Here is a 144,179-nt window from a genome sequence, read left to right on the forward strand (position 1 = left end):
CCCAGTGAGTGAAGTAGATGTTGCACGACTGGGACGGGGTATGCGCTTTGTTGCAGGGCGCAGTTGAGGGTGGCCTTATAGTCCCCACAAATCCTTATTGACCCGTCTGGCTTAACTGGGGTGACTATTGGGGTCTCCCACCGGGCGTGATCAATTGGCTGCAGAACCCCTGTTTGACAAGCTTGTCTAGCTGCTCGTCTATCTTCCCCGAGCGCGAAAGGCACCCGCCTCGGCTTTAGGCGGATGGGGTTGACGTTTGGGTCTAAACTGAAAGAGATAGGGGGTCCCCGGTACTTGCCTAAGGTGCCGTCGAATACTTCCTGGAAGTCCTTAGCCAGCTGCTGTTCCCAGTCGGTTTCCTCAGTGCGGTTTATCCCGGTGACCCGATGCCCAATGGTGCGAACCATTGGAGTCCCAGGAGGCTTGGTCGGTTCGGTCCACTATTGTGATGGGAAGTTTTGCGGTGCGGTCCTTGAAGGCTACATTGAACTGTCCAGTCCCGATGACGGGGATGCGGTTCCCTTGGTAGTCTTTGACTATCAATCTTTGGTTCTCTAGTTCAGCCTTGTGGAGATTTGGTACTAGTCGCTTGATTTCTTCCCAGGCGATCATGGAAAGGTAGGACCCGGAGTCCACCTCCGTGCGGCAAAGCTCGCCTTCGATGCTTACTTCCACGTAGACCTTACGGGCATCGTTGGTCTCGGCGTGGCCAATTGTGAGTGTCTGGTGGGTTTCCTCCTCTGTTGGTCTCCCCGTTTCGCCGGCCCCGGCTGTCCCTATTCCAACGAGTGTCGGGTTGGTGCTCTCGGTTCCTGGGGGAGGTGTTGTCTCGCTGCCGGTTGCTCGGCTCTCGGCGTCGGGGGCTGTAATTTTTCCGAAGCCGGCAGACTCGGGCGATGTGGCCCCTCTTGTTGCAATTCCGACAGGTCGCGTCGAAAAACGGCAGTCTGCTCGGTAGTGGTTGCCCCGCACCCCGCACACTGGGTCCCGACTTACGACCTCGTTGGTCTCGTCGTGTCTGGAGCCGATGGACGTCTTCTTCTTCTTCTTCGTCTGGGGTGTCCGAGGCGGAGTCCAGGTCGCCGTGGTGTGTGGCGGTTTCTTGGCGGTTAGCCTCGGGGTTGTCGGTGCGGTCCCGTTCTCCGCTTTCCGTAGTCGAGCTGCCGATTTCTTGGTGGCTTCGGCGGCGGACGCTTCTGCCAGGGCGACATCGAGACTGATGTCCCCTTTGCCATTAGACGGCTTTTCAGTGCCTGGTCTCGGAGACCTAGGACCACGCGGTCTCGGAGGAGCGTCGCCTAGTTCATGGAATTCGCACAAACCCCGAGGTCCCTTAGAGCGGCTATGAAGTCGTTTATGCTCTCGTCCTGCCGCTGATTTCGCCGGTAGAATTCGTCTCGTCGGATGAGGATGGGCACGGTAGGAGCGTAGTGGTTTTTTAGTAATGGCGCAAGGTCGGCCCAGTCCATCGTCTTTACGTCGGCGGGTTTGGCGAGGGCTTTCGCCATTTTGAACACTGCGGGCCCGCAATGTGTCAGGAAAACAGCCCTTTTCTTGTTCCCGTTGGCGTCCTTCAAGTTGTTACTCTCGAGGTACATCTGGAACGGTCAGCGTACGATTCCCAGTCCTCGGTAGTCGGGTTGAATTGTGCGGGCGGAGTGAGGCCGGCCATCGTGTTGGTCTTTGTCTTCCTCCGGACACGTGCTTGGTGGTTCCTTCTTGGATCCCACCTTCGTCGCCAGTGTCGTGTCCGGCGCAGGAAGGAAACCGGAGTCAGTGACAAAGTTCAGCTCTTTATTGTGCTCCAGTACATGCTTGGGGAAAAGAAGGAAGAACCCCGGCTTTTATTTCCAAGCCGCGGCGGCTCGCAGCCAATGACATTGTTTGAATCTCCCGCTCTTGGCTCGACCAATAGCGGGAGATCCTTAACGGACCAATCAGGCGGCTTGCCCAACCAATCCGGTTGCCGCGCTTTGTAGCCAATCGCAGCGCGGGGTTTGCAAGTATGTTAATTCTAACCAATCCGGTTTCCGCGTGCTTTAGCCAATCGCAGCGCGGGGTTTGCAAGTATGTTAATTCTTTGTACAGAACACTCTGCATTGGTGGCAGGAAGTCATCTGGCCAGTAAACATTCAGATCCATTCAGCTGCCCTGACTCCATCCCGATGCAAGGGATTACAAGGTCATTTAAAGACCAAAATTAAAATTTAAAAAAAAATGCTACCCAATCTCACTCTGAAAAGTGACTCTGGGAGGCTTACAATTAAAATCATAAATGTAGAAAATATTACAAACATTAACTACAGAGGCAAGTAGAAAGGTAAGACTAGTTTAGATTTTAGATTTTATTAACGTCAGGTAAGCTCAAAATTGCCTTTGGAACTGCTATGGAGCTATGCAAAATGGTCCTTCCACTTGATGAACTTGGACTGGTAAATGCCTCTTTTCTCCACTGTATCAATTACAAGGGAAACATACACAATTCTATTCTGCTGAGGAAATGTGCAACTCATATTTTGCTCTGTGGACAAAATGATATATCAGTCTCATCTTCTCACATGACTTCACCAGGGATTGCTCTGTCTAGTTATCTGACAGAAAACCCCTCCATGAGATTTGTTTCCAAATACACACAGCTAGAATTGCCCTGTAAATACACAGTAAGTATCAATGTGAAATAAATAGAAAGTTAAGGTAGTCCCTTGGTATTTAAACATATTCCTTATTACTACATAGCTGTGTGATTATTTTGGATCTATTTCTCGATGATTTACTTCTAACTTACATTATTTAAAGCAGCCAACTGTTTGATAAACTAAGTATCTCCTTTTGTATTATTTATCGTTTAAGTAAAAGTATTTCAGCAAAAGAGACGCATGCCAAGATAGGCTTGGAATATCCCCTGGGACTGAGATTCACATATTTCTCAGAGTTCATAAAAGTTTTATATATGGATTCATTTAAATATGTAAGATATTTGTATTGTTAGCTTGTGCTTTCTGGTTTTCTTCTGTTCCTGTCTTTGCACTGTAGTGTAATAAATACATTGATTCATTGAACTATGTTAACTAACCTCAATTAGCCAAGTTAAATTTTGGGGCATCTTCTATTTTTCAGACCTTTGACTTTTTAATTACATTGCATTCATTGGAGTGACACATTTAATGTATATCCTGTTTCTCGAGAAATAAAAAAAAGTGGCTTATAAGAACAGGGGATACAGTGCTGTGCAAATTTTACATCTGAAAAAAAAAACACATACATGCTCTTCATTCCCAACCCCCATAGCATAATTATACTATGATCAACCACATTTAAAGCCATTGAGAAAATAAGGCTGTATCACTCCATCCTAGTTCTACCAAAGATAATCAACAGGTACAACCAATGATGTCTTGGTACTGTATTCTGGCTTGAAACTGGAATGAAATGGATCTAAATAATCACTTTCCTCTAGGAACCTCTGTTAGGAATGAAAGTCACCTAACAGCTATTTGGGTTAGAAATATATAAACCAAGATAGACATTTTAATATTGTATCTTTAAGAAAATGTGAAACTGTAATTGGGTGTGGTTTCTCAAACGGCCATAAGATGGAGCCAGAAACCTGGGTTGTCTTAGTGTTAGTCTCAGAAGAGAGTGTGTCTTAGTGAGTCTCTCTATTTCCTTCTGTTGGAGAGTATTGCAGTTCCTCCATTTTTCCTAATTGACTGATATTCATGGATTTGATACTGAACTGTTTTTGACACTGGACTTTGTTATTGGATTATCTCTGGACTGAAAACTGACTGATTTTACCTGTGAATGACTTTGGACTGTGTTTGAACTTTGCTTAAACCTTTATTGAAAGTCAAAAAACCTACATTTACTGTACAGTGTATCTGTGTGCTGTGTGTGTATTATTCAAACACTACTCTCAAATACGTCTCCCTGTATGCGCTCATTCTCCTAACGGGGAATTACCTCAACAACCTCTGGCATTGATGCCCAACTATCTTCTTAATCTTCCACAAAAAGAAAAGCTTGGAGACTGGACAGATATTATTGCTGAGGCCAATGATGACTTATTGAAAAGTCATTCTTCACAGCCAAAGAAATCACCCCCTTTCTCAAAGAAGTATTTTTGGACAGTTTTCCATGGCTATAAATCAAACATAAAGCAAAAAAATCTAGAAGAGATAAACACTTGGAGTGTGATACATACTTTAAAATAAGTCACGGTTCCTTGAATTTTGTACAGAGGGGAAGTAACTCCCATCAGGAGGAAAGTATTAGGGGAAAGGTAATGCTCTTATTTCTAAATCCATAAGAAGTATGCCAGAGGCAATGATATGGAGAATGAATTATCTATCAGGGCCACAAGTTAATTTGTGCAATGATGTTTTCAGATCTCTTCCCTGTAGATTTTGTTTTTTATTTTTGCACTTGTGTTAGAAGCACTGAGGCACTTGCAGGGTTGAAAGGATAACTGGTGACATCACTGTTGCCCTGGGGACACCTACTGGTAGTTGGGGGCTAGATGTCTCCAGGGAGGAGCTGGTTTGAAGGATGAGGGCTCAACCCCTCCCCACAGCAGCTCTGGGCTCACAAATGCGGGCTTGGAAACCTCCTGCCCATGGTTCCAATCACTCGAGCCATCCTGCTCCTGAGCCACCATGATCCATGTAGAATTGAGCAAAGTAAAATTGAGTGACCAAAGGAAGACAAAAGGATGGCTTGACCACTTCATTCTTTATGTATTTGCCCAGTGAAATAATGTGGTTCAGACGTGGTTCACTAATATACAATACCATTACAATTTTTTTTTTCCTGGGCTCTAAAAACATCAACCCAACAAAATAAATTTTAACTTATGGATTTTACAATGTTTCCTATTTATGATCTGAAGATTGTTGCTGATAAACTAACCGATCCCATGATGCCCTTTGACTGTAAACATACTCTAATCTCCCAGTCATTTCATTATCTTTTTGTTCCCAAATGCCAATTCTTTTTTCTTTATTACTTCTGCAGATGGCAAGGATCAAATAATGTCTGGAAAGAGATAAAATGCTGACTTGTTACATTTTAAGCTTGTGAAATTGGTTTTCAGCAGGAGCTTCTGGGCTCGCTTCTCCTAGCAAATGTCATCTGCCCTTTTCTAATTAGCTGTAATTAGTTTCAAGCCTCTTAAAGTATTTATCACATTTGGGAGACTAATAGAACACGCCTGGGGGAATGTGCCTTGTACAAATGACATTGTTTTTTGGGGTCTTTTTTTTCTATTTCTGTAACCCAGATTTCTCTTTCTCTTCCCCTAAGGCAGGGGTGGGCAATTAATTTCTGTCGGGGCCACATGGAAAATCAGATCTGCGTTCGAGGGCCCAACCAATTTTATAAAAGGCCATTGTTTTGTTTTTAAACGGGAGAGACGCCTGCCGTACTCCGGGTAGGAAAATTAACTATTTTTTTCTCCGAGACACCCTCCAAAACTCAAGTTTGGCGTCATAGTTAAATTCGCACAACATGGATAGATAGATACATAGATAGATAGATAGATAGATAGATTGATAGATAGATAGATAGATAGATAGATAGACAGATTCTTCCGCTACGAATAAACGAGTGTGTGTGTGTGTGTGTGTGTGTATGTATGTATGTATGTATGAATGTACCCACTCAGTTTACACAAGTTGGCAACTTATAAGATAAAAATAAATAAACGCCCACCCCCAAAACATAACTCCTCCGGTGCCCACGGATAAACTGTGAACCACCAATTAGTAGCAGGGCTGACCCTCCCTCTTGAACCAACATCTAATTGGGGGAGCAGGCCGGCCTTCAGTCTCTTGCGAGAAACTGCTGGCTAACCCTGCAAACCGCTTGCCGAGGTGTGTGTGTGTGGGGTTTTCGCCTGCCTTTCCCTCACCCGCCCAGCGCCCATCCCGCCCGAAGCTTTTGCCGTTAAACCGCGAGTCCTCCGGGCACCTGGGAAGCCCGCTCGCAGAAAACATCTGCGCGCTCTCCCAGGACCTGCCCGCCCGCCCAGCCAGGACGTCCACCACCGAGGCGCGTCTCGGTCCGGCTGCGAGTCCCGGCACCGGCGCGCTGAGGGCGCTGCTGTTCTCTCCCATCTTACCGCAGGGAAGGCCGTGGAGGGAGGTGTGAAGCACCTGCTGGTGCTCGGGTCTACGGAATACGCATCACAACAGCGGGCATTAGGGAGGAAGGAGGCGGCGGCGGACCTGCTGCTGTTGGTGCTGCTGCTGCTGGCTGAGAGGCAGGGAAAGGTGCGCCCAGGGTGCAGCGAGCCAGATGCCCAAGAGCGCATGGCGGGCCGCTCCAAGCCAGGCGCGGGAGAAACCGCTCCAGGCCCCCCCGCGCAGGTCGGGCCCTCGCTGCCACTGCCAGTCCTGGCCGCTCCGAGCCGCCAGTCGCTCCTTGGGGCGCAGCTCTTCCCGTGGGCCCGCTTCTTGTGCTCCTCGCCGCCGGCAGTGCTCAGGCACCTCGGTGGAGGGGGATTCCCGGGACCAAGAGATCTGAGCTGGCTGCTGCAGCCACGCACCTCTTCCCGCCCGCCGGCTTCGCCGTCCGTGGCGCTGGGTTCCGGAGCGCAGCCCCAAGGTCTGCCGGCCACGGTGGGAGCCCGGCTGCTCAGCGGGCGGTTGGCCGAACCCCAGAGCGCTCCTTTGGTGCCGCCCCGTGCTTCCTTCCAAATCAAATGCAGCTCAGGTGAAATCAAGCGGGGCTCCATCGGTGGCGGCCGCAAGGGCAGCGCTCGGGGATCCTTCTCCGCAATCACGACGGAGGGGCGGGGAGGCGAGCCGGCAGCATCCCGCGCTCCTCCCGGCTCAGCGGCTTCTCTCCCCTTGAAGGGACTGCGGCGAGACCTCAACAGGTTTCAGCTCTCTTCGCTCCCGGGCTCCTGCCCCCGCTTTCCTGCTCCGCCTGACAAGCCTGCCAGATGCCCTGCTTGCTCTCCGCCGCCCGCCTCCACCTCAACCGCCTCCTCTCAACGCGTCTGAAAGCAGCCAAAAGTGGCCGTGGTTACATACGGACCAATCTTCGGGCGGGCCGGATAAAAAGACCACGGGCCGGATGTGGCCATGCGGGCGTAGTTTGCCCACCCCTGCCCTAAGGGAATCAACTTTTTTATCAAGAAAAAAACTTTTTCCTTGTGGCACCCAAGGAAAACAAGGACCTTTGTGTAGGATGTTAAATGTTTTTTTTAACATAGTGTTTTTCCAAATGCATAAAATAAAAGTATCTTAAAATGAATTTGAATCTGGAAAGAGGATAAGAGCGGTGAAAAAAACCAAGATGTTGGGATCATGGAAAGTGTGCAGAGAACAACAAAGATGATAAAGCATCTGGTCACTAAATCATATGAGGCAGGGTTCCCAACCTTTCGACGCCGCTGCCCGGTTCCGGCGTCAGCTGGGCGCCACCATCTTTTTGACGAAAAATCACTTCCGGTGACGTCACCGAAGTGATTTTTCGTCAAATCGGGCGCCAGCGCTCTGGTGAGCTTTTTCGGGTAGAAATGGCTTTCCCGGAAAAGCTCACCAGCAGCTGTCGCCGCCATCTTTTTTGACGAAAAATTGCTTTTTTACCAAAAAAGATGGCGGCGCCCAGCAACCAGCGGCCCGGTAAGGCTTGTTCCGCTGCCCGGTACCGGTCCGCGGACCGGCGGTTGGGGACCCCTGATATGAGGGACAGTTGAGGGAACTAGGGATTTCTAGCCTATTGAAGAGAAGGATTGGGGAGAAATATGATAATTGTGTTCCAGTACTTGAGGGCCTTCAGAGAGAAAGGGTTGCTTTATTCTCCAAAGCATCAGAAAGGGCAGAACAAGAATGGGTGTGAGAGAGATTGAACTTAGAAGTAAGAAGTAATTTTCTGACAGTGAGAACAATTAATGGAATACTGTAGCTTGTTGCCTAGAGTTGTGGGTGTTTGATCACTGGAGGTTTTAAAAAATAGACAGGACAACCATTGGATTGGAATAGTATAAGGCTCCTCTTTTGAGTAGGGCCTTGGACTAGAAGATCTCTGAGGTATCTTCCATCCCTATGATTCTATGTTCTAAATAAAGCTCGAACTTGAGTTTGCTTCCTGAATTATGAAGTAGGAGGTTTCTGAAAGTGGGTGAAATGAATTGTTGGAAGAAAAATCCGGTCTGGTTCCAAGCTGGAAGAAAGCAACTGGAAATAAAATGAAGGCAGGCTGAAGGAAAGGAAGTCTCTGTTTATTTGGTAGCCAGAAACTATAGACAGCAGCATGTTTCTGAGGTGGCTGACAAAATGGAGTTAAGAGTAGGTGGGTTTTTATACATTCTTTTGGGATTTTGTGATTGAAATGCCTGTTTCTGTATAAGAATATATTCTTTAATATTTTAATGGTTATTGCCAGATTCCTATGGGGTCATGTAGGGGTCATGTCTGGTTCTACAGGCAAGAGAGGAAAGAGAGGAAATACAAATCCTAGATATTTTGTTTGAGGTAATCTTGCCAACTTTGACTCCTTGCCTATCTGGAGTCTCTTTGCTTATGAATAGAATGGCCCACTCTTTCTGGATGGATAGAAAATCTCCATTCCTAAAGACAAGCCTCTTCAGGCTTCTGCTTGAGGCTGTTTTCCTACAGCAGAAAGACTGGGGATGCTTTCTGCTTTTACTAAGATGCCTCTCCTCTTCTCCCTCGGGAAAAATATTCTGTTCTGCCTCTTTTTAATATAAAGAATAAATGATATTTTATTCTTCCTACAAAATGAAAACTAGTTAGAAAATATACACCTAAATCTTCATAGAGTGAATGTGTTCCAAATTGGTATATATTAGTGTATATTAAACAAACATGTATATTTTATAGTACATTTTATTAAAAATGTATGTTGATAACTACAATAAAGTGCAGAGATAATAAACTTCTTCCCCTTACTAAAGAAAATTCTGTGGGCAAAATGCCTGTACAGAATGCCTTTTCTTTGCGACAAAAGAGTTGTTTCTCCACTATAAAAAGAATTGGGGAACAATCTAGGAGTAGATAGGAGGCCTCCTATTTTCCTAACCTATTTCTTTTTTTAAGAAAAGGTTTACAAATAGGAATTATTATATTAAGAAATAAAAGGAAATGTATTTTGCTAGAATCTTCAAATGCAACCTTTCCCAGTTTGGTATCTTCCAGTTCTATTGGCTAACATTTCCATCATACTGTGTGGATGTCCCTTTAGCAATTTAGTAAAAAGTTTAATACTGTAATACATTGTTTAAATAATCAACAAATAAAGCAGATTATTTTAAGATTTAAAATCCACAGACACGTAACCTTTTCCTTGGAAACCTTGATTTCCTAACTAAACACCACCAGCCCTACTTTGGTTTTTGTTTTTTTTAATGTTTGGAAGGAAGACCACCCGGAAAATCCCAGGCTCTGAACAACAGTTAGAAGTTTGGGGAAAAAATCCAAGAAAGCATCAATGATGACCCATTGCTAGGAATCAAGGTCAACTCAAAGGAGACTGTATATATATCAATTTATGAAAGAAACATTCCACATTTTCCCCATTTTCATTACCCCTTTATTTATATCACAATAATTAAAATAATTGATTTCAGCTATCAAAGAAATGCTGGTGTAGAGTTTAAGAGCCAGTGAATTTACAAGAATGTAAATATACTGACCTCTGGTGGACATTGTAAGGAACCTTGTTAGTCTTCTCAGAACTGGTTTGATAAGATACCTGTAATACAATCTATGTCTGCATAATAATACTGTCTTCCCCTCCCTTCCCTCCCCAATTCAGATTAAAATATGCATAAATCAAGGCACTTTGTATGACTGATAACAGTGAGCTGCAGTTCACAAAAATCTATGCCTTTAAATACATTTATTCATTGGAAAAATTATATCAGATTGCTTGAGATTTTTTGACTTCTAGTGGCAATCTGTGTGTTTGTTGCATTAAGTTATCCATAAAACTATAAGTAGTTGTTAAGTATTAACAATACTTCCTGATTCATAAAACAGCTATACAACTCCTCAATAATTCATAAAACAAAATATACATCCTCACTTATTCCAGTCTGTTTTCATTGTTCCAAACTCATATCAAACCAGAAAATTTCATACTGTGTTAACTACGTAAAGGCGGGTAGATTGTTTTAATTGGCAGTGACAAATGATTGTGGTAAATAATTAAGCCTAGTGACTAAAATATGAAACAGGAGCAATGTACCATGTTGTCAAAATTGAATACAGTTCTGTAATTCCTTGGATTATTTCACCTTCTCATAACCATTTAAAGATTTTCTGAATTATTTTTATATGATCTTTGATACAACCTACGTTTGGCCTTTTCAATACCAGGAAGCTAATTTAGGAGAATAAACTAGTTATTATTTTAAAATTTCCAACTGTAAATATACAGTCTCTTTTTCTTTTTCCTGAGTTTATGTTATTGTCCCCCCCAAAAAAAATATATATATATATTAACAGTTTGTAAACTGTCCATTAGGAGTCAGGCAACATAATCAATTTAATAAATAAAAAAATAAGTTAATTAAATTAAATTAGAATCATGGTTTGGGGAGACATCTCGGATTACATTAATTCTTGGAATTGCATCAGATCACAAGAGGCTGCGTGGCTGTTTGTACGATGCTCTGAAATACAGTTGCACAAACGGTATTTATAATTCATTTGCCTGCGCGAAACTAGGTAAATGGGAGGAGCTAGCTACGTTCAAACAAACCACGTGTCCTCAGTCCTGCCCTGCGCAGAAGGCGCTGCCGACGCCATTTCCCAGCCAGCCCCAAAGCCTGGTATCTTGTGTTCCTCGCTTTTCCTTCCGTCTTGGCCTCGGCGGACTTATTCAGTTGTGGCTCTCTCTCTTTACCGGAAGCGTGTGGAAGACATTGCGGAAGTGGGGGCGGGGTTAGTTCTTTCTCGTTCTGGCGGCTGAAAGAAGATGGTGAGTCGGTGCTGTGCTGATGGAAGATCGGTTTCCATCCCGCGCTTTTGGAGACTTTTGGTCCCGGGATACGGGAGGGGAAAATTGCCTAGGGTTTATCACACGTGGAAAAAGGAGTATTTTCCCAACAGGCTCCCGTGGTTTCATACCATGGTTGACAATGGAAGATTCCTGACCCTAGTCCAGGCCTAACTATTATTTTTCAGCCAGGAGAACGGCGCCTTTTTAGAGGCTTGTTGGGCATCGCTGGGATGGAGGGCCAGGTTGTCCTCACTTTTAAGAGGAGGGAACAATATATGAGGTTTTCTACGCGGTTGGTTCAAGTTTTTCCTCTCTATTTAGTTATATAGGAGCTTCCTTTAGATGCCCCAGAATGAAGCGTGGTTCTGCAATCCATTAAAGCAGGGCAGAGTTTAAAAGGCAGGGTAGGGTGCGTGGGTTGAGGTTTTAATCCAGGGGACTTGAAACTTGACAGCTTTAAGACTTGTGGACTTCATCTTCCAGAATTCCTCCTCGAGTCATGTTAGCTTAGGAATTCTGGGAGTTGAAGTCCACAAGTCTTAACACTTGCCAAGTTTTGAAGACCCTTGCTTTAATATCTTATTCAGAGGCGTTTGCTTGAGCTCTGGGGTCTAGAATAAATTGCAGTTAGATAATTCAGGAATCCTTTAGTTCTAGAACAAGGGTCTTCATTCAAACTTGGCAAGTTTAAGACTTGTGGACTTCAACTCCCTGAATTCCTTAGCTAACATGTCTGGAGGAGGAATTCTGGGAGTTGAAGTCCACAAGTCTTAAAGCTGTCAAGTTTGAAGACCCCTGTTCTAAAAGAAAGGAGTAAAATAAGGGAAGGGCAGGTAAAGATTTGCAGCTTTTCCTGATGTGTTATTTGTTTCTACCGCTGCTTTGCTGTTCGGATGTGCAAGTTTCTTCCATGCATAGTTTGTGCCTGATTTATTTAGATGCTAGTTCTCGCAGTGCGATCTGAATGTTTTGGGATACATTACCCATCAACTCTGATCAGCATGGGATATTGCAAAGAGCTCTGAACAGCCTGCTACTGGGTCCTATGTATATAATAATTGACTAGGACTTAGGCAGTGAGTTAAATAATAGTTAAGTGCATAAATATAGTATCTTAGTGAACTGATAGCAGTTGGGCCAAGTCAGTTAAAGAATGGATCCCACTTGATAAGAAAGTGTCCACAAAAGAGACCTATAACAAGATGGATTGACTATATCAGCAAGTAGGGCCCAATTGGCAAAAGGAAGCCAAGGACCATATTGGTTGGAAATATGCTGAAGTGGCCTTCATCTTGCAGTGGGTAGACAATGGCTAAAAGGATGGTGATGAATGAATGTTTGAGTTTAAAAGTGCTTTATAGTTGATTCCAGAATAACTTTAATGCCAATGTTTTGCTTCACTTTTGTGATTAAGTCTAATTTAATTTGTTTATAATTTTATAATGTGGCTGAAACAATGCATTGCTGTTAATAAACCATGTTTTTATATGTCAGGTAAGGTTGCAATAAGGCCATACTGTGACTTTAGAAATCAGCATACATAGGATTATCTCTCTCCTGTTAAATTCAGTTAATTGAACAATGAGTTACTTTTGATCAACACAGCCATAACAGTTAAAATATGACTTAACAAAAGTACAAAACCTGTTAGGGTTGAAGAGGATCATTTTACTTTTACGGTTGTATTTTAGGAAATAATGGTTATTGCTTTAACCAAGAAGAGAGATTCCAAAACATTCTACTCATATAGAAGGCAGTAAATAACCATAATTAGTGGTGGCAATTGATAACCAATTCTCCATTAATTTGTTTACAGACTTTTGAAGACCACATATTTTATAAAATTTATAACTGCCCATTTTAAAATGCATAGTTGTGTGGCTAGCAGCCAGTTTACGAGAAAAACATTCTTTTTAAAAAATGTTAAAAATAATCCAGTACAAAAGAATGGTAATGTATCATTTGTGTAAAGTAATTTCCATGTCTGTTTCAGACAAAAGGAACATCATCTTTTGGCAAGCGCCGCAACAAGACACATACTTTGTGTCGGCGATGTGGATCCAAGGCCTACCATCTCCAGAAGTCCACCTGTGGAAAATGTGGATACCCTGCTAAACGCAAGAGAAAGTGTAAGATTGTCATTTTTCAAAGTACAGGAGTAACTTTAGTATTTAGAGCATTTGCATTTGTATTGACAAGGATGGACAGGTGGGCTGCTGTTGATTTTTTCCAGAAAGCTGGTTTATGTTCCTATAATTTCCTGATGCCTGCCCATCATAGTACTAGTCAGATTCATGATTTGTGGATCATGATCAGTTACATATTTGTGTACCAGCCAGGGTTGGTTACATATTTTCATCTGCTCTAAAGCCCCTTCCTCCCTAAACAATATTGCAATAGCAACTAGCTTCTTAGCAAGATGTTAAGTATTTCTGTAGGATGTTTTTGTGTCAGGCTTTTATTTATTGAAGTTAATCCAAATACAGTGTATTGACAAAATGCTTCCTACCTTAAGTTTCTCCTGTTTCATTGCCTTCAAGTCACACTTACTAAATGGACAGGTGTGTGTAGTTTTCTAGGCAGCATTTGCAGAAGTGGTTTGTATTTTCTTGTTCCTAGAATTGAGCAGAAATGGCTGATGCAAGGTCACTCTGCTGACGTTTATGCTTAAAGAATGAGTGGAACTTGAGACTTCCCTGCTCCTAATCTAAAACTTAACCACTAGACCAAATTGGTTTTTATCATATTTTACTGTGTTTAATTTTTCTCTATTTTGGGATTGTTTTCAAGAACAGTTATTACTGGTCTAAAATTATATCAATACAAATACTGTTATTATTTTTTTCCTTAGACTTCCCAAAAAGTGTTAACATGAATGTGGGAAATAGAAGCTTGTACAAGGATGGAAACACCTAGGCTTGGATTTCTGAGGGAATAAAATGGGGCAGTGTAACTGGAACTGTCTGGAGTAAAATGTTGTGTACCACAATTTTTTTATAGATAACTGGAGTGCTAAGGCCAAAAGGCGCAATACTACTGGGACTGGCCGCATGAGGCATCTAAAAAAAGTCTACCGAAGATTCAGGTAAGATCCCTCTAAAGTTATCTTAGCTAAAATTCAGAAGTACTAAGCCAGAACAGTACAGCCATAAAATAATTGTTTCATGTATATTCCTATAACTCTTACATGCCACCCAGGTTCATTTGTCTGTGAATTGGGTGTCCATATGAATAAATAAATGATGCAGAGACCTTTTTAATAGCAAACAGGCAATTACCAAGTACCGCTTAGATCAGGGTTGCCAAACTCTTGGCCCGTGGGCCAGATGCATCACAGGCTGACCACGCCTGGTTTAGCGAAGGGAAAAGAAGTCACGATACGTCACGTGACAATGCCTTGACAATATGAGTTTGTCACCCCTGACCTAGATTTTGTCATTATTCCTTGCAAAAGCTTAATAAAATCAAGTCTCTGTTGAGAGGAACTTAATTTCTGATGATTTCACAAATATATCTGTAATTTTGAGGGTAGCAGTACTGAGGTAATTTTGTATTGCCTTCTTTTGGGCTGCTGTTTTATCTTTCCTGATAATCTCCTATTAGGAAAGTACTAATAAGGCTCCGTTTTCATTGGATTGCCATTCCACACAAAGTTAAAGCAAATTCCTTCGGAGTAAATTTAAAATGTTTTCCTAAGTCATGGTTAACAAATTGATTTCTTTAAAACATTTTAAAGCATGCTAACCTTGTGCTTAAATGTAATATAATTTATTTAAATGATTTGGGAGTCACAACTTCAGCTTAGTTTGATATGAGAATGAGGTTGCCATATGGATTTTAGCAGCTTATCTGTGATGTTCTTAAAACCAAAGTCTGAACATCTGATTTCCTAAGTGATTTCATTTTGTAACTGAGATAAGCTGTTTTAAAAAGGAAAAAAACCAGATAAATAGAAATGCTTAAATGCAAAAAGTCCTGTTTCTTCTTTGCTTTATACAGGAATGGATTCCGTGAAGGAACAACGCCAAAGCCCAAGAGAGCTGCTGTTGTGGCTTCCAGCTCATCTTAAGGACTCAGATGTTGATTTGAAATAAATGGCTACTCTACAAAAACAAAATATCATCTTTATGCAGTGTTCAGTTTATTCAAATTTGGTGATTCATTTTGTTCCTTATTAATCTGAAATTTGACTGTAAAATATGGAGGTGTTTTTTCCCCTCACATACACAAAGCACATTTCTTAAATGTAATAGAAAATTCAGATTTGTTTTAGCATTCAGTGGAATGTTCATAATTAGGCCTCTGTATTGATATATGTACATAGTAAGGCCATTTGAGCTACAACTGGAATCTTGAATTGGTCAAACCTGCTCCCAATGGGAGACTCAGGTCTGTTGGCCATTGTGCAGTAATGTCTGTGTTTCAGTATCTGCAATCAGACTACAATTTCTATAGTATAATCTTAAGATAGAGCAGTGATTTTCAATCGTGGCAACTTGAAGATGTCTGGACTTCAGCTCCCAGAATTCTCCAGCCAGCATGTCCACACACCTTCAAGTTGCCAAGGTTAAGAAACACTTAATTTTTCAAATCCTGTGGTACGCAAAGCCGGAAGCTAGCCTATGGAAATGCAGAACAAGATTGTCCAACATTATGTATGTGGGACTAAAGGACAACATCTTGAGAGGGGAAGGGGAGACGAATAGGAAATGGTTTTCTTGTAAATCCAGGTAGTCCTTGACTTACAACATTAATTTAGTGATCAAGTTACAGTGGTTTGTGGCTGTTTTTCACATTTAACGACTGTTGCAGTATCCTCACGGTCACATGATCACAATTTGGACACTTGGCAACTGGCATGTGTTTATGATGGTTGCAGTGTCCCAGAGTCACGTGATCGCCTTTTGTGACCTGATAAGCAAGGTCATGGGGAAGTCAGATTCACTTAACTATGTTATTAAGTGCAGTGATTAACTGGCAAGAAAGGTCACACAATTGGGCAAAACTTACTGTCTCGCTTAGCAATGGAAACTTTGGGTTCAATTACGGTCATAAGTTGAGGTCTTGTGCTTTTAGCCAGTTAAGTTGTTCACAACGTTTTGTGAGTTGGAAAGGTCTTCATCTAATATTTAAAGAGGGCACTTGTACCATGTTCTCAAAATTGCTGAACAACCCCAAAAGTTAAGACAGTTGATAACACTTGTTGGTATAAGTATGTCATAAAATTGAGTTCAAGCCACTCAACAGTTTTCCAATAGTTTTTATTCTTATGTTATTCAGACAAAAAGTAAGGCAAGCATGCAATTAAGCTTAATTAGTTCCTTTATATATTACTTGGCTTATTTCAAAGTTAGCTTAGTACAATTGGCTATGCCAACTAGGCTATCAAGAAACTCTGCCCAACAAGGCTATTCAGGTTGCTGTTAAGTATTGTTGCCCAACTAGGCTACACATTGTCACAATACTCAGACTCTCAACACAGGTGATCAGGCTGTATTAGAGTGGGCTAGAAAGCAAACTCAGAGCCTCTCCTGCTCAAATAAGAGTCATCTTGCACTTCGAGGTCTGGGATCATTCCAGTTTTCTCTTTATACCCAGCTTGTTTATTATGAATTCATATATATGGTACCGGTACCTCTTGCTCCAATCACATCAAGAATTTCATATTCCCTGTTCCATGAAAAAAATGCAATTCATTGCATTCCCTTGCACCCGCTAATGTTCCACCTGGTATTAGCAATAATTCACTCACGCATCCAAGATCTTGCCCTATCAGTAATATGCACATTCCAGCAACATGAGTTTCCCAAGTGTGTTCATGAAAGGCTAGATGTGGTTGTACTATGGACCCACTAGTGGCTTATATGTCCTACATTGTGTGTCATATTTGTAATATATTTGTAGCATATAACATAAGTAACTTGTATCGAAAAAATTGCTTTGGAGAACTGAAAGATTCTAATGAGCTGATAACTTGATGTATATACTTGACTATGGTTGGATACAGACTTCAATTGGGCTTTTAAGTCCTTAAACATAACTAATAATTTTATTTAGCTAATCACAACACTTACAAAACAAAACGTAATGCAACGCCCTATTGGTAGTAAAACATTACAGTATAATAAACAACATAGACATGTCTTAATCCCAGCACAAGTATAATATACATTTATAATGATTATTAACTAAATTCTTCCCATGGTCTCTCCTTGCCAAAACTAATCTAGTCTCTGAGCAGGACAGCTGGCCGTAGAACTAAGTCCTTTTTGCCATTCTCATCACCACAACATAATTTTTAATAAAGGTTCATATATTTACCTATTCAGATTCTAACTGGGACATAACATGTTCAGCAGTATCAGAGCTTAATAGTATACTCATAGGGAATGCATATGGTTCAGTAGTTCTGGATGGTCTTTTGACATTAAAGCAAAAAATTGTGCATGGGTTTTCAAATATGAACTGAAGTGAGAAAAATCCCTATATATAATACAGGAACTCTGCAGAAGTCATCTTTATCTGAATAGTGTTCAACACCAGTAACTCGCTTCTAGATAAAGCTGCATTTTAGATGCTGTGAGAATGATAGAGACATATCAGTGGGATGATGGAGACTATATTATTGCCTCCTATAGTTTAATAGTTGGACAGTTCTGTGCAGCACACTGCCTGCTCTACCAGCCAAACATACAATAAAATATCACTGCAGTAAAGTAGAAAAGTCCCAGATTGATTTCTTTTCAATACTATTAAAATGGCAATTGGGTGATGGGAAAGACTTTTGTCACTAAGTGGAGAGCTTCCAAAAAAAAATAATAATGTGGACAATAGATCTGTCCAAGCTAGCTCTGATTCAATTCATATGGGAAGTTTGAGATTCAAAGTGGGCTTGATTTGAATACGGTATACGATATAAAAGATTTGCCCATTGGCAATAATTGGGAGACTTCCAGACACCTGAAGCTGCTTTGTTTTTTGGAGAACAAGGTGAAAAGAGCTGAGATGGTACTGTAGACACTTGAGAGCAGGGCTATCAAACTCCTGGGCTGCAAGCCAGATGTGTCACATGCTGGCTTCACCCATGCCTGGTTTAGCGAAGTGACGTTAGTTTGACACCCCTGCTTTAAAGAGTAGTTAAACCCTCTGAAGTTCAGCTAGATGGCCTCAAGGGTTTTATTGCAATTCAAAATGTATTTCTCCATAATGTCTTCAGGGCAGACAGGGTAGGACTGGAGAAAGTCTAGCTTGGCATCTAATGTGTAATACGGTTTATAAATATTCAAATCTCTTAATAGTAAGCATCTACTTCTCTTGCTTTTTTGGAGTGCTGTGAGCTAGTGCAACCCCATCACTGATCTTTAGGTTTTGGAAAGAAGGAAGAAGCCTAGCACAGGTGTCTGGAAAGCTCTTCTCTTCTCAGTAAGAACCTCTTCCACATTGCCATGGTCTGATGATATCAGAGCTGCAGTCTGCAGGCGATATAAAGCAGAGACCATGGAAACAGGCTGACAGAGTGAGGTACAGTGCTACAGAGAGAGGCTGGCACTGAGTAAAAGAATTCATTGCCTTGCTTTCATCTAGTTCTTAAAAGCAGGAGATGCTTCAGACCAGCATCTTCACAGATGAACTCATTATTATATGGAAAGTAGCCTTAATCATGCAGCATCTAAAAATAATCATGTTGGACACACCAGAGTGTGCATGGTCAGCCTTGAGTTGATATTCACAGCTCTCAGAGATGCACTAAACTTTCATTTATGCTGATAAATGAAGTTTATGCTGATCAAGAAAGATGTGTAAATAGGATAGGGGAGGGGAGAGAGAGAGAGAGAAGCAGCATTTAAGATTTCTTTCTGGCTGGCTGGTCAGCTACAGAAAAGCTGAGAGCCCAGAAAGTTGAATGATGGCCAAAAGAACATTAGTCTCACTAGCAGCAATACACGTTTGGAAAGAGAACAGAGAGTCTGAGCACTTAAATGGTCAATTAGCAAATATCCCGTATAAGCAGCAACCAATTGCTATTATCAATTCTCACATGAGATCTCAATTCAACAATTTCGCATCTCTAATCCCAATATATTTTTTAGGAAAAAAGAATTGATTTATTAGGTTTGTATGTTTTTCTCATTTATTTTGAGATTTACAGTTTCCTTAGAGCAATTCTGGATGTACTGGGTTCTCTTAAGATCGGTGACATTTGGATATTTGGTGCCATTAATGAATATTGCAATAAAGTAAGATTAATGAACTACATAGATAGGCAAACATTCAGCCAGCTTTTGCACGGCACTTTAGGAAGATGCAACTTCTAAAATATGTAACTTTCCTTTCCCTTTTCCCAATTTCCCCAACTTTCCCTCACTTCTCCACCCTTCCTTTCCTCTCCCTTCCCTTCCCCTCCCCTCCTTTTCTCTTTCTTTTCCTTTCCCCTTCCCTTTCCCACATGCATACATTTGTATTCATACTACTACTCATATGACACTAAATTGTTTATAATTTATAAAGCTAATACACACCCATACAATAAAACCATTCACAAGACCACTATTCTACCTCCTGCCATGCAATTACTTTCTTGCCTGCCACACTGGCCATGCTTTCTTTCAACTTGGCAACTACTGTTCTTATCAGAAGGACCTTGAAAAAAGGTTAATACTACAAGGTTTTGGCTTAGTGATATTATTCTAAATTCTTAATAATTTAAAGGATTGCTCTTATGGAAGATTTTACAGTAGATTCTGAGTAATGTAATCACCGAATTCTTAGGAGGAGTAGAGCAAACTTTTCATTTTATTCTTTCAGTCCAGGGCAGTATATCAGGGGTCTTCAAACTTAACAACTTTAAGACTTGTGGACCCAGAATTCCTCCTCCAGTCATGTTAGCTCAGGAATTCTGGGAGTTGAAGTCCAAGTTGCCAAGTTTGAAGACCCTTGCAGTATATTTACACATTTTGAAAGCAAAACTCATCTGCTCTAACATTAGCAGACCTGAAGACAAAAGCCAGCATGCTTGTCACTGCTTAAAAGGAAACAAACCATTTGGGATCAATTTGCAGCAGGGGTTTCAGTGTTGAAAATGCCCAACTTATCCCAGGCAAACCAAAGGAGGATCTTTTTTCTTCTTCTATTTTTAACTTTTCCAAAGTCTATTGAGCCTCTGTTCACAATCTCCACCAAGGAAAATGTTAAATGGCTAGACTGCAAGTTAATCTCCCTCAGGTGGCTTCATTTCTAGAATAAATCAGCTATCTTTCTCAAATAATATATTTAAGTTGCAATATTGTGTGAGAGAGACCAAGTTAAACCATGTGGCCTAAAATTAATAACTCTGGTTGTTAGTATCTCAAAGTACTAAAAAAAAAAAAAGAATCTCCCTATAGAGTCTTAGAAACTTAGAGCTAGATTTCAGCCCTCTGGTTCGCTGTGTTCAGTTCAGATCCTCATTTTAATTTGATGTTATTTAAGCAAATCTTCATTTAATCTTACATGGGCAAGCTGCCTACCCATGTACAAAATAAAGGTTTTGGAGAATGCCTGTTCTGTGCAGATCTGTGCATTTGAGATTTTAAGCCTTCCTATTTAAATTTTACATCTTCCCACTTTTCTTTTCATTCCCTTGTAAAACTGGCAGGAAAATCATGCCCTACAGTTTCTAGTTTACTCCTGAAGTAGTACAGAATAATTTTCAGGGCTTCTGAAAGCTGAATCTTGGGTTGGGGCTACAGATAATCTATCCCTGAACTATATGAGAGTTGTTTGCTAGGTTGAGCTATATAAGGTAATGGTTTAACATGAGATGTAGCAGCTTCCTGTTTTAGTGTTCTCATGCTTCCAGTCTGATAATGTCCCTTTCCCACTTTAATAAGGGAAGCAAATATTTCAGTTATGATGGAAATGAGTACCAACACATACAGGGATCATGGATATGTCGGCTCTGTGGTGGGGCTGGCATCAAATGGCTACTCTGCAATTAAGAGACACAACTGCCTTTACTCAGTTCCCTGCAGAGTACTACATTCCTGACTGTATTTTGGTGCTGGAGGATGCATTTTATTTTATTCCAAGATTTATTCCTAAATGACATACTGTGCACACAGAGAACTGCCATTCTGTGTTGAAACAGCCGCATTTGGTTGGCGTCTGACTAAGTTCAGAAGGAAGCGAAAGTGGAGATGAATTTGATGAACGCTTGAAGAGAGAAAACTGTCAGGAAATGCCAGGGCTATAAGATAAAGTGGAAAATAAAAAAAATGGACTTGTTGGCCAAGGATCTGGGGAAAAGGTTAGGGAGCAAATAAAAGACTTGATATTTTTTTCCAAGGGAAGAACCGTCAAAGAGCCTTTTATTTGCTCCCTAAACCTGTTGCAATCTTTTCCCCAGATCCTTGGCCAAGAAGTCCATTTTTGATTTTCCACTTTATCCTATAGTCCTGAGATTTCCTGACAAGCTTCCCCAATTCAAGCGTTCCCCAAATTCATCTCCGCTTTCGCTTCTTTCTGAACCTAGGCGACGCCAACCAAATGCGGCCGGCTCAGCAAGAACCTCTGGTCGCCCTCCTTGCCCCAAAACGATCCCATAATTAGGACTAGGCGTGGGCTTCTGCGATTCCGAGGCGGGCGCTCAAGGGACCGTGTTTCTCCACGTCTCCTCGGGCTCTCTCTCCCGCCCCTTTCACGGTACACGAGCGGGAGGGAGGGAGGGAGGGAAGGGGAGGGGGGTTGACACAGACCAGACCCTGCTCTGGTGCGCAGGCTCGGTTTTCGGCGCAAGATGGCGGCGGCGGCGGCGGATAAACAGAAACATGAGCACGGGCGGGTGAAGATCGGGCACTACATCCTGGGGGACACGCTGGGCGTGGGCACCTTCGGCAAAGTCAAAGGTGAGCGCTGGAAAGGGAGAGCCGAGAAGCGGGGAGAGCGGCGGCGGCAGCGGGAGCGGCGCGGGGACCGGACTGCCGGCCGGCTTCCCCCCCCCCGCCCCCTGTTCAAAGGGCGACGGTGGTGAAGGTGAAAGAACCGGGCTGCTGGGTCCTTTCTCACCCGCGGGGGTCCCGAGGAGGGAAGCGCCCCCACCCCCTCATTTTTTTTTCTCCTGGGGGGAAGGGTCGTTTAGCATTAAGGAAGGTTATCCATGGGATTGCATCCCCTTCCCCCCGTTTTGCAAAAACCCTTCTATTTTAGGGCGGAAAGAAAAGGGGTGATCTGATGGCTCAAGCGCACTGGAGCATTCTTCAATCCAGATTAGTTCATCTATCTAATCTATCTGTTTAATCTGTCTGTCTGTCTATCATCTTGGTGGGGTTTCACATCCACCAACCCAGGAACCCCCCGCACACACACTCTTTTGGCTGGACTACTTTTAACTCTGCTCCGTTATGGAGCCCCGATGGGTCCTCACTGGCTTCACCACCACCCCCCGGTTTTTTTTTTTATTGCTTCCCCCGCCCCAAGCCCAGCCCCGAGGCCGGTTCGGGTTCCTGCAATCTGACCGGAAACCGCGACCTTTCAAAGGGCTTCTTCGCTGCCTTGGGGCTGCAAACGGGTTTTCTATGTTCTATGAACCCCCTCTTTGCTTTTTTTTAAAATTCTACTTTATTATTATTATTATTTTTGAAAGGGAGCCGCACAGAGTTTGCTCCCTTATGTGCTGAGTTGTCGTGCAGGCATTTGCAGCCTTGGGGGGATGGCCGTCTTGGGACGGGACTAGAGGAGAGAAGAAGGGAGCAAACGTAGCGTCGGGATCCAAGTCCGCTTTTAGATTCTCCCAGTTGCTGTAATACCCCCCTCCTAATTTTGTTCTTCCTGCTGGGCTGAGTTCCGTATTATTGCCCCATCTAGTTTCAGCCAGTTCAGTGCTGCATCCTCTTGCTGTTCTCTCTTCTACCCCATAACTCGCTTTACTGAGATCTCTGTTGTAAACAGTGAGTTAAAAATGAGGAGGTAGATACGACAATAAAGGTGTTTGAGATAGAAATCAGTTGCGTTTCCTTGGAATAGTTTCAAGGAGTTGTTCAAATTCTCTTAAAAATGGTTTGCCTGGAAATACTGCATTTAAGATGCGTGTTTGTGTGTTTGTGCATGCCATTTCTACTTCATTTTCGGCAAGGTTTTTATTTTTAAATGGCATTGATTAAATGCTGAAGGAAGAGATGGTGTTTCTTCCAAAATAATAAATATGAAATCACTGTTGAAAGCATGCTAAAAGGACAGATTGCTTGATACAGAAACTTAAATCGACTTTGCTCAAGTGTTAGTCCTAGGTCTTCACTGAAAGATGCAAAGATTTGAAATCTTGTAATCAAATCCAAAGGCATTTCTGTGGATCAGCAAGGAATGTTGGTTTTGTATGCTTGATGAGGCATGTTTTATTTACAAAAGATACCTTGATAATACAGTAAATAATCCACCTTCACAATATAGTTAGGACCCTTTGAAAGAATAGCAGGGTGTTTAATGTTATCCTTGAAATGTGATGAACTAAATAAGAATTTACTTGTCTTCTAAATTCTGAAATTGATAGTCATGTCTTCTTTGGGAACATATTCCTCACTTGTTGCATCAAGATAGTCCAAGAAGTCATCAATGACTTAGATCTTACTGAGTTAGCATATGCATACAAAGGTGCCTATTGCTAATATATATGGAATTGCAATGTTTCCACCTGTGAATCAAAGAAGAGGAACATTTTGAAGGAGAATACTGTAATAATTTCATTCTCTTTTCATTCTATAAGTATTTGTATTCTTCCTTTCATATTTTGGAAACTTGGCTTTTGATTTTCAAATGGTTGTATTCTTCTGTGGCTTGTGTATTGTAAGTGTGGTGTGTGGTATAGTGCTTGTCCAAAACATGGAGAATATGTTGCTTTAAAAGTATCAATTACTTCTTACTGAGTTAGCATATGCATACAGAGGTGCCTGTGCTAATATCTGGAATTGCTCAGCTGCAGTATAGGTGAGCCATAACAAACATGCACGTTTTGTGCCTGACCCCAGGGAGTCCGGCTGTATTGTAAAGCTAAGTACCCTACCATTTAGATCCTCAAGGCTGTTTACATTATAGAAGCAATCTTGGAATTACTGGAACATCAATAATTCTGGAAAATTCCTCCCCTCAGGGATGGTATGAGAAAGCTTTATTAAATGCAACTGGTTAAATTGTGTACTCTTTTAAGTTTTGTCTGCAAAATTGCCATAATTATTTGGTAGCTAATATTTAAAAATATTTGCGCTTTCACAGCAGATTATCTAGGCACTATCAGAGGTTAGACTAATGAGAAAAAACCCTTTTCAAAAGAGTCTGATTTTGCAGAAATGGTATAACAGCCTATTAAAATGTCATTCTTTAAAAAAAAAGATAAAGTGCTAGATCTTTTGAAATGACGGGCTTTCAGTTCAGCATCAATTTTCACACAATCCTACAGAAATTCCTTGCTATTGCTAAATTGCATTGAATTTCTCAAAAAGTTATATATTTACTCTTTAACCAGCGTAATTTATGCATATGGCCATATTCTTTAATTGGGTTTTGACTAAGGATTGGTTGGTTTTCTAATCCATCAGATACTCACCTGCTCATTAGACACACCAGACAAAAGAATTGGCCAGTTCTTGTATTTGCTTAATTTGGGCTCAAATGCTGAGACTAAAGAAAGGGTTGTCTAATAAATTGTAATGTTAATAGACTAGAGCATTTATGATAGCCAGAAGTAAAAAGTAAGGAATGTATTCACTTGCACTTTCTAAAATGATTTTTAAGCTTACCAAACTAAAGATGGGCACAACATCTACACTAATCTACATTTTCTCCTTTCTTATTCAATACTTCGAAGTGATTTATATGCATGTCAGGTTGCTAGTTGCTATAGTACACTTTAGTTAGCTTAGCCAACAAGGTCAAACCTTACTGTTTGATTCTTCTGTGCGCCTTTACTAGAAAGAGCTAAAACAGAGGTATCCATTTGTGTTCCCAGTATGTGCATATGAGATTTGCTTGATCGGATTGCTTTGTGGTACTATTAATAAGACAGTTAATTGGCAGACCTGCTCAAAAGCAAGATAAGAACAGCATCTGCAATATAGCTATCTAATATATATTTTTTAAAAGTACAATATGCTACCGGATTAACCAAAATCTCAGTTGAGAAATTGACTTTGTTCCAGCAGTTGCTGTCTGGGCAGTGTTCAGAAATATTGTAGGCATATGTTGTTATTCTTAACTGCTGTTGTAGACAGGATTTTTGAATTGGATGAATCACTAGATGCAAGATCAAAGTGCCAGCTTCTAATGTTTTTCCAGTATCTATGACTAATGCTAACAAAGGCGAATTGGCATAAAGGGGAAAAATGATAACTAAGTCAGGACAAGTTCTCCATAGCTTCATATGTAGGAGTCACTGTGTGCAACGTCTTTAAATCGGTATAAAACATTTATACTTTGTCTCTTTCAACAGCACGCTGGAACACTTTGATTTTAGGATTTAGCAGCTTTGAAGTTCGAATGATAGTATAGGAATTTGGACAAAAGACATTTGATTATATCCCCTCTCCCTCCCTCCCTCCCCCCCCTCTACACACACACACACACACACACACACACACACACATACACATACTTTTCAGGGTATTACAACTAAATTGCCATTGAATGAAGTATATTTTGTAATATAAGCTCCTTCCCACAGTGCTTGTCATGAAAATAGTTTGAGTTGCCTTTATATTTCACGTTGAATCCTGATTTCGTTAAAGATAGTTTCGTAAATATTTAAATGCTTTGGAAATAGTCCTAAATCTTAAGAAACATAGGGCAAGCATGTACCTGACAGATTTTGGTGTATAACACCATGCCTCAATATTGTGTTGAATTGACTTATTTCTGTTTATAAGCAAGTGGAATCTTGCCCTCATTTCAGCTTGTGGTTCAGCATTTCTGAAAACATAAATGACACCCTCCCTCCTTATTTCCAGGTGAACTACCTCAATCAGAAATTGTTAACTTGAAGCCTCTGGATAATCCAGGACTTGAAGGGAATTCACTTGTCCCATCTTAATCCTGGTATAATCCAGCTATGGTGAACATCCCATTCCCTCCCCCAATTTCACCTGTAATAAAAAAAGAATCAATATACAAGGGAATTCACAGCTATTATGTCTATTGAAATAAATCTTTTCTTCCATGAACTTATTGACAAGTTCATATGGGAGTGTATGTGCTATAATCTTGAAAAAATTCCAAGATTCTTCATACCTGTAAATTGGATTGCTTGACTCCTCGATGGAAAGCTATTTATTTCTGTCTTCTATCTGGTGTGGCAATAATTTGCTGGGGAGTGGATTATGTGACCAGTGTATTCTGAGATGTTCACATGTAGCATAGTACAGTACAGTGTTTTTCAAGCTTGGCAAATTTAGGATGTGTGGACTTTAATTCCTAGAATTTCCCAACCACGCTGAGGAAGTTAAAGTCTACACATCATAAAGCCAAATTTGAAATACACTGATTGTATAATGTATATTTCCATGCGAGTAAGTCCCATTATAGTTATGCATGGAAACAGGAGCCTACTATTCTTAGAGATGTGTTTTGTTTTTTTCTGTCCTAAAAGATTTGAAATTATGAAATAAGCTTAGAAATTACTGGAATGGAAAATTTAATTATTTGTATTGCCTTTATTTGTCGCTAAAAATTTTATTTTGTGTTCCAACTGGCAAGGAAATTTACATAAGGAAAAAGCAAGGCATGTTTGTTTCATGCAGTTACTTTGGAAAATGTTGTGTTGCACTATCTATAGTAAGTTTGAGAGAAATGATAATTACTTTTTATACTGTCCAGTCTATGGCAATTATGCTGTGTCTTTGCTGCTGCTAGATTTATAGTGTCACAGGACCTTTTTTACATTGATCGAGACTCAATAGAGAAACAAAAACACTGGACCTCGGACAGATTTTTTTTTTATATCTCCCTATAAGGGTTGGGGAGATGCTTTATTTTGTAAAAAGAAACATAAAAATTATATGTGAATGTTTCCTATATTGTTTTCAATTGCTATATCTATATTGTATTATTACTATGCTTATTATAGTAATCTAGGGGTTTTCCTGGACTCACGACTCCTGCTCAAAGAGCAGGTGGTGATCGTGGCCAGGAGGGCCTTTGCGCAACTGCAGATTGTGTGCCAGTTGTGCCCTTTCCTGGACCAACAATCCCTACTCACAGTCACTCATGCCCTAGTAGTCACTTCCTGTCTTGACTATTGCAACAGGCTCAACATGGGGCTGCTCTTGAAGAGCATCGGGAAGCTCCAGTTGGTGCAAAATGCAGCGGCCCACATGGTTTTGTGTAGGCCCCGGTGTGCACATGTATCATTTCTCCTGCGGGAGCTGCATTGGTTGCCGATTTGCTTCCGGATGCAATTCTCAAGGTGCTGGTTGTCACCTTTAAAGCTCTTCATGGCTTGGGACTAGGTTATCTGAGGGACTGTCTCTTGCTGGTCACATCTACCCGACCCATCAGAGCTGGGAGGCAGGGAATGCTGTGGGTCCCATCCCCTAGGGATATACACCTGGTGGGACCCAGAAGAAGGGCCTCCTCCGTGGTGGCCCCCACTCTAACACTCTTTTGGAAGTCTCTAAAGACCTGGTTCTGCCAGCGCGCATGGGGAACCCAGAGCAGGATGAAGCCCATTAAATAGCTCGTGTGATCTGCTGTCACTGGGGCAGGGTGTGTGTGTGTGATTTTATTATATTAATTTATTTGACTCTTTTTAATTTGTTTTATTGTTTTAAATGAGGTTTTATGTTTTGAGTTGCCATGTGTGAATAGGCGGCAATATAACTTCAATAAATAAATAAATAAATAAACAAACAAATAAATAAACACTATTACTATTCAATTACTATTATTTTATTACTCTATTATAATTACCTATATGTTATCCTCTATACTATTACTAGCGTGCATCGTTTCTTAAGCCTGCTGTGCCTTAAATCCCCTGTCTCAGATTTTTTTTCTTTTTCTGTTGATGAAAGCATAGAGCTCTTTAACCTTTTGTTTTCATTATTTTTCCTCTCTTTTGGACCAATTATTCCTGAAGGAAAAACACCACTTTTCACTTGGCTGATGTACTCTGTTTGCTACTGCAGAGCTCCAAAATGCATGTCTCCTCCCATCTTCCCATACACCTATGTCAAGGTTGCAGCTTTATTGGCACCTCTGCCATGCTGGCCCTGGAGAGAAGGCTCAAATGGGAAGTCAAAAAGGCAGCACAGGGGCCTATAATTTTGCCAAGCAGCCTCTCTTCCACATACAAGGAGCTCTTACGGCGCATTCTGCGGATTTCTGCTTAAGGAATTACATTAAGTGGACTAAACATCTTTTGAAAGACAATAATAATCTTAATTGAAGGAATGTGGCTTGATGCTCTCTACGTTTTGCTGGGCAACAGTTTCTGGGGAATTCTAACCAACATGGCCAAAGATACAAGATGTGGAAAGTTCAGCAAAATGTGGAAAGTCCACATATTCTTCATAAAACTTCTAATTAACTAATCTGATAGATTGATTACCAGAGCTCCTTTGGTGTCTTTTTTATAGGTGGGACTCTATATTTTCTGTTCATAAGAGTGCAAGATCTATTTTTAGCAAGACCCTTGACTGGAATTTGTGTCTTGTGTATCTTAACTTGGATTCCACCTAGACTTCATTGTAAAAAACAATATTTGTGCTCTAACATTGCTGTTTTCTCTTTTGTCTCTTCTGCAGAGCTTTTAAACGTTCGTTGAAACGTTCCTTTGTAACGCAGGACATATGCCAGGCTAAACATATTCTCAGCTTTGTTGTTGTGTTTTATGGGGCGTGACAAGTTAAGAATAATGGGAACCCAGTGGAATAATATTGTATAACATTCCTTCCTTATTTAAAATTAATTACTATGTGCCAGAGACAGGCAGTGGTCATTCTGTCTGCAAAATCTAAAATCTGTTTGGGCTCAGCACATCTTAATGGAGATTGATCTTGTTCGGAACCACTTCATTTGTACTTTTAATGTTTGGCCATTTGTAAACATGGCTTATAAAATTCATGCTTATAAACAAATGGTCAGCTGTGATAAGAGATATACCTTGCAGAGAGGAAACTTGAGGAACGTAAAGGTAGCTCCTTTTTAAAATTTATCATTTTATTCCTAATGATCATTGGATGAACTTGAGATCAAGGCAAGCTACCTAAACTAAAAAAAAGGATTTGGATTATTTATTATTATTTAAAGTGTACACATGCTACTCAGGTGGCTCTAGAGGGAGAATTATTACTAAATATTGATGAACATTATTAGTGAAATAGAATGATCTATTAACTATGGAGAAGTAGCATTTTCTGATCTCATTCATTGGGTCAAGATGATCCTTCAAAAGCAGCATAGGGAGTCCTTGATGTTCAACCACTCCTGGGATTAGAATTTCCAATGTTCAGCATTGCAGTCATTAAGTGCATGATTTTATGACTTTTTTCGCCATGGTGGTTAAGCAAATCACTGCTGTTTGAATAGAGTAGAGTAGAGTAGAATAGAGTAGAGTAGAGTAGAGTAGAATAGAATAGAATAGAATAGAATAGAATAGAATAGAATAGAATAGAATAGAATAGAATAGAATAGAATAGAATAGCAGAGTTGGAAGGGACCTTGGAGGTCTTCTAATCCAACCTCCTGTTCAGGCAGGAAACCCTATACCAGTGGTGGCTAACTTTTTTGGACTCCAAAAATCCCCCCGGCTGCCCCCTTACCTGCACTGCACCTCACAGCTGATTTTTGGCCAGTTTGTGGCCTTTTCGGCCTTCCAAAGGCTTGAGGAAGGTTTCTGCAGGCTTTGCTAGCCCTATTTCGTCACTTCTGATATTTTCGGAAAAACAGGAAGTGATGAAACGGGGCTAGTTTTTGGCCTGCAAAGCCTGCAGAAGCCTTCCTCAAGCTTCTGGAAGGCCGAAAAAGGCCTCAAACCCGCCCAAAATCAGCTGTGAGGCGCGTGCATGCACACTGAGGTAAATTTGCCTGCAGCTCGTGTGTTGGCACAAATAGCTCTGCGCGCCACCTGTGGCATGCGTGCCATAGGTTCGCCATCATGGCCCTATACCATTTCAGACAGATGGTTGTCCAATCTCTTCTTAAAAACTTAAAGTGTTGGAGCATTTACAACTTCTGGAGGCAAGTCGTTCCACTGATTAATGGTTCTGTCAGGAAATTTCTCCTTAGTTCTAAGTTGGTTCTCTCCTTCATTAGTTTCCACCCATTGGTTCTTGTCCTGTCCTCAGGTGCTTTGGAGAATAGCTTGACTCTCTCTTCTTTGTGGCAACCACTGTGATATTTGAACACTGCTATCATATGTCTCCCCTAGTCCTTCTTTTCATTAAGCTAGACGTACCCAATTCCAGCAACCATTCTTTATATGTTTTAGCCTCCAGTTCCCTAATCATCTTTGTTGCTCTTCTCTGCATGCATCATGCACTCATTAAGCAAATCCAGCTTCTCCCATTGACTTTTCATGTTGGGAGTTGACTGGGAAAGTTGCAAATGGTGATCAAATGATGCGGGACGCCACAACCATTATATACATACTGGTATGTGCATTAACTTAAATGGGACTCCAGAAGATGGGAGAGGACAGGAAGGCCTGGAAAAACGTTGTCCAGGGGTCGTGATAGGTCGGACACGACTTTGCAACTAACAACAATGTGCATTATATAACATGCTGGTGTCCAGGCACCTGAAGTTTGATTATCACTCATGTGAATACCAGTCATAAGTCATTTTTTTTCCATACAAATGGAACTTAATTCACTGAATGAATGGTTGCAAATCTGTGGGGGAGGCTGGGGAAGGGCAAAGTCCAGCTGGGCAGAGATAGAACAAGGGAGAGGGAGTTCAGAGGAAAACCAGGCCCACCCCCTCTTCATCCTAGGGCATACAGGGAGAGGAGATGCAGATGGAGAGGAGAGCAATGTGCGTTGTGTGGCTTACGGGGGAGGAAAGGGCCCTGATTCCCTTCATTAGCCACAGCTGGGAAGACAGTTGATAAGAAAGGCAGGTTGCATGTGGCAGGCTGCTGGGAGCAAATATGACTTTATCCTATATTGTCGTGGCTTATCTGTGTTCCCGGCATCTTCCCAACCATGTGAGTTTTGCTGTGCCTTCAAGTCTGAAATTCTTGCTCTTGGCCTCCCAAACTAATTACTACAGTTTGGCTTTCAGTTACAGTTTGTGTTGCTCATATTTTGGACTTAATTTTCTGCAGTCAATGGCTGTTCCTGGGAGAGTTTTTCTGCAGCCAGAAGGTAACCTGGACATTGGGGGCAAAGTTGGAGATAATAAAGGAACTCTTATTGATTATCTGACTGTTGCCTTTGTGCTCTGCCCCAGGTCATTACAAGACATCTTGTTCTCCCCCCGCCCCCCAATTGGCAAAAATAGACAATTCAGGCTCTGCCCAATTCATTGTCAGATACATTTCTATCATCCCTTTGTCCATTGTGGGTTTACACTTTCCAAAATGTTAACGTGTACAAAGGTTAGAGTGAATAAGAGTTTGTTTCTTGCCTTGTTTTGTTCTGAAAGTCTTGATGAGTCAAGGACTTTTGCCTCTATTCTGACTTTCCCACACAACTGTTGTAGGATACTTGAACTGTGTTTTTAGAGCTTCTTGATTCAGATGCTGAGATGGAGAAATTGAACAAAATGTCAGTGTGTTTTGAGTCACCCCTTTTGGAAGTGCCCGATTACCAGCCAGTTTTTTTAAAATTATTGTTATTAAAGTCTGCTGATAGACTTGAATGGTTCTTCTTGTTGTTGTTTTTGCAATCTTTGAAAAATGGTGCAATAAAGCTTAATGACTTTGTCTTTGAAAAACTGAGACAATTGCCAATGGCAAAAAGAGGAGGATTTCATTGCAAGTGACCCAAAGCAACCTGAATAGAGAAAGGTATTTTATTTTCTTTCTTTATTAGGAAAGAAAAATACTTACTTGAAATTCATTACTGTATGTCCATTGTAAAGTTCCTTATACTTTAAGTTGCAGCTTTAATCATAGGTCACCAAGACCTATCTATTCATTATTGCTGTGTATCATGCCCCATTCTACTATTTGCTTCTTTGGTATTATTTTAAAATGGAAATAATTTGCACTGCTGGTTATAGAACACGCAGTTCTCAACTCTGTCTTTGCAGGCCCTAGAATCCTACCTGATCATGCTGCTTGAAAAATGTGGAAATTTGGCAATCTGTTATTTTTCTCAAAATAAAATAAAAAAAATGCACCACCCACAAAGAAAATAGGCATAAGAGGGAAAGAAAAACAGATGGAAATTTCAGCTCTATCTTGTCTGGTGATATGGTCTTGTCCCTGATCATATGCCCTACAAGCCTTGGAGGCTGAAAATAATATTATACTTGTTTTAATTAAGGCAGAAGAACTTATTGTATTTTCTGGAATTTTAGGGAGTCTGTTCCCTTTTCACAGGGAATTATTTGGGAAAGGAGCTTTCCTTTGAAGGAGAACTTAAAATGGTCTTTAGGTATAACCTCTATCTAATGTCATTCACATCTCTGATATCAGATATAAAAACAACTTGGTCTGGTCAATAATAAGAATAAGGTAAGACTGTAAAAATTGAGCTTTTGTTTGTTTTTTTGGAGGAATATAGCAAGGAGGCTTCATTTCTCCTTGAGGTATCTTTGTCTTAACACAGGGGTCTTCAATCAACTCCCAGAATTCCCCATGTTGACTGGGGAATTCTGGGAGTTGAAGTCCACAAGTCTTAAAGTTGCCAAGTTTGGAGATCCCTATCCTAACAGGTATATCTGTCTCCAAGTTGAAATATATAGCCTTAGACTAAATTTGCCGGCTTGCAATTTTCTTTGTTTTGGCAAGTTTTCCATTGTTTTGGCAGATCTCCCATTTTCATAGACAACTCCATTTTTATTTTTAGGAGTTCCTGAGACATACTGCTCAAGGGAAGTGACATCTATTTGTGCATTACTGTACTTGTAGGAGACTGGATTCTTTTTTTTTGTTTTTAAAAGTCAATGAGCTGCAGTTTCAAGTTCTGGAGAACTGAGCAGTTCAAAGATATATTCGGTGAATATATTTTATTCCTCTTTCCGTGCCATGTCACACCTGTTTATAAAAATAGTAATTCCGAATATCTGTATGCAGTCTGAGGAATATCGTAAGTCATGTGGGCACGTGAGATTCTTTACTTCCATATTGCTTATTTTAGTGGTAGATATAGTACATTGTTAACAAAGCGTATACCAGAGGTGGCATTCAGCAGGTTCTGACCAATTCTGGAGAACTGGTAGCGGAAATTTTGAGTAGTTTGGAGAACCGGCAAATACCACCTCTGACTGGCACCACCCCCATCTATTCTCTTCCTCCCGAGTTTCAGCTGATCGGCTGGGTCTTCTTTTGTTGCCCTGCACAGGAGAACGGAGCTGGGATGCAGGTTAGTAGGATGGGGAGAGAATGGGGATTTTGCAGTATCCTTCCCCTGCTATGCTCACCAAGCTACACCCACCAAGCCGCACCATGTCCACCAAGCCACATCTACCGAACCAGTAGTAAAAAAAATTGTACCCCACCACTGGCGTACACAAATCAAATATGGAAGTTTTATTACATGCATAGATACTATGAATATATACAAGTAGTCTTTGACTTATGATCACAATTGAGACCAAAATTTCTGTTGTTAAGCGAGACAATTGTTAAGGTGGGTTTTGCCCCATTGTACGAACATTTCTTGGCACACTTGTTAACTCAATCACTGCAGTTGTTAAGTCAGTAACACGGTTGTAAAGTGAATCTGGCTTCCCCATTGACTTTGCTTGCCAGAAGATGATCAGATGACCCCAGGATACCCCAACCATCATAAAGATATGCCAGTTGCCACATATCCAAGCTTTGATCATGTGACCATGGGGATGCTGCAATGGCCATCAGTGTGAAAAATGCTCATAAGTCACTTTTTTCTTGATACGTCAATGTAACGCGATCAAGTTTGACACCCGTGGAATAGACCGGTGGTCACCAACCGGTGGGCGCCACTGGTTGTCCGTGAGAAAATTTTGGTGGGCCGCAGAGAATTGTCCGCCCCAAAGCAATTAATCCAGGCTGTGCGGGAACATAAGGCTGCCCGCCCACATGGCCCGCCCACCTGCTGGCTCCCTTCGGCCGAGCGTAAACCTGCAAAAAACAGCACAGCCCTCGCCAGCCTGGATGAGGTGATGGGGCTGTTGCAGCGAGAGGGGGCTGGCGGCACATTTACGATTTTGTTATAATTAAATAAGCATGCATGTATGTATGTATGCATGTATGCATGTATATGTAATATATTTAATTTATATTTAATATAAAAATATTTTTTTATATTAAATATATTATCTTTTTTTTTAAAATTGTATTAGTGGTTCTTGGGATTTAAAAGTATGAGTTTGGTGGTCCCTGAGGTCCAAAAGGTTGGCGACCCCTAGAATAGACTATCAAGAGTAAAGGGCAGAGAGAAATAGAAAAAATTAACTCATCTTTTCCATAAAAGAAAATAGAGTCCTTAAGCTAATCAGATAGGTGAGGGGCTTCCCCATCCCCCCCAAAAAACAAAACAAAACTCAGACCTCCTAAGATGGTTGGTTGGACACAGTGAGGTGAATAATGATTAAAGGAAGGTCTATCTGTTACATTTTCCCCACTATTCTGCCTCCTAACACAATTGATGGAGCAAATGATGATAATCTGATACTTTGGATTTTGAGGACAGAACTCTCAATTAATGAATCCAGTGCTGCTGTCTCTCCTCTTCTAGTAAAGTATTTCAGCGGACTAACATTGCCAGAAGGTAGTTTTTTTTCTTCTTAAAATAATTACTTGCAAAACAGTCTCAGAACACAAAACAGGCCAACAGAATTGGGATCATCAGAATCTTGGGAATGCCAGCTGGGGAGTGTTCCATAGGGAACATGCAGCAACAGAGAAGACATATTTTGCTGATAATACAAAGGTTGGCAGTTCGGTGGTTCGAATCCCTAGCACCACGAAACACAGTGAGCTCCCGCTACTTCTGCTAACCTAGCAGTTTGAAAGCAATGGAAAAATGAAAGTAGAAAAATAGGGATCACTTTGGTGGGAAATTTCCTAGAGCCGGAAACGACTAGCACGTATGTGCAAGGGGAACCTTTACCTTTACCTTACTGCTAATACTGTTTCACAGAAGGGACTTGGAACATACCCACATGTAACCCCACAAGTAACCAAGATGTGTGCCACCAGCTTCACAGGTAACAAAGCTTTAAAGTTGGTGGCACACACGTTGGTTAAATTCTGGGTTCTGAATTGAACCCAGAAACCTGCTGGGAGCCAATGAAACTATGTATGAGTGGCATTACGTGGAAGTACCAAGGTGTACAATCTGTGAATTCTTGAGCATCTACATCTTCCAGTGGTTTTTAAGGGCTGTCCTGTGCAGAGCAGGACACAGGAATCCAATGGAGAAGTGTCCAAGGCATGACTTATCACAAGTAGAGCCTGGTAATCCAGGATTAAGCACATAAGATGGATTTGTGTAAAAGCCTTTTTGTCTGTGGCTCCTGTCTATTTCTCAAGGAGCTGTGAGTCTAGAAAGATTTCCAAATTACATACCAACTCTGTCTGGGTGAGTGTTAACTTCATCCGTGTTTAGTGAAAAGAGTTATAGATCTGGGGAACCTTAAATCACAGTCCATCAGTCCTGTTAGGGCTGAGTCAAAGCCTGCTATTCCCATTCAGACACTCACAACCACAATACACAATCTTTGGCCCATCACTTGGATAGTTCAGAACAGAGACACATATTTGATTGTTATCAAGATACTTAGCCCTTTGCAATAAATTACCTCACCCAGCAGTTTCATATAGATGTTAAATTGTTATTTGAAGACTTGTGGGAACCCTGAGGCTCCTGCAAAATAAAGGCCCTGGGAAAGTCCCCACCCCACCCCAGAATCAGCCTTACAGAGGAAAGAGAACCATTGTAAAAATGTGGCCCTTATTCCAACCCTCCAGATGGATACCATGAACCCTGAAAATCTACTTTTCCGTTCAGATGGATGCTGTGACCAAGGAGGGGCTAGTACACTAACGCCATTCCAAATCCACTGTAGGTTATCTACAGGCACAAGAAAAGTGGTGGGTTTTAAAGTGGTGTACCACTGATTCGGTGGGCATGGCTTGGTGGATGCACTTTGCATGCGTGCACACACTTTGCACACATGCGCCAAACACTTGTTTGGCGCATGCGCAGAGGCTTTCCCATTCAGCGCCTGCAGTCCCGCACTCTCCCTGTGTCTTCCACAGCTGACACGCGGCAATCTGCTGTGCTGCGCAAAGCCATTGCACTTCAAAAGCAGGAAATAAAGGTCAGTTTTTGGAGCCCAGGACAGTCCCAACAGCAGATCAAAAGGCAACGAATGAATAAAACATATCATACTTGAAAGTTCCTGTTACTGTTAATCGACGTTAATAAAAGTCATTTGAGACCTTCGGTGGTATTGATTGGAAATCATTCTTGCAAGTCTGACTCTGCTCCGTTCTTTTCCTTGTGCCCCTCCACTCCCCCAAATGAAATGTGAATTAGGGAGATGCCTGCCCTATTCACTTGCACATACTTTCTTCTTGTTCTGCACTTAAGCCACACAGTATTTCTTTCCCTTGTCGCTTTGGTAACGGACATGGTATATCTCTATCAAGGTCATCTTTTAAAACTCATTTACACATTCAGCCTAGCAAGAACTAATGTCTCTCTCCTAGCAGCCGTTTTTAAAGACTGCTTACAAGTTCAGATGTGCAACATACACAGTTCTGGGGACAGAAGTTTTCATTTTTTTCCCCCTCCAGACTATGGTCATTAAAAGAATGGTCCTGCAGATTTCCAGAACGGGATTTGGTTTGTGGATGTGAAATATTCTACCCCTAAAATGATATATTTTGCACACCCTTGCTCACAATATTCTCTCAGAATCCTACATCTGGTCACTTACTCTGCCAAATAACAATCTCTGGATAAAGATGAATTCTCTCTTGATGACTATACAAGTGTGCCCATGTTGTTTTCTTGACAAAATAGTATCTGGGAAAAACTTTGAGCCGTGTGTCATAAAATGTTACAAAATCATAACGTAGATTCTTTGAGCTTATTGTCCCAATCCAACCATGGAGATTTATAAATTATAGTTTCTGCCCTTGTGTGTTGTGTGAATTCAGCCAATTTTTTTTTTCTTATTCACTGACCCCTGGCTCAGCAAACAATGACTTTATGCAGTGTGCATTTGTTAATATTTGTTTATCTTTCTTGCAGTTGGCAAGCATGAACTGACAGGGCACAAAGTTGCAGTGAAGATCTTGAATAGACAGAAAATTCGGAGTCTTGACGTTGTGGGGAAAATCCGTAGAGAGATTCAGAATCTGAAACTTTTTCGGCATCCACACATAATTAAACTGTAAGTTTCTTTCAGAATAAGCTTTTTTATTTGAGGTGTTTCTTGAGAAACTGAGTGTTCTTGTTCAATAGATAAAACAAATATAGCCTGTTTTTCAGGTACAGTCCTGTTTGCTTACTGTGGGCACACTAATGGTAGACCACCATTTATAATTTGGATAGAGTTGGAAAACTTATGACTTCAGTGTCAAATTATTGGTAGCCAGCCCAGTAATGAAAATGAACAGTGATTCCTCAGTGCCTGAGAAGCGATGTATTTGGTGGCAACAAGGAAGGCATGAAATATTTTTACCTAATAAGAGGTAGGGTTCCTTTTGCTAAAAAGTGGGATGACAAACTGCCCCTCCTTTCAGTAGAGACTTAATGGTATGTAATAATTGCCTCAGGAGCCTCAAGCCAGTGTTGCTGTCTGTGTTGCCTGATGAGAAAATGCAGTGATTATTATCTGAGTAAAGGAAAGGTTATCCTTCATGGTTACAGATCAAAGGTCTTTAGCAATGCAGCGGTTGAGTTATTGCAGAAGCTTCTCCTAATCATTTTGTTTTTCTCACCCATTATGGCTTGCTGGGATGTGCTCCTTAGAATAGCAGTTGAACAATTGAAGGGTAGCTAGTAGTGGACAGCAGACATGTATCTACTATCAGTGGAGAAGGTAAGGAAGAAGAGAATCAGATTTTGGGATGGATCACCTAATAGCTATCTGTATTTTTTAATTTCTTTGTATCCCAATTTTATTATTTTTACGAATAACTCAAGGCGATGAACCACACCAATCTCCTCCAATTTGCTCTACAACAACAACCCTGTGAGGTGGGTTGCACTGAAAGAGAGTGACTAGTCCAAAGTTACCCAGCTGGCTTTCATGGCTAAGGCGGGGCTTGAATTCATGGTCTTCCACATGTTATAGTGTGCTGGTTATCCTAATAGTATAGCTGTAGAATGACCTTAAGTAGGCTTGATTCTCCTTTTCTTGTGAAATTGGGTTTTTAAATATGGCCAACTGATCAAATTCCATGTCAAGCATGAATCTTCTTGTTATCAGCTTTATGTTAAAATTTAATAATAGGGAGAGGAATGTTTGAGTCAAATGGGAATCCTTTTCTAAGATGTTTTTACTGAATTGCTTTAATTCCTGTTAAAGGTTAGGCTGCTGTGGCAATTGCTGTGAAATATTACCATGTGTGATATGTCCATTAATTAATAGGAGCCACGAAGGAATTAAAAAAACCCCACTTTTTCTTTTGCACGATGCTTTTGGTAGTGCTGATACAAAGGGAATAATCCTGTTTTAACTCAAGTCTTGCTTCCAGCTGAGCATGTGTGTGATTGGGCTACTCATCTATGTGTACTTTTTCATGACCTGTTTAATTTTATATCCTGAATATATATTAGCAAATTAATTAAATACTTCTCTCAGATACCAGGTTATCAGCACACCGTCTGACATTTTTATGGTGATGGAATACGTTTCAGGAGGAGAACTGTTTGATTATATCTGCAAAAATGGAAAGGTGAGAAAGTCCAATTTCTCCAAAAGTGTCAGCTTTTCATTTTGAAGCCTTGCATTGTTCTCTTACACAGAGTTAGTTCAATTAAGCCCCAGGGTCTTTGTAAAAAATTGTGCTCAGGATACATCTACCTGTTCATGTGGGTGTTGGTTTTTTCTGTCTATAATACGAATAAAATCCCAATTGGACAGTTTGTAAGAGCGAACAAATAAATGCTTCCTTGCTTGCAGAACACTTAGGCAATAAACTGCCACACTCTTCTGAATTTGCCATAAATTAGCAAGTACTGTTTCTTATTATTTTGAATCTGGACACACACAAAAGCTGAGCTGAAACTTTAGAATGTCTCTAGATGGTCATTTCTTAAAATTATCCCTCTGAAACCAGCTCCGACTTGGCATGCATGGCACAGCCACACCAGCTTCGCGTACTTGGTTTTACTTTCTCCAAATTTGTATCAAAAGTTGCCACTGCTAATTTAAAGGAAAGCACACATGCACACATACATCTATATATAGGTAATCCCTGAGATACAGTCGGTCATTTAGTGACTCTTCAGAGTTCACAGTGGCACTGAACAAGGGGGGGACGGACTTACAACTGGTCCTTGATGCCATTACCGCATCCCTACAGTCATTTGATTATGATTTGGGTACTTGGCAATTGGCTTGCAATCAATATGATTGCAGTATCCTGTAATCATGCAAGTTTCTGACCTTTCCTCCCAGCTTTGGGAAGCCAGCAGGAGGTAACAGGTTGTTCTGGCTTCTATTACTTTTTCTTCAGAGAAGCCATTGGGTTAACATTGGGATCCTGTACTCCATAGTGTAGGGGTGTCACGCCCTGACCATGTACACCCCCAGTTTAGCAAAGGGGGAAAAAGTTGTGATATGTCACGTGACAACAAGTTTGACACCCCTGCCATGATGCCTGCCCACTTGCATTCTATAGCACCTGTCTGCACTCCATAGTGCTTGTCCATAGCACCTACTCACCCATGCTACGTAGCACCTCACCACACCCTGTAGTGCCCTGCCAACAGCATCTGCCTGCCAATGCATACTCCCTAGCACCTACCCATAGCTCTTCTTTGCTAGCCTGCTTGTCTGAGATGCAGTTTCCGCGTCTCTTCCCACATAGCTGTTAGGTGACGGCTTTGCTTAATGATCTGCCTGGTCCTCGCTTAACGACAGTAACAGGGACTGCTAGGATTGCTATTGCTAAGTGATGTGGTCCCTAGCAGCAAGTTGGGTGGCAAACAAATTTTAATAAATAAAATGAATAATAATAAATAAAATGAAGTTAAATAAAATGGGATGATGTATATCAGGGGTGTCAATCACAAGGACCACAGGTTGGATCCGGCCTGCAATGTGGTCGGATCTGGCCACTGGGGCTATCCTGGAAAATGTAAGGGGATGTCCTGTGTCGTTTCGGCCTGATCTCCCCAATGCAAAGATGAAACATCGGTCCAGCCTGGCTTCAGCCCAGTCTACCCAGTGCGAAGAGGAAACATGCCAGCAGTTTGGGGAGTGGCATCAAGCTGGCACACCCACCCAGTTGGCCATGCCCGGTGAGTGGAGTCAAGATGGCCACACCCACCCAATCGGCCATGCCCGCCCCGCCTTCTGAAGTCAACTATAGCACTGATGTAGCCCTCAATGAAATTGTGTTTGACACTCTTGATATATGTGATTAGACTACACATGCAGATGGACACACACACACACACACACACATCAATGGATCTTCCAGGTCTAGATCTTAATGTCTGGAACTTGTTCCGATCAGTAGTTCTGATCATTAACCATTTACATCTCAGCAGTAACCAGGGGTGGGATGCAAATATTATTACTACCGGTTCTGTGGGCGTGGCCATGTGACTGGGTGGGCATGGCTTTTTTTCTAGCAAACACCCCCCCCACTCCTTTATTTGGCCTCCTGGGCCTCAGGAAAGCCTCCTGGGGGGGCGTTTTTGCTCCCAGGAGGCTTCCCTGAGGCCCAAGAGGCTAAAAACTGAGCATGGGCCTCAGGGAAGCCTCCTGGGCGAAGCAGTAAGACAGTGAGGGGGATCCCGGAACAGCTGATCATCGGAACAGCTGATCGTCGAGAGGAAAAAAAAGAAAGAGCTTAAGGAGTGAGCTTAAGGGGGAGAATACAGTCAGCGATGTCAGGAATGCGTGCAATATCATACATGCGCAATAAGGACTGACTGGATGGGGAGGGGTGGGCGGAGAGGGGAAGGGCCAGCCAGAGGCACGATTTGCAGGGCCTCCGAACTGCACAGAATTGTAACAACCGGTTCTATAGAACCGTTCCAAACCGGTAGAATACCACCCCTGGCAGTAACCCATGTAACATTCGTTGTTCAATTTCCTTAAATTCTCTTAGAAGCGGGTATAAAAGTAGATGTTTTATTCCTAGTGCTGATTAGTCATTTAGTTAGGCTGCATCTTTTTGCTTTTCTTCAAATTAAGAATAATGTAGAAATGGGTGGATAGTGATATCCTAGTAAGAAACTGAATTGTGAAACATTAAGTTTAGATTGCAGTCCAGCTTGTACTCTCAAGATTTTAGAAAGATCTCCCAGCTTTCCAGTAAAATACAGGTAGTCCTTGATTTGCAATCGCAATTGAATCCCGAATGTATGTTGCTAAGGAAGACATTTAAGTGAATTGTGCCCTGTTTTACAACATTTCTTTCCGCAGTTGTTAAGTGAACCACTGCAGTCGTTAAATTAGTAGCACAGTTGTTAAGGGATGATTAGTTATGTTTAGAAAAATTAGGAAAAAAACTTTATGGGATTTGGGGGTGGAGGTGGGGCAAATTCTGACATGGTGACATTCCAGAATGGAAAAAGAATGGCTGAATGTCTTCACTATTATTAAGAGAATGATTAATGTTGAACACTCTGGTTTCTCTTCAGATCGTATAAATCTTTCGCCTTTTTAATGTTGATTTTTAAACCAGTTTACATACCCCTTTTTCAATGAAGTGAGTGTCACCATGTTTTCTTGATTGTGATTTATTAATCCCACCACCCTCCAGTTCTGCATACTTTGTTGATGGAGTATCCGTTTTTAATTCAGATGATCATAGATAGAGTAAAAGTAAAACAAAAGAAAAATATCAAAACTCTGGCCACAACTATATATCCAATTTTTACACAGGTGATATGAGCAGGGCTTAAGAGGGGCGGCGGCAATGCTTTCATAATGGCTGTGGGTGTCATCTTGACTGTTTTTATTCACTGGAGGAAAACCTGCTTTCCTTCTTCTTTTCCCTAATTTTACTTATTCTTTTTTTCTTACCCCTTTCTTCCACGTGCACTTTCTTTTAAAAGTCCCATTGGGCATTCTGGTTATGCCATGAAACATTCTCCTTCGCCACTAATGCTGAGATGGTTTGTGGTGAATGTGGTTTTTTTTTTTTTTTAATGTACTCTTTCTTTTTTGTCTCATGTTCTCCCCCCCTCCCCCCACCAAAAAAAAAAAATTAGCTTGATGAAAAGGAGAGTCGACGTCTGTTCCAGCAAATTCTTTCTGGTGTGGATTATTGTCATAGGCACATGGTGGTCCATAGAGATTTGAAGCCTGAAAATGTACTACTTGATGCGCACATGAATGCCAAGATTGCTGATTTTGGTACGTTCTGTTTAAAGCCTATCTTTATAATTTGCTTGTTTGTCGGCTGTTAAGATTCAAATACCTGTGTTGAAGTCCATAACATCACAGAAAGGTCTTTTATTTCTAGTATTGAATGTTTTTGCTGTTACTCATGCTTTTAAGTTCAGGGTATTTTTTACCTTGTATATATGCTCACTCGACAAATTGCTCTTGTACAGGGTGGGATTCAACCAGTTCACACCTATTTGCTAGAACCGGTTAACATTCTAAGCAGTTCGGAGAACCGGTTGTTAGAAGAAATCACTGGCCTAATCCTGTAAGGAAGGCAGGAAGGAAACATTCTGGTGTTGCTTACAGAAACTGCCTCTCTGTTAACCCTTATTACGTTCTTGGCAGGACTTTTTTAATGATGATGATGAACATAGCACTATTTCTTATCCCCTCATTTTTTTTAACTACTAAGCTACTGATTCAGGGGGCCAAAAAGAGACTTAGTGACAGAATAGTACCTGGGGCATGTGTTCAGATCAGAAAGGAGCACGCACATCCTCATGCCACAAACAAGCAGAGAAAGCAGATGGATTTAGAATTATTTTATGAGCTGGTGAATTGTCTCTTCTTAACTCTTATCAACTCACACATACGGAGATTTTCCCCCCTCTGTTGATAGAGGTGATATTCACTGTTACTTAATGGAGGAGCATTCTTTTCCTATGCCATCAGCACCCAAATCTTAATTAGATTTTGGAAGGCCAGGAGAACAGTGTTAAGAATTACTCAGTCGCATCTGCTTCTGATCAAAACCAAACAAAAACAAAAACCTAACACCTTTTTTTTACAGCATTTAGGTCATAGTATAATAAAAAAAACAACCTATAATTATTAATAAAACTAAAAAGATATAAAACAGAATCAAACTACGTACCATGTATTAAAAGTAATATTGATAAAAGCAACATTTGTTCAGTTGTAGATAGGACAGGTGGCATAATGATGGAACAAAATTGAGCAACCTGGAAAGCTATGTTAGAGTTCAACCTAGCCAAAATGAAGAAGCAATGAAATTTCAGAATTTGAATTTGAGAGTGATAAGAAGATGGCCAGGGCACATTTTTGGAAAATCTGTGAATCATGGGGCTAGATAGTAGGTTTAGACTGGTTTGAAAATCAATATTCCAGCTATGTTGCTTAAGATGTTTCCTGACATTTTCAAATTTTAATGGACAGAGGTTTTCCAAGCAGAGACCTAAAGACCATACTTTGTTAGGATCTGATTAGCCAGATTTATTTAAAGTGACCTCAAAAACAGTGGAGCTACAACAGGGGAAAAAATAATGTTTAATCAGAAATAAAGAAAATAGAACCAGAAATCAAACCAAAATATCTGGATAAGAAACTATCTTTAAAATAGAGAAACTTGCTATCATCGTTTAGCAGGGAAAGATCTTAGAGAACTTTTTATATCCTTCTGTGTTGTATGATTTTAATTGAGCACATTTAATCAGTTTTATTCTTCCTCAGCTTCTCTGTCTCTCACTCATACTGTTCAGATTAAAAAGCAAGGATTTGCAGAAACATTACTTGTTTTTTTCCCTTCTGTCACACTTGATAAGCTTACTTGCAAAGTTTATTGTTCACAGTGGTTCACATAGTGTTTCTTTCATTTAACAAAACCCAAATCAATACATTTTCACAAAGTATTCATTATTTTCTTTTTACTTCCTACAATAAATATGAGTCATTCCTCAAGCACTTAGTCTGGATCAAACCACAGCTGCCTCCTCAAAACAGCCACCAGGATTGTAACTTGTTGGCCTGGAGCCGAGGATATTGCTAAGTTTTTGAATCCTTGATTGGTCACTATAGCTGCTAATATTCTATTGCCCTGGCTCCATTGCTTTGTTATGTCTTCCCGAGCAGAGATAGTTTTTATCTCACTTCCATGCGCTTTATGGGAAAAGTTTTCTCCATGCCTCATGTGGAAAATAAACAAAAAAATCTTGGGTGCCCATGAACCTTTGTAGAAAGAAACCTACAAGCTGAATTCCACAAGGGGAAGAATGAAGGACTAAGGGATGCTGATAGATGATAAAGTGGATTGATTGTGGATGAAGAGAGCCAGCTGTAGGAAGCTAATGCTTTTCTTACTGTAATGCAGGGGTGTCAAATTTGCATCGTCATGGCGTCATTACGTGACCTATCACGACTTTTCCTCTCTTTGCTAAACTGGGCATGGATGTGGCCAGAGCATGACGCATCCAGTCCATGGGCCACGAGTTTCACAGCCCTGCGGTAATGGGCCAGCTTTATGGGATCCGGGTTTATTTAAAATTAAATGCAAAGTGATTTTTTTGGATTAAAAAAACACACATTCAACAATGCAACTCTATAAATGTTCTAATTAAAAATAAATATTAGGGTAGATGTGAAAAGCTGAACTCTTACTAAATTCTATATTCTTTGGATTCTTGATTTTTAATTGGATTAAAATGTATGTCACAACTTTTTCTGTTTCTGAGTTGATATTACTGTGTATTCAATAGAAAATCCACTGGAAACCATTCAGTAAACCCTAACCCTAATTCTTTTTTTTGTATTGGGATTATAAGATTTGAAGCTCAACGCATTTGAAAAGCATCTGATTGAGCAAGGATTCCTCCTCCTCCTCCCTCTCTCTCTCTCTCTCACACACACACACCTGCATGACTAGGTGGCTATACTTAACTCTTGAACTATGAAAGTTCTATAAGCATAATTTCCCATTGTAAGGTTTAAACCCTTCATTAGTTTATCTTATTTAAGTGCTGTTAGATAGCGACATCTAGCAAATCTTTATTGATCTTCAGAATCTTAAGAAGAGGTTTATGCTTAGATGATACACTTCTAGGAAATTACAGGTCTGTAAGCTGAACAAACATTCTAGAAGGATATAATTGAACCATTTCCTTCTTGTTGCAAAAAAAAAAATTACATCAGTGTAATCACAAATTCCCCAGGAGTCATACTTGATTTGAAAGAAATGTTTGAGCTGTCAGTAAAGTTGATAAAACAAATATGATTAAAAAAAATAATGCAATTTTCTTTCTGCATTTTTTCCTCACCTGGTATCTGCATACTAGCTACTTAGAATAAAACTTGATCCTTTGAGGGCATTTTGTCTCCTTCATAACTCTTTTTCTTGTCACATTTTTATAGAGGTTTTGCAGTATTCATTTCTATTTAGAGAACCATTTTAAAAAAAAGCAAGTATGACACACATGATTCTGATTTTATTCCTGCCTGTGATGCTCTCATTGAATAGGATATGATGTATTCTCCCTGAGAGAAGGTTAAACATTTGTTTATCTCTTTTTTTGTGGGTCTTCATTTGAACTCTTGTGCATTTTCAGGTCTCTCAAATATGATGTCAGATGGAGAATTTTTAAGAACAAGCTGTGGTTCTCCTAACTACGCTGCTCCAGAAGTAATTTCAGGAAGGTAGTTTCTCTTCTTGGATAAATGTATATATGTATTCTCAAAATCAAAGCCCTGCTCTTCAGTGTTAAAGCTGCAAGGTAGATTGAGAAACTTCCAGGTTTGGAAATTTGAAATTCCTGGCTTTGATGGCTTCTTTTGATTTTATCTTAATTGTTTCTGTGCACAAGACAATGATGGTGATCGCACATGTCACATCAAACCATGACTTAACAAAACATGCAACAAATTCACATGTACCTCATTTTTATTGTCCTCCTCCTGCATACCAGAAGGACTTCTGGAGTGTTTCAAACAAGCCAGATTATAGCATTTGAATTTGGGTTCTGTAGACAGTAACTATAATTCTTAAGTATGATTTTTATTGTGGACAATATGGCAATCTATATTACAAAATGCAAATTAAAAGCTTCCAAACTCATCGTTCAAGCAGTGAGGAGGAGATGAGGGGAAGGAGCCTAGAAGTCAAATGTTGCTGTGACATGTGCGCATTATGTTGAGTCACTGATACCCAGGATTTGAAGGGCTGGGGGCAACTTTTGAATGGTGGGCCAGAATCTTCTTTAGACTCTCTTTTCATTTAATTATACTACAATTTTAATAATAAAGTTGGAATACAGTTAATAAGTTTTAATATGATTAATATATTTAACTTAATTGTACATATTGTCTTTCTGTCATGGAAAATCACAATGCGCCACTATCTTTGAAAGGGCCTTAGGAGGCAGAAGAGAGCACTTCTGTGTTGGACCATGATATGCAAACAAATTTCTAAGTTGTCTAAGTTCAAAGATATGTTTTTGCCAATATTAATTTTAAATGTTTTACATGCCTATACCTGACCCTAGAAGAAGACAAAAAACTTCTGCCTTTTGATTGAAGTTGCAAAAATACCTGTGGTCTGACAGGGTCCCAAGATTGGTTTTCCTTTTTGGCTCAGAATAATTATAGCATGATGTATATTGTCAGAAACACGCTTTCCAGATTAGAAGGTTTTCTTTCTGGCGTTTTAATTTTTAGGTGCAATTTGATAAAAGACTATTGATACTTTGAAAATGCTTTCAGGGCTCCCAGATTACGCTATACACAATGCAGTTCTGTGATGGTGTGTTATATTGCTGAATATAAATTGCATTTGAACTACACTCTTCATTCAAAGGAGCTCACGAGCATATTTTGTTTTTAACCTCACAACAGTTCTTTAATGTATGTAGTCTATGCTTTAACTGCAGCTAATATAGTCAGGAGTGGACAAGGAGTTTTGTATGGCATCATCTCCATGTGAGGGAGATGATTCCATGGTATCTTTACCTTAAATTTCCTATGCCTCTTACCTTAAATTAGTCACTACATAATGCTAATGAGGGCTAAAGTAATCAAAGCTTGCATTTAACTACTTTTGGAAACTTGAGGGCTTGGTTCTGTTGCTTTAGACAAGCTGACTAATCCTACATTAAGCATAATTAGATAGAAAGGAGGCTGCTCAGAGAAGGGGAGAGGCTGTATCCTGCCACAAATGTGTAAACAAGAGACAGTATTGGACTACAGCCCATTAAATTTGCCCAAACCAGATCAAGGCCTTGGTCTTTCTGACTATAGAAATTAGCTCACTTTACCAGTTTTGTTCTATTTTATATTACAGACATTGCTTAAAAGACTAATAATCCAGTGTAACACAAGTTGTATTTTTTACTTGGAAAAAATATTATGATCTCCATTTTACAGGTTATACGCAGGGCCAGAAGTAGATATCTGGAGCAGTGGTGTTATTCTCTATGCTTTATTATGTGGAACTCTTCCCTTTGATGATGATCATGTGCCAACACTTTTTAAGAAGATATGTGATGGTATCTTTTATACGCCTCAGTACTTAAATTCAGCAGTTATTAGTCTCTTGAAACACATGCTACAGGTGGATCCTATGAAGAGAGCAACGGTGAAAGATATAAGGTATCTTACAGCATCTGGTTCCATCATGGAGGCAATTATCATTCTAAAACTATGCAAGTTTTATTCAATTGTTGGCTTCACACTGTCTTGGTTATTGTATCATATTAAGCCATTTTGTGATTAGGTTGAGTTGAATCAAAAGGGAGTTGGATCAAAACTTGAGCCCAATACACTCTGACACCATGTTTATTTTAGGTTACCTGAAGATTAGCCCTGCATGTGAATAGAGAACATCTATTTCTTTATTTGAATTAAGAGCATGATGTCTTTGCATATGAATTGAACCAAATTGGTCTTCATTTAAATTATGTTATATAAAATTAAGTTGAGATCTGAACTAGCTGCCCAAAGTGTTATAGGGAATATGGGTAACATAAAAATTAATTAAATAATAAATAAATTGTGTGTTATGGAATTCCCCATATTCAGGAGTAGTCATTGCTCAAACCACATGGTATCACACTTGTAACCCCCTAGAACAAGGGTCTTCAAACTTGGCAAGTTTAAGACTTGTGGACTTCAACACCCAGAATTCCTGAGCTAACATGACTGGAGGAGGAATTCTGGGAGTTGAAGTCCACAAGTCTAAAAGCTGTCAAGTTTGAAGACCTCTTGCTCTAGAAGATGGGCCACATGGCCAAAATATTATGGTAAAAATATTTGAAACATATAGAAGAGAGTGTTCGTAGCTCAGGGTTGAACTGTAATGTCTTTGGTGCACTGATGCCATTACTTACTTTGGTAATGAAACTTCTTTGTTTCATTTGTTTCAAGGCCCCCACAAATATTTGAAAATTTGGCAACCTAATTTTCACTCTGTTTGGGGGTTTCTGGAGGAGCAGTTTAAGTGAGAATAGGCACTTGAGATTTCTGTAAGACAAAGTTGTCCTGTTCCAGATTTGAACTCCCCTCCCATTTCAAAAAATTGAGGGAAGATTTTTCATCCTATTTTTCTACAGTGATGACACCACACTACTAGAAGGCCTTTTTCCAGCCAACTAGCAAGTCAGGGAACTCAGTTCCAGACCCCAACCTGAAATAATTTATTCGCCCCTGAACAAACTGTTTTTCTCTCCCCTGATCAGTTCCTCTACAATTCTCATTATTCTTAATCAGTACATAGATCTTTTTGGTTTATAATCTCTGTTTTGGAGACAGCCCAACTCAGTGTAAACAAACACATTCCAAAAGGTACTTTATGTACCAATATAAAAAGCATATTGTAATGTAAACTACTCAAAGAGAGCTATAAAGCACTGTGAAGCGGTATATAAGTCTTAAGTACTTTTGCTATTTTATATTGCATTCCCAATTTCATTTAATTTGTTGATTATACTTTAATTATACTTTAAAAGTAGTATTTGCAGGAAATTTCTTTAAAAAGGTTCTACAGTATTAATATTTTAAACTCCTTTGCTGATTTTTAAAACTTTTATATTGTGTTTAATTATGATTTGAATATTTTTACAAATAACACTCATATGGAATAGCCACACTGTAAAAGTTAAAAAAAAACTTAAAATTTATTTGTAAGTGCAGTACTGTAACTTATTCCAACTTCCTATTTTAATTATAAAGGTGACTTATTTTTTTATCAAGAAAAAACTGAAGTTAAGATCTTCAGATTTTAAAAAAGGGAAGAGAAGAATATTGCTTAAAAGATTATGTTTGAATCTGATGATTATTACTACAGTGACAGCATCTAACCGGACTTTAATTTCAAATTCAGCAAAATCCATATGTGGGTTGAAAGTGGAAACGTTTTCCCCCGCTATTATAGCACATATTTTTCCGTGTACTTTGCATGTTCTGTCAGTAAAACATGGCGAAATGGTGGAACCGGCTAGCTTTTAAAATGGTTCTTGCTTTGCATCTAGGGAACATGAATGGTTTAAACAAGACCTCCCCAAGTACCTCTTTCCTGAAGATCCTTCTTACAGCTCAACTATGATTGATGATGAAGCCTTAAAAGAAGTCTGCGATAAGTTTGAATGTACAGAGGAGGAAGTGTTAAGCTGCTTATATAGTCGCAATCACCAGGATCCGTTAGCCGTTGCCTATCACCTCATTATAGATAATAGAAGAATAATGAACGAAGCAAAAGACTTCTACTTAGCTACAAGCCCACCAGATTCCTTTCTTGAGGAACATTTTTCCCGACCCCACCCTGAAAGAGTGCCGTTTTTAGTTGCTGAAGTACCAAGGTCACGCCATACACTCGATGAGCTAAATCCCCAAAAGTCCAAACATCAGGGGGTCAGGAGAGCTAAATGGCATTTAGGAATTCGGAGTCAGAGTCGGCCAAATGATATAATGGCGGAAGTTTGCCGGGCAATCAAGCAGTTGGATTATGAATGGAAGGTGAGATTGCTTAAATTGCCTCCCTGCAAGTGATGATTTTCAAATAGAGATAATGACAACCAATGCAATAATTCTTTTGATGTTCTCTGTTAAGTTTCTACTTTGTTTTCCTAGGTTGTCAATCCATACTACTTGCGTGTTCGGAGAAAGAATCCAATAACAGGCACATATTCCAAAATGAGTCTGCAGTTATACCAGGTGGATAGCAGGACTTATCTACTGGACTTCCGTAGCATTGATGGTATGTAAAACTGGTTATTTGCAGGCAGCCTCTTAGGTAGAGTATATCAGCATTTATAAATGGGGAAAGAAAGATCAACCGTCTGCTTTCTGTGGTGCTTATGGTGGTGCTAGTCTGGATCATGCCACTGCAGATTTAAAATTAATTGCAAAAGTTAAAATCCATAAAAATAGAAAGTAGCTGGGATCTCATGCTGCTTCTCCCACTCATCCAGTATCTGCAACCCAATAGCAATATGTGCTTTAGAAGTCAGCGCAGATAAGATCACCAGAAATTGCTGTAAGGCACCACATGGGAAAATATTTCATCAATCCACTATATATTGTGAAACATATAAATAATAAGCTTTTTTGTTGAGTCTCAAAGGCTTTTGATCATAGCTCAACAAAGCTTCAGTTTTAATTACCATATATACGCTGCTCAAAAAAAATAAAGGGAACACAAAAATAAAACATCCTAGATCTGAATGAATGAAATATTCTTATTAAATACTTTGTTCATTACATAGTTGAATGTGCTGACAACAAAATCACACAAAAATTATCAATGGAAATCAAATTTAGCAACCCATGGAGGTCTGGATTTGGAGTTACACTCAAAATTAAAATGGAAAAAAACACTACAGGCTGATCCAACTTTGATGTAATGTCCTTAAAACAAATCAAAATGAGGCTCAATAATGTGTGTGGCCTCCACGTGCCTGTATGATCCCTGCAACGCCTGGGCATGCTCCTGATGAGGTGGCGGATGGTCTCCTGAGGGATCTCCTCCCACACCTGGACTAAAGCATCCCCCAACTCCTGGACAGTCTGTTGTGCAACGTGGCGTTGGATGGAGCGAGACATGATGTCCCAGATGTGCTCAATTGGATTCAGGTCTGGGGAACGGGCGGGCCAGTCCATAGCATCAATGCCTTCGTCTTGCAGGAACTGCTGACACACTCCAGCCACATGAGGTCCAGCATTGTCTTGCATTAGGAGGAACCCAGGGCCAACCGCACCAGCATATGGTCTCACAAGGGGTCTGAAGATCTCATCTCGGTACCTAATGGTAGTCAGGCTACCTCTGGCGAGCACATAGAGGGCTGTGCGGCCCCCTAAAGAAATGCCACCCCACATCATTACTGACCCACTGCCAAACTGGTCGTGCTGGAGGATGTTGCAGGCAGTAGAACGTTCTCCACGGCATCTCCAGACTCTGTCATGTCTGTCACATGTGCTCAGTGTGAACCTGCTTTCATCTGTGAAGAGCACAGGGCACCAGTGGCAAATTTGCCAGTCTGCAAATGCCAAACATCCTGCACGGTGTTGGGCTGTAAGCACAACCCCCACCTGTGGACGTCGGGCCCTCATACCACCCTCATGGAGTCTGTTTCTGACCGTTTGAGCAGCCACATGCACATTTGTGGCCCACTGGAGGTCATTTTGCAGGGCTCTGGCAGTGCTGCTCCTGTCCCTTCTTGCACAAAGGCGGAGGTAGCGGTCCTGATGCTGGGTTGTTGCCCTCCTACGGCCTCCTCCACGTCTCATGATGTACTGGCCTGTCTCCTGGTAGCACCTCCATGCTCTGGACACTACGCTAACAGATACAGCAAACCTTCTTGCCACAGCTCGCATTGATGTGCCATCCTGGATGAGCTGCACTACCTGAGCCACTTGTGTGGGTTGTAGACTCCGTCTCATGCTACCACTAGAGTGAAAGCACCATCAGCATTCAAAAGTGACCCAACCATCAGCCAGAAAGCATAGGAACTGAGAAGTGGTCTGTGGTCACCACCTGCAGAACCACTCCTTTATTGGGGATGTCTTGCTAACTGCCTATGCTTTCCACCTGTTGTCTATTCTATTTGCACAACAGCATGTGAAATTGATTGTCAATCAGTGTTGCTACCTAAGTGGACAGTTTGATTTCACAGAAGTGTGATTGACTTGGAGTTACATTGTGTTGTTTAAGTGTTCCCTTTATTTTTTTGAGCAGTGTATTTCTTGGTGATAGATATTCAGAATCAATGGAATGGCAAACACCTGGTTCCTAATTGATTGGCCACGTGGAAAAAGTCAAGTTTTTATTGAGTTGAGCAAAACCTTTCTAATACATTTTAATAATGATTAATAATAACAGGCACAATCCCCAAAGAACTGGAGCACCACTTCAGCAGCATTGGCATTGACAAAATCCCTGTAAGTCAATTGCAAAAGGCACCTTTACTTGGAATTGCACCCATCCTTGGATGAATACATTTGACACCATCAGACAACAACATCTGCCTATCCCAGAACCTGGACAGGGGTGTCTCTAGACAGGGGTGTCAAACTCAAGGCCCCCGTGGGGTGTTTAGATATGGCCCATGGGGCCAGCCTGGAAATAGCAAAGGATCAGCCTGCAGTGCCTCTGTTACTGAAAATGGGGTGCAGGGGGCTGCATATGCCCCTACTGGCACCCCATTCTAGGCCTAGACAGTATGCAGCATGCTGGCAGCCAAAACAAGGCACATGTGCTCCCCCCAGTGCCCCATTTTGGCTGCCAGATTGTTGTAGGCCATCCTTGATTCAGAAGGTAAAAGGGAGGAAAGGAAAAATATTTTACCTATCAGGCTTGCAGGATTCTGCTACTATAGCCTATGTCAATAATTTATTATTCTAGTCTTCCCATGGAGTCAGTTTCTTGATCTGGTCTCTCTGTCTCTCTCTCTCTCTCATAGTAGATCAGGGGTGTCAAACTCACGCCATCATGGTGGCGTCACGTGACATATCGGGACTTTTTCCCCTTTGTTAAACCAGGCATGGGCACGGTCAGCACCTAACGCATCCAGCCCGCAGGCAGGGAATTTGACAGCCCTGTATGTATTAAAAGAACAAAATCACAGGAATGTATGCCTCTCTATTATAAGTGTATAAAACTATGTGTACGGAGGTGCGGTCCTGTGTCATGCCCAACATGGCTGTCCGAGGTCAAACACAACCCTCGTGCGGCCCTCAATGAAATCAAGTTTGACACCCCTGCTCCAGTTGAATAAAAATGCCAAATCCAGTTTAAACACCTGGGTTACTATGCAATCATCAACAATGATAATGATAAAATGTTCATTCTGGATACATAGAACCTGGCGACTTTTAACATTTTGCCTTACTAATTTCTCAAATTGCCCTACTCTTTAAATTCTTCTCTTTCCTTGCCCTAGATGAAATGATGGAAGGAAAATCGGGGACTACCACTCCCCAGAGGTCAGGCTCTGTGACTAATTATAGATCTGGTCAGAAGGACTCGGACCCTGATGTTCAAGCAAAACCATCTGATGCATCTCTTACCTCTTCAGTGACCTCTTCACTTGACTCTTCTACAACCGAAATAACCCCAAGATCAGGGAGCCACACGATAGAATTTTTTGAAATGTGTGCAAATCTTATTAAAATACTTGCACAATGATTTATAAGCTTGGCTTTTTTTTTACAGCAATAAGCATGCCGAAAAAGGAAAAAAAATCATAGTCAAATGCTTCCAATTATAATCAAGTTACAGTTAACTTTGGCACTGAGAAGACTAGCCACATTGCAATTTGCACAGGAATCGAACTTGCATTTAGAAGCAGTCTACACCTCATACTGCATCCTTCCCAAACCAGATGTACTCCAGATGTGTTTGCCATTCTGTCTGCAGATTAGGAAGGGCACATCTGGAGGTTTCCAGGTCGGGGAAGGCTATCTTTAATGTACCGAAGCAAATTATGATTAAATAGTCTACTGGTAAATGATGTGCAGGTACAAGAACAGTATGTTTTACATTGTGTATCATTAGGGCTTCATGGAGTTTGACCTTTGTATGCTGATAATTTATTCCTTTTACAGTACATGTGCTCATTTCTGAGATCAAAAGGCAACTTTTGGAAACTGTCTTTCCTTGTATTCTGTTGTGTCAACAAAAGTGTTCCCCTGTCAAACAGCACTTCAGGCGTCTGGCACTTACTCTAAGTTTTCAACAGCTAGTGGTGCACTTGAGTGGAAAAGACAAAAAAAAAAATATAGTAATGGTACTCTGCTTTGACCAATTCGGACTTTGTCTTGAAAATGATAATACCAAATATAACAATGTTCGGTTTAATTCAGTGAAGAGAAAGGCAGGGTCTGAAAATTCATTGCATGGGACAAGTTTCGGAAGCACTTTGTAAAATGGTGAGGTGAGTGGTGTTCTGTTGTTCCTTGGAAGGCAATCAGAATTTACGTATGCACAACTTCCGACCATGGTTGGCCTTAGGAAGGATTCATGAGATAGGGGTATTTCCACCACCACCACCACAGCACAACTGATCTGTGAGAATGATACTATGCTTGACCCAGATTGCAAACTCTGCAGGTTTTCTGACCCATGTTGGGTGCGTGGAAGCAGGTTTCTGCAGCCACAACAGGATATGGATTCTGTGCCTGAATCTAAACCCAATGGTTCCATGGCTGATAGGATAGCCTAGACTGGTGTATCCAGTTCTTGGAATCACGTCCTGGTCTGCCCTGGGATTTCAGTGGCTCCTGTTTTCATACAGCTTTCATACAAGATCTCTAGCAGACCGCTCTTCTAGTAAGAGTGATCTGGATTTTGCCTGTGTTGCATAATCACTTTTTTATACTGCTTTTATATATACCGAATTAAGATTTCTAAACGTTTTGAAAGATGAAGTAACTTTGGTTTGGTTTTGATATGTATAGAACTTAATTGGTCGAGTCAGAAATAAGTCAGCTGCCACACATTAAATTTTCTTATTGAAAAACTGCTAGTGAGAATCTCCCTTTCTCTACTGTAAAAAAAATCTTGGGTATTTTTATTGGATAAAAATTACGCTAAAGAGTTAAAGAAGGCTTAATTTGAACTGATTAAAATTACAGAATGGTGTTTAAATAGAAATACTGTATCATGTTTCAGCAATCCTTGTTTGGTGAAGACATAACACTTAACCATGATTTGCACAATTTGATTATTCTTGGCATTTAAGTTAAGATTCCAAATGTATAAAATCCCGTTCAAATGAGATGATAAACCAGATTCTTGTGTTTATGAATTTGTTTTGCTTTCTGTTCCTCTTGGCTTCCACAACTGCTATAACAAGATATTATACTTTTTTCCCTTATTGTTATTGTTTACAAGTATTCTGTTTATTTACCCACTGTAAAGGATCTTTTAGTAATAGCCCTTGAGATCATCAGTTTATGTGACTTACTGTACTATATAAATTGGTCCTGGTTTTGTTATCGGTTGTGCTAACGGTGTGGAAGAAATAGGGATCCTGGGATATTATTCCTTGCCAATAAGCCCACACTTAAGATAAGGCAGCAAACAGAGTTTTCATCTTAAAAACAGAAAAGAGGCTGAAATTGATCTGTGCTTGGTACAGATGCAACACTTTAGTCATGAGTAATGCAAATGCACTAAGTGAAAATTTCGGAACACAGGCAAATCCTTAACTGTGATTTGATATGCATATGATCAAGAAAAACAAATCCATTAATACGTCTTTATTAATGAGACATAGGTTCATATATCATGCTATGGCATAACAGCTTCTGCCTGGCTTAGCATGTTGTGTGATCCCAGCTGTTACACTGTAAAGCTATGTTAATTGTAGCTTATTTAACAGACTGTGATTCTGCAGACATGGATTATGATAGGTATGGCCAGCTAATTGTGGCTTATTCAACAAACCATGGTTAAGCAAACAATGACAAAGCAGTGTGTGAGCCATCTTATAAGAGGCGCAGATGCCAGAGAACAGATTTCTCTTGCTTAATGTAGTGCCTTTGGAATGTTTTGCAGTATGATTTCAATTATCATCAGCCTCCAATTTCCATGCAAAGCAGGATAATAAAAACTGTACACCAGCCATTATCAAGGAGACACTAGCTTGACTTCATCCTGTAAAGTCTTTTACTTTGATGGGAATGTATAGCAGAGGTACCCAACTGAATTGTGCCAGCAAAGAATTTAAGAACAGCCGATAAAAGAGATGCTTGGGTTTGAATACAATAATGTGTATCTAGTGAGTTTGTATCAGCAACTCAAGATGCACTGAAGAAGCCTAGTTCGGTCTATAAATGCATTAATTCAGGAGCTGTGTTGTTTTAATAGTTTAATTAAATAGACATTGGACTTCAAAATTTGTGCTATGGTCAGGAGGCCCTCAAATCTATAGCCATGGGCTTTTGCCATGGGCTGGCCTTTGTAGAGGCGAACACTATATGAATGTGGTTTCATATTTCATTACTTCCCAGAATTTAAACAGTGATTTTATTACAGAACTTGACTTGTACCCCAAAAGAGATAAAGTGTGTGGGAAGAAAAGGGCTGCGGGGTGTGTATATGTGTGTGTGTAAAAGGAGTCAGTAGCTAAATAGTGTTGCTGTGATATATAAAAAGAGATGGTTGTCTTGGGGACCAAGTAGTAGTCCTTAATTTACAACAAGCAAATAAAACTACTTGTTACATCTTGCTTTGCTGCATCTTCACAATTACTGTGATTTTTTGTTATTACTATTACTATTTATGCTGTGTTAATTTGGAATTGTTAATATTGAACTTGGCAAATGGCGTAAATGACCTTTTTTCCCCTTCATAGTTCAAAATGTTTTTGGCAAGCTACAATCTTAAATTTTTTTTGGGGGGGGATTCCTAAAAATAAGTGTGTGTAAACCATAAGTGTCATGTTTCTCTGTTTCAGTGAATCCAAAAGTAAGTCCAACCTGAAGTAAAATTGTGTTGACTTTGGGGTTCCATATTTTTAAATCTGTCTGCATATTTAACTGTAGCTTTGGTATGTTTCCTGCTCAAATCCAACTGAAATGAATGGAAGATATCTGCTAGCCTCATCAGCTTGATTTTATATTCAGTGTCTATGTTAAGAAATGTTATCATGTAAAACTTTTAATTTTTTAAATGTATATAAGTTTTATTGAGTGTTGGGGTGGTGTCACACTATCAGGCCTTAACATCTTTGGAATATGAGGGGCAAAGTTCATAGCAAAAGAGTACAGCTGTCTATTCTTAAATACAGAATTTTGTAATTTTTCTTTAAAAGCTATTTCAATGCTCCCTTTTTAATTTCTTGTTAACTTGGGCAGAAGAATATCTTGGATGTATTCAAGCAAAAATATATGAATCAATGTTTTGTAACAATTTTTAGAGTTAGAGTAAAATATTGATGTTGAAATTACTCCCCCCCCCCCTTTTAATTCAGGCCTTGTGTGGTCCTATAGTGAAGGGTTATTTGCTGGCACTTCTTAGCATTACAGGAAGGTCGGGGCTGTTGATCATAAAATATGAGCTGCTTTGCAGAACTGACCATGATGGGAACTATGAAGAAAAAGAATCTGTTTTCAAAAATGAAAAAACAACAGAAGTGTATAGCTTGACTAAGCAGCCTATTCAAATATTGTTCCTTTGGGCTCCTTCCAGTGGAAAAGCCCTTCAGATGATCTTTTTATTGCAAACACTTCATCATTGATTGCTGAAGGGGGGAGGGGCAGTGTAGTAAAGATAGGAAGTGGAAACCTTGTGCAATGTAAATTCTTAACATTGGTAAAAAGTAAAAATCCCATCCGTCTTCATAGTGCAATCTTTCCAAAGGCTGACTTTCACATGTTTTGTCATTTTTAACTTTTCAATCAGTATAAACTTTGAGATAATTTTGCCAATTGATTTTTACCATTGTATTGCTTATGAAATGGATGATCACCATTTCTCAAAAACAATATGTGCCTACTTTTATTGCATACTCTCTCTCTCTCTCTTTCTCTCTTTTTTGGGGGGGAGGATCAATATTGAATGAAATTGCTTGTGATAGCTGTATATGACCTGTTACTTTTAACAAACATTAAACTGTATGCAAGTAAATCTTGAAATTTCATGGTACAGTTTCTTAGCTTCCTTAATTCATCTGTCAGTTCTTCTTAATTGTTGGGGACTTTCTCAGCATTGATGGAGGTTTACTACAGTGGGAGAAATACATTTCGACATTGGATTAATAGCAACTTCCGATCCAGTTATTGGTGGGAGTAGTAGTTCAGCAACAGTTGAAGAAAAGAACCTAATCTCTGACCCCCCTAGAGAGCCGAGGATAACAATGCTTTCAAGATGTCTTTCTGAAGAATCCCAGGCTTCCTAGAAATTCAGGAATTCATTAATTATATTATTACCACTGCCAATCATTCACTAAGGCTTAGGGGCTTTGGTGAGTAAGTTATAAATAAGTGCACATGAAATACCCTTGTAGTGTAGAATAATGATGAACCAGGGGTGTATGTATCATTGTCAGTCCTTGTGGTCCAGGCTCTAGCCTGATATTCTGTTACTCCCATCAGCCCTAATAGTTTATGCAGGGTCTTCAAACTTGACAGCTTTAAGACTTGTGGACTTCAACTCCCAGAATTCCTCTTCCAGTCATGTTAGCTTGGGAATTCTGGGAGCTGAAGTCCACAAGTCTTAAACTTGCCAAATTTGAAGACCCTTGGTTTATGGGTATAGTAATGTGAGATAAGTGGAAGGGACAGACCAGATTGCCTATTCCTGATCAAGCCCAGTATAATTTCCTCTGATTGGCAGATTGAATACAGCCTGATATTGTTAGGTCAGCAAAATTAATAAACCATAAGTACAATCTTAGTTCCTTTTTATGTGGAATATGCAATCTACTGTATCCTCCCCCAAAATGGGTGTCAGACTACAAAACTATGTTGCCACTACAGTCCTGATCTGGTGAGAAATGAGGGAAAACAACTCAATAGTTTCATCATTCAGGTTTTTTTTAAAAAAAAAAATCTGTATTGGCTGATCCAGGGTAGGATTGAATTAATAATTAATAATTGTATGGGAGATCATCCCCATATCCTACAGCTATGGTTTTAACTATTGGTATAAAAAAAAAGCATAATAGAGGAAGACAAAGACAAACCACCTCCTTATTGCTGTCAAGAAAATTACCCAAATTTGTCTGTGAAATTACCTGGAATCAAGCTTGCTTTAAAACGGGTGTCTAACCTTGGTAACTTCAGGAGCTGTAGACTTTAACTCCCATAATTCCCTAGCCAGCCATACTGAAGCCCACAAGTCTTAAAAGTTGCCATGGTTGGTCGTTGCTTTAAAAAGAGAGTTCAAAATACTATTCTTAGATCACAGGGCCTCCCAAACTTGGCAACTTTAAGACTTGTGGACTTTGGGAGTTGAAGTCCACAAGTCTTAAAGTTGCCAAGTTTGGAGACCTCTGCTTTAGGAGTTCAGGTGTTCATAGTTTATCAAGGTATAAACAAGGTATCCATCTTACTGAATTTCAAGGTTCATGTTTGAGGAATTGCTACAACACTTTGACAGATACACTTCCCCCATCAGCAAATGACATGAAAAGGGAGATCAGCAAAGCCAAAAAAATCACCATTTGTTTACCTTGCATATAATGAGGGCCGTGCCACTGTCTGAGATAATGAAAAATAGAGGAAGAATGGATTGGCAAAGGGGTCTTCAAACTTGGCAAGTTTAAGACTTGTGGACTTCAACTCTCAGAATTCCTGAGCTAACATGATTAAAGGAGGAATTCTGGGAGTTGAAATCCACAAGTCTTAAAACTGTCAAGTTTGACGACCCCTGGGTGATACATTTCATATTGTCTCTTCCAGCCTGAGGATTGGGTGGAGAGGATCTTCTTAACCCAGTCAAGCAAGGTTGGGGAACGATGGCCCTCTTATCATTTGTGGACTTCGATTCCCAGAATTCCTAAGCAAGCATTGCTCAGGGAATTGAATTCTGGGAGTTGAAGTCCATAAAGGGACCATTATTCGCAAGTGGGACGGTTAAAATTCTAATGCTAGCCAATAGTAGCAATCCATGTCGGTCACGTGATCACACAACATACTACAACACCCAGTAGGCTCTGCGGTGCAATCCCAGGACTTGGCTCGCCGTGGAGCTCTGGAATTCCTTCACCATTAATTTTATGAACATAATAAAGAATGGTCTCATGGTCGGTACATAGAACGTATTTTTCCTTTCATGGTGCTCCTCAACCCCCCACTCCTTTTCTCCATGGACGTTAGAGCAGACCTTCGCGACCCTCCCCCCCCAAAGCGGAAATTGAACATAGAGTTTGTGACATTGCGCAGAGCGCCGCTATTTTCGGGTTTGCCATTTCCGGTTGGTTGTTATCCTACGAACGACAGCACTAGAAAGACACCGTTGGAGAGGGGAGCCTCCAGGTAATCATGCTACCCTTCTTTCCACCGGATTCTGACCTTTTCTCTCCTAAGTTTTTCCAAATAAAAGACATTTATTTCACCTTTGTTTGCATTTTCATTCTGTAAAGGGTGGACTGGGATATTTGAAAAACAACCTTGATGGCTCCTTTGTACCAAGACTTTTTAAGTCCCACCGGGAGACATTCTGGGAGTTGTAGTTCAAAGGGGGCAAAATGCCTATCATGGTTCCAGCCATGGCAAAGCTTCTGCCTATGGTCAGACCAGTCCTGGAAGACATTATTTCAGATTGATAGCTCTTCAGGTACTTGGAAATGTAGGAAACCTGAAGGGTGGGAATGCTGAAATTAGCCCTTGTATCTTGATTGTCTGAATCCTCTTGGGTATAAATAAGCAGCTGATATATGCCTCAGCTTTGCTTGAAAGGTACTTTAAAAATAATATTATAAACGTCCATGAACTTAAAGGATAGCATTTTATGATTTAGGCCAACTTCTGGAACTTTAAGATCTATGAACTTCCAGAATTCCCCAGCCAGCATCTGTGATTTTGCTTTTAATTCATTTGAACACCTGTAGGTAGCAAAATGATAAATTGTAAGCTGATTTTGTCAGCAGAAATTAAGGCTTTTTTTAAGCAAATGGATTTGTTGCTTAGGCTAGATTGCTTACATAACATGGATTACCTATGTAAATTGATGTGATAAATTGAAATAGATGTGTTCACATATAGATGAAAATTATACCAATAATTAAATGTGCATTCTTCTCAGTTTTCTGGAATGGCTTCCTTTGGATGGAAGAGAAAGATTGGTGAGAAGGTATCTAAGGTAACATCCCAGCAATTTGAAGCTCAAGCTGCTGATGAACAGGGCCTGGTTGATAATGGTGAAGTTGATTGGCTTCAGGAGGCCAAAAGGAAAAAGGGGCTTCTTCTGGAAGATTGTGTAGCCCAAAGTAAACACCTGAAGGATGAAGGTGCAATTTTAGCCGAAAATGGAAGGTATGGACTTTTCCCCTCTAGATGTATATGTCCTCTTCCATATTAGACAGTTACCCTTTGTCTTGTTTAAAGCAGTGTTGATATTGTCATATTGATGTTGTAAAGATCTAAGTATTGATTAAATAAACCACAGTGGCTGAATTCATACATAATACTTTCAGTATAAAACATGGTTTATGTATCACTGTAATAGAGTTCAGGATTCATACAACTTACTCAAAATGAGAGCAATTCTGTTACTGTTTAGTGCAAGTGTGAAATTAGTCAATGTCTTCCATTGAGTATTTCATATGGGATTTAAAGTGTCAAATTGCTAATCCTAAGTGTAGTTTTACTGTTCTAATCACCTAGTCATAGGAAACATTCATCTCTTTTCTTCTTTCTCCATTACTAACACTATGCAGTTTCAAAGTAGTAACTTTGGTGAGTATTATGTCTTCACCAATGTGAATATTAGAATTTTGTTCCAGATTAAGCTACTAAATATAATTGGTGATCAAGTCAGAATAAAAGTAGATTGATTCATAGTTAGCTCTGAAAGTAAAAGAGAATTAAGTTGACTGTAGTCCTGGCCTTTCCAGGCCTAGATTGTCAGCAGTAATTTGACTGTGGCTCTAGTTTGTCAAGCCTAGTTTTGGGGCAAGTCTAGTGCTTTCTGTGAGATTTCCAGATAGTGAATTACCTGTGACACATATCTGGCAGCCATTTGGTTTCAGCAATTCTGTTCTTCAACAATGCTTTGTAGGAAGAAATCTTTCCTTCTGTCTGTTCTAAATTTTCCACTTCTTAAATTCCTTGGATGAATCTAGTGTTCTAGCAGAGAGAAAAGAAATTCATATCCTCCTCCTTTGCATTGTACATTATTTTACAGTTTGTCCCTCCCTCTAGCTTTGGTGTTTTACAAAAATAACAGCGTAGCAATACAATCAATCAATAGTTCATTGTAAGTGTATGACAAAGGAAAATATTCTGGACCCCAATCACTTCTGCACCTTTCTAAGGATATAATACCCTTTTTAAGACATGGTGATGAGAGCTATTTTTGTAAAACAAAATTATGGTATTGGTAGATTCTGAGTGGTAGGTTCCAGTTCTGAGAACATTTGGAAGTTATCCTCAACTTTCTAGTAAATTCTTGATTACTAATCAATAGTAACTACTATTAAGCTAAAATACCCCACCCTGATTTTTCTGCCAAATAATTGTGGCACATTGGATTCTTCTGTTTTATGGTCTCATGAAGCTTGCAAAAGATTGTGCTATTTACATGCTGCACATAACATTAGAAATCAGTATTGCCTATACAGGTAGTCCTCGAGTTACGATGACAATGGAGCCCAAAATTTAGGTTGCTAAGTGGCACATTTTTAAGTGTGTTTGCCCCCATTTTACAACTTTTCTTGCCACCATTGTTAAGTGAATCATTGACTTTGTTAAGTTAGTAACATGGTTGTTAAGTGAATCTGGATTCTCCACTGAGTTTGCTTGTCAGAAGGTCGCAAAAAGCTGATCGCATGACCCCAGGATACTGCAAATGTCATAAATACGAACCAGTTTTGCCAAGCATCTTAACTTTGATCATGTGACCATGGGGATGTTGCAAGTCACTTTTTTCAATGCTGCTGTAACTTTGAATGGTCACTAAATGAACTGTTGTAAGACGCGGACTACCTGTATTGATGTATCCTTTTAATGATGGCCTGTTATAGAAATGGAAAACCTCAGACGTTCCAGATATTGCTTCTTTACTACTGCTCTTGCCACACACCATTGGCCTTGTTCAAGTGCTGGAACATGTTTCACTACCTATTAAGAACTCTAGATCAAGTGTGTCCAACCTGCATATGGCTAATTCGCTGCATATGGCTGGACAGCTAGTAATGAGGCCCCACATTTGTAAAATGTTAACGTGATTTGTATAGATTGATTATATATTTCATATGCAGCTCAAGATAATTTATGTACACTCAATGCTGCCCAGGCAAGCAAAAAGTTTGAACACCCCTACTATATAGATGTAGACCCCTACTATATACTTTCTTCTAGAATAATCAGAGGCTTTGCAAACTTAAGTTCTGATTTGCTATGCCAGTTATATTTAAACAAACGGATGAAAATATAATTAGCTGAACTGGTTCAGTTACCATTTCAAAAATAAAAGTCAACGTTTTATATATTACATGAGACACATTTGACTTTCCTTCTACCTAAAAGGAGCCACAGCGAGTCATAACTTCTCTAATAATTGTCTCTTCGTGATCCACTTAATTCTCCATATTTTAATATTAAATATATACATTGGAAGCATCTCCTAGGATTTAAATTGTGGCCTTCTGTCAGAAATGGACTGTTCAAATCTGATTTCTGTGTAAGTGTATTTGGTAGGCTTAATATAAAATAAAAAGATAAATATTCTCTTATATTTACTAGATCTGATAACTATATGTCTGTGTAATTTCTTTGTCAGCAAAATAGAAATGGTTTGCCATTGGCTTTTTCTGTTTTTTTTATTTTTTATTTTCCAATCTATCCTTCAGCCCTTGGTTGTCCTGGTGGTCTCCTACCCAAGCTGAATTATAATGTGCAAATACAGAATATTATCCCTGAATTTGGAACCCTCCAAAGATTGTAATGTAACTAACCACAAGATGGCAGTAGCACCTAGTTTCATGCAGCATTTTAAAGAAATAGGTTCCTTTTATTTTGTGAAGTTATCAAGCTCTTGAACTGTAGACACATACATTCCTTAATAGTAAGGAATGAAATAGATGTAATTATTTTCAATTATACACATACATAATATGTCAAACATATATACATATATATATAAACTGCTGTGAAAGTCTGACTCATATACGAACACAATACAGAAGCCTGATGATGGCAGATGAGATTCTGCCAAAACGTTGCTACAACTTTAAAAGCACAACTACAATGACGTGGGAAAATACCCGAACAAAGCTGAATACCATACATATATACATACATACATATGTATATGTGTGTGTGTGTATGTATGTATGTATGTATGTATGTTTATATGCTTGATTTGGAGCAAGCATCTTAAGTGTGAAACTTTGTATTCATCATATTACTCCTACCTTCAGAAGATTGATACAAAGTTGTATTTTCTACCACAAAATTCTATTTATTCTGTGCTTTGTGACTAAGCACTTCTTGATTCAAACATCACATCATAGTCTGGCTTCATTTTTTTTTAGCAAAAAAAGGTAAACCATTATTATGCTGTGTCAAGGGCGATTGGCTTCTCCTCAGGTCTTAAGAACTGAATTAACCACTCTAATTGGTGGCTTTTCAAAGGGTGTTCTGGATCAGGAGAGCCAATGGGAAGGAGCTTCTTAAAAGGACATCCTCTAACTAAGAGGAGGGGCAGTCTGATCGATTCCAAATGCTTCAATAACCCTTATCCCCAGCATCATGACCAAGGGCACAGATTCTGGGAGTGGTAATTTGAACCAGCTAAGGGCACCATGGTTTCTCACTCCAGTTCTAAACTCTGCTGCATCCAAGCATTGTCCCCATATAGGTAGTCCTTGAGTTACGACCACAAGTGAGCCCAAGATTTCTGTTGTTAAGTGAGACATTTGTTAAGTGAATTTTGCCCCCATTTTGCAATCTTTCTTGCCTCAGTTGTTAAGTGAATCACTGCAGTTGATAAGTTAGTAACGCAGTTGTTAAGTGAATCTGGCTTCCCCACTGACTTTGTTTGACAGAAGGACGTAAAAGGATCTGGGACACAGCAACGGTCATAAATATGAACCAGTTACCAAGCATCTGAATTTTGATCACATGATCATGAGGATGTGGAAAGGTGGTAACTGGGAAAAACAGTCATAAGTCACATTTTTTCAGTGCCTTTGTAACTTTGATGGTCGCTAAATGAACTGTTGTAAGTCAAGGACTACCTGTATTTAGATTAGTCATCACTGAGGTTGTGAAATGCTAAAAAGAAAAAAAATTGAGTAGACTTTAAAGCTCATTTCATATTTTGCTTGTCCCATGAAACGTTTTCTACCTGTATAACTTTGGAAGCATAATTTTCTGATGACATAATCCTCATTTAGGAAGGCCTCTAAGCCTAATTTGGAGGTTCTTTTTGTTGGATTTTTGTAGTTTTCTATTTGGTTAAATGCTTTTCATATCAGTGTATAAATATGTTCTTATTCTAATAAAGTTAGAGCTTTTCGAAGCCCATCTTATCAAACTTTGGAAATGTTCCCTGCAGGAGTTTGATTGTGCAACCTCTGTCAGACAGAGCAACTTCCATTTCAGTTTTGTGGTGTTGTGGATGAAAGCTGGACATTCAAGAATAAGACTGTCTTTCCCTGTAGCAAAATGAGGTGAGAATTGCGGGAGAGAATTTTGGAAGGGTTGAATTCATTGCATCACCTAACATTGTAGCTGGAAGAATGCCATTTTTGAATGTTTCTCCATATTTAGTAGGAAATAGTACTTCGCATATTAAAAAAAAATATACAACTGATGAGGCAGGTCATACATAGATGAACACATTGCTTTTTGTATTAGTTCTCTGGTTGCAGGGAGTTGTCAGCGTGGGAAATATTCAGAAACAGTTCCATCTATTCCAGGGGTGTCAAATTCAACGCCCGGGGGCCACATTCAGCCCAAGGGGTGCTTTGATCTGGCCCACGGGGCCACCCTGGAAACAATGAGGGACTGGCCTGCGGTGCCTCTGCCAGCAAAAATGGAGCTTGGAAGGACCACACGTGGCCCTCCCAAGCTCCGTTTTCACAAGCAGAGGGATGCCGGAGGCCATCACAGCCGAAAACGGAGCTCTGGAGCCAGTTTTTGCTGGCAGAATGCTCAGGTTACCACAAACCCCTGACACAAGTGATGTTGAGCTGGCCATGCCCCCTACCATGCCCACACACCCCCCCCAGGTCAAACACAATCCTGATGCAGCCTTCAATGAAATTGAGTTTGACCCCTGATCTATTATCTCATTGTTTTAGTCAGTTGCTTGTATACACCAGACCTTGCCCAGTATCCCACTTAAAGTTTAATTATAGCTATGTTTTGAAATAATAACCCAACTTTGTAGAGCTTCTGGCTTATTGGTGAGAAAACATACTTATGAAATGTATCATTATGCTTGAATTTGAGTTTGAAGCTTTGCTAGTCTTTCACTGCAGTGAATTGAATTGAACTGAGTTTGAAGCTGGTTTGGTCCTCCCTGATTTGTTACAAGAACAATAGGCTAGGATCTGGATTCAGACATAGCAGGAGTTTTTTTTTTTCTTCGTTCCATCCATTAGTTTCTACCTAGTTCTGTTACTTTTATTGGAAGAAAGAAAAGTGCAGATTCACTGTTGCTGAGCAATGGGCCAACATTCTCAAAAATTGGACTTGTTCAAGTTGAATGAAATATTTGAACTATTTTTAGACCGAGCCCATGAAACGGAACTTATGAATTACCTGCTAATGTTGAGTTGGGAGTGGAGCAACTGAAGTTCACATTCTACCATGAAACTCAATAGATGAGCTTGTTCAGCCATTACCTTTCAGTCAGTACCAATAATGGAGAGTATTTGTAGCCCTAGGTTGAAATGAGGGGGGTCCTTGGTGCTCTCTGAGCCTGCTTCTTTTTCTTGTAGGCTTGTTTCATTGCAACTCAGTCAGTGCTGTACGGTAGGGTAAAAATGAGGTGATCTTACATACTGCCTTGAGTTCCTGGAGGAAACATGCAATGTACATGCAATAAAGCAAATATAAATGATGTATGAAAGTATAAGTAAAGGTAAACTCTGCAGGGTTTTTTGTTAATACAGGTAGTCCTTGATTTATGACCACAGTTGAGCCCAGCATGGATGCTGCTAAGTGAGAAATTTGTTAAGTGACTTCTGTCCCATTTTACATTTTTTTTCCGTTAAGTGAATCACTGCAGTTGTTAAGCTAGTAACACGGTTATTAAGTGAATCTGGCTTCCCCACTGACTTTGCTTGTCAGAAGGTTGCAAAAGATGGACATATGACTAGGGACATTGCAACCGTCATAAATATGAACCAGTTGTCAAGCATCTGAAGGTAAATCATGTGACCTTGGGGAGGCTGCAATGGTCGTAAGTCTGAAAAATGGTCGTAAGTCACTTTTTCAGTGCTGCTGTAACTTCGAACGGTCATTAAATGAACTGTTGTAAGTCAAGGATGACCTGGATATACTTTAGATAAATAGCTTTATAAGCTGACTGGACATTTTCCTTTTGCAATAAAAGAGGAAAACTTTTTCCAGGCTTATTGGATATTTTTCTTTCTTTTTTTCTCATTCTCTTAATCTCTCCCCTCATTTTGTCACTTGTTGGCACTTAAGCAGAGTCTGAGTTGTAGAATATTGATAGCTTTAAAAGCCATTGATTACTTTGCTTCCTGCTTTTCAGATTTAAGAGGAAGTTATGATGAGGCAGAAAGCTCCCAGGATTGCTTAAATGAGCTGATGTCTAGACAATATGAAGAAGATAATCACACTTCTTGCTGTTAGGGCCATAAACTTATGCAAATTCTGGAGTACACTTTCTTCTCTAAAGCTTTATATCACTAAACAAAATATAATGCATTTTTAATCTTGGCATGAACTTGATAGCGTTGAATAACAACGGTACTGTTTCCAGAATTCTTCTCTTTGAAATGTGGTAAATGTTGACAGAGGAGAAAGTTGCTAAAGGTTGCTTAATCAGTCAAGGAAGTTGGCACTTGTATCAATACAATGTGAGGAAGTAGTCTTTTTAATGAGCGTAATCTCAGGGGACAGAAAATAGCTGTTTTATAGCATGTAATATTGCTGTGCATCAACATCAGAAATGATGAAGATAGGACATGCATCCTTAAGGATAAATATTTGCTCATGACGGCATTGCAAGACTTAAGATTTCTCTGCATGGAACCAAACTCAGACCAGCTTCTTCATTTGGTGTAGCCACATTTTACTTTACAAGAAACACAGACTGCTGTTAAAAAAAAAAAGTGTTAGGCAATGTCTAGCTCTTAGTTAATGGTCTCCTTTCTCTTTTGGAATGACTGAAGAAGATAGATAGTGTTTCACAGGATAGATGCTAGAGCAGAAAAGGTACGCTAATGAAACCCAGAGCACGACCTTCCTGCCAAACCAGATAACCAGGAAAAATCAGTTCTTTGGATAGCTGATGAAGGACTTTAAAGGTGACAGAAGTATAACGCAGCTCATAGAGCAGTATTGTTACATGTGCTGAATAAGTGGTACCTATCTGTGCAGCTGCATTTTGCACCTGTTGAAATGCAGGTAGTGCTCGATTTACGGCCACAATTGAGCCCAAAATTTCTGTCGTTACGTCAGGTACTTGTTAAGTAAGTTTTGCCCCATGTCACCATCTTGCCACAGTTGTTAAGTAAAATAGTGCAGTTGATTAGTTAGCAACTCTGGCTTTCCCATTGATTTTGCTGATCCAGAAGGTTGACCCCAGGACACTGTGACTGTCATAAATATGAACCGGTTGTCAAGTGTCTGAATTGTGATCACATGATCATGTGGATGCTGCAAAGGTTGTAACTCTGAAAAATGGTCATAAGTCCCTTTTTTTCCAGTGCCGTGGTAACTTTGAATGGTCACTAAATGAACTGTTGTAAGTCAAGGACTACCTGCACTCTTCAGGGGCAGCCCTATGTAGCGTGCATTGCAGCAGTTCAAACAATCTCCCCATTTACACCAGGTTAGACAGAGCTAAAAGAGTACCCAAGCATAAGCATCGGCCCCACTCCGTCTTGCATCTTGCAACTGGGGTGTGGGGAAAGAAGAACTGTAAATCCCACTGTCAAAACCATTCTAAAATCAACTCCAGCTCAGACTGAACAAGAAGATTGCAATCCATGGCAAATAGCCTGAAGAGCCAGGAAGCCAGATTAAAAACCCCAGTGACAGGGCAAGATGGCAAGCCAAGTGCCTGTTGTGGCTGTTTTGGGATCCACAAGTTCCATGGTGACTTAAGGGAGGTAAGATGGATACCACTTTGCCCTGCCAGTGTTATGGTTTGCTGGCAGCAGGTACAGATGGTTGAGGTCTCAGAGAGCAAGGTCTCAGATGAGGGGCCTGCGTTGATGTAGGGATGGGGCCAGGACATCAGGAAGTGGAGTGCTGCCTTCGGAGATTGTGGAGGCTGGCAGCAGTGATGCAGAGGACCCCAAGGGGCCTGTGCCCAGTGCGCACAAGGCTGCTCGTAGGAAAGAGCAGCAGCAGCAGCACGGGTGACTCGGGAGTAAGGCTGCAAGGTAATGGCCCCTCCCTTAAGAGATAAAAGCCAGCCTGAGAGACCGGGATTCTTTGCAGGAAGCAAAGAAGTTCTTGCACTTCAAGCCTTGTGCAAGTTTGGACTATCTTGGTTTGTGCTTGAAGACTTTTTGTTTGGAATATTTCTTGGCAACTTAATCTAGTGCTTTTGGCAGCCTTGCACAACCTTGGCAAGGCTTGTTCTTATCAGAGACAATTAGTTTTAATAGCCTTTTAACCGTGAATTAACGGAATTCGCAGAGAAGCATGAAAAGGTTTTGCTTTTATCTCGGTTTAGTGTTTGTTTACTTGGAACAAGGTTTGGGTCAGAACAGCCAGACATCAGGACCAAAGAAAGACAAGATGGTTATGCTCCCCTGGGTGTCTTGTCTAGGCTGCAAGTTGATGGTTAGTTCTCCCACAGGACCACCACCAGCCAGCTTAGACTCCCACTGGGGCAAAACTCAAATACACCAGCCCTCTAGACATTAAAGACTGCCGAGAAATAAACCAAACTCCTGAAACTCTGAAGGAGAAGCTTACAACAAGCTGTTATTGCCATATTGTCACCCCCAGAAAGGAGACCATCTGTGGCTTCGCTAACTTAACAGTTGAGTGGTGGCAATTACAAAGATGTGATCATGTAATTTTAGATAGAAAATTAATTTTACAAAGTAATGTAAAACTCAAAAGGCTGAAAATGGCCGTTTTCCTAAGCCATATAATGTTACATAGACATTTTAGATACGGTAGAAATGGACAATTTCTGTGTAGGATTACATGGCTCAGAAAATGGCCATTTGCAGTCTTTGAAATGGTGAGAGCAACTGGAGTTTTTATATGGGTGTAGATGTGTGCATGGAAAGGCTCAAATCAAGAACAAAGCACAGGGCACATATCCAGCATGAATCTTAACAAACAGTAGATACAGGTTGCAAGAAGGCAGATGAATACATTAACACAGTGGTCCCCAACCTTTTTTGTACCACGGCCCGGTACCGGCATCACAAAATGATCCACGGACCGGGACCGGCATCAGCACGCACGACCAAGGCAAGGCGAGCCGAGCGACCGGCCAGCCAGCCGTCCCCCGCTTCTCCCCGCCACCTTCAACTCCTCCTTTGTACCTTCTCGCGGTTGATGGGCTTTTCGGGCTCTTTCTTAATCTCCTCCTGAGTAACGCGAGACTCCACCGCCATTGGGACGGCTCTTCGTTCGAAGCCGCCCCCCCCCCTTCGATGAAACTAAGGCGCGAGGATTCCTTCAGCACCCAAACGCTGCTTTCCAACCGACAAGATCAAGCTGGAAGCACTTTCTCAAGCGCCGTCGAAACAACATGGCGGCGCCCAAGCAAAGTAGGCGGACCGGTACAAAATGATCCACGGACCGGTACCGGTCCGGGGCCTGGTGGTTGGGGACCCCTGCATTAACATGAAAGACAACCAGACCAGAACAACAAGAACAAATGAATTAATTGTCAAAAGAGCAAATAATATGGACACAGCAGGCTCTTTCTTTTTGGTGGAAGTAGCATGACTCTCTTCCTAGCAGTTTTGACCTTTGTTCACACCCAGTACTTCTTTATCCATACAGATTTTTAATGAACAAGTTGTTCACATTTAAAGTTTTAAAATTAAACTAGCTATTACAGTCTTTTTTAGACATCTAATTTTCTAAACCAGTTTGCTAGTAAAGGTGGCAATTGTATCTTATTCAGAAGGAAATCTTATTTTCCTGTTCTTTTTAATGTAAGGAAAAAGGGCAGTTCATGTTCTTTCCATACTGTGCTCTCATGCTGCTTTTTTACAAAATAAATTCAAGGGTTTAAGCCTGGCTTCCCTTGATGTTACCAGCAAAGTGGCAATGTCAACCCAGTCCATATTAAGCAGTGTATTTCCATCATAGTAATGATTGCATAGCGTCATAGTGTCAACTCCGAACCACATAGATAGACTTTCTGTAGGGAGATTTGTTTCAATCTGTTCCTTCAGGTTCCATAAATGGTTGCTTTCGATTTAAAGGACCTGCTGTTCAGCTTGATGAGTAATAGAGATGAGGACTATTTGTTTTATGTTAATTGTGACTAACACTTGCCTCAAATGACATAAGAGAATCCAAGTGCTCCAAGTGCCTAGCATCTGTTTTTAAACTAAATGCCCTACCTTAAATGTACATCACAGATCCTTCTCCCATCTGGGTGCTTTGTTGGTGTGCATGCAAAATACCCAGGTGAAAAATGTATACAGAAGGGCTGAGAATAAACTATGATTTGCCAACATTTTATGAAGCAACACAGTAAGAATCAGAACTCCTTCTACATGTTCTGGCAGCCTGAACACTATATCTATGTGTCCACAGTTCAGGCTGTGCTGGCTCAGTGAAGAGAGCAAGAAAGGAAATTGAAGAGGTTGCAAAAAGTGGAAAGTATTTTATTTATTTTTCATTCATTCATTGATTTTGATTTGATTTTGATTTGATTTTGATTTGATTTGATTTGATTTGATTTTGATTTTGATTTTTATTTTTATTTTTATTTTGATTTGATTTATATTGCCGCCTATTCGCCCATGGCGACTCAAGGTGGCTTACACAATGTAAAATCATATTTAAAACAAAAAAATAAAAACAATAAGAAATAACAACAAGAATCAAAGAAATTAGTAAAGTACAATAGAACAAAATTTGGAAAAACAAAACAAAACAAAAACCAACTCCCACCCCTCTCACCCCAACGACAGTGGGTCACACTAGCCAACTGATGGGTTCCATCCTTCTCTGGGTTCCCCAGGCCTGCTGGCAAAACCAGGTCTTCAGTGCCTTTCGGAATAGTATTAATGAGAGGACCATTCTAATCTCTGGGGGAATGATGTTCCAGAGAGATGGAGCCACCTCAGAGAAAGCCCTTCTTCTGGGTCCCACCAGGTGTATCTCCTTCAGGGGTGGGACCTGCAGCATTCCCTCCCTCCCCGCTCTGGAGGGTTGGGTAGATGTCACTGGCAAGAGATGTTTCCTCAGATAACCCAGACCCAAGCCATGAAGGGCTTTAAAGGTGACAACCAGCACCTTGAATTGAACCCGGAAGCGAATTGGCAGCCAATGCAGCTCCTGCAGGAGAGGTGATACATGTGCACAACGGGGTCTGCATAAAACCATGTGGGCCGTTGCATTTTGCACCAACTGGAGCTTCCGGATGCTCTTCAAGAGCAGCCCCATGTATAGTGCGTTGCAATAATCAAGACGGGAAGTGACCATCTTTTTATGCTTACTATTTGCACTGATAGAGGTCTTTGCTTTGCTTCTGGATTTTGAGGATCTAGATCAGTTTACCTTTGTTTGCCACCTTCTATATTTATGGGAGATCAGCACCCATGCTGGATAAGAATTCTGTCAATTTCCAATTCCAATTCATTTTTGGATCACAACTGGGAAAGGCTGATGAGCTTCTAGTGCAGTGATGGCTAACCTTTTCGTCCTCGCGTGCATCCATAATGCACTGCGTGTGCAACACCCCTGCCCCCTGCGCATGCACGCACAACACCCCCACATGCACCTCTGCACATGCATGCACGGCCCCCACCGTGCACCTCTGCGCATGCACGTGCATCTCACATGCATGCCCCTCATGCATGTACAGCAGATACCTGACAATCGGCTGGCGGGAGGCACATGCGCAGTGTACCTGATCTGGGGCGGATGGCTCACGCGCCGGCAGAAATGGCTCTGCGTGCCACTTCTGGCTCACGTGCCATAGGTTCACCTTCACAGTGCCGTCCTCAGATAACGTGCAAAAGATATTCTTGCACAAATGTTTTTCCACTGATAATTTTTTTAAAAAATGGTTCATTGAACAGTTCATATTTTGCACATGGAGGAATGTTTTTCTCTCCAGAAAAGACGATCTTCCTGTTTTGCTGACAGTATAAAGTCCAGAAGGCTTAACTGTTACTTTAGTAATGGTTTGTGGGGTTTTTTTGGCCATTGAGATTAATACTTTTATTACTTCTTTTTTTGTCCCTCAGATACTTTGAATGAAACATTATCTATAATAGTTTATCTTTTTTTAAAAAAAACTTTATGACTGTACAGTATTTCCCCTAGGTCCTATGTATTTGTATTTTTAAAAAATCACTGAGATCACATTTAGACATTTAACACAGCTCATGTAAGATAAGCAAGGAGTTAAAACTAAAAAAGTTATATTGCTTATTAAAAATAAACTGTTTTTTTAAAGAAACAGAAAATCCATTTCAAAAAACACTATTATTGAAGTGCGTTATCACTCATGTTAGAGGTTTGTTTTAAAATAAATGATGTTCTTAGAATGTTAAAATAATACTATAAATAAATTTGATTTACTACTGCAGCAGAAAGTTGTGAGGAATGCTTTCAAAATTTAAAGATATTGCAGTATTACCGAAGCATATATTTGTTGCCAAGTTATGAAGAATGCTAAGTCATCAGTCTTCTGTTTAATCTTATGGCTTGAAGCTAGGGAATTTAGTTGAATTATTATTTTCCCGGACAACATATTTTCCCATGTACAGATCCTACCACTTCTTGTACCTTTTGGGTAGGGACTTCAGAGTTTACAGTAAAGCTATTCAACTCTCAGGACTCCTCTCTTTATGGCAGATATCACACAGGTCCACACTCACCGTTCTGAACATGAAGGCTTTAGATCCTCAGGGCTTGCTGCAAAAACATCTGATTATATTTCAGCACTAGAAGGAAGTGTTGGTTTAGATTTCTCTGACAAGAATGGGAGTGGAGAAAAAAAGCGCCTATTGAATTTATGCAACAAACTTGTATCTTTGAGCCTCAGCCTGTAATTTTAAGAGACTTCAATTCCCAGAATTTCCTAGCTGTTTAGGAGTTGAAGTCCAGGCATCTTAAAATTACTAAGGCTGAGGAACATTGCTTTAGGAGACATCGCTGCAAATGTATCACAGTTAAAAACACATTTGGCACAATGTTCAAGGTGCCAACCTTTAAAATATTCATACATTTATTAAGAATAAATTACTTCTTAACAACTTGCAGGTACCAGGAAGCTCTTCACAAATGGGACGAAGCACTTCAGTTAACCCCTGAAGATGCCACTCTGTATGAGATGAAATCACAGGTAATACTTGGATTGTTTCTTTGTAATACTCTGTTTCCCTGACAATACGACCTACCCTAAAAATAAGTCCTAGCTTGATATTTAAATGTGCACCCAATATAAGCCCTACCTCCCAAAATAAACCCTAATTAAGCCCCCAACCGGTCTGAACCGGTTGGCAGGCATTTGAATTTTGATCACGTGATCATGGGGGACACTACAAAGGTTGTAACTGTGAAAAAAACGGCCCTAAAGTCTCATTTTTCAGTGCCATTGTAACTTTGAACGATCACTAAGCGAACTCTTGCAATTCAAGGACTACCGTGTATTTATATATCCATTTATAGCCTTTTGAATGCTATACTAGAAAGAAGGCAATTTGTGTTTGTTCCACGTTGTTGCTTTGGAACATCAAAAGCCAGTTTGCATTTAAATTAGGATGCTTATGGCTGCGGTCCAAAGAAGTGCACAACACACATTCTACGTGACTGTTCTGTCTTTTTCACCACTCCATGCCTGACTCCTAGGTTATTTTTGTAAAAATTAAAAAAAAAAAGTCTCTGGGATTCTCCCTATTTTGATAAGTGCTCTATAAATGACTCATAGAAACGTTTAAGTTGGCCATAATGTTAGGGAGGTTTTTTTTTTTTAAATAAAGCATGTATATATTTGCATATCCCTAAGAGGAATTGTGCAATGGCTCTTTTCTTCATACAGGGCGGGCTCTATTGTTAACCCAGTAGTACTTTGAAAGTCAAATAGTGAACTCAGCGAGTTGTCTCTCATTAGTGGGCAAACTTAAATCCACCAGCTGTTGTGTGAAAGATTAAAATGAAACACTCTGTGTCAACAGTAGCGTCTGTGTCATGGAGGGAACAACCAGCAACGAAAGGTGAAGGACCTGAAGAGAGTTTATTATTACAGATGCTGTTCGTAATTTCCACCGTGGGTACAATGCATAGGTGGGCAATTCGAATTTATTGTTCTAATCCGGATGGTGTACAAACAAAGGACTGGAAGGAGCTTCCCACATTGCATTTTTACAACCAGCAGCATCCTGTAATTGTTTCCATTTGTTCCCATTTCCCAATGTCACATGAGAAGAATTAATACACATTAATGACTCAGGAGAGATGAGATTTGCCAAGCCACATGCTTTGCAAGCCTCAAGCATTCCAAGCATATGTCCAGATCTTTCTACTTGATTTTGGGATGAGATGAGAACAAACAGAATTTGCATCTGATTCTTTTTTGTTTGTTTGTTTGTTTGGTCCTTTTTAAAGAAAACAGAAATAAAACGTGCTGGTTGCTGATGGATCAATATACTTTTGTGCAAGTTGGAAATGGATCCATCCAGATGCTAACAGTCATAATTTGAAAGCTGATCAATTCAACAAACGATACACGTTTGAAATCGCTTAAAATCAAAACTAATCTCTTTGTTGGCTATTTCCATGAAATTAAAAAAAATGGTGTTTCTAGAGCCAGGCATGAAATGCCTAGAACAACCTTCTGGTACTAGAATTTTTGTATTGTCTGTAATACTGGAACAAGTGACTGCACAATACTGATACATTTCTTGATCAAAACATGTACAAATTCAGTGTTCAGATAGAAAGCAGTTAGTATAGTTTTGCTTCATAAATTTTAAGACAGCGTTAAGTAGACATCAGCCAGTATTATGGCCCCAATTGGCAAAAAAAAAAAAAAAGAGCTCAGGACCATAATGGTTAGAAACATGTGGAAGAGGCCTTCATCCTCCAGTGGATAGACAATGGCTAAAATGATGATGATGATGATGATATCACTCTTAATTCAGCTCACTTTTAAAAAGGTGAAGCATTCGGAGCTGTGGTGGTGTAGTGGTTAGAATGTAGTATTGCAGGCTGACTCTGCCTACAGCCTGCAGTTTGATCCTGACCAGTTCAAGGTTGACTCAGCCTTCCATCCTTCTGAGGTCAGTAAAATGAAGACCCAGATTGTTGGGGGCAATAGGCTGACATTGTAAACCGTTCAGAGAATGCTGTAAAGCACTATGGAGCACTATATACATCTAAGTGTTACTGCTATTACATATATTTTAAACTTCAGATTTAAATTGACAGTTTTTCATTTTATGAATCTTAAAACACTCTCAGGGTCTCCTGTTATTTTTCTCACTACCTTTTCACCTAGAATTTTAGATCATTCTGCTATTAATCTCCCCGGTTGCTATACAAGATATATTCTGGTTGGCCATTTTCTTCTTCATTTTTTTAAAAATTTGTAACTCATCCAAAATTGTTGGGAAGCTTTGAAACTTGAATAAATAAAAGAAGAAAAACGGTGTCTGAACCTGATTTAAGTCTTTCTCTTCCCCTGCCTCCTCTTTCTCTTTAGGTTCTGATGTCTCTACATGAAATGTTTCCTGCCGTGCAGGCAGCAGAGATGGCTGTCCAGAGAGATCCCCGTTCTTGGGAAGCATGGCAAACGTTGGGGCGGGCTCAGCTTGGATTAGGAGAAATCACGTTGGTAAGTATAAACACAGAATGTGGTGTAGTACCTTTGACAGCCGTTTACGCACCTGTGCAAAAACCATTGCTACAGGAAGTTAGGCAAATTGCTGTAAAGAGGACTGAGTCAGAGGTAATTAAATATTTCATAGGCACAATGACAACCATGGGCTTGTTCCAGATCATCATGGACTTGTCTTACGTAGGATGCACTAGATCTGGTTTTTATCTTAAAACCAGGTGGATTGTCAGCTGAAAGTGGAGTATATTGCCAGCAGTCTTGTGGTCAGAGCAGTCTTTCTGAGCCGCTGTTTTCTACAGAGATGAAATACTTGGTTTTCCCCAGGTCCCTGACGTGACCAGCTAGTTTTCATAGAGCATTTATGATTTTCTCAATGGAGTAGCAAGTAACTTGATTGAGTACCTGGAATGCAGGACCATAGAGAACACATAATAAGATTTTTCCTGAATAGCATCCTGCTCCATTGTGGTTTAATGTTTCTAATCCAGGTTATAGGGAATAAGTTTATAATCCTGGAAGAACGTTGGCTGGCCACTGTGATAAAATTGGAATGGAAAGGAATAGGAATAGAATAGAACTGGAAGGCACCTTGGAGGTCTTCTAGTCCAGCCCCCTGCTGAAGCAGGAGAACCTATACTGTACCATTTCAGACAAATTTGGAAATTTTAATGGCAGAATAAAACCACTGATATTCAGTCAGAGCTGGAAGCTAGTTGGACAGAGTTGATAGAGGTGCTGAGGGGAAATTATTTGGGAACTGCGTTAGTTGACCTTGAGGAAGTGGACAGGTTCAATACTGAATTCTAGAGCCTAATCAAAGATTTGTTGAGCAAGATCTACCTGTAGTTTCCAACTTCTGGAAAGTTGTTTTACATACATCGGCTTACAACAGTTGATTTAGTGAACTGCTAGTTTGAAGTTACAAAGACACTGAAAAAAGTGACTTATTTCTGTTTTTCACACTTGCGACTGTTTCAGCATCCCCATGGGTCACATCATCAAAATCCAAACACTTGGCAACCGACTCATCTTTATGACGTTTGCAGTGTTCCGGGGTCATGCGATCCGCTTTTGCGACCTTCTGACAAGCAAAGTCAATGGGGACACCAGATATACTTAACCACCGTGTTACTAATTTAACAACTGTAGTGATTTACTTAACAACTATAGCAAGAAAAGTCATAAAGTGGGGCAAAACTCACTCAACATCTGTCTCACGTAGCAGTAGAAATTTTGGGCTCAATTGTGGTCGTACGTTGAGGACTGCCTGTATAGTTTCATCAAACACAAAAACCTATGGAAACTACAGTTAGCTGTTCCTTCTTGCATCTATAATACATGTGCAAGGGACTAGATCAGGGATCCCCAACTTGGCAACTTTAAGACTTGTAGACTTAACTCCCAGAATTCTCTGGGAGTTGGCTGGAGAATTCTGGAAGTCCATAAGTCTTAAAGTTGCCAAGTTTGGGGACCTCCGGACTAGATAAAAGTAGCTAAAATCCCTTTTAGTTAGTTTAAGGTATCTCTCTTTAGTTTTCATGTCTTGTAAGATTTCCTGGAACTGTTTCTTAATCTAGCTGGATTGTGAAAGAGACTCTGCAAGCAGAATTCCAGCTGGACTGTGACCCAGTTTTATTAGGAATTTGGTTGTAATCCTAGAATTTATTAACCTTGATTTCATCCCAAGTGGTTGCTAATTTTCTCTTAATTTAATATTACGGTTTTTAAACTTCCTGCCTTCCAGAAATTGCTTCTACATCCACTTAATTTCTGGACCACCCAAAGCGTCCATTCTGGAAGACCTGAATGTTGCAAAGGATTCTGCTTCATAGTTCATGTACACATGGAAACACATAAGACATGATTTTTCACTGACAGTACAAGCATGCATTCTCTCACTCATGGTTAGTCTGGCAAATATTCCTGTGAGAAATGGAAAGGCAGATTTCTCAAGGTTGCTCATGTTCATTTGTTACATTTTCTTCATTTCTTTCATGAAATGAAATATATCTCCTGATAGGGAGAAACAATCAAGTATTTCACAAATGTATCACCAAGTTACCAATGATTTCTGCTTTCATTTAAATATTTAAATGTCAGTTTTGACCAGAACAGGGAGGAAGTTATAAAAAACACACTTTGATTAAGCTTTTTTCAGTACAAATTTTGAACAATCAAAAATTTAATTAATTATAAAAAGAGATTTCTTGCATCTATTCCTAATTACTTATATCCTGAATCACCTCTGAGTCATCCCGACAGTTTAATAACCATATATTGAATTACTTTGGTAGTATTCTTCACATGGTATTTATAATTTCTCTACCCTGTTTTCCTCCGAATATTTTATTCTGGTATCTTCATTTTTCTTGCTCTAGAAAAGTTTCCATTGCAACTTTTGTAAAAGTTTCCTTGTGACTTTGCATGGAAAACACCATGCCTTTTTCTGCTGCAGCCTTAAAATGGGGAATTTTCTTTGTATGAAATGAAGTAATGGAGTATTTCAGTCATTCCCATGCTTTCAAGTAGGAATACTGGGGTCTTCATATATAGTCAGACATGTAATCTCTGGGCATGAAAACCAGTGAGTTGAATCTGTTAATGTGTTTATAAGAAGTTATTTGAATTTTTGGTAATGTCAATAGTGTGTTTGCATTCCAATATGAAGAGAAAGATTGAGGGTTTTTTCATTTATTCATTCATTTTTCATTTATGAAAATTGCTGCCTTTTTGGCTGTAACTAATAGTGCTGCATTCCTAAATCTACAGTATATTTATATTTGGCAAGGATCTTTAGGTATTGATGTGACCTTTGAAGACAGGATTTTGATAATGGTGGTGAATTGAGAAAATGTGTTTTACAACTATAGTAGATTTTGCACTCTAGAGCAGGAGTGTCGTCATGTGACATATCGGGACTTTCCCCACTTCGCTAAACCAGGCATGGCCAGTGCGCGATGCACACTCCTGCTCTAGAGTTTAAAAGCTACACCTGGGCGAAAGGTTTCACAATCTACTCAGCCAGGTATCTCTGGCACAAAAGAAATGGGTATAAAATACCACAGCTTAGATTGCATTCATTTATCCATTCACTCATTCATTTAATTTGTATGGCCCCCCCATCTCAAACAAGCTTTTTAAGCTGGGCAGCAAACACACACACACACGTATGTATATGTATGTATGTATGTATGTATGTATGTATGTATGTATGTCAAGAAATATTATAATTCATAGATGTTAACCAGAAACCAGGGTTCATTCACTTGGGACCCCAGACCCTCACATAATCAGGTTTTTCAAGGCCTTCAGGCCTGCAGAGTTTGGCCATCCTAATCTTTAAAAGGAGAATGTTCCAGAGGGCAGGCACTATCGCAGAAAAGGCACAGCTCCTAGTCTCTATCAGCTGACATTCCCTTGGCTGATGGGACCTGGAACATGGATTGCAAAGGGTAGAAATGACAAGGAGAAGGTAACTGAACTCAAGCTAGGAAGGATTTTAAAGGTGACCACCAGTACCTTGAATTGCATCTGACCATGAATGCTACTCATGAAGCTGCGGCCCCCTAAAGAAATCCCACCCCACACCATTACTGACCCACTGCCAAACCGGTCATGCTGGAGGATGTTACAGGCAGCAGAACGTTCTCCATGGCATCTCCAGACCCTGTCACGACTGTCACATGTGCTTAGTGTGAACCTGCTTTCATCTGTGAAGAGCACAGGGTGCCAGTGGCGAATTTGCCAATCTTGGTGTTCTCTGGCAAATGCCAAACGTCCTGCACGGTGTTGGGCTGTAAGCACAACCCCCCCCACCTGTGGACATCGGGCCCTCGTACCACCCTCATGGAGTCTGTTTCTGACCGTTTGAGCAGCCACATGCACATTTGTGGCCCGCTGGAGGTCATTTTGCAGAGCTCTGGCAGTGCTCCTCCTGTCCCTCCTTCCACAAAGGTGAAGGTAGCGGTCCTGATGTTGCCCTCCTACGGCCTCCTCCACGTCTCCTGATGTACTGGCCTGTCTCCTGGTAGTGCCTCCATGCTCTGGACACTATGCTAACAGACAAAGCAAACCTTCTTGCCACAGCTTGCATTGATGTGTCATCCTGGATGAGCTGCACTACCTGAGCCACTTGTGTGGGTTGTAGACTCCGTCTCATGCTGCCACTAGAGTGAAAGCACCGCCAGCATTCAAAAGTGACCAAACCATCAGCCAGAAAGCTTAGGAACCGAGAAGTGGTCTGTGGTCACCACCTGCAGAACCACTCCTTTATTGGGGATGTCTTGCTAACTGCCTGTGCTTTCCACCTGTTGTCTATTCCATTTGCACAACAGAATGTGAAATTGATTGTCAATCAGTGTTGCTACCTAAGTGGACAGTTTGATTTCACAGAAGTATGATTGACTTGGAGTTACATTGTGTTGTTTAAGTGTTCCCTTTATTTTTTTGAGCAGTGTACTTGTGCTTTTAAAGCTGTAGCGAGGTTTTGGCAGGATTTCATCTGCCATCATCAGGCTTCTGTATTGTGTTCGTCTGTGAGCCTCACAGATGAACACAATACACAAACCTGGTGATGGCAGATGAGATTCTGCCAAAACCTCACTACAGCTTTAAAAGCACAACTGTAATGACGTGGGAAAATACCAGCTGTTGCTCCCTTAATCATCTTCACCTCTAAGCTTCTACCAGGGCTTCACCAGCCTAGTCAGGCCTACCTCCAGCCTAGAATGTCCTTTTCTCACTCTCAACCATCCATCTAGGTCAGAGAGATAGATGACAACAAGGAGTCTGAAGTTTTAGTAATATTTGAAGAACTACAGGCTTGCTACGTTGTGCTGTGGTATCATAACACTATTATAGATATAGAAACTTCAGCAAAATCAACATTTTAGCAGTGAGTTCACAAAAATTTAGCAACATGTCCTGAAACCTGAGTACACCATATTAAGTTCATAAGCACGTAGTTAAGCAACTTCTGTTATGATTTCAAATAGAACGTGTTGTTTAGACTCTCTACGTTCATGAATCCATTGCTAATATCAGCATCAACTGAGTCACATTTATTGCATCATGAAAGGCAGATGTTAATTCCTATGCAAAACCTGATCTATTCAGGAAGAGAGCGGGGGATTTTGTTGGTCAGAAATATTTTTGATAAATAACATATCCCTTGAAGTCAGCCTTTGTTAGCCAGACTTCCTTTTACAAAGTACTAAAGAAGCGTTAACAATTGATGGTATCTGAGCAATGGGGATCTGGGGATCAGATAGCCCTGATATTGGAGAATCATGAGAATTGCCAAATTGCTGAAAGGAAGAATTAAAAAAATCAATAAAAACACAATGATGAAAATGCAAGCTAGCAGGAATAGGCAAAATTGCAACTCAACTTCCAATGCCTGGATTAAAAGCTACCTTGTGATTGCTGGTCCATTTTCAGTTGAAATGGTTTAAGAAATATCTGTTGATAAATGTTGAGTCATTGTTTAACCAAAAAAAAAGTATTCTATAATAATGTGTTTCTTTATGATACCAAACAAGAAACTCTTGCTGATATTAATGTTTTCATAGTTCCATCAGATTGTGAAAGGCTAAAAGATTTCTCAAACTTTTTGATAAATAATATGAAATCAAGCATGCTTGAAATTCCAAAAATGAATAACACTGGTTTCAACAAACAGCTGAGAAGCTATTTTTGATAACTCCTAGATGGTAAAGAGGACCTACTGTTATATATCTGAAATTATTTGTTACATTTTCTTGTGGAAGGAAAGACGTTCAAAATACTTCCTTTCCAAATTTAAAGAAAATCTTAATAACAATTATATTTATATAAAAAAAATGTTGTGCCAAGTTCTTACAGTGCACTAAATTAGAAAAAAAAGGACTTTGGTAATCCATAACTCAATACCTAAAACAAGCTGGGTGCATGAAAACCATTTTTCCCATTGCACTATGGGATAGCCTCAGTTAATTGAGTATTTTTCATAAGTGTACTTTCTCATAAGCCTTAGCTTTGCTCATGAAAACCCATCAGAAACATGCAGACGAAGCTGATAGCACTTTGGGCTATCACTGTTAGTAAATATGAGAGTCAGAGGGAGACCGTGTATAGTATATTCAGCTTCTTCTTTTTTTTCTAGCTGATGACTGCCAGTTTACCTGGAAACCTATTTTCTCTGTGTCCTGTATATATAATGGGCTGAAACTGTTTATTAGGCCTCTCCCTTTTATGGTGATAATGATTCCTGAAACTGAAAATAAAAATACCCAAAGTTCTTTTCAATCATTTCTGGAAAAGCTAGAAATAGTTTCCCATTTCTGCAGCTACTCATAATTCTACTACTATCATTATTAATTATTACTATTATTGTTAATCTATTCTATTTGGCAGTTCTAAAGAATGGCTTTCTCTAATCTGGTTCACTAAAACTTCCACAATTTTGACCGTGGTCAAAATGACATGCATCAGATTGGGGGAAAAAATCATCTTACAGATGAGCACCTCACCTCATTTCCAGTAATTCTTGAGGTTCTTCTGATCAGTTTTTGACAATACTGTAGCAACATACATTGTGAAATACTTCCTGAAGTATCAGTGGCCCCGAACCTTTTTTGAACCAGGGACCGGTTTCACGATTATTTATTCTTCCACGGACCGGTACCTGAGTAACGCGAGACTCCACCGCCATCGGGACGGCTCTTCGTTCGAAGCCGCCCCCCCCCCTTCGACGAAACTAAGGCGCAAGCACCCAAACGCCGCTTTCCAACTGAAAACCCGGAAGCACTTTCCAACCGAAAACCGGAAGCAACCGAAAACCCGGAAGCGCCGTCGAAACAAGATGGCGGCGCCCAAGCTTTGCGGCCCGGTAAAAAATGATCCACGGACTGGTACCGGTCTGGGGACCGGTGGTTGGGGACCCCTGGTATACCATATTCTCCTGGTCATGAAGAGATTGACTACAAGGCTATCCAAGACTGCATGGAATCCTCCTAATTATTTTTGTGCTCTCAGGAGCTGTTTCTGACTCCAGTTGTCAAAAACTAATGGTAGACTGTTCTGCCCTTGTGAAACAGGAGATATATGGAAACTCTAAGCCCTAAAACAGTTGAGCATATTTTTTCCCAAATCAACAACCACACAAACTCTTCACAAAAAAGATTAAGAAAAGATAAACCTTGTCTCCGCCCTAAAGTGGTAGCCCTATCCACTTTAATCTTCTACCACCTCATATATATTGTCAAGTGCAGTGATGTGCATTTTTCTCCAGCTCATTGAGGATGTATTCCAAAAAGTGTCAGTTGAGGCAAAACTGTGATTTGAGTTCCTTTCTGTTTGCATTTAAGTTCAGTGTAGTTAATGGATTTCTTTGTCCCGTCATATATATGTAATATTTTTAATGTGACTGTAGCAAAAAATAACTTTCTCAAAATCTCTGGGGATTAGATTTTTTGTGACGATTGTAGTCCTAGAGTTTTGGGTTGTGTGAAAATCAGAATTACCCTTCAGCGCTTCTTAATGGTCAGCATTCTCTCAAAACCCTGAAATGGGAAGAGTTATTTTTTCTGAAATATGAAATCTGGAAGCTTTCCTGATTCTTGTAGGATTTACAATTAAGTGACTTCAGTTACCATGGTTTAATTACATACTTCAGGATTTAATTATATGTTTCATGATTGCTTGAAGTCTATGTTTGACCTAGTGAATTATCTTTTTGTCCAAAGCAACTAATAATCTATATATACTATTAGAATAAAGGGGCTTTGTAATTCAGATTCATAAAAGGAAGTAGTATTAAGTTGTCACAATCATACAGTGATAAATCTATGCCTTGGGGACCTCATTAAAAAAAAATCAAAATAGTCCTTTTGTATTTTGTAACACTGAATTATTTTCACATTTATTCACAATCTAAGCAGTCTGTTGATGCTAACAGCTGTTGATGGGTGCTGGATCACAAAGAAATGAGCAGAAATATTTCAAATGCTTGCTAAGGTCTGCCTGTACCTTTATGCAGGCAACAAACAAGATAGAGAGTTTAATCCGTAATTCAATGTTTTGGGAAAGATATTGAAATAATCAAGACATCACTAAATGAAATAAATATTTGTCCATGATAATGAGGCTGTAAATGTCTTAGCTTATTTTTTTTTTCTTCTGGATCAGAAGGAGCAGAATTTTTTTATAAAGTACTTTTGACGTTTTTGAAGAACCTTGTAAAATGAACTGACTGCATGTTAGACATTTGACATTTGATGTATCAGAATGTTTCCAGGTTGCACAAAACTTTTAAAGAAATATCAAAGTCCGAAATAAGTCCAAATCTGATTATATACACTGCCATAGAAATAAATAAATAATCCTAGAAAAAATATAGCCCATTTTACGTTATAAGGACACTTTTTAAACTAGTAATTTATCTTCTGAAACTGAAAAAAAATGAGTGTGCGTGGTTGGATTTGCATGTTACTATAATCCATATTAGTAAATTGTGTGAATTCAAGGACTGAAGTTTGTATCTCATGGCTGATATCTTAGTATGTTGTGTCAGTACAGCAAATTTATTTTGGCCTGTAAACCATGGGTTAAACAAGCCATGGGTTAATGTGATATGTATGTATGTAGGGTGGGTGGGGTGACAGAAAATTAATCATAATAGTGGCTTTTTTGCTCAGTTTTTACTGAATGCAGCCGAGTATCATTTCTCATCCTCAGTCTTACCAGTAGTTCCTCATAACCGTAGTGTGACCTTAGCACCTCAAACTCACATGATACTTTAGAGGGGGAAATAATAGATTTTAGAATTGCTGCATATATGGCATTTCCATATAGGTAGTCCTTGACTTACAACAGTTTGCTTAGTGACCGTTCGAAGTTACAACAGCACTGAATAAAGTGACTTAAGACCATTTTTTACACTTAGGACCGTTGCAGCAGCCCCATGATTGTATGATCAAAACTCAGACACTTGGGAATTGATCCATACTTATGATGGTTGCAGTGTCCCAGAGTCATTTGATCACATTTCGCGACCACCTGGCAAGCAAAGTCAGTGGGGAAGCCAGGTTCACTTAACAGCCATGTTACTAACTTGATAAATACAGTAATTCACTTAACAACGGTGGCAAGAAAGATCATGGAATGGGGCAAAATTCACTCAGCAAATGTCTCATTTAGCAACATAAATTTGGGGTTCAATTGTGGCCGTAAATTAAAGACTACCTGCATAGAGATGACTTCCTAGTTATTGTTGAGTAGTAATAGCAATAGCACTTAGACTTATATATCACTTTACAGAGCTTTACAGCCCTCTCTAAGAGTCAGCCTCTTGTCCCCAACAATCTGGGTCCTCATTTTATCCACCTCGGAATGATGGAAGGCTGAGTCAACCTTGAGCCTGGTGAGATTTTGAACCGCCAAATTGCAGGCAGCCAGCAGTCAGCAGAAGTAGCCTGCAGTACTGCACTCTAACCACTGTGCCACTGTGGCTCTTATGACCGAGTACCTGTCATGGTTCCCCCCATGTGTCACAGGTCACGTTAGCCAACCAAGCAGGTGAGGAACCTCTCGGCATTCCCTCCTGCCATTGCTAGGGCACATTGAGGTGGCCTTGGTTCTCACGAGCCTTATTGCTGTTATGTCTGGCACTTTGGAGGAAAACATGCATTCCATAAGTCCCCCTCCCCCCATAAGCATGGCAACAAAGAAACAAAGCAGAGAAAAATATGACTTCAGCTAGAATCATTTCGAGAGTTGACAGTACCAGCTTCAGCACATAATTATTTTTATTGGAAGTAATTCAAACAGCAACAAAATGAAGAAAGACTAAACCTCCCGTCCCGGTGACTGACCAGATTGGAGCTTGCAAAATGAACAAATGTAATATTTTGAAAAAGAATATTTCTTTGTATAGTATATTTCTTTCTGAGCTCAAGATAGCATTCACTGCTGGCCTTGAATTGAATTTTAATACACCCAGTTCAAATCCAATACTTGAACAGCTAACCCAAGCAACCAATGAATATATTGTATGTGTTTCAAACTGGATCAAACTAGACTGCACATTTGAAAAAATCTGGTTTTGTATTACTGCGTTTCCCTGAAAATACGACCTACCCCGAAAGTAAGTTCTAGCTTGATTTTTACACATGTGCCCAATATAAGCCCTAACCCCAAAACAAGCCCTAATTAAGACCATCTCCTCCTCTCCCCCTTCCCCCCCCTCTACTTCAGGGTGCATGGGTAAAAATTAAGCTAGGGTGGGGATGGAGGGTGGAGCTGCCCTACTACTTATCTTCGGACAGTTGCAGCCAGGCCTCACATACCGCAACACCTGCCTTGCCGGCCCATTTCTTCTGCAGCCAGCAAGGCTTTCCTGAAGGCTCTATAGCCAATAACACCTCCAGATCGATCCGGAGCTCCGTTATCACCTGCAGAGGCCTTCAGGAAAGCTTTCCTGGCTGCAGAAGAATTTCCTGAAGGCCTCTGACAGCAAAAAGGAGGCTGGGGGTGATGCGCACAAGTGAGGTGAGTCAGTGGACGAGACTCCCTCCCCCTCAAAAATAAGACCTGATGCCTTTTTTGGTGGCAAAAATAAAAAAAGACAGGGTCTTATTTTTGGGGAAACACAGGTATAAGTAGAATCCATATAATCTCATTAGATGGTAACACAGCTCCATAATGTCTCTTAACTCTTTCGAGGCATGGAAGTATTAATGGGTTGGCAGATGCTAATAGCTGTGTTTTCCTGCTTGCTTTTTTCAGGCTATTCGAAGCTTCCAGGTTGCCTTGCACATCTATCCGCTCAACTCCGAATTGTGGAACGAAGATCTTTCCTGGGCAAGAAAATTACAACAACAGAAAAAAGCAACCAAAACTGAGACAGGAACACAGGGGGATGAGACAAAAACTTTGGAGGAACCAATCCCAGATTATGATTTTGAAAGCGATGAGATCTTGGCCGTGTGTGCCGCCATTGCAGAAAAAGAAAAAAGCACTTTGACCTCTAAAAGTGTAGTGATTGTATCCGCTTCGGGGACCATTGAGACTGTAACCGAACAAGAGGAGCGTGCAACAGTCCCTGATGGTGCTGTGTTTATCAAAGCCCGATAATCCACATAGTTCCTTCCTGTAACAGCCGTAAATTTGAGGAGTGGCTGTTGCTGTTGTTGTTTTACTTGCTTTCCCTTTTCTTGGAGCCCTATCTTGAGTCACTGAGCATTGGAGATCCCCATTCCATCAAATTAAACTTCCGGAGGCTCATGTGTCCTGTAGGACTAGAGGAGGCAGAATTTGGAAAACCGAACATCAGTTCATTGTTGTTGCCTGTCTCCCACATTGAATGCTACTTTGCAAACAACACCTTTGAAAATGTGGTGCCTTCCTAACACAACAGCCTCCATGTCCCACAATCCACACACAGCGTGGTTCTTGGGGATGATAGCTGAGGTTCATGGAAGGTGATGTGCAATCCTCCCAAAAGGCATCTCCATTGTGGAAACCTGGTGTTCTGTATAGAAAGAAAACAGAACAGTGTGTGTGTCTGGCAATAGTGGCTTTGAAATAGGAACTGGAAGTGTTGGGTCTGTGTTATGTTTATACTGCCAAAAATTTATAAAACCAGAATGGCTTTGTAAGCTTGCTTAGCAATTCACTAACATCTGTTCCTGCTGTGATAAAGCAAAGCAGGGGGTGCGGCAAAATCTTCACGGGCTTTTACAGTTGTGGTACGGAATGTGCGGAACGTGTTTCAGTCTATAGTCTTTTGAGTCAAGGTCATTCTGTTAACTTAATATAGTGGCTCTCAGATGTAGTTCTCAGATGCTGCTTTGCATGCAAGATACTCTCTTTTGGTTTTTTTTTCCAAATCCAGTTTTAAAATACTGTGTATTCATGCGCTCGAACAAAATACATGTAGTGGCCTTAATGCTTCCCACTGTCGACGGACTTTTAAAAAGGGATTGTTTTCGTGAAGTTTAAAGTTCAGGTATTCCTTGTTTGGTGATGATAATTGGGATCAGGAACTCCATCCCTAAGCTACACCATCCATGGAGTATGATATCATGTGACCACTCGGATTTACGATGGCAGTTTCGGCTGTCCAGTTGCTGCCGTTGTAGCATAATAATAATAAGGAGCCTCTGTGCCGCAGAGGTTAGAGTGCAGTACTGCAAGCTACTTCTACCTACAATTTGGCAGTTCAAATCCCACCAGGCTCCAAGTTGCCTCAGCCTTCCATCCTTCCGAAGTGGGTAAAATGAGGACCCAAATTGTTGGTGGCAATATGCTGACTCTGTAAACCGCTTAGAGAGGGCTGTAAAGCACTATGAAATGGTATATAAATCTAAGTGCTATTGCTATGTGTCATGTGATCACATTTGCAACTTCCTGCCAGCTTCTTCCTAGCCTTTGTTGGGGGGAACCACCAATTAAGTTCCTAAATGGTGATCATGTGACCTAGGGATGTTCTGATGTCATAATTGCAAACTGGTCACCAAGGGCCTGAATTGCAATTACTTGACCGGGGGGGGGTGCTGCAACAGCCACAACTACTAGGATCTCATGTAAGTCTCCCCCTCATCCAGCAACTGTCATAATCGCAGTCACTGAACAAGTAGATATTAAATGAAGTCTAATTCAGGGCTGGGATGCAAATATTTTTATTACCGGTTCTGTGGGCGTGGCTAGGTGGGTGTGGCTAGGTGGGCGTGGTCATCTGACTGGGTGGACGTGGCTTTTTTTTTTTTTGCAGCACTCCCATGCTCTGTTTTTTGTGGGTTGTTTTTTTTTGCCTCCTGGGCCTCAGGAAAGCCTCCTGGGAGGCTGTTTTTGCTCCAAGGAGGCTTCCCTGAGGCCCAGGAGGCCAAAAAAAATGGAGTGCAGGGGAGGGTTCGTTGCACACACACACACCTATGCACCCCTTTTTGCCTCCTGGGCCTCAGGGAAGCCTCCTGGTCGAAGCGGTAAGACAGCGAGGGGGGTCCCGGCACAGCTGATCATCGGAGGAAAAAAAACCAAAATACTGGTTAAGACAAAGAGTTATTTTTTTACTACCAATTTGGCCAAACGGTAGCATTTTTTACTACCTGTTTGCCTGAATCGGGCCGTACCAGTAGAATACCACCACTGGTCTAATCTGTATATTGTTGAGAAAATCTGTGGGCAATCGTGTTTGCAGGGCTTAAATCCCACTCTTCAAAACAATTTTTTTTTAAAAAAAAGCCTAGACTGATTTTAATCTCAGTTGAAAAAAGAAAGATGAACTTCAGTGGAAGCAATTTCTCACAGCAATTTAAAATAGTATAATTGAAACTGTGTGTCTTTAAACGTGTCTATTGCAGGATAGTGTTTCAGTTCAGACTTTAGAAACTCTTCTTAAAGGATTACTTTCAGTCCTAAAATAAAATAAAACATAACATGCTGTAAAAAGAAACAATCACAGAGCTTTTAGTATTTTGCCCTTGTGAAGGATCTTCAACCTAAAATCCTGTGGATGGGCAGTATGAAAATGCTGTAGTTAAGTTAATATGTCTAAGCCATCACTCAAGATGTGAGATGCAAAAGGATTTTAAAAACCCACAAAAACACTCTTTTTAGGGACAGTTTGTTCTGCTTTAGAGTCTTGTTTAATCCATGTTTGATGCCTTTCTGGAATATTCAGTGGGGAGAAATGTATGTGTATGATTATGCTTCTTAGGGTAAATCTGGCAAGTCCTGTCAAGTTCTTACAGATAAGTTGTATACATAGCATTTCCTAGGTTTAATCCAGAAGCTTTGTTGGTGGCCTCAATGAATTTCTTAAAGCAGAGGAAGTATTAGTCCAGCAGGAACAACTGGTACATTATAGAGTTGGTTATAATCATTTGAAGCACTGTTTGAATAATGTTTTTATATCTTACCCTCATCCATATGCCATATGAAAAACTTTGCATAAATGTAATTTTCATAAATTTCCACACAAATCAAAAGTTGGATATAAATCATTTAAATGTTTGTCATGGAAGAAATTTGTCTCCCATTTATTCAAGACTGTTTTAGCTGCCTGCATATATATGATTTCAGAATTTTCATTTACTTTAAATAACTGTATCCAACCGTACATAGTACAGGTAGCCCTTGACTTACAACGGTTCATTTAATGACCATTCAAAGTTACAATGGTACTGATGTATGACCATTTTTCACACTTATGACTGTTGCAGTATCCCCATAGTCACACGATCAAAATTCAGAGGCTTTGGCGAATGACTCACATTTATGACGGTTGCAGTGTTCTGGGGTTTAAACACCTTTTGCAACCTTCACAAGTCAATGGGGAAGTCAGATTCACTTAACAGTAACCATGTTACTCATTTAACAACTGTAGAGATTCACTTAACAGCTGTGGCAAGAAAGGTTGTAAAATGGGGCAAAATTCACTTAACAACTGTCTCACTTAGCAACAGAAATTTTGGAGTCAGTTGGGGTTCGTAAGTTGAAGACTATCTGTACTGCATCCTACAAAAAAACTAGAAAATGAAATGGCTGCCAAACGTTTACAGAGAAGACAGCAGTAGGGCTGACTTGATCCAAGAAAGGCAGTTTTTGAGCAGATGGGTAAGCAGATAGGTATACAGGTGGGGGAGTCTATGGCAGTTCACCACGACCAACTCGCTGCAGCCAACTCACCATGGCCAACTTGCCATGGCCAACTCACCACAGGAAAATTTGCTGCAGGACAAGAGTTACACTAGTATTAAATAAAGAGTGCAATGGAATCATTAAAGAAGAGATGCAAAAGGAGAGAGACAGAATGAAATCTTAATGGAAAACATTAAAATATATTGTTTAATTTATTCTAAATAAATAGAATTGTTAAATTGTCCTACAGTGAGTTGGTCCTATTGAGTTGTCCTGCAGCAAGTTGGCCACGGCAGGTTGGCCGCAGCAAGTTGGCCCATTCCAGCAGCAGTTCTAGAACCTTTCTATAACTCTTTAAAGGGGCTGTATATCCCGAGGATTGTGCTTCTGCTGACCCATATTTCTGGAAAAGGTTGCTTCTTTAAATAGCAGGCCAGGCTACCTTTGCATACTGACATGGTTTGAAGCACTTTGTGGAACTGGATCTAGGTTGAATTTAAACAAGCATGGAACAAGCTCTTCTGAGCATGTGAAGGCTTTTTCTGTACATCTTGAGTGCCATACTATCCAGTAATAAAGATTTAGTGGGAGGAAACATCATGTCAAGGCTTCCCAATATGTAGCTTTACTGAATAATTTAATGAAGAACTCAAAACATACTGGGGTTCTGTTTTGTTTTGTTTTGTTATGTCTTTTATCAATCTTACTCTTAATTTCCAATGCTGGGTTATGTTCAGCATGCCTGAACTGTTGGTGGCTATTCCTGTGTTTTTCCTGTGTGAACAAAATTTGTGTGTAAATATATGAAGTCTAGAATGGTTGTATTCAATGAGCTTGATTAATATAACTCAAGAAGAACCCCAATCCTCTTGGGTCATCAGCTAAGTACATAATTCTGGACATAAAGATTTATGGGGTGAAACATAGAAGACTTCAAGTAATTGATTGCTACCTCATCTTATATTTTATATTTCATTTTATATTTCTAAATTAATGTTTAGAAATTGTGTGTATTGGGTTTATGAATATGTGAGGGCCTTCCCATGAAGTTATGTTAAGGATGAATAAGCAGGCACAGACTCACACCAACTTCGTTACCCAGTGGATATGTCTGCATTTAATAATGATTTCCAAAAAAAAAAAAGGTTTGTGCCAGGATAGCCAGTTTCATAAGCCGTCTCTGAAATTCAGGCTCAAAATTCTGATTCCAATGGAAAGCAATTTACATGAAAACCACAATAAGCAACACAATGTGCTTTTTCCTTGACAAAAACCAGACCTTGAACATCAATACAGGATAATAATACTGGAACACAAAAATCTAATCCTCTGAACATAGCATTCGAAAACAAATTTCCAGTGGCTTTAGATATATTTTTTTTAATGGAGAGAAACTAATGTTTTTTTCCTAATCTTACCTGTCATTGTTTTTAATAAATAGACCACACCATAGTAGTTGCTTTTTTTTTTCAGTTCTAGTGCCCAAATCAATTACATTTGTTTTTAAAACATAGTCTGTCTTTGTTCCCAAAGCATTAGTGCAAACTACAATATTTGCTAATAAATGTCAGAAATAACTGAAAGGCCACAAAAACGATGGGGTGGTAGTTTTTCATGCTCCAAATTCATTACAACTGAAAATGGATAATTGCAACATGCATTCCGAATCACAAAAGAACAACAACCATCTCTAGAATACCTTGCACATCAGTGTGCACCAGTGGTAGTCAACCTGGTCCCTACCGCCCACTAGTGGGTGTTCCAGCTTTCATGGTGGGCGGTAGGGGTTTGTCCCCAACTTTATAAATCACCATTACTGTGGAACCGGTGGGTGGTTAGAGAAAATTTTACTACTAACAGAGATACAAAAGTGGGTGGCAGGTATAAAAAAGGTTGACTACCCCTGGTGTGCACAATAAACATGTTTAGGGTTTCCTGCATTTCTCCATTTCTTCTATAGCAATCCCACTTCCAGATGCCTCAGATATACGACCCCCAGAATTCTCAGCCAACAAAGCTGGCTGTTTGCAAATCTTTTATCAGTTCCATACAGGCTGGGGAAGACTGTAACTGTAACAAGGATAAATGGAAAAATATTGCTCACGTAAGCATTTGGCAACAATGCTTACGTGAGCAATATTGTTATATCAATAGAGTGGACTTGATAGAAGATAAAAAAAATTCAACAGGATGTTTACAAGAATGATAATGCCATGTATTGTACAGCTGCCAATTCCTATATGGACACTGATAATGCAAAGCGTGATGTGATACTCATTTGAATAAGTGTTAACATTCATAATAGACTGGGGTTGCTGTAAGTACACAAAGAGCAGCGGCTGTACAGTTGGCTATGTAAGGTAGCCCTTAGATTGCGGTCTTTTAAGATGTTTTCTTGTACTAAATTCTGAAATGTCCCAGAGCAACCACGTTTAGAATTAGGCAAAGAGGATGTTGACTATGGATAGATGTTTTGGACTTTGATTTTGCACACGTGAAGAAGTGCCTAAATCAGCAAGAATTGTTACCGTAATTGTGGAATGTACTTCTGAGTAAAGCCTCAGTGCAGCATCCATACACACCAGATGTTAACAGAACTGCATTCTTAGCTAGGAACTACTGCATTTTGAAGAGAAATTCTCAGGACATAATTTTTATTTCTTCTTAAGGATGTGCAGTTCCATAACTCCTTCCGTGAAGTTGCAAAGAGTCAAGCCCTACTCAAAAGGAGACTTAAGAAAATATGAGAAGCACTTTAAAAACACAAAAGCTTTTTATTATCCCTATAGTGGCATCAAAATGTGTTCCCATCTAATTCCAGATTTCTCAGCTCTTGTCTCATCCATAAGCTCTAGTCTGGCCTCTTGAGTCTGCAAATTTGAAAAGTCTAATGCAAAATTTATCTAATCACATACATTAAGAAGAAGAAAGCAGGATCTGACCATATTACTTTTTTTCTATACTTTGTATTAGTAATTAACCTTCTCGCAGAGAAGAATATACATTCCTTAAATACAGTCAGTCACAACATTTCAGTCAGAAAAATTCACATTTTTTTTCCACACAATAGATTTATCGGTTCCACAACAACTGGACCAGTTTGTTCCTCCATTGGCAACTATCTTGTAATTAATTTCTCTGAACTATGAAGCCAAGAGGGAAGGTTGGAGTGGAATAAGTATGCTTCAGTCATGTACAAATGGAGAAGATTGGTGACTTTCTCCAACACAAACTTTGTGAAGACAGTCCTATCTCCCAGGGCAAGGTAAGGCAACAAGCAGCAGCCTGTGCTTGAGACACCACTACATTCCTTTGTTACTTTGGCAGGGTTTGATGGCGGAAGGATGAGTCTCTAGGGGTAATAAAAATCCCTGCAGAAACCTGTGCTTATCACATAACAGGAAAGATCCAGCAGCTGCACCTTGGAACCAATGTTGAGGGAGGTGTAACTACTGCCAGTCAAGATGCTTCAACTCTGATGGTGGCTAGTTCAACGTCTCACATGGGTTCCTGCTGGATGCACATTTCCAAGTCCATTTTGCCCTAAATGGCTATTTCACCCTCAAGCTTAGGACATGGAAATCCAGATAAGCTTCAGGTGTAGGCCTTAGCTAGGTCAACAGAATGGATGGCAAAGATGAGCATTTGATATGTCTGTTGTGTCAGTTTCTCCCCGCTTGACTTAAGGACCAAACTGTCCCTTAAACTTTTTTCTGTGGCTTAGATACACTTCTCCGACAAGTCCAGAGCTTCGCTGGGAAAAGTGACCTGAAGGGAGCTGCCTTTAGCAGTGCTACTCCCGCTAGGCTTTAGTTCACTCACCAAAAAGTGAGTATTCTCACACTCTTGCCCCTGAGAGGACTCTGAGGTGTGTGAACTCCGTAAGGTCCTTATAGATGTAGTATCTGACTGAGCCAGGCAGCTGCTGGTTCCTGGTAACAGCATTCGATCCCCGACCGTCCTTTCACTTGGCTCCAGCGGGTATAGCAGTGTCTGTGAAGTGCTGCTGACCTCCCTCAACTCTCGGGAGATGAAGGAGGGTGAATGGCTGGCTGTGACGGAGGAGGTCCGGCGACCATCAGCCCAGTTGCAGTTGTTACCTGAGTGCTGCCTCCGAGCCCCACCAATGCGGCAGAAGAGACACTTGACCTTCTCAATGGCTTTGCTCAAGACTGTCTTGCGCAGCAGAATGTAGACCCATGGATCCAAGATGGGGTTCACCGAAGCTATACGGATAGCTTGCAAATCTGGGTTCTGCTGGATGTCTCTTACGATATCTGGACGGTACAGTTGGTTCACAAAGACCCGGACCTAGAGGAGAAATGAACACATGTGTAAATAAACTCTATGCATAATTTGATGATGGAAGGCCAGGCTGACTTTTCAAGGCCTAGTGTTGGCTTAGCATCTGACCGTTGTAACAGGAAGAGAGAAGGGAGAATGGGTGAAGTACATGGCATTCTGCAACGTGAGATGAGAGCTATTTCCAGAATGGGAAAAAATTTCCAGCCACTTGATTTCAAATAGAGATAAAAGACCTTTTCCCCTTTTCCAGTTTATCTAAGTTACTAGAAAACCCAAGGGTCAATTAACCTTTTGTGAATTATTTTCTGAAAAACTTGCTGTCCCTGCTGTATTCTGAATCCTGAATTTAAAGCTCTGAAGTTTTTTGGAGTTCTCATTTTCATTTAATAACAAACTCTTAATTCCTCCTATAACCAAATCTGCTATTAAGTGTGTTGGGTGTGTAAGGAATGCCAAAATGTGCCTGTGAGCCATTCTGGGAGATCCAGCCAACATGAAAAGCTCTAATCCCACGCTTGCCACCCCACCTCCATAAATACTTCTTTGGAAACAAAATTAGAGCCATTGTTCTATCTCACAGGCAAATTCTCTTTCAAGCACAAGCCTAGAACTGTGGATTCTTTGAGGTTAGAACACAGCTTTTGCTGGAAGACTTGAACACTCAACAAAAAGTTGTTGCTTTTTTAATACCTTCCAAAAGGTGCCTGTGGTAGCTTGTTAAAAGTTATTTTCTTGACAGACAGCTTCCCTGGAATGAACTTCTTTTTTCCAAATAAAGAAAGAACATGATGATGCACAGTAAGTACTCAATTATGCCCTTGACAGTCTCTGCTGCCACTTTGGCAAGTCTTACTAAAATACATTACAGAAATGCTGGCTGCAATCCCACGAACAGTTTCAACAAACGCATAAGATAGCAGCCCATAGGAAGTGAAGCCCATGTAACAGTTTCCATAGGTGGCTTGTTGATTGGTTTATTTATTTTATTTATATTCTGCCTTTATTATTTTTATAAACAATAGCAGCTTATATCTAAGGCTGTGTCCTCCTATTTCCTTCACAACAACCCTATGAGATGAGTTGGACTGAGAGAAAATGACTCGTCCATGCCTAAGGCAGGACTTGAACTAATGGTCTTTCTATTTCTAGCCGATGCCTTAGCCGGTGGACCAAACTGGTTCTTGTTTCAGCAAAAAAAATTAAATGTTAGATGACTGTGAAGATTTTCAGTCATCCAGGTAATGATTGTCGCAAAGGAGCTTCCTCCTCCAAAAGGCAACTGGACTTTGTTTTTTGGTTGAAGACATTTTGCTTCTCATCCAAGAGGTTTCTTCAGAAGTGAAGAAGCTTTTTGGATGAAAAGCAAAATGTCTTCAAGAAAAAAAATCAAAGTCCAGTTGCCTTTTTTGGGGGGAAAAGCACTGTTTGAATATTAGATGCTTTTATGTAGAGGTTTGAGCCTGAAAATAGCCCCAAAAATTTTCTTGTGATCCTCAATGCTTTCCACTCAAATTTAAGAGCAATTGCCAAATATAAGAAACACCATTTCCTGCTGAATTAAGTTACATGAACAAAGAAATCAGATACTACCCACAACTTAAATTAGAAAACGACAAAAACATCCTGAAACATGCTCATTTGTGTGGCATTGATACGTTGCATTTCTCCTGTGTGCTTTTAATAGACAGCCATGTGGAGTCGGCTAGAAGCAGACTTAGAAGTTGATACCTGAGCCTTGCAAAAGACACAGCTGCTTTAATGATTTGATAAAAGGTGAATTGTATGTGTGCTTGTTTGTTGCAAAGCAGCTCTTTCAAAACCTTTGCCCAGCCTGCTAACAGAAATAAATTTGTGAGCCTGCTAACTGAAATAAATTTCCAGACTCCTACATATTTTTTAAAAATAACATGCACTTGTTACCATACAACTTGCAAATATTGATCACTGTACTGCATATGAAGTGGGGTCTGCACACTTCGAAAAACGTTTGAAATTTTGGATTTCACACAAGCCCAAAACTTAAAAAGTTGGGCAATTTAAATGAAGGGCAGAGAGGTTCTGGGCAGAAGGTTTAAAGAAATTCTCTATCTTATTCCAAGTGTGCACATTTGGGAACTAAGCTGGACTTTAGCAGTTGTGGGTTGCAGTTGTAAAGGGCTCGTAAGGACTGTAGGATATACCAATTTTATTTCCCCAGCTGGAGGAAAATTGCTGACTACAGAAGAGAAGATCTGGTAGGGAATTTCCCCATTTCTTTCCTACTAATTTCAGAGATTGGCTTTTTTGGCAATGGGAAAACCCAAGATCAAAAATACCAGAAGTGGGAGAGGCTACATAAATGCTCTTCCTTTTATTTAATTTTTTTCAAAACAAGAACCCTTATAATTTGTAATTCACAACATTTAATAATGATGGAGTTCTCAGAATTGTCCAGTGCTTTGCAGCTGTGGAGATAACTTGTTATCTTGAGTGCTCAGAAGCTGCAGCCTCTGACCCAGTATGACTGTTGGGTAAATTGCAGATTAAGCTGTGTTTCAAATTTAACTCTTGCTAGGTGAACTTACGCAAATACCAATATCAATCACAGCCGCCTATAGAAACAATACGTTAAAAATGATGTTGATCTTTCTACTCCCATTTTGCATTTTACCATGCGGGAAATCAAAGATTTATTTCCAAAGACATTATATTTACTTTAAAATATCATTAGATGTACTGCATTTAAAACAGCATGCCAAGGGTTTTTCTGCCCCTGCAACCATGCATTCTGCCCCTCAAGATTGAGAGCTGAAGAGTTACTTGAATTGAGTCCTGAAAGTTGAGTTGAGACTTGAAAATAAAAGCCTAATTTCCACTCTCTCAGTGTGACAGAGGAGTTAAATTAACAATCCTGCACAGACAAGGCTTCCAAGCTTTCCTCCTAATCATTGAATAGGTTGCATTCATCCATATGCACCCTCCTTACAGGACAAAACCAAGGCAATATTAGTGAACCTTTTAAGCATTAGAAAATGTGAAGTACTGTACATTATATTTGTTTTAATTAAGTCTGCAAGCTTTCATAGTAAATCATGGATGCCTCTGCTAATCAAAAGAACTGGAAGTTATATTCATATAGGCACATATGGATACTAGTATCTAATCATACCAAAGAATGAGAAAGAAAATTTATAATAATCAATAGCTTTGTTTATTAAACTGTAAATCATTGTAAATTGCAATTATGAATATATATCTGTATCTATATATCTCTGTCTATCCAAGCCCAACTTTGAAAGAATAAGACTTCCAACATGCTTTTCTCATTCATTTTCATGTTTGCATCTTTCATAAGCAAATATTAGAGTGCTATTTTAGAACTTTGAATGTCAATAATTGAATTATGCCACCGGCTGATACCACCTGAAATGTACATTTGTTAATCTTTATGTGCTAAAAGGTTTCTTGTTCTTTAAATATGACTCTTAGATTTCGTACATGAGTTGATTTAGTCCAATTATATTTTGACTAACCAACTAACCAGAAATTTAATTGGCTGAATATTACTGGTCAGATTTATAACCACTAGATGGCATACTAACTACATTTCTAGTAGTTTCTCTTTCCTGCTATCTAATTTGAGAAAGTATGAAAAAGATAGAAGACCGTTGATTACCATTAAATCTTGTTCTGAATCGTTCGGGCAAACCCAACATTTGGTTTTATATAGAATAAAAGTGGTGACAAAATAAAACAACAATAATTTAATTGAACAGCCAACCAATTAGAATATGCAATTTCATGTCAGGTTTTTCATCTAATTCAGAGTACCGACAGGATTTAACTGAAGTAGCAATTAACTTTTATTAATTTGTTTATAAATATATTACTATATATATTACTATAGCTTAGATTAGACAATTCAAAATAGTGTTTTAGGAATCTCTAAATTCTTTTCAATTTTAACCAGAAAAACCTTAGTGAACCTAGTAATGGTGAGACAATTTTTAAAACATTTTCTAACATTTGTGATATTATCAGTAATATACTTATTTTAAAAAGCAGGGGAGAACATAATATTTTATACATTCAATTCTACTTCAAGTTTTTTTCTTTTTCTTTTCATGAACAGAAAGTGTGATATTGAGAACTAGGATAACTGAATAGAAAAAGGAGAACTGTAAAACAGCCTATGATGTAAAACCAGATAGAATTTGAGATTCCTTGCTTGCAATTCAAAAATGTTTTATTGAAGTAGTGTTTTTCAACCTTGGCAACTTTGACAGGTGCACTTCAACTCCCAGAATTCCCCAGCCAGCTAATCTAAGCTGGTTGAGGGATTCTGGAAGTTGAAATATACCTCTCTTAAAGATGCCAAGGTTAAGAAACACTGTATTAAAACAAATTGAACCTTGTTTTGAATGAAGTTGTAGGCATCTAGATTTCTAAGCCGTCATATCCACAAAAGGAGAACCTCTGCATTACAATCCTAAAGCAGACCAGAGCTTTTGCTGTGACTATTTGTCAAATACATTTAAATAAATAAAATAAAAGCTGTATATGTACCCTAAAGCCCCTCTCTGTACCTTCTTAGAATATGGCCATTTAACCTCTCGCAGAAATTTCACAGCAAAAGATCAGTTCTTCTTCAGTAGACCAGTTGCTACAAGAAATGTTCTGTAGAGGTAGACATTTCAAAAACAATGACCTGGGGAAGTAATAATTCTTCGCCTACGCTTCTTTGCAATTAACATTTTCAGTGGGGAAAATGGAGGAACTATTTAGAGGCTTGCCAAAGACTACAGTACCTGTAATTCCTAACAAAAGATAGAGCCAATTCTGAAAATCAATCCAATCCAATGGAGTATTTGCACTGTCTAGTTACTACATTGATAAATAAAATAAATTACAATGATGATTAACCAAATCCCTCTCTCTCTTCTGACAAAAGCTACATTTTATCTTACAGTTATATGGTTCCTGGGCTTTTCTTTCTCTGGGGTTTCAGCAAAGATGGAGCTTCAACGTTTGGCGAAACCTAACATTACTATATGGAAGTCGAATTTGATCAAGGCTAAAGGTAATATGAGAAGGATCAGTTGAAACGCCCTCTTTTTATCTTATGGCAGATTCTACCCATCTTGAGGGATGTTGTGGAACTGCCATGGTTCAAGCTGGCTGAAAATTATGACTATACTAGATAGGAAACATGGAAGCTGAAATTAAACCAATTTTTGGAATTATCAAATGTGCTGCAGTTGTCCTATGTAAGCCCACAAGCTGTATTCTTCAGAGTGATGATCAACCTGCCTGGCCTTTAATAGGTAAGTAATTTGATAATTAACAGGGAATGTGTAAAAACATGTGAAAAAGTCATTTCCTCGAGTTAAATGGATAAATAATAATGCCTTAGTATATAACAGTTCATAATCATATCTAAATGAGTGATAAATACTGCATGGTCTAACAATTAACTGACAAGTCTTAATAGGGGGAAAGCAAGATTGCCAGCACAAATGACCCCAAATAAAAGATTCTGGACTTTTCTTTACATTTATACAGGGCCAAATGTAAGAAAGTGTCCTTGGTTCTTTGGGACCCATGCTTAAGCAACTGTCACTATTTCTGAAGACTATCCTGTGGCCGGAAGAGCTGATCTGAATTTCTTACATTTATGGGTAGCTTCCTCTTCTCCTTTCTAAACTAATGAAATTGTCTGATACAGTAATTTCTGCTTCATTTCATAAGGACTCCAGGGAAACTGATTTATGGTTTAAATCCCACTTGTTACACAAACAATGAGCACACTACATTTAAAAGCCTTCTGGTGAACAGGTCTTCTAGCAATGTGGATCCAGCCGTTGACTGAATTCCCATTGCATTGCAATGGTTTCCCTCAATGTTTCTCAACTGTGGCAACATTAAGCTGTGTGGATTTCAATTCCCAGAATTCCCCAGTCAGCATGATTGGCTAGGGAATTCTGGGAGTTGAGGTCCACACATCTTAAAGTTGCCACGTTTACAAACCACTGGTTTAATGGATCACAGTAGAAGCCAGCTAGAGAGAAATTCCAACCATTAGGATGCCTAACTCAAAAGTTTCTCTTTTTATGAGAAAGCTGACGTATCCTTCCCAACAGAATAAAGCAGTTTGGGAGATGTTTCAGGGAAACAAATCTCCATATCAGAAAGCAAAGTTCTACTCAGTCTTTTCTTTACTGTCAAATTCGCTTGATCCAATTGCAACTTAATCAGTACAAATGATTAATACATCCATCCACTCACCTAGAAGAACTGCGTAAATAGCAGCCTAAAGCAAGAATATGAACTTGACAGCAGGGCCAGCATCTAACAGAAACTGCAGTATAGCTTCCTCCAAACCAAGCTTAATGGTTTGGTGACTCCATGGGTGCCTCCATTTATTTTTCTTGGCAATAATACAGGAGCAAATCATCACAGACTTTTTCCAGAAAGTTCCCCCAAAAGCTAAGTGAGATCAGATCTGATTAGTAGTTTAATTGGGAGAAACCCAAGAAATTCCAGGACAAGATAAGTCGAACAAACAAAGCAAAGAAAAAGAAATACAACTATTTCTCCATTGCCTAGCAACAATATGATGAGTAGGAGTCAAACTCCATTTGAGACAGACTTTACTTTAATCAGATGTAATACTAGTTGCAGCCATGGGTAGGAAGGGTATACATAATTCCCATGATAAATTTTAAAAACAGGCATGTATTTTCAAATGATCCCACTGTTTAAAAGTATTATTGGAATGCTAGATTCTTAAAATATATTTCTGGGCTTCATCCATGTTGGAACTGCCACGCTTTTACAGCTCAGACCCTAAAAGCAACTATCATTTATTTCTCCAAAATGTAAAGAAAAGTGTTGCCAAAGAAAGAACATGTTACTTAGTCTTCTCACATTGATTTTTGGATCTTACATTTTGTAGTAAATTATATTAATGCAGATATTTCATGCTGAACCTTTTTTTAAAAAGGGAATCCATAGATAGGCCTCAACTTATGACCATTCATTTAGTGATTACTTAAAGTTAAAATGGTGCTGAAATAACTGACGACCAGTTTTTACAGTTAGAACTATCAAAGCATTCCTGCAGTCACATTATCAAAATGTAGGTTCTTGGCAACTGGCATGTATTTAAAACAGTTGTGGGGTCACGTGATCTCCATTTGAGACCTTTCCAGACAGCTTCTGACAAGCAAATTCAATGAGGAATCTGGATTCATTTAATGACCATGGTGAGTCACTTAACCATGGCAAAAAGGTTGTAAAATCAGATGCAACTCACTTAACCACAAGCCTCACTGAGTGACAGAAGTACTAGTTCCAATTATGGTCATAAGTGAAGGACTACTTGTATGATGTCTCTCTTAGCCAGGTTTCTCTTCTCTGAGGCATTTCACAATCCTTCATATCTGATGCAATAATACATTGAAATAATAACAATAACAACAACAACAATAATAATAGTTTGGATAGTAGTGTGTTTAAAAACGTTATTTCTCCTTCCTCCTTTTACAATATGCAGATGCATTTACTGGGGGCCCGGTTAACTTTGGCATAGATTCTGCTTAAGCCTGAGAGAGCCTGAGGGCAGGACAAGAAGCAATGGGTGGAAACTAATCAAGGAGAGAAACAACTCAGACCTAAGGAGAAATTTCCTGACAGTTAGAACAACTTGCCTCCAGAAGTTGAAAATGCTCCAATACTGGAAGTTTTTAAGAAGAGATAGGATAACCATTGGTCTGAAGTGGTGTAGGGTTTCCTGCCTAGGCAAGGGGTTGGACTAGAAGACCTCCAAGTTCCCTTCCAACTCTGTTATTTTATTCTAGCTTTATACAAGTGTTTTTGCAAGCTACACCTAATTCAATCCAAAAGCATTGAGCCTTTCAATGCTGTAATCCTGCAAATAGGTAAAATGGAATGAAGACATGGGCAGATCCAAGATCTGAGTTTAATTCAATAAAAATACATTAAGTACAATTTATATCTGCTACATATTTAATATTTTTCTTCTTATATTTCATATAACATTGCAATTTACCGGAATCACTGAGAGACCGTAAGGACTTTCATGCCAAATATGGCATTAAGATCTCAGCCTGCCTATCTCTGCCTTGGCTGATCAGTTTTGCCCGGTTAAAGTTCTCAGATGATTTCAAACAAAGTCTCCCCCCCCATCTTTTTTTTAAATCTAGTAGTCCAAGGAACACAGAACTATCCTCTATTCTTAAGTTATTTGCTGCCTGCTTTCGACAGTCAGGATCTAATCCCCAACATGACCAGCTACTGAATACATGCAAAATCAATTCTACTCAGTTTCAGGAAAGAAGAATGCCAGTGCTGGATGAACTTGATTCCTGGGGATGTCTGTATTCAGGATTCAATTACTGAGTACTCAGCAAAGAAGACAGGAACTATTTTAATTGAAAGGCAGCCTGGGGGAAGGATGACCCTTTTCCTCAAGTATCATACCCCCACCCCACCTGAATTGCCTGAGCTCCCAGATTGGGTGTGAAACATGCCCTGAGATTCCTTCCAAACATGACAACGGTCTCCCATATGTCTACACAAGGGCACCGAGAATAAACTTTGTGCTGACTGCAAGACCACGGGTCCTCTATCTAGGTCCAATACATATTTTGAAGTCTTACTAATAGTAGTACTATGAAACAGGCCGTATCATGAGTCAACTTCCAACCTCGGATGAGCTGATATCCAGGAAAAAGTATTTTTCCCTTCTAAGTGCACACCTAAAGCATGTCTTACCAAAAAAAGCTTTTTTTAAACAAAAAAACAAAAAAGCAAAGTCGCCTTCTACAGCAAACAAAGGAGGAGCTATCCACAAAATCTTTACATACCCTCATAAAATTCTCCTCTATCGCATTCCAGTACACAGCTTTATATAGGCAGCTAGTTAATATTAAGCAGGAAGACAATTTATAAAGTAACCTTTGCCCAGAAGGTTGTGGTGCCTGTTTAGTCCTCGACTTACGATCCCAGTTGGGGACCAGAATCTCCATGACTGAGCAAGGCGGCTGAGAGAGTCACGCCCAGTTTTATGACTTATTTTGCTGTTGTTTTCTGCTTTTAAGCAAATCACTGCAGTAGCTCAAGGAGTCAGGCTTCCCTTGTTGACATTGCTTGTTGGACACTGGCTGGGACAACTGGCTGCAAATGGCAATCGCAGGGTCACTGGGAAATTGCAACTGTCCTGAATACGTGCCAGTTGCAAGTCACTTTTTTCAGTGCCACTGTCGCTAAACGAATGGTTATAAATTGAGAACTAAGTTGTAAACAATCACAAACTTGGGCTCCTCCAGATGTGCTGTGATTCAGGAAATGGTTCTTTTCTGCTCACGACTCCAGCTGACCACATGAACATCTCTATACAGATTTCTGGGCAATCATAAAAGCAGTTTTTTCCCAGAACTGTTTTTTTTAAACTTTTTAATTTGTTTCTAGATCCAATCCCCAAATTTCCCATTTAAACTGTTCAGCTCTGTGTGCTTCTGAAATATGCATTGGCTCTGCATACAAACCAGCTAAAAGGGGTTTGAAAGATCAACTAGAAACTATTTTATTTCACTATCACATTTCTTGTCTTTATATACAGAGTGGATATGACAGGCTCTTCCATCACACCTTTGTCCCCAGTTCATTACCACTTCTTAGGGACATTAAAGACTCTAATATGCCTAACATTAACAGAACTTGTACTGTTATGGCTTTGCCATCTTAAACTAAAATGCATACAACTGATTTTTTTTATAGTTAGAAAAGTTTCCATACATTTAAACACATATCTTGAGAAGAAGAAAATAGTTTCTATATTCTGATGACAGAGCAATCTATTTTAATTTTCTATTTTTGACAAAAATCAAGAAGGCACCACAAAGCCTCTGCTATTTTAATGCATCGGAGACATAAAGGGATCTGGGCTTCAATCATGTACATCCAATGTTGTCATTTTGGACACACACCATACCCGCCTTCTGTGAATGTCTTGTCTATTAGAAATGTTAATTGTGCCTCAAATAATAACCATGAGATTCTCCAGGTTAGTGTACCCCAATCCCAGTCATTTCAAATTGGTGATACTCATTGGAGGTAGTTGTTTGTGGTAGGGTAGAAAAGGTAGGGATTAAATTCATAAATGAAGGGGAAAAATTAAAATGTGTTTTTTAAACAAGTATGTATACAAAGCTTTCCTATTTCAAATGGAGAAATTATGAAGGCTCTGTTCACTTCTGTTCCTTGACCAATTTCTATAACCTTCACTATAATGAAATATCAGATCTGTCTTTTATTTGACTTTTATTTGAAAATAAGGGTAAAATGTCTTTCAGAGTGAAGTTCATAATTTCTAACATGTATCAATTCCCAGCATGTCTCAATGCAGAAAACACTGTAAGAATCTGTATTTGGGGAATCCATTGGAATTTCAAATACACATATGCAAATAAAATCAAATAATATTTTTGAGTGTTTTATTTGTTCTGGTCTTTGACTATAATTGATTTGATTTGGCTCATATGCATTGGCAGTCAATTCCCAATAGCAAATTCTAAATGTTAACAATGAACAGAACACTAAATTTAGATTAACAAAGTACACAATGTCTAAATAAATACATTGTAATATTTCTTTAACAGGATGGTCTGGTTCACATAATATTTTAAGGCACTGGTTAGGTGCATGAGCTACTGAATCACAAACTCTCCAATTTATTTTATTTTAGCCTAAGTCACTGAGTGATCCCAGTCGATGAGTAGGAAGCAGGTGGTTAGGTCTAATATGAAGTTCTGATATTCTTAAAGTCCCATAGAGCACCAGTTGCAGTCCTCCAATGTGTTATTCCAAAATAAAGTGTGTGTACTGATAAAATCTGGGTTCAAATTCCTGTTCAACAAGATAATTCATTGAGTCAACCTCAAAAGTTACTGTGAGCATAAAGCCAAGGGGAAAACAACTTATATATAGCTCTGAAATCCTTCTGTTGGATTCATACAACGGTCCTGACAATGAATCTTTGACTGTTTTAATTCACAAGTAGAAATAACACGTTTTGTTATTCTATGTGCTTCCCCCTCCTTTTACTTTCCCCAACATAGTTTGTTTCTATATGATTAATTTCATTGAGATTATTAAGAAATGAAAGGAATGAGTTTGAGAGAGTTTTACAAATTAAATTTACTTACTGTTTTACTATTTTCATAGTCAATTAACCCTCTCTAATAGCAAGGCATTGAGCATGATAACATTCATTGTTTTCCATTCCTCCTGTTCTTTTATTTTTTTTAAAAAAAATATTGTTTACTGAAACTTTTTTGTCAGGTGCTTGAAGACAACATCTTCCCTTCAATACAAAATTCTGCAAAATTTCATTGGAGTATTGCTCTGCAATATCAGAACCACCTACACGTATCTTCATATAAAAAAAAAATTCCTACCCACAGGCCTTGCTGAATTTGGACAAGTCATAGTTACACTGATATACCCATTTATTCATGGAATAAACAGAGTGATTCAAATCATCTTCCTGTAGTCTAAGCTTCTTCATAGGGTCACTGCAAAGATAAAGCATGTAGACCCATGTCATTTGATACATAAATACTATGCTGAATACAACACCTTTAATTCAAAATAAATAATCAGCAATAAATTGGCTCTCATGTTATTAAGTAAGCACCTCTAAGCATTTATATTTGGGGGGGGATTTAACTATTCAATGGGATGCAAACATATATGTGGACTATTTGTCCCGACTTGGCATCTAACTACTGTTTCCAATAGACAATTTGGACAGTAATTTCTTATGTTCTATTTCAGTCTGAATCAGATGGATTAAATAAGATCCCTACTGGAACAAATAAAAAATCCATCCAGTCCAGCTTCCTGTTCCGATAGCATTTACTGTATTTAATGTCAAGTATTTTTTAATCTCCTGCATTATGCAACACTATCAACTAACAAGTGTTTTCTTATCCATTATCGTCTTCTTTAGGTAGAGAGACTTCTACTTTATTTGTATTTGTCAATACAGTTGTCAGACACTTGGCCACAAATTCCTGTCCTCGGGTGTCTTAATCACAGTATCTTGAAAGTTAAGAGAATTCACAAATGTTGGTTTGCCTTTGTGGTCATAGATTCTTTTTAGCATTCTATGGTATGAAATGCTGAGGAGGTTTTTGAGAAATGACCCTCCTCCTTCTATTAATGTGGAATGTGTAAAAAGCATGAAACGGAAGAAAATATTGTTGTTTTTCCCCCGATTGAAAAATTTAGAGGAATGAATCCAGTCTTCTAGAGGTGTCTATTATGGAAAGCATAAGCCACAAGCACTTGCCCCAAGCTAACCAACAAATGGGTTTATGATAATGCTTTAAGGACTACTTAGCCACAATTTGAAAAGATCCCATACCAGGAGTGTGTCACAGCAGAAAGTAGCAGCAACTTCACTGAACGTGTAAAAACTAAGCAGATATAGATCCAATCAATAATTGGATGAGAGACCACTAGAGCGCTGTAGACTAGCTTAGAAAACAACATTCCCAGAAGCAAGAAATCACAAGCCATAATTGCAAGGGTGTGTTAGGCAGCCATATCAATTAGTTGGAACACAATTCAAGGAATATCTTATGTTTACCCTTTCTGAAGAATAAGTAGACTTGACCACTTTACACTGCAAATAGATGTGACAATATAACTGTTTCTCCATGTTTAAAAGTCATGAAAATTTAAGTCCTTTCCTAAAGTAAGCAAACAGTTGAAACAGAAACAAGTAGTGTAGCTCAGTCCTAATTTTACTACATTCAGAAAGCTTTTATAAGCAATTTATCCAAAAATAGCTACCATGTCAAAATGTGTGGGAGATTCCATCATTGCCCACTTCACCATCGTTTAGCTTTTAGTAGGAACTGATATTTAGAATATATAGTTGGAAGAAACAGGTAATTCAATATTTGTACATATTGCAACAATACCAGAAGGACTGAGTTATTATTACATTATTGATACCAAAAAACCCACTTGTATGAAAGGAGGAAGTGAGCCCAATTTTAGCTGCAGTATTTCCCATCCAGAAGCACACACTTCATTAAGCACAATTTCCTCTTTTCATTATCAGGCTACTACACATGAAATCTCCTTGTTCAAGATGAGTCTGAATAGTAGGGGATTTGTTTTTCATATCTCCCCCATCTGGGCCATTTCCATGTGAGAAAATAACAAGCACTACAAGAAAACAATTATCCTTAATTTGCTACCAGATCTTTTGTGAGGAAATTACCAACCACCCTTTATGTTTACTTTCACAGCTTAAAAACAGGACTCGTTGTGTTACTAAGTCAAAGATCATAGAGCAAAATGTTGTCGTTTTAGTAAGAAACACCAATGGAAAGGTGTACAGTTACACACTGAAGAACATGACCTGGGCTACTTTTAAAATGCATTGGTATCACAGACCAGGTATTCATAGCTGGATTATTTTAGTTATGTAGCAAAACTGGCCTAACTAGTAAAATTATAGCATTAGTTGAATAACTCAAGCTTGTGGTTTGCCCAGTCTCTCTTGGACATGGGTTTCTCTGCTTTTACTAACTTCTTGTTGGAAAGCAATTTTAGATTGTCTGTTGCCTACAAGAAGTCCCCTCTACTATATCCAACCATATTCTCCATGCTTCTCTCCAAAGGATCACTTAGCTTATAGAACGAAAGGGAGGGATAATAGCAAACATGCCTTGTCAGTTGTTTAATACATCCCTGCCAAGAAAAAGGAGCTTGTTGCATTTTATTGGAAAGTTTACAAGTGGGGGCAAGTCTTAGCTAAGCCCCCAACTGTTGTTACTCTTTCTCCCTTCCTTGGAGTCAACTGCGAAAAAGAGAATGCCTACTACAGCCAGGCACAAAACAGTTATCAAAGTTGTCCATGCAACAATAAATAACTGCACGCAACTGTCACAGCGCTATCATTGTCGCAGAAAAAAAAACCTTGCTTTACTTGACGAAGAACACTGCTAACATTTTTTTTTCTTTTTAGAGTTTTGGAAAAAAGGAATTGGGAACCAGTCTTTATCAGACTGTTAAATCTTTTAGCCTGATATACGTATCTCTAATAATTAAAGATACTTTAACATTTGTTTGCTTAAGTGTATCTGGGGACCTTATACTAATGCTATGAACACTGAACTGCAAGCAATTCCATAACGTTTGGCTGAAAAGTTTTGCAATTTCAATATGCTCTACTTTAAGCCACACCTTGATCTGTATTTCTATAACATCCCAGGAAAGCAACTTGGTTTTTTTAATCAGTCTATCCAACAATCCAATGAAATAAAGAAATTTGAATATAAAGCTGCAAAGTTATGCATCTGAAAAATAACTCCCTAAAAACACCATGATACTTTTGAAGAAAGTGAAGGTATACGATTTTAACGTCAAGTAATGTGCCACAATTATTCTGTGTGTGCATTGCTTGCAAATTGCATAAACCATTTTCCTGCATGAGGCTAAAATTGACCATCATGAATTCCTTTAAGAGATTGGCAATAACGGAGGTGTTTTGGGATCTTCTCAACTGTTATGAATAGATAAACAGCTAAAGAGCAGGTCAAAATGTTTCTTAGTGTTTTGTCTTAAATATTAGCATCGAGTCAAGAAAAAGAACTGAAGTGGGAATAGGCTCCTTGCTTTTGCTGGGCTAAAAAAGTTTTAGATCACATGTGTGACAACTACAAAAGGAAGGAACTTCATGTTTGCAGCACAATGTTTCCTTAAAGGACATTAATGATAATATTGGAAAGAAAAGGATAAGCAGATTACTCACCACTAGAGGAATGGAACAAATCACTACGACCAAGGAAGTGGCAATGAGCAAGATGACCATCTGGATTTCTGCACCAGCCATGCGCCGGAAGCTCCTGCGCCGGCGAAAGTCTGACAGGCGGTTAGTGGCATGGTCTGTCCCCAGGGAAGTGCGACGCATAAATTGCCTGTGCATGCGGATCAGGGCCATGCACACCAAGATGTTGGAGACCACCGTGACCATAATGAGGAAGGAGCTGAAGCCGGCATACATGTACGAGAAAGCAGCATGGCTGGATATGTTTGTCTGCCAGTCTATGAAGCACCAGGTATACGGGTACTGGAGCTTTGTCTTCCCCAAGCCCATGTTTGGCATGGCACAGAAGAGGACATTGGAAACGTAGATTGCGAAAAGAGTGAGGGCCGCTAGTTTCTTATCCACATAATGGCTGTAGAAGTAGGCATGGTTGATGGCCAGGTACCTCTCTATGGACATGGCGCAAATGATGCTGAGTCCAGACAGGCCAAAGAAGAGGAGGATGAAGCTGCTGTATTCACACAGGGGTTGGCCACCAGGCCATTCCTGCTTCAGATACGTAGCAATTGTCACCGGGCTAACCAGGCAAGTCCCCAAGAGGTCGGTGACAGCCAGTCCACAGACCAGCGTGTAGAAGGTGGTCTCTTTCTGCTCCTTCCTGGACTTGCAAAGAACCACGATGGCTACAAGGTTCCCCACCACTCCGAAAATGAACATGACCATGGGGATGGTCAGGGGTTTGCTGCTCTCAGCTCCTGTCCCGTTGGAGGAGCTGTTGGTAACGGGGAGCATGGTGGGGTTCAACGCCATGGCAAAAAAAACCAAAACAACACGGAGAAGACCAAGCAAGAAAGCGTGGATAAACTACAAGGGTTAAGGGTGCTAAAGTTCAGTTCCAAGAGGAAGGGAAACAAGAAAGGGGCAAACATAAGAGAAAGGGGAAAGCCTGCATTTCAGAAGGAGAGAAAAGAAAAGTTTGGGAGTTATTCTTATTTCAGAAGCCTGGGGAAACAGTAGCCCCAATGCCGCAAAAAATAATAATAATAATTCTGCAGGTCAGGAAGAGGATCGCGGGTGGGTTTCCTGCCTGATTCTTTTGAGGTGTTCGACCTTCTTACTCTTCAGATTAAAAACCGCAGGGCTTCCCCACCCGTCCTCTGGAAAAACTAGCGGTTGTTTCTTCCTTCTGTCAGATCCCGGAGCGAGGATGGCATCTGCGAGCAGGTCAACGTCCCATAGGTTTCTTAGCCAGGGCTTCGCGAAGTTGGAAAGGTTCGAAAGTTTCGCGGACCCGCCGGTTTCGAAAGGCGCTGTCCCAGGTTCGCTGAAGGCGGCGGCAGCGGCGACTCCGCCACTCTCTTCTCTCTCCTCTCCGGCGGTCCGATCACGGCGCGGCGGATCTGGCGGCGTTGGCAGCCGAAGCCAGAGCGATACATCTCACTCCGAGTCTCCCCATAGGAGAGGAGCTGGGAAACCGGGAGGGGCGTGGGGCGGGTCCGGGGATGCGAAGGATGGAGGTCCCAAGTCAGCCTCGCTTCTCCCTTATGCGCTACTCTCTCCGAGCGCGGCGCTTTGAACTCAACTCCTCTACGGAGCGTTTGCCACTTCGGCTCTTTTCCAACGCCTCGGCCAGGGAGGCTCCGCCCACCCCGTTCCCCCATTGGTCCAAGCGGGCCCGGAGAACGAGAGAGAGAGAGAGAGAGAGAGAGGCGCGGTTCGGAGGGGAAGGGCGCTCTGTGCGCGCGCGGGGAAAAGGGACTTTTCTTCCAACCGGCGTGGCGCGCGACTTGAACGTGACTGTCACTTCGGGAAGGGGCGCGGCGAGTGGGGGCGGGGGTGAGGGGTCTTGGCTGCGCGTGACGTTTCACTCCACCTTCTCCGAGTGGATGCTCTCTCTCTCTCTCTCTCTCGTTTATACTTACTTATACTTATACTTACTCATGTTTATACTTATACCTATTATCTTGTAAGTGATTGACAAATCAAATAAATAAATACATAAAAAATAAAATAAAAATCAGGACCAGGATGACTGAGAGAATCTCCATAGACCAGGGGTCTTCAAACTTGGCAAGTTTAAGACTTGTGGAGTTCCCAGAATTCCTGAGCTAACATGACTGGAGGAGGAATTCTGGGAGTTGAAGTCCACCAGGCAAGGTTGGAGACCCCTGGTCTATAGCAGGGGTCTTCCAACTTGACAGCTTTAAGACTTGTGGACTTCAACTCCCATAATTCCTGAGCTAACATGACTGGAGGAGGAATTATGGGAGAAGTCCACAAGTCTTAAAGCTGTCAAGTTGGAAGACCCCTGCTATAGACCAGGGGTCTCCAACCTTGCCTGGTGGACTTCAACTCCCAGAGTTCCTCCTCCAGTCATGTTAGCTCAGGAATTCTGGGAACCCTATAAGTCTTAAACTTGCCAAGTTTGAAGACCCCTGGTTTATGGAGATTCTCTCAGTCACCCAGGTCCTGGTTGTCCCAAAGATGATTGTGGTTTTTTTTTCAAGAGGCAACTGGACTTTGTGGTTTTCCTTTGAAGATGTTTTGTTTCTCATCCAAGAAAGTCTGGTTGCCTCTTGAAAAAAGGACCTTTGGGACAACCAGGACCTGGATGACTGAGAGAAACTCCATAGACCAGGGGTCTCCAACCTTGACAACTTTAAGCCTGGGGGACTTCAACTCCAAGAAAACAGGGAGAAAACCCCTTTGCCCCAGAAGTAAATGCCCTGAAGGGTGTGCAATGCGGGGCTTAACGTTGGGGACAAAGGGATTTTCTCCCTGCTTTGAAGTTGCGGCTGAATCTTGGGTGGTTGGGACCCTGGAAGTCCATAGTTTCCCAGGAGAATGGGGACTCCAAATGGGGGGGGGGAGTGTGCAAGTGGAGGGAGAGATTCCTTCATTCTTGACTCGGTTTAGTCAAAATGCCGACTTACGACCACAATTGAGCCTGACATTTCTGTGGCTACGCGAGACATTGGTTTAAGTGAGTTTTTCCCCATTTTGCGACCTTTCTTGCCATGGTTGTTAAGGGAACCGCTGCCGTTGTTAAGTTAGTGACACTGTTGTTAAGTGAATCTGGCTTCATCATTGACTTCGCTTGGGGGAGGGTCGCAAAAGTTGATCACAAGACCCTGGGATACTGCAACCGTCATAAATATGAGTCAGTTGCGAAGAGGCTGAATTTTTACCATGGGGATGCTTGCAGTGGTCAAAAGTGTGAAAAATAGGGAATTCTAATGTTTGGCCCACATAACAAAGTATATGGGGAGGAGGAACAGAAAGGATGATCAAATGCAACTCTGTCTATCATCAGTACTGATTTTTAAAAAAACTGGTGGCTTCACTATCAGTCTTTACATAATAACTGCTGTAATGATAGAGATTTTTGAAGATGTTAATAAATTGATCTGAGATTATTCTTCAACAGATGTTTCACAAGGAGATGAAGATCCCTCATAGAATATAAAATGTTATGCCTAACATTTAACCTTCAGCTTGCATCTTGAGGATTAATACACCTAACTGTTCAATCTTAGAGGCATTTGCTATAGAACATTTTTGCTGATATATTTTTTGCTGATGCATTATTTTGGAACACAAATATACAAAGAACGTTATCTGCCTGCAGATGGAAGATAGCAATAGCACTTAGACTTATATACCACTTTACAGCCCTTTCTAAGCGGTTTACAGAGTCAGCATATTGCCCCCAACAATCTGGGTCCACATTTTACTGACTTCGGAAGGAGGGAAGGCTGAGGCAACCTTGAGCCTGGCACTGCAGGCAGCTGGCTGCAGCAGAAGTAGCTTGCAGTACTGCACTCTAACCACTGCGCAACTGAGGCTCTAATAATGGTCCTAAGTCAGTTTTTTCAGTGCTATTGTGACTTTGACCTGTCAACGATTACCTGTATAAAGAATGTATAATTGATTATGTGCTATTAATTTGGTGGCCACTGTTAGCAGCTATATTTTCTCAATAACCTTGCAAGTCTTCCAACCATATGTTCATTGCCCCTTCAGCTGAGTCCATTCACCTTGCTTCCGATTGTCTTCTTTCCTTCCACCTTTCCCAACATTAAAGTCTTCTCCGGAGACATAGGTCTTCGCACAATGTGTCTGAAGTAGAATAATTTGTGATTTGTGTGAAAACCCTGTATGAAAACCCAATAAGTTATTTATTTGTTTTCTTGGATGTCCACAGTATTCTCAGAAGAGAAGTCTTCTCCAACAACAAAGTTCAAAAGTATGAATGCTGTTCCTGTTCTGCTTTTTTAAAGTGTAGGTTTCACTTTCATAAAGTATCATAGAGAATATTGTGACTTGCATTATTCTGATATTTGTTGGTGAGAGATATATCCATCATGTTTGAATATGTTTCCCAAGACCTTCGTGGCTGCTCTACCAAATGGTAGCCTGTGGCATTTTTCTTGACAGCTTGTTCTTCTTCTGTTGATGGTTGATCCCAAAAGGTGAAGCTGTTCACCACTTCAATAGCTTCACTGTCAATTCTAAGACTTATTGTTATGCCTGCTCTTGTCATTAGTTAAGATATTCTTTAATCTTAGTTTCATTTTGAACTCCTTGACCTTTATTACTAGATTTTGCATCTTCAAAGGATTGGGCACTTGATAGTTCAACAAGTGGTGAACACCTAGGATTTGCCTTAGTATGTTCAGTGAACCAAGCTATCATATTAAGCTATAATATGGTTGCTTAGTAGTGATGTGTTGTTAAACCTGCATTTAATATTTAATATGTCGGGTGAGCCCAGGCACAGTGAGAGTGAAGAAAACTTTCATCCAGTTGTTCACCATGTGGTGGGGGCTGGGGATCAGGTCCAAGGCCAGAAGTGCCTTTAGAGAACTTTAGACCTTAAACTCAGAGGAGAGATTACATCTGGACTACAATTGGGGAATAAGCCCTATTTGTTGTAGGAAATGTAGAAAGAAACCAACAAAACATCAATTCCAAATAAAGCATCTATTCCTACAAACGTCTATACAGATTCTCAGTCATCCAGGTCATGGTTGTCCCAAAACTGCTTTTTCAGGAGGCAACTGGACTTTCTTGAGGTTTTTTTTTTTTTTTTGGAAGGTATTTTTCTTTTGAAAATGTTGTATGCCTACAAACATTTTTTTTAATATTAGAAGGAAAAATACTTCTTTTAGAAAGTTAGCACATTAAAAATTTCCAATTCTTTTTGGAAATAGCCCATTCCAGTAATTCTCAATCTTTTCTTCACTGTGGACCACCTTTAAATACCTTTTGTGGCCATGGACCACCGAGGCTTAACTCAAGATTTAAATTATAAAATTTCTTCAAGTCTTTGAGGATCCCCTGCGATGACATTGCACCTTCCCCAGGGGTCTGTGGACCACTAGCCTATTCCATCATTTATAACAGTGCTATCAAACTCCCGGCTCGCGGGCTGGATGCGTCATATGCTGGCCACGCCCATGCCCAGTTTAGTGAAGGGGGAAAAAGTCCAGATACATCACATGATGCCCCTGTGACCACATAAGTTTCATACCCCTGATTTATAACATGGTTACTGGAGATACAGATTGAGCCCCTCTTAAAAACAAATATATGCATGAGACTGAAGACAAAGAAAGGAGGCCAGCAAAGAAGTAGAGGAGACAGATGGGTTAAGGAAGGTAATTTTTAAGTAAGAGCTTTGATATCTGGAGAATAGATCTAGAGTGGTTTCAGACAGAGAGTTCCCATCCCTGTCAGTCAAAGGACATAGTGCAGTTCTGCTGCTTTTCTATCTTTCCTTATTATGGTAAGAAGACAAAAAAGCAAATGGATTAATTGGAAAACACAGGAGGATTACAGATGGGAGACTACAACGACTTGACCTTCCCATAAAATTCTTTGAGTGAGACTGGACAATTGCACAGTAAAAACCTTGTCAGGACATACCTTAAACTTTTCCAAGAACATAGACCAAATGCCTACAGATATTTCTCCCTTGTTACTCATTAATTAAAAGTCATGTTTTCTTTTATGGCCAAATAGAAGAGATTCATTGTCCATCATCCTATGTCTACTGTTTCATTTTAATTTGTGTGCTGTTTTCCCATGCACCAATGTTTTATTTTTCTTTCTGGGACCAACATTAAAATAATTTGTAGTAATAATATAGACACTCTTATATGAACTTGTTACAGTCATTTCATACAGAAAGCTGTGGATTGCAGCCAGCTTTATCCTGTCTGTGTCACATGAAACCAACACCCAGATTATAAAGGAGATGCAAGAGGATAAAGTGGTAATATTAAAATCTAGCTGCTCTCTTTCAGGCTACAGAACGAGCATTTAATTTAGTGTTCCTTATTGAAGAAAGTTCAAATATAAGCACTAAGCTTTATTTTCCCCCCTGACGTACTAGTTTTCCTTATGCATGGAGATTTACATTACCAATTGATTTATATCCCACCTTTATTGAGCACAAAATGATTATAAAGCATAAATAATGCTCCTGCTTCCTATAGGTGAAGGGAGGTGAGCTGAGAGATAATGACCGCTCCCAAATCGCCCTAGAATTTATGCTTTCTTAGTTTCTAATCCTGAATCTTAATACCTACACCAAACTGCCCCTGATTTTATGAAGTTGGGCAACTCTAAATGTAATTAATTAATTAAGTGTCATTACTAGAGAAGCGGCCAAATCTCCTATATGCTACAGGTATTAACAACAGCAATTGGGACTGGAATTTATCTTAACTATGGAATGAGGTCATAAAGTATGATACCATGTGGCTGCATCACTTCGTGGTGGCAATCCTGCAGTCCTTGTTGCTGTTAAGCAAGGATTGTGGGCCATTAACTCTACCAGTGTTTCTTTAATGGTGCAGAATTGAGTGATCATCAAATATCCTACTTTCCATCTCTATTCTGCTGTGCCATCAAGTCAGTTGCCACTGTTAGCAACTATATTTTCTCCCTAATCTTTCAAGTCTTCCAACCATGTAGCCATTGCCCCTTCAACTGATTTCATTCACCTTGCTGCTGGTTGTTTTCTCTTTCCTTCCACCTTTGCCAACATTAAGGTCTTCTCCAGAGACATAGGTCTTTGCATCATGTGTCTAAAGTAGAACAATTTGTGCCTTGAGTGAAAACCCTGGGTTGATTTGTTCAATGAGTTATTTGTTTTCTTGGCTGTCCACAGTATTCTCAGAAGTGAAGTCTTCTCCAACACCAAAGTTCAAAAGTATCAATGCTGTTCCTATTCTGCCTTTTTAAAGTTTAGGTTGTATACATGAAAGGGTTAAAGTTGGAATAACCAAAGGCCCTTCCCTTGCACTGTCTATGCTAATTGTTCACATTATTATTTCCAGTAGCTTTGGAAAGTTCCTTTATATATATGGATAATGCAGATCATGAGCTGACATTTTTTTCAGATCATGGGACTTATTTTTTTTTAAATCTCAGAACTCCTGATCAAGAGTGGCAAATCAGCAATGTTGGAAAATTAGCAATGAAACAAAAACTAAACTTTTGATTGCCCACCCAAAAATTAACATTTCCAATGTACAAGACTTAAATTTCATAATTATTTGGGAAGTGAATGCTTTAGCCAAACAAAGTTGAATGACTGAGTGTAATTGCTTTTACTTAGCTCATTGTTCAATATTTGGAACAATTGATGCTCCTTGTCAGCAGAAATCATCTTTCTTGTAGATGTTTGCTTTTTAATGGCTGAGAGGTTTTGTCACAAAGATAGGTTTTTGCAAACAGCATAAAAGATACAGACCAGGGGTGGAATTCTACCAGTTTGCACCTATTCACTAGGACCGGTTGTTAACATTCTAAGCAGTTTGGAGAACTGGTTGTTAGAAGAAATTACTGGCCTAATCCTGTAAGGAAGGCAGGAAGGAAGCATTCTGGTGTTGCTTACAAAAACTGCCTCTCCATTAACCCTTATTACATTCTTGGCAGGACTAGATTTCCTGTCTCAGGAACTTCTCTGGAGTTTTTTCCCCCTCCTTTGCTGGTACTTTGCTTGTGTGGAGTGACCATTCAAAGTTACAATGGCACTGAAAAAAGTGACTTATGACCATTTTTCACACTTATGACTGTTGCAGCATCCCCACAGTCATGAGAGGCCAGGCGAGGAGACCCATGCCTCGATGTGAGTGATATTGAGTTGGCCACACCCACCAACTAAGCCACACCCACAGAACCGGTTGTTAAAAAATTTGCATCCCACCCCTGATACAGTCCTCAACTTAAAACTGTTCATTTAGTGACCATTCGAAGTTACAGTGATACTGAACAAGGGGACAAGACTGGTTTTCAAATGTACAACAATTATAGCATCCGCATGATCATGTGATCAAAATTTGGGCACTTGTCAACTGGCATGTTTTTATGACAGTTTCACCACCCTGGGGTCGTGTGAGTATCTTTTGAAACCTTCCCAGTTGGCTTTTGACAAGCAAAGTCAATGGGGGGGAAGCCAGATTCGCTTAATGACTACATATTCACTTAATAACTGTGGCAAGAAAGATCATAAAATGGGGCAAAACTTGCTTAACAGCTGTCTTGCTTGGCATTGGAATTTTGGGGCTCAGTTGTGGTTGTAAATCAAGGCATACCTGCACTGGCTGTCAGTCTCAAGGTGTTGCTTTAAAAACTCTATTCAGAAACTCACAGGAAATAACGTTACTTGCAATATGAAAATTCATTGAAATCTCTTCAGCTGTTCCTTAGCCTTTAAAGGCAGTTCAGATTCAACTCAGTGAGACTTACGCCTAAGTAAGGTGTGCGTTGGATGCCACCTTGATGATTAAGCAGACTTTGTGGGGACACACAGGATGCATGTACACAAATCCAATCTGCAACGTGGAACATGAAGAGGGAGGGACTTCTTGGAATTGCTCTTATGCTACTAAGCAAGTCAGAAACTCGCGCCAGATTTCTAACTGCCTAAGCTTTTAGCTCCCTCAACTATCGTGGCCTGCTTAATGCCTAGAGAACTATCGATCAGAAGTTGGGGACAGGCAGAAATTTGCCTTGTATCCTTGTACTTGTGGAGAGCTTCAAGGGCAGTGGTGGGATTCAAATAATTTAACAACCAGTTCTCTGCCCTAATGATTTCTTCCAACAACCAGTTCACCAAATCACTCAGAAAGGTAACAACCGGTTCTCCAGTAGTGGTACAAACTAGATGAATCCCACCACTGCTCAAGGGACAAGCAGCTTAACACGGGTGACACAAACGCTGGTGATGTCCTGCCATGGATAAAGGAAGAAATTCATCAGCCTAAGGGTTGGATTTTTTTCCTCCCTAGTGCCTTGTAGAATCCAGCGAAATTCTCCCCAGGTTTCCACAGAATCCCCTTTGAACAACTGGAGTGTAAATTGTTGTCATTAAATCCTTTGTCCTTTTTTTTAAATATTTTGTATCTTGTGCCTGTTTCTCCTTAGTGCACCCTGCTTTTGTCTACCTCTTTCCCAGTGAAATTTTGCTGATGTCTGTGAAATAAATATCGAGATATAATATTTTGCTAGCTGAACTGAACACCATGCATGCTTGCTCTAACCTGGATTTAAAGACTTACTAGGAGAATGCTGGGTGCAAACTTAACTGGAAATCTCTCGCAGATCGTTTCCAATAAGGACAATTTTTTGTGTAAATATTAAATATACTGTTAACCTGGCTGATCTTGGATTAGGGCCTGGTTACTTGAGGGACAACCTTTCTCTCATAGTACCTTCCCAGCTGATTCGGTATTACTCTTGGACTCTTTTAATTAACCAATGGGACTCTATTGTTCAGAAGAGCCATGGGCATGGTTCTTCATCCTGGTCTTCACTAAAGGAAGGAGAGGGAAATCCATTGCTTCATCACTCTCTCCATCTTTATGTTTTAATATGAGACTCTATGCAGCATAGGGTTGAACTGTGGAGTATTTGTGTTCTCTGTGCTTGATTGTTTGCTTACAGATATTTCTCTAGGTTGCTCATTAAAATAATGAATTGTCTGAAGGTGAACAATCAAGTTCAGAGAGACCAAATGTTCATTTTATTGATTTTATGGTAATTTCCTTGTTTGATTGTTGTGAGCCTCCTTGAATTGTTGAGAGTTAAGCACCAGACAATTTTAATTAATAATAATAATAACAATAATAAACAGCTTAAAAATACCTAAGCAGGGTCAGACCTAATTAGGATTTCAGTTGGCCATTGATTAAATTGGGAAATCAAAAAAACACATTGGAAGAAACCAGGCCAAACCACTTCCATGTGGTTGCCAAGACAATGACATGGAGGTTAGTCATCAGAAGACTAGCTGTATTCAAATAAATCCTTAATTCCCAAATCTCCAAAGGGTGTACTCAAATACTATTTTCTGGGCTAATGGCAAAGAAAACGAAGTGGATGCGTTCATGTTGAGCGCAGCTGAAGGAAACCAATTATTCTGTATGTTGCGGCTCAATATGACACTGAGTCCCTACAATCTGTGAAGTACTTGAAATGTCTGGCACAACAGAAATCTTTTATTTTTCAAATAGAAAAATGTTTAACAATCCATTTGCCACAAGATTCCACGTGGAGTGTTTGTTTTTCTTGAGCATGATTTGAGCAATATGAATCCATTGTAAGTTATGAGAGGTTAATGAAGTTTGAGTTGCATAAAAAATGTCTATGTGTAGTGCTCCAGCTACCGAAGGCTTCACACATGCTCTGTTTGATTTTTAGCTATACCTTGTCAAAAGGGCTGGCTGTTGAAGTCCTTTTCTAGAATCTAAGACATATTGGAGCAATAATAACAAACTCATATTTTTGTATCCAAAAGAAGATATATTATTTTATTGACTGAGAGAGAAGAAATGTTATCAGGTTGATAAAGATCTTTCTTTTCTCTTTCTCTTTCTTTTCCTTCCTTGCTTCCTTGCTTTCTGCCTCATTGACAAAATTACCATCAAGTCAGTTGCAAAATGCTGCTTTGCATGGAACAATTTATATCCTGCGATGACACTTTAACACCCTCAAACAATAACATCTGCCTATCTCAGAACTTGGAGAAGCGCTTTACAGATGAATAAAAATGCCAAATTCAGTCTAAACTTCTAGCTAACTGTGCAAGTAACCATAAAACCACATGATTATTGTTACTACCATTATATTGTGCCTGAGGAAAATCTAAAGTTTACAACTTGGCATCATCTTTTCAAAGAATCAAGAAGCAGGTGATATGCAAGTTTCAGGACTAGAATAATTTTTATATTAAAATAATTAGGAACCAAATCAGATTTGTTCCTAACTTGTTTAACAGGCCCCCAAAGACTGCCATTTTATTTAGAAATCTGCCGTTACAAACAGTAAGTTTGATGAAAATGGCCACAGAAAAATTATATCAGAATTCTCAATGCCAAATCTACCACATCACCATAGACTATTGCTAAAAATTAGAGTATTAGGATAAAGGAAGGATGAAAACTGACCTTTGTACATGAGTCTGACCTCCTGACCTTCTTACAGTACTGTCTTGATTGAAATCACAGGACCATTGCCAGAAAAAAACACAATAATTTAGCAGTAATTATAATTACCTCTACGGTAACTATAATTTTCATACTTAATGAAGGGAGGATCTCTCTCTGCTGATACTAAGCAACATTGCTCTTTATTATTATTTATTTCAGATGTTCTACTACAGACAAAGCATTAATCCTAATCAATAGGCTAATCCTCACAAGCTTCTAACCACAGGGTAAAAATTATTTTCAAGAATATGATCTGGGACATTGCCTTTGTCTCATCCCAGCTGTCATTAGAGGCAATTTAAATATCAACCTTTTCTAGTTTTTGAGAACTGTTTTTCTCTGTTTTCCCAACAGAATTTCAGCTTGGACATGAACTATAATGATTTCTTGACGAAATGATTAATCTTGGCAACTTGAAAATGTTTGCTGTGGAATTCTGGAAGTTGAAGTCCACACATCTTCAAATTGAGAAACATTGGATTAAAAGGTTGAAAGCTATCTTCAGTGGTTTCACTGTCAGTTTGAAAACGAATTGCCGTAGCTCTTGTCGTTAGCTCGATCTTTATATGTAATTTCAGTTCCATTTTCTCATTGGGTTCCTTGGTTTTTAGTACTAAAGATTGCAGATGGCATTTTTAACTATCAGAATGGTGTTATTTTTGAAGGAGTAGCTTGCTTAATATCGTATAGTACTGCAAGCTTGCACAATTCATATTCATAATGTATTCATTTAATTATTTATCTGTTAATCAAATTTATATGGCCTCCCATCTCACAAAAAAGTGACTCTGGATGGCATACAATTTCACTTCTATGATAAATTATACAGCTATTTACTTACGCCATGTTGAATTGGGTGGGAAACAGATAGTCCTTGACTTACAACCATTCAGTTAGCAGTTGTTCAGTACTGAACAAAGTGACTTACAACCCATCCTCACACTTATAACTTTCACAGCATTCCCATAATAATCACGTGATCAAAACTTAAGCTTTTGGCGGTTGTCCATATATTTAGGACATTTGAAGTACTGCAGGAACATGGGTTCAATTGTAACCTTCCTAGTCCGTTTCTGATATGCAAAGTCAATGGGGGAAGCTGGATTCACTTAATTGCCATGTGATTCACTTAAAAACCATGGCAAATCGAGTGTGACTCACTTAACGATTGCCTTGCTTAGCAACAGAAATTCTGCTCAGTTCAGTTATGGTTGTAAGTTGAGGCCTGTCTGTAGTATTTCCTCCCACTTTGTCGTGGAGTGTCTGGGAAGCAGCCCTGTCTCTCTCGGAGGGCATTTTTTTCTGCAGAAGGGTATCCTTTTAGGAGTGCATTCCTGGCAATTAATGAAGGAACGAAGGGTGGGTGGGAGAAAATCCACGTATCTTTACAAGAAAAGATGGGCATGTGAAAACAATGGCTGACAGTTGTTTCCTGAGCCAAAAAGGTGATCTCAGTGTTCTAAAAATTGAGAAGATGTCCTGCACCCAAGAAATCACTGGCAAAAATAATACATAGCCCTTAGCAATCAACTTTGGTGGTTTTTGCTGCTCTGGGGAAATGAATTTCCTATCATACGATCAGCTGGCAGAGGCCCAGGAATATTATATATCAAAATGTGCAGCTAAAAACGTGAAGGGTGTGTTTTCTCAGGGAACCAAAATTGAGAAATGTATCTGAATGAAGGACAAGCACCAATGACAGTCAGGAAAACCAGCGCCAAGCCCTTGTAATGGGGGAGGAGGGCACTCACTGTCAATCTGTGCATAGACAATTGGTGGTTACTATGAGTTGTGGGTTAAGATCTGGTGAGAACTGAGCCCATGGCAACCTATTCCATCACCGTGTTTAGACAAGTAAAAGTTTAATGTGATACATGAACCAACAAATAGGTTGGCATAATTGAATAAGAAGAATGCAAGGCAACTGAACAATATAATGCACCATTATTCTAGCATAATGATACAGTAGCTGCATGGCTCTTGTAATTCATTAGCAGTGATGCAGCATTATTGTACTGTAATGATGAAACCACTTCCTTGCCCAGTGGACCAGCTATCTGCAAAGACAACAGAATGAATGGGATTTCCAGTGATGTGCCTGGAGGTATTTTTCTTGGCACCTATCAGACTTCCTGTCCCACCTGAACTTTTGGTATCAAAAGCATACATTTTAATTTTAAACAATGGGAACCTGCCATACTGCAAAGCACAGTACTAGCCTGTGGCATCTTATCTGATTCCAAGAACATCCATGGGAATCCAATGGGAAACTTGGTCTTTTTTTTAGAATAGGGCAATAATGGGAATTTAATCCAGAACTTAGTTTAGAAAGTTGTCTAGCAGCTCAGAGAAAAAACAAAAGTAAACAAGGATGGAAGTGAGGCCCTGGCTTGCAGGAAAGGGGGGAGGTAGCATCCAAGTTTAAGATTAGCATTTCCCAGGGCAACTATTTTTTTTTGAATGAGCAGGTTCTCCCCTTTCCTCAGCAGCCATTTTGCAGAAATGCTTAAGCATGGTCTCTTTTCCAGTAGCGAAAAATGTTCAGTAGAGTAGCATACTATGGTTGGGCTTATACAACATGCTAAATCCAGGCAAACTGAGTGAGCATAACAAATAATAGATAACAGATAATCAAAATTGGAAGGTACCTTGCAGGTCATCTAGTCTAATGCCCTGCCCAAGCGGGAGACCCTACACCATTTCTGACAGATGGCAGTCCAATCTCTTCTTGAAAGTCTCAAGTTGTGTTCAAAAAGCATACTATGCCTAAACAAACCATGATGGCCTGAATCCTACAATACAATTGATCAGTTCATACAAACATCAGGTAATCCACAAAGAAAATGTCATTCTGGGCACAGGTTTTAAAGAAGAAGATGATACCCTGCCAATAATCTACGAAGCCAGGAAGTAATCCAGATAACAACCATCTTAAAAGAGCCTATGCACAAATAGGGCATCTCTCATTAACAGGAATGTTGCAAATTAGTGCAAAGGTATGCATTAGTGCACAATCCAATTCAGAACTTGCTGAAATCTCTACTCCTTTGAAGTCAATTTTGAAATCTCTTTCATCAGATTGAACAAGAACTGGCAGGAAAATGAAGGGGAAATTTCCTGAACATTGGGCGATATCTAACAAAATGAAATTCAGTGGTGAAAAAAGTAAGGTTCTACATTTAAACAAGAAAAACAAAAGGTACAGTATACAGTAGAATCTCTGGTCACAACTATAATTCATTCAATAACTTTGGCGATTTCTTTGTCTTCTAATGTTTCGCCTTCAGGAGTTTCTGGCTCAGGGGTTGTACCTGATCGCCACCTGAGTATGTGTTCGTTATCAGATTCAAAAATTTTGTGAATTTTTTGGTCAGAACCCAATCTGATCATGGTCAGAAACATTCGTGACCAGGTGTTCTACTGTATGTGGTACCTCGCTCAATAGTAATAACTGTGAGAGGGATCTTGGAGTCCTAGTGGACAATCATTTAAATATGAGCCAGCAGTGTGCTGCAGCTGCCAAAAAAACCCAACACAGTTCTAGGCTGCATAAACAGACAGATAGAATCAAGATCATGTGAAGTGTTAATACCACTTTATAATGCTTTGGTAAGGCCATGCTTGGAATATTGCATGCAGTTTTGGTCGCCATGATGTAAAAAAGATGTTGAGACTCTAGAAAGAGTACAGAGAAGAGCAACCCAGATGATTAGGGGACTGGAGGCTAAAATATATACAGAACGGTTGCTGGAATTGGGTATGTCTAGTTTGATGAAAAGAAGGACTATGGGTGACATGGTAGCAGTGTTCCGATATCTCAGGGGCTGCCACAAAGAAGAGGGAGTCAAGCTATTCTCCAAAGCACCTGAGGGCAGGACAAGAAGCAATGGGTGGAAACTAATCAAGGAGAGAAGCAACTTAGAACTAAGGAGAAATTTCCTGACAGAACAATTGATCAGTGGAACAACTTGCCTCCAGAAGTTGTAAATTCTCCAACATTGGACATTTTAAAGAAAAGATTGGCTAGCCATGTGTCTGAAATGCTATAGGGTTTCCTGCCTAAGCAGGGAGTTGGACTAGAAGACCTCCAAGGTCCCTTCAAACTCTTCTCTTCTCTTCTCTTCTATTTTCACCCAACATTGTGTACTTCTGATTGTAGCAAAAGGCATTCTGTTCGAAGAATGTCTTGTTAGATGAAAATTAGGCTTCTGAAGAAATGTTGAAATCTGATCAGATTACTGTTCATTCAAGGACAAACCATTTTATTCTTTATGGATCTTAGAATTATTGTGGTTTTCCAGTAAATGATTCATACAAAAGCTAGAGAATTCTTGCCAAGATGCATTCTGTAGAATTTCATATCTTATTTCCTGTGTTCTTTGTAACACAAGTTATCGATTTAGCTCATAAGAAGAGAAGAACAGTCTCATTGGGTCTGATTGAAGCATGCTAGATATCCAGTGTGGCATTTTATATTTAGCATTATCTGGTCAGAGGCCTTCTGGAAATATTTCAGTCTTGGATGACATCAACCCCATCTCACTGCTTTGTTTCCAACATCAGAACTTTACTGCTTTGGAAAGTGTATTTTTCATTTCATTAGCATTATCACAGGGGTGTCAAACTCACATCGTCAGGGTGGCATCATGATGCACTATCATAACATAAATGGATTGGAGCTTGCAATAGCTTTATAATGTTTATCTAAACTGGTGGACATTACACCAATTTTGCAGTAGTGCATTCTAAAAACTGATTGCGATAGTCGGTATTCTTGAATGCATGAATTGAATTTACTCTGCTTAAGATTGGTCACTGGCAGAGCTGCCCTGCATGAGTAAACAGAAACCACTGATAGAAAAAGGGAGGGAAGAAATATAAAATTATTACTAGCTAGCTAGTTGTATTAGCTGGTAGAAGAAATCTAAAACCATTACTAGCTGGGTTCACACTATACTTTTAACCAGGGCAGTTAAAGATGTACTAACTGCATTTGCATAACATACTAAACCTAAATTTATCTTTTAACTGTGATTATATTATATATTTTTTAAATTGTAGTTTAGCATGTTGCCTCAATCATGTAGATAGATAGATAGATGATAGATAGATAGATAGATAGATAGATAGATGATAGATAGATAGATAGATAGATAGATTAGAGAGAGGTGAGAGAGAGAGAGAGAGAGAGAGAGAGATGCAGTGGAGCAGTGGCTAGAATGCCACTTTAGGCTACTTCTGCTGACTGTCAGCTGCCTGCAATTTGGCGGTTCAAATCTTACCAGGCTCAAGGTTGACTCAGCCTTCCATCCTTCTGAGGTGGATAAAACGATTGTTGGGGGCCATATGCTGACTCTGTAAACTGCTTAGAGAGGGCTATAAAGCACTGTGAAGTGGTATATAAGTCTAAGTGCTATTGCTATTACACTGAAGAGACCCAGAATATTCTTATTTTAGGAACCAGGGTAAATACATTGCATAAATCCAGCCATTCTGTAATTTACAAAAAAAAAAAAGTGCTTTTCAATTTTGGCATCCTTTTGAATTGAACCCAATATTTTTATAATATAGGAGACCAGTGGTCTTTTAAGTATCTAACAATTTTGACATGTTATTTGGTGTTGTGCCTCTGCAGCCTTGTGAGTCACCCACCTTTTATCAAGTAAATGAAAGTAGCTATAACTGTGTTTACCCAAGGCAGAAGCTAGGAGGAGAGAACAAGCAAACAGTGCAAAAGAGGAGTGTCTTTATAATCATAACAAGCAAATGTTAGAAGGAGTGTGCAAATAGGAACCTGCTTCACATGCTAAACCATACATAACAAGGTATATGAAATTTGGCACATATGTTCCTCTTGACTTCTAGGTGCTCACTAAGAAAGGATTTTTCAAAATGACCATAGTATTTCGTATATTATTATTAACACGCTCTGATGCTAAGGAGTTCTACTCCCCCTCCCCACCTGAAAAGAAATCCGTTCCAAATGCAAAACACAAGCAGAGGAGAGGAGTTTCAGTTTCACAGCAGCAACCAGCTTTAGTACAGAACATTTGAGCTAAGCCAGCCCAAGCTCCTTGCTGTCTCCTTCTTGCTCATGCAGCAAATACTGCTTCAGTTTCCAAACAGCCCTCAACTCTCTCACACACTGACAGGATGCTAGCCAGATGAATACCGATGGATGCTGGTAGGCAGAGGCACAATTTCTTTTCCTTCTTTTCCTCCCCAAAAACTCAGCCCGGTCACATAGTTTTGTAGCGAAGCACGGTATCAAGCTAGTAGCCTATAAAAAATGGCTACTTCCATGGCTTGTTCCATGTCTGTTCAATAAATCACATTTAAAACAAATCATAGCTTTGTGTTATATGTAAGAAAAGCTATAGTATTGAAACCAAAGGAAAAAACTTATTTTGGATAAAACTAGCTTGCCTTTGTTGTTTCTGTTATGTAAAGAACTAAATATCTCTGCTTTCACTATAATAGGAAACAACAGCATTTTTCTTAGAAAACTTCAGCAAATGTACAGTACAATGAAACTTTTTTTATTTCTACTTGGAAAAACCACAAGAAAGCATTTGTGTTGTTATAACGTGCATAGGTTACTTTATGAAAGTTATTTTGTTTTCCATAAAAGGTTGTTCTTAAATAAAAAGGGCCCACTGGGAAAAAAAGATAAGATATACATGTAAAAAAAATCATAGCAAAAAAACTTTTAGATAAATACATTTATATACAGTATTTCAAGCTACAGTCCTTGCTGTTCAAAAATAGCTTATTAAAATCATTTTACTGGATATATGTTTTACTGGACAATTTCCTGCTATGACTTAAGATGATTATTTTATACTGACTGTATACATGTTAAAATCTGAACTTTGATTCTTTGGCAATGTCTTCAGTTCTATCTACTCCCAACGCAAACTTGCCCCAGGGATTGTCTTTTTTGTCTTCTGCTGGGTCTTCATGGTGTTACATTCATCATATCCCCAACCCACGAATGGCTTAAATAATCCTTTGCTATACAATGGTGAAGTAGCATTTTCCCTTATTTCAACACAGAACAAGGACAGGCTCAGGGTGTGTAAAATCTATTAGGCTTTATCGCCTATTTACCTTGGAGAGAAATCAGATGACTGGCAGGAACTAGGAATAGAAGAAATAGAGGCAGGATAGTGATCAGCATAGAATATCATAGTGGGATTCAAATTTTTTTACTACTGGTTCTGTGGGCATGAATTGTTGGGCGTGGCAGGGGAAAGATACTGTAAAATCTCCAGTCAGAGGTGGTATTTGCCGGTTCTCTGAACTCCTCAAAATTTCTGCTACTGGTTCTCCAGAACTGGTCAGAACCTGCTGAATACCACCTCTGATAGAATAGCAAATTTAAGATAGTATAAATTTAAGGTATTAAGATAGCTAAGATATTCTTTACTGTCATTTTTATTCTGAGCACAATGGCACACATTAAAAAATGAAATTCTGTTGCCTGTTCTCAAATACACACACAAACACACACACACACTCATCCATACATATATACGTACTATATCAGGCGACCTTGGCAACTTTAAGACTTGTGGATTTCAACTCCCAGGGAGTTGAAGTCCATAAGTCTTAAAGTTGCTAAGGTTGGAGACCCATGTACCATATCATCATCATCATCATCATCATCATCATCATCATCATCATCATCATCATCATTTTAACCATTTAACCACTGTCTATCTACTGGCGTGCCTGCAGCCTCCCTGGGATCCATTTTTGCTGACAGAGGGCTGCAGGAGGCCGTTGTGGCCGAAAAGGGAGCCTGGGCAGGCCATGTGCAGCCCTCCCGAGCTCCATTTCTGGCTAAGCCCTGTTTCAGACCCAGGCATCAACCCTCCCCATGGGCCAGATCCTTGAGTTTAAATCTCTAGTCAATTGTATCAAAAGCTCCTGAAGGATTGAAGCGCACAAGGATAGATGTATGACATCTGTCCTGGCTCCACAACAGGTCAACTATATTTGCAAACAAAGCTGTCTCCATACTAAATGGAGCGTGCATAAGCGCACCAACGTGCCTACCATCCCTGTCCTATTGTTTCTCTTATTCTTTTTTTCTTAAGACCCATTTCTGTATCCCACTATGTATACCTTACTTACTACTTGTAATGCAAAAAAAAAAAAAATAAATCTTGAGCTGAAATGCAAGTGAAATAGTCTAGATAATAAGTTCTCATCAACTGCAGATGGACCATTTTCTGATCAACCTTCTCTAAAAAGGTGAGAAAATGGGGAAGATCTGTTGTCCTGAGTGTTTTGAGCAGGATGGTGAAGGTTTTTTTTTCCTTTCCCACCTTTTTTCTTTTCAACAAGAACAACATCTTTTGTTGAAAAGAAGATCTGGTTGATGTCTGTGAAATTACAATCAGGAAGGCAGAATTAATTTGCAAAATCAGGAACTTCTGGAATATGATGCCTGAGCATCAGCTGTGTTCTTTGGTAGTCTCCCTTTTTTATTTCAGTAATATCTAATTTTGAAATTAACATAAGTTTTAGACATTGTCCCTTTTCTATCTGTTTCTGACATTTAGATAAAGGTAAAGGTTCTCCTCGCACATACGTGCTAGCAATAGTAATAGCACTTAGACTTATATACCACTTTACAGTGCTTTACAGCCCTCTCTAAGCAGTTTACAGAATCAGCATATTGCCCCCAACTATCTGGGTCCTCATTTTACCCACCTCAGAAAGATGGAAGACTGAGTCAACCTTGTGCCTGGTGGGATTCGATCTGCCAAATTGTAGGCAGCTGGCTGTCGCAGACTCTAACCACTGCACCACCCAGGCTAGTTGCATGATGGCTCATAGAATGGAGCAGTGCTGAAGGTTGGGATTACTTTAATCAGAAATGAGGTGTTAGGTTAACACTGCATAACATCTTCAACAAAACAAACGACCAGACACATGATATTATGTCTCAGTTCAAGAACTTGAAGTTGTCTTAAATTCACCACATTCCAGTTTAACCAGTTTGTGGATCAAGCTGAGAACAACTTCCCTGGAAACCTTTGACTTTAACGCTGTTTAGAGTCTAGTCATGTATATTTAGAAATACGTTTTTGTGTGTGCCAATGTTAGAACATTTTAAGAAAACAAGAGCTGGATTTGGTATAGATTCTACTCAAGTAACCCAGTTGCCTGATTAATCTTCTTCTTGGATGGGCTTGGTGGAATCTTTTGTTACCACTGATTCCCTCCACAAGGCACTTCTCAGCCAAGCTCTTCTGGTGCTCCATTCCCGCAATATTCCATGTTTTCCAAATATGGCTTCTACAATTGTCTGTTGTATATTTTTTCAGGGTGATCAGATTTGTGTATAAGAAATTGAAATCTTAGACATTAAATTTGTGCAAGCAGAGAATTGAAACTGTGAACAGTCATAATTTCTATGCAACTGGACATCTACAAATATCTATCTATTATCTTTCTATTTTCTTTCTTTCCTTCGTCCCTCCCTCCTTTCTTTCTTTCTCTTTCTCTCCCTCCCCCTCTCTTTCTTTCTTTCTTTCTTTCTTTTCTTTCTTTCTTTCTTTCTTTCTTCTCTTTCTTTCTTTCTTCTTCTTTTTCTCTTTCTTTCTTTCTTTCTTTCTTTCTTCTTCTCTCTCTCTCTCTCTCTCTCTCTCTCTCTCTCTCTCTCTCTCTCTCTCTCTCTCTCTCTCTCTCTCTCTCTTGATGATACCCCTCAGATTTATTTATTTATCAAATCCAGCAACTGCCCACCTCATTCACAGAGTGACAAATTTTGCCATCATCTGTGAAGGCCTTTCTTTGGTTTCCACCATATTTAGTGATAAAGAGTCCCCAAGATAATATCATTGTACATTTTGGCAGGTTACCACCCATAATAAGTGGTAACATTTCTATCTATTGTTAGGTGACCTTTTTTTTCTTTTTTTAAAAGAGTAAACCTGAAAAAGGGTCAGATCTGAAAGAGGTTTTTAAGGGTAAAATTTTTAATTGTTGATGTTTATGATTTTGCTTTACAAGGGAAATTCAAGAACAAAAGCAAGAAAAACTTTATAAAATCACTTCATCTAAGAAAAAATATCTAGTGTATGATCAAACAATATATGTACATTTCTTTAAAAAAAAGAATCCAATTTTGATATTTTTCACAGGAATTGTGAAAGGCTGTGCATTAAGTGGAATCATTTGCACGATAAAAGTTAAATGATCAAAATAAAGGACAAAGGTGAGTTTTTGAAAAATAAATAAATTTAAAGGGTGGATTTCTGAAATAAAGGACTGTTCTTTGTAATAAGGATCTTTATCTAAATTTAACTTTACAAACTTTATGGAGTTAAGTTAAATGACTGCAGTGAATCTTGATGAGCTGCTCAGAGGCAAGAATCTTTGCTTTATTAAGGCGCAGGCACAAGACAGATAGTCCTTGACTTACGACCACAAACGAGCCCAAAATTTATGTTGTTAAGTGAGAATTTGTTAAGTGAATTTGACCCCATTTTACGTCATTTCTTGCCACAGCTGTAAGTGAATCACTGCAGTTGATAAATTAGCAATCTGGTTGTTAAGTGAATCTGGTTTCCTCATTGACTTTGCTTGTCAGAAGGTTGCAAAAAGTGATCACATGAACACCCCCCCCCCCCCAGGGACACTCCAATGGTCATAAGTATGAACCAGTTGCCAAGCATCTGAATTTTGATTACATGATCATGGGAATGCTGCAAAGGTTGTAACTGTGAAAAACGGTCATCAATCACTTTTTTCAGTGCCATTGTAACTTTGAACGATCACTAAATGAACCGTTGTAAGTCAAGGAAACTTAAAATCAATGCAGGACCTCCAAAAGCAAGGGATACATATTGATTGGTGGGCATTTCTTCAGTTGCAAAATAGGCATAAAAAAGATATAAAAGATTTTGCATCTGAAACCACAACAATTGGATGAAATACTAACGGGCCCAGAAAAAAAAATTACAAAAATTTATAAGTATTTGCTGGAGGTAGAATTGGAGGAAGGGATTGTTAAGGGATGCATGATAGCCTGGGCGCAAAATATTGGACATAATATAAATTTGGAACCAAAATTATAAATTTAACGAAATCAGCTGCATATAAAGAGAACATCTATAAGATGGTTTATAGATGGTACTTGCCCCCTTCGAGATTGGCGAAAATGTATCCCAACATGAATCCAGCATATTGGAAGTACAAAAAGAAAGAAGGTACATTCTATCACGTGGTGGTCCAGCCCAGAGACTCAAAAAATTTTGGCTAAAAATTAAAAAATGGCTGCAAGAGATCACTAATGAACAAATAGAATTAGAACTGGAATTATTCTTATTGGGAATATGTAAAAAGAAATACAGGAGAAATACAAAATATATAGTGTTATATATTTTAACGGTAGTTAGAATTGCTTATGCCCAGTGTTGGAAACATACATGTATACCACCAGATGAACTGATTATCCAAAAAATAGTGTCTTGTGCTGAGATGGATAAATTAACTCTGATGTTACAAGAAAAGGACGAGTCCGCGTATTATAAGATTTGAGAAAAATGGTATGACTGGATTGAGCTAAGATAGATGGATGATGAAAAATTAATGATAAGCAGCATATAGGTTAAATGCTAACATTCGCATAGATTGTATATATTTGTAAATAATGCACAAAATAGTAGTATAAGATGAATGCCAGAAACTGTTAATGTCAAGATATTTACACTTTTTGTTTGTTTTTAAAGTTATAAAAGATTAATAAAGTTTATTTTTAAAAAGGGAGAGATCTGCTGGTTCAGAAAAGTAGCTGCCTCTGTGGGCATAGCCAAGTTGTGAAACTGTTTTAGTTGTTTCCTGAAAGACGAACTAGATCAGGGGTGTCCAACCTTGGCAACTTTAAGACTTGTGGACTTCAACTCCCAGAATTCCTCAGCCAGCTTAGCTGGCTGAGGAATTCTGGGAGTTGAAGTCCACAAGTCTTAAAGTTGCCAAGGTTGGACACCCTGAACTAGATGCTCTCTCCATCTCTGCTGACTCATTGTGAGGCCCAAATGTTTTGCTATAAATAAATACAACGCTCATGGCTGGTCCTTTCAGCTTCCTTTTATTTATTTTTTTAATTAAAAGAAAACTTTAAGTTACAATTAGAGCTAGAGTTAGTGTTACTTAGGGCTAGTTAGGTAGAGATAGAGGCAGAGATAGAGGTTGAGGTCAAGATAGAGGTCGAGATAGAGATGGAGAAGATAGAAATAGAGATGATAGTGATAATAAGGAAAAGTTATAGGGATAGAGAGATATAGAAATCAGAGACCGAGATGAGCTAGAGCTAGAGACAGATAAGACAGACAGACAAACACATACACACACACACACACACACACACACAGAGAGAGAGAGAGAGAGAGAGAGAGAGAGAGCACAAGAATTCTAGTTGTCCCTGCTTTTGAGCTATCTTCCATGAAAGAGACTCTCTTTGCTAATTATTCCTTTTTTAAACGTTCTTGTTTTAGGATAATGGGGCAAGGTTTTAAAATAGTATCCTATATTATAATCATTTTAATTTGGAGGTTATTAATGATTTAAATAAATGGTTTTAATAACTAGGTTTTTCATGACTGAAAAGTAGTTTTATAGGAAAATATATTTCCAGTTTAGTAAAAGCAAGACATCACTGAAGCGGACGTGAGTTAAGTAGTGACCCATGTGAATGCAACTCCGCTTACCTAAACATTTTGCTGCCCCTGATGAACTTATAGTTTAAGAAGTTGCATGTTTACAGCTTTTCAATTGTACTGTGGCCTCCAAAACAGGTGTTCTAAAGCTTAGGACTCTGTAGTCAGTGTTGATGTAATGGTAGTAACAGATGTGCTATCGTTTAATAAATATTACTTGGAACAGCAACAAGGAGGCCACACCAACATGTTTTTATCAGTGCGAAAAATCATATCCACCTTTCAGAACATATTGTGATGACAAATTGCCAGCCATTCGAAAGCAGATCTTTTCATTAATTCATAACATCTTGTACTTACTAAGATTATCTTTCTTTCAAAATATAGGTGTTAAACAGTAGGTGTTAATGTTATCATCTGTTTACAGAGGCGTTTCCCTGCAACTATGTTTTCCTATAATACTTAGGGGGAAATGAGTAATGCAAAGCTGGCTTGAAGCTATTCTCCCTATTTCACAGTTCATATATGCTCCCTTTTTATGTTCTCCCCTCTCCAGGTTTTCCCTTCAAAGTGCTAGAGGAAATTCAATGATCACCAAATATCTTGAGTAGAGACAGCACATTATGAAGGCATGTTTGCATGGGTTTAGGTTTTTGGGGGCTTTGTGTATATCTGAGTGTGCTCTCTTTTTAATGCTTACTCCTGGCAAATATACAGGTGAAACTCGAAAAATTAGAATATCGTGCAAAAGTTCATTTATTTCAGTAATGCAACTTAAAAGGTGAACCTAATATATGAGATAGACTCATTGCATGCAAAGCAAGATAGTTCAAGCCGTGATTTGTCATAATTGTGATGATTATGGCTTACATCTCATGAAAACCCCAAATCCACAATCTCAGAAAATTAGAATATTGTGAAAAGGTTCAGTATTCTAGGCTCAAAGTGTCCCACTCTAATCAGCTAAATTAAGCCATAACACCTGCAAAAAGGTTCCTGGGCCTGTAAATGGTCTCTCAGTCTGGTTCAGTAGGAATCACAATCATGGGAAAGACTGCTGACCTGACAGTTGTGCAGAAAACCATCATTGACACCCTCCATAAGGAGAGAAAGCCTCAAAAGGTAATTGCAAAAGAAGTCGGATGTTCCCAAAGTGCTGTATCAAAGCACATTAATAGAAAGTTATGTGGAAGGGAAAAGTGTGGAAGAAAAATGTGCACAAGCAGCAGGGATGACCGCAGCCTGGAGAGGATTGTCAGGAAAAGGCCATTCAAAAGTGTTGGGGACTTTCACAAGGAGTGGACTGAGCCTGGAGTCAGTGCATCAAGAGCCACCACACACAGACAGATCCTGGACATGGGCTTCAAATGTCGTATTCCTCTTGTCAAGCCACTCCTGAACAACAAACAATGTCAGAAGCATCTTATCTGGACTAAAGAAAAAAAGAACTGGTCTGTTGCTCAGTGGTCCAAAGTCCTCTTTTCTGATGAGACCAACTTTTGCATCTCATTTGGAAACCAAGGACCCAGAGTCTGGAGGAAAAATGGAAAGGTACACTCTGCAAGATGCTTGAAGTCCAGTGTGAAGTTTCCACAGTCTGTGTTGATTTCGGGAGCCATGTCATCTGCTGGTGTTGGTCCATTAAGTCCAGGGTCAACACAGCCATCTACCAGGAGATTTTGGAGCACTTCATGCTTCCTTCCGCAGATGAGCTTTATGGGGATGCTGACTTCATTTTTCAGCAGGACTTGGCGCCTGCCCACACTGCCAAAAGCACCAAAACCTGGTTCAATGACCGTGGGATTACTGTGCTTGATTGGCCAGCAAACTTGCCTGACCTGAACCCCATAGAGAATCTATTGGGTATTGCCAAGAGAAAGATGAGAGACATGAGACCGAACAATGCAGAAGAGCTGAAGGTTGCTATTGAAGCATCCTGGTCTTCCATAACACCTCAGCAGTGACACAGGCTGATAGCTTCCATGCCACGCCGCATTGAGGCAGTAATTGCTGCAAAAGGGGCCCAAACCAAGTACTGAGTACATATGCATGCTTATACTTTTCAGAGGTCCGATATTGTTCTATGTACGATCCTTGTTTTATTGATTGCATGAAATATTCTAATTTTCTGAGATTGTGGATTTGGGGTTTTCATGAGCTGTAAGCCATAATCATCACAATTATGACAAATCACGGCTTGAACTATTTTGCTTTGCATGTAATGAGCAGGGGTGGGATTCTACCAGTTCGCACCTATTCGCTAGAACCGATTGTTAACATTCTAAGCAGTTCGGAGAACCGGTTGTTAGAATAAATTACTGGCCTAATCCTGTAAGGAAGGCAGGAAGGAAACATTCTGGTGTTGCTTACAGAAACTGCCTCTCCATTAACTCTTATTACAGTCTTGGCAGGACTAGACTTCCTGTCTCAGGAACTTCTCTGGAGTTTTTTTTCCTCTTCTTTGCTGGTACTTTTCTTGTGTAGAGTGACCATTCAAAGTTACAATGGCACTGAAAAAAGTGACTTATGACCATTTTTCACACTTATGACTGTTGCAGCATCCCCATAGTCATGAGAGGCCAGGTAAGGAGATGTGTGCCTCAATGTGAGTGATGTTGAGTTGGCCATGCCCAGCCAGTCACATGCCCACCAAGCCATGCCCACCAGCTAAGCCACGCCCACAGAACCGGTTGTTAAAAAATTTGAATCCCACCCCTGAGTCTATCTCATATATTAGTTTCACCTTTTAAGTTACATTACTGAAATAAATGAACTTTTGCACGATATTCCAATTTTTAATTTTTTGAGTTTCACCTGTAGTACCCTCTTTCTTTATGCACTGATAGTATTATTTTGGTCACAGAGGTCCATGTTTGGGAAAGAAGTTTGTTGTTAGCTTATGGTATAGAGCAAGGGCAGATTATATGGTGCGCTTCGGATGAGTCTGTCACAATTTCTTGATTCCAGCAATGCTGACTGGGATTAAGTACAACTTGCTCAGCTGCTACCATCTAACCCCTCATTATAGTTCCTCCATCTACCAGCAAACAAAGGTTTCTGAAAAGCCATCTTCTCAGGGAGAATATGCAAATCTGAGAATGATCCTTTTGTGTTCTCATATTTCAAGGGAATTATGAAGTTGGCCAAGACCTTGGTTTTCCAAGAAGGCTGGTCAAATTGACCTCTTTGATCAGAGAAAAACACTAGCTAAGTTTAATGCTCAGTGGAAACCCTTTATAAGCTTTTTGTGTGAAATGAACATGATATATGATTTTGATGATTATAAAAAAGTGGATTGTAGGAAAAATTGAAAATCATACTGTAGCCACAAAGTAAAAAATTACTACATTTATAACCTCTGGAAAAGAAAATTGGAAGCTATTTCTTCAACATTTTTAATATGTTTGTACTTTTGTTTTCTCTTTTTTCTTTGTTTTCCTTTCTCTCTTCTTCTCTTTCTTGTTTAAATTTTTATAAAAGTTGTTTTTTTAAAAAAAATATATCTGAGAATGCAATTTTGCACCAGTCCTCTGCAATTTGAGGGCAGATGATGGATTGGTGAGAAGTCCTGTTTTGTCCCGTTATGGGATGGGACAAGGTGCCCCTTATTACTATCAACTTCTATCCATCTCCATAGTCACATGTATATATTTTTCTCTTCCACAAAATGAAAGTTTCGCAAAGAAAGAAGAAGGGAGGAGGACACTGGCTTCTCATGGACTAGCTAGTGCTTGGGAATGCAGAATGAGGAGGTCAGCATTGAGACATCCACCTAACACCATAAAGCTTCTGCAGACAGTAAAGACCAGTGGCTGGGTGGAAGCCTTTTGATCTCAAGAACAGGAGCAACAAGAGGAGAGAAATAGGCAACAAGAAAAACAACAAGGGAAAGAGTCCATCAAAGAAAAGTCCAGCCAAAACAGGAAATCAATGCAGTGCAAGCTTGAATATAGGACTACATATATTCCAGATTACACTGATCTGGGCAATTTAGCGAACCACCCTGCCATGCTTATTTCTTCTTCCCTAATCTCTCATCTTGTACTCAATATATTTTGGGTTGGAAATGGTTTAAAATGGTTTTGGGGGTTTTGGTTGTTAGGAAAACTGGCTGAAGAACAGGCTGCAAATGCTTTAATTAATTAATAATTAAGGTGATATTCCTCCAATTAAGTGCTAGTCAGATACATATTGGACTATTATCCCGATCTTCCCAGGGGGATTAGAGTGTAGTCTAAAACAACTGCAAGCTTAGAGAGGGAGGAATAAAATCATGCTTAAACATTGCCCTTGTTTTCTTTTTTAGTCCCTGAAGTGGGAAATAATGTGTCGACTGGATCACATAAGAAGAAACAGAGTATGTGGGTCAACAGAAGCAGAAGAAAGTATTTGCATTCTTGCAATTCTGTGCTGATCTTTACTACTGACTCTTGTATTTTTAGCCTCTGACTAAGGGCCAAACTATGTATGATACTAATCATATGTTTAAGTGAATGGTGCTTTACCTAGCTGATTCTGATTTGTAGCATGAGTGGGGATTGAAAGGCACTCTGAAACATGCTTTCCATCCAGTTAGGATCTTGCACTTTTTTTTTCCGGTTGAAAATTCTCCACACTTGGGCAGAAAATAGCTACAACTGAAGCAGAAGGCATAACAGGATCCTAAAGGCACATTAATCTAAACCAAAAGCCTCTTTATGGTTAGGGCTCTGAATCTGCTTTTTTGCAAAAATAAAAGTAATCACATTAAACAAATGACTAGAATCACATATAGGTGACTCCTTTGTTAATTTCTGTCCAGGTTTGAAATCATCTCAATCAACCAATCTCCAAGACAGTAGCACTGTCTGGGGAACCGAAGTGATTTATTTGTGGTTCAGCTGCAGTATGGTTGTTTCATGACAAATATGTTTGTTTCTGTTCTTTTAAGATTCCACTTCCTCATTGGAGAAATTAATCTCCTGAACATGATATTCTGCAAGGTTCATGCTGGCTTGGCCAGTCCCCTTAGAAGAAGCTGGCAGGAGGGGGAATTGGCAAGGATTTTTGTTGATTGTTCCTTTTTTCCTGCTTTAAATCAAGGACGAATCCTTCTCTTCTTTCTTTGGGAGTAAAGCGAAGAAGTGTTTTTATTGTTGCACAATTGATAGCCACTTTGGGCAGGATAATTTTGTTCCTTCCATGCCAGTTCAAGGTGGAAGAAGTGAAGATAACTCTAAATCACTCAGTTTGACCTTGAAGTAGATGGCATGTTGTTATAGACTTGCAGCCAAACAAATCCACTTACCAATATGATTTACTCAGTCAAATTTCTCCATTTTCTCCAGACATGAGCAGGGGCAACTACAGTGATGGTCAGAATAATGGGCACAGGTGGGTGAGTGAAGATTGGATGCATGCATGCAACACACATCAAAAATGTTGAAGCTTTGATTGCTTGACTGCTATTTTGAAGTCAGAGACTATCACCATGGACACGCCCCAGTTGGGAGGAATACACCATCACCTTAAAGTTCCCACTGGATTCTCATCAATATATATTAATCCAAAGCAAGTGCATTCTAAACGTGACTTAGAAAATAAGCAAAGAATAAACTAAATCTTGGTCTTGTTTCTCTGGCTCAGAGAGCATTACCTTGCAAAAATTCCTACCTTGCCATTAGTTTGCTTTGTTGAGACATTTGTAAGGGAAGCTGTAGTGAGCCATGAAAGCCATGCAAGAATGCTAGGTATTACTTTGATATCTGCTGACTCTACAACTGAATATGATATTATGGCAAATTCGGCAATTGGTAGCAACTAATCTAATTGGCTCTTTATGACTCCAGAATCATAAGGAGCAAAACCTCAAGGCCATTTGCTACAGAGCAATGCTAGAAGATTGCCCTCATCATGGTTTGTTTGTAGGATCCAATCTGGGTCAGTGACTGAGACCAGAGGTTTAGTCTTCTGAGTTTTTGGACTCATGTTGGAGCCCATCCTCATGGAACTTCTATCTAGCAGAGTGTGTATTAGACCTAGATATGCTTATCTAGCTACAGATGTTACAGCGTGCTGTAATGGGTTGTTTAATACACTAGGTTTTGTTTAATCTTCTTAAATAGCCTACTGTAGTGGCATTGATAGGCTTGAAACAAAGGTCTCCTTCACCTATTTTAAAGTCTGCAGTACGGTTCTTAAAACAGGATTTTCCCCATTCCCCCCACCCTTGATGTAGCATGAAAAGGCTATTAAAAAAGCATACCCAAATAGTCAGATCTGGTTAAGGTTTGCTTATGTGCTTTGTCACAGCTTCTGACTCTTAGGATAGATTTCATTTGGTCAAGACGGGGTGAGTCTCCTTTAAAGGTCTGGCTGCATTGATAATATGCTCGGATCTGTGTTACCTCAGAATGTTCTGAGAGCCAGCTACGCAGAGCATGAGGCAAATATAGTTTGTGGAAAAATGTTAAGTCCTGGAGAGGGGGAGAGAGAGACTATGTTTCAGAACTGGATGATGGCAGTGCTGACCAATTTCCTTATACCATTTTTTGTTGCCCATTTGCATTTATTTATTTATTATTGTGCCTTTACTACTTTATAGATAACTCAAGGTGGTGAACATACCCAATACTCCTTCTACCTCCTGTTTTCTCCATGACAAGCTCTGAGTTGAGTTTGGCTGAAGCTCCTGGTTTCTCGGCCACCACTTCCATCATTGCACCAAACCAAGGATTCCTAGTAGCACAGTGGTTACAATGCAGTAATACAGGCTAACTCTGTCCACAGCCTGGAGATTGATCCTGACAGGGCTGGAGGTTGACTCAGCCTTCCATCCTTCTGAGATCGGTCAAATGAGGACCCAGATTGTAGGGGGAAATATGCTGACATGATAAACCACTCAGAAAGTGTTGTAAAGCACTATGGAGTACACTAAGTGCTATTGCTATTCCTAAACTGGCTCCCATGGATTGACAATTCAGATTTTCCTTTAACCTTTCAGAGTTTAAATCCACATGCAAGTATGGAAGGCTGGAATTTGGGTTGTGACATTATATTGCACATTCTATCACCCCACTAATTTGAGGAGGGATGTCTGTTTTTCATTAGTGCCATAGTAAATCATTGAAATCATTTACATGATGGCATCATTCACTTCAATTTACAATATTTGTACAAAAATATCATTACATAAAGATACAAATGTCACTGCACAGTGAATATAAATGGACCTAAATGATATAATCTGGATAATTTGCATAATGGTTCCTTGTACAAATGATAAACATGGCAGCAGAAATTCAGTTTGCTCCACATGAAAGATGTTATATTGAAGTCTAATAGATTTCACTCTACTGGAAAATGATTTTTTTTTAATCTTCTGGCTTGCATTTTGGTGCCACTGAGCTACGCAACTGCCATGCTGGGGAAATGCAGGAGTCCAGATGTATTTCTGCAGATGAGTTAAGGACCTGTTTATTCCCTATATTTTCAAAAACTTGAGATTGGAAAAAAAGTCAAAGTACAGCAATATGCAGTATGATTACATCAAACTCAGTGAAATGAAACACTAAATAAAACATAAGAAATCAACTAAAATAGCATATACTTGAGTAACAAATTTAGATGGTAATGGATTATTTCGCCTCACTTGAATTTTGCAAGTCCTTTTTGCAGTAAGGATCTTGATCTGGAGAGATATGTTCTTATCACAATAACACAGGTTGCTATTCATTAATAAAGGAAATGTACAAGCTGTTTTATATTCATCTTTTATTTTGTACAACTCACAGTGGCATAGATTTCCCCCACAACAACATGGTTCTAATTGTGGTCGTAAGTCAAGGACTTCCTGTATGTATATATGTACATATATGGTAATTCTTTCTTGTTTAGTTTTTTAAAGTCTGGCAAACTTACTGGGCTCTTTTGAATGAGACAGAGAGATCTTTTCCTAGTCTGCACCATTGGCTATTTTAAAGATTTTGAAAAGAACACACACACACACACACACAAACACACACACATATATCGAACATTTCAGAATGTAAATGCAATCTCTCATTGCCTCATCTAGATTTACTGTCACAGAACCAGCAAAACAAAATGATAATTTAAACCCACCCCCTGCCAGCAGCCTCCACGACAGAATTACTTCAATATGAATGAAAGTAATATGAACCCAGAGAGAGATAGACAGGAAGTTAGGGAAATTAATTTGATTCATATTGCCTGATTAACAACTCAAGACAAACACATATTTTACGATGCAGCTGAGCTCAGATGTAATAGGTGAATCAGTCGTAATTTAGTTACATAATAGATGCCACCCCTGATGTCTTGTCTTTCTTTATACTGAGAATATGTCATGAATGCTACTTTGTGCATTTCTAATGGAAAATTTAGTAAAAGGTTTTTTTTTTAAATCTCAATTTTTGGAAGTAGTGGAAAATTACAATGTCTTTTCATTGGAGTGATTTGAAAAATAGAAAGAGGAA

At 39.7% G+C, this 144,179-nt stretch overlaps 4 protein-coding genes and 1 non-coding gene across 9 annotated transcripts; 4 read left to right on the forward strand and 1 right to left on the reverse strand.

Moving 5' to 3' along the window:
• Positions 1 to 10,826: 10,826 nt before the first annotated feature.
• RPL37 (ribosomal protein L37) lies at positions 10,827 to 15,088 on the forward strand. Its single transcript, XM_026666451.2, has 4 exons — positions 10,827 to 10,950; positions 12,965 to 13,100; positions 13,972 to 14,056; positions 14,971 to 15,088. Exons 1-4 carry the CDS (start codon positions 10,948 to 10,950, stop codon positions 15,038 to 15,040), a joined length of 294 nt encoding a protein of 97 aa, XP_026522236.1. The 5' UTR covers positions 10,827 to 10,947; the 3' UTR covers positions 15,041 to 15,088.
• On the forward strand, positions 14,814 to 14,893 carry LOC113411430 (small nucleolar RNA SNORD72). The gene has a single exon (XR_003370781.1). It is a non-coding gene; the product is annotated as a small nucleolar RNA SNORD72 (small nucleolar RNA).
• A 6,011-nt stretch (positions 15,089 to 21,099) lies between the features above and the next one.
• PRKAA1 (protein kinase AMP-activated catalytic subunit alpha 1) lies at positions 21,100 to 58,516 on the forward strand. 5 transcript variants are annotated; one of them, XM_026666443.2, is made up of 9 exons: positions 21,100 to 21,854; positions 37,344 to 37,485; positions 38,902 to 38,995; positions 42,492 to 42,636; positions 46,008 to 46,095; positions 47,818 to 48,042; positions 49,920 to 50,403; positions 50,518 to 50,644; positions 53,826 to 58,516. In XM_026666443.2, the coding sequence occupies exons 1-9, from the start codon at positions 21,746 to 21,748 to the stop codon at positions 54,068 to 54,070; spliced, it is 1,659 nt and encodes a 552-aa protein (XP_026522228.1). In that variant the 5' UTR covers positions 21,100 to 21,745; the 3' UTR covers positions 54,071 to 58,516. The 5 variants fall into 5 exon arrangements, with proteins under 5 accessions (XP_026522228.1, XP_087814627.1, XP_087814625.1 ...); XM_087958501.1 differs by having other exon boundaries at positions 21,732 to 21,854; positions 46,008 to 46,172; XM_087958499.1 differs by having other exon boundaries at positions 21,851 to 21,981.
• Positions 58,517 to 60,800: 2,284 nt separating this feature from the next.
• Positions 60,801 to 90,961, forward strand: TTC33 (tetratricopeptide repeat domain 33). Its single transcript, XM_026666438.2, has 5 exons — positions 60,801 to 60,867; positions 61,637 to 61,866; positions 75,181 to 75,262; positions 77,621 to 77,752; positions 88,520 to 90,961. The coding sequence occupies exons 2-5, from the start codon at positions 61,646 to 61,648 to the stop codon at positions 88,865 to 88,867; spliced, it is 783 nt and encodes a 260-aa protein (XP_026522223.1). The 5' UTR covers positions 60,801 to 60,867; positions 61,637 to 61,645; the 3' UTR covers positions 88,868 to 90,961.
• A 4,167-nt stretch (positions 90,962 to 95,128) lies between these two features.
• PTGER4 (prostaglandin E receptor 4) lies at positions 95,129 to 113,150 on the reverse strand. Its single transcript, XM_026666436.2, has 2 exons — positions 111,513 to 113,150; positions 95,129 to 96,685 (listed from the first exon to the last, which is right to left on the reverse strand). Exons 1-2 carry the CDS (start codon positions 112,335 to 112,337, stop codon positions 96,095 to 96,097), a joined length of 1,416 nt encoding a protein of 471 aa, XP_026522221.1. The 5' UTR covers positions 112,338 to 113,150; the 3' UTR covers positions 95,129 to 96,094.
• Positions 113,151 to 144,179: the final 31,029 nt, after the last annotated feature.

The sequence above is a fragment of the Notechis scutatus genome, chromosome 2, assembly GCF_049901735.1.
Source record: "Notechis scutatus isolate UNSWTSFEM ecotype Mainland chromosome 2, rNotScu1.2, whole genome shotgun sequence".
NCBI classification, from domain to species: domain Eukaryota; kingdom Metazoa; phylum Chordata; class Lepidosauria; order Squamata; family Elapidae; genus Notechis; species Notechis scutatus.

What these genes read in the sequence shown, in the direction of transcription:
- RPL37 (XM_026666451.2), top strand. An exon ending in TGCTAAACGCAAGAGAAAGT is followed by an intron (nt 13,101 to 13,971) that starts GTAAGATTGTCA and finishes ATTTTTTTATAG; the next exon opens with ATAACTGGAGTGCTAAGGCC. An exon ending in AAAGTCTACCGAAGATTCAG is followed by an intron (nt 14,057 to 14,970) that starts GTAAGATCCCTC and finishes TGCTTTATACAG; the next exon opens with GAATGGATTCCGTGAAGGAA.
- PRKAA1 (XM_026666443.2), top strand. Translation starts at nt 21,746, where the DNA reads ATGGCGGCGGCGGCGGCGGATAAACAGAAACATGAGCACGGGCGGGTG. An exon ending in TGCCAAGATTGCTGATTTTG is followed by an intron (nt 42,637 to 46,007) that starts GTACGTTCTGTT and finishes GTGCATTTTCAG; the next exon opens with GTCTCTCAAATATGATGTCA. An exon ending in GCAACGGTGAAAGATATAAG is followed by an intron (nt 48,043 to 49,919) that starts GTATCTTACAGC and finishes CTTTGCATCTAG; the next exon opens with GGAACATGAATGGTTTAAAC.
- TTC33 (XM_026666438.2), top strand. Translation starts at nt 61,646, where the DNA reads ATGGCTTCCTTTGGATGGAAGAGAAAGATTGGTGAGAAGGTATCTAAG. An exon ending in ATTTTAGCCGAAAATGGAAG is followed by an intron (nt 61,867 to 75,180) that starts GTATGGACTTTT and finishes AACAACTTGCAG; the next exon opens with GTACCAGGAAGCTCTTCACA. An exon ending in GATTAGGAGAAATCACGTTG is followed by an intron (nt 77,753 to 88,519) that starts GTAAGTATAAAC and finishes TGCTTTTTTCAG; the next exon opens with GCTATTCGAAGCTTCCAGGT.
- PTGER4 (XM_026666436.2), bottom strand. Translation starts at nt 112,337, where the DNA reads ATGGCGTTGAACCCCACCATGCTCCCCGTTACCAACAGCTCCTCCAAC. An exon ending in TTTGTTCCATTCCTCTAGTG is followed by an intron (nt 96,686 to 111,512) that starts GTGAGTAATCTG and finishes TTTCTCCTCTAG; the next exon opens with GTCCGGGTCTTTGTGAACCA.